The following is a 133,721-nucleotide window of genomic DNA, read 5'->3' on the forward strand; positions in this document are numbered from 1 at the left end:
AAGAAATCAATTCCAGTGTGAGAGCAGGCGACAAATCACATGTCCATTGATTTATGACACAGAAAGAAACAAACCAGTTGAGGAATTGTGTGTGCAGATCTGCAGTGCCCCAGAGCAGTGGCTTCCAACTGTAGTCTGTGACCTGCTCACAGGTCACACAAACAATTTATCAGGTCTAGACTATCATTTAAAAAGTGGAAGAGAACAAATAGAATATGATAGGCAGCCCAGAACTGTCTGGGGCATAATGCCCCTGGGCCCTGTTCTTAAAATAACGAGGTTGGAGCTGAGAGATGCACTACTCTGTCCCAGATTCTCCAGGGGACAGTCCAGGGGGACTTGGTATAAGACTGAAGTGGTGGTATCTGTAGCTGGACCTTGGAAACATGTTACAGTGATGTGTGCTCCAACCTCTGTCTTTTCCTTGCCCCTCCTTCCTGTTCTTAGGGACAACCACCCAACCATAATGCATGCAAGACCCTGGACAGTACTCTGTCACCATGGAAGATCAGGAGTAAATCTAAATTCAACAGAATCAAATTTACCTGAAGGAAAAAGCATAACTATACAAAGCATTTAATGAACCTAAATGAAACCTTTGCAATGGTGTATAGATAGATGTTTTTATGTTTAAACTTGAAAATCATGTTTTTTGGAGATAGGGACCATCAATGTAGTCTTGAATGTCTTGGAGCTTGCTATGTAAACAAGGCTGGCCTTGAATTCACAGCCATCCTCCTGCCTCTACTCCTTTGTGCTAGAATTAAAGGTATGTGCCACCACGCCCAGCCTAGGAAACAATTTTATAAAAAAGAAAGAAAGAAAAAAGAGTGACTTAGGGGAACAAAGATGATCATGGGAGGGACAAAAGAAATTGAGGTCAAAACATAAAAATTAGTGGTAAAATTTGGAAATTATACAGAACAGAGGTTCATGGTCTCTGGTGTTTGAATGAGAATGGCCCCATAGGCTCATATGCTTGAATAATGGGGTTCCCAGTTGGTGGACTGTTTAGGAATAATTAGGAGGTGTGGTCTTACTGGAGGAGATGTATAGATAGGGGTGGACCAGGCCCAGACTCAACTCTCTCTCTCTCTCTCTCTCTCTCTCTCTCTCTCTCTCTCTCTCTCTCTCTCTCTCTCTCCCTCCCTCCCTCCCTCCATGTCCCTCTCTCCGTCTCTTCCTCTCTCTCCATATCCCTTGTTTGATGGTTGTAGACTAACTCTTGAAGCTGTAAGCAGTGCAGTTGGATGCTTCCTTTTATAAGTTGCCTTTGTCATGGTGTTTCATCATAAGTGCGTGCGTGCGTGCGTGCGTGCGTGCGTGCGTGCGTGCGTGCCTGTGTGTGTGTGTGTGTGTGTGTGTGTGTGTGTATGGCCTCTGAACCTGTTTCTTATTCACTAGGGAGTGCAATCTTCCAAAGACACAACAGCTGACAACATGGAAAACAGGCCATCTCCTCATGAAGGAGCTGGGAAGGGCTCACTCTGCCTTTATACTGCCATGAATTCCCAGGAAAACTGGAGAACTGAGAATACTTGTTTTTTCAGTCCTAGAAAATGGTCTTTAATAAATATCCAAAAGGAGGGAAAGTAAGTCAATTGAAAAAATAGTGACTTTCCAAAAATGGTGTTTATCATGCTTAAAATGGAGAAGGTTTCACTAATTTTGAGGGAACTGGAAGGCAACTGAATTAATAAAAAACACTAATGAACAAAATGTATTTGAGTATCAAAATACATCATCATGTTCAGAAGCCCAAGACCATCTGCTTGGCTGAACTGGAGCTTAAAGAGTTTGGGCAGGTTGGTCTAGGAAAAAGTTACAGTTTATAATGTGAGATAGTTCCCACCTAATGTTTAAAATGGTTTTATCATAAGCATGTCAAATGCCTTGCTGTGTTTTCTTCTCCATATATTGTCTATGAAAATAATTTTAGCATTCATGTGGTGTGTATAAACTCATATAGACACACACACATCTATACACTGGTATAATAAATCTTTTTAAAGCCATTTTTAGAAGAGTGAGTCCTCATCCAACCTTGTTTTAGATGCTTTGGTCCACATTAATGGCATTCTTCTGCCCTGCCATGAATTGACAGAGTATGACACACATAGTCTGAGAACCTACAATTTTTTCTATATTTAACCTTGGTCAGACCCTCATTAGTGTTAGTCAAGCTTTGGTTTCTGAATTTCTGGAGAGCTGAAGAGGAATTGGAAAAGATCCAAAGGGAAGTGACAAAAGCCATTAAGAGGATGGAGGCTAAACCCAGGGGAAAGGTGAGCAGAGCTGAGCAGAGTTCCCCCTTGGAAACTGTGGGCTGAGGGCTAAGGCTGACTTAATAACTTTCATCAAGAACAGGGTGGTTTGTTTGAAGGAAGATGCTATTTGGCTTTCCTCCATCTCTACAGAGATGAAAAAATTGGATTAGGATGCAACAAGAGAGTTTTCTTTGACCCAAGGCAGAACTCAGCCACAAAGGTGATTAAATTCTGTCATTACCTTCACTGGGGAGCTTTAAATATGCTCAACTGCCATTAGTCTGGAGTAGCTTGGGCAATTCGCTGGAGGAAGAAATCCCCTTCAAATCTATGTCTCCATAAATTCTCAAAAGTTACATCACAAAGGGAGGTAGACTAGAGACTGATGGCTCACCAGTTAGGAATGCACACTGTTCTTCCAGAGAACCCCAAGTTCAGTTCCCAGCATCCGTCAGGGAGCTCACAGTGATGCTTGTAACTCCAGCTACTGAGGTTCTCAACATGTCTATTGAATACCTGCTGTGTTTCAAGAAGCATGTTAATCCTAGGGTTCCCATGTTAAGCAGAACATCTCAGCCTCTGGTTAGGCAGGGAAGCCTGGAGAATAGCTTATCAATCTGGAACTCTACTTGGCTTGGGCTATGTGCATCCAGTGCACAGGTAATTCTCGTGTGTGCATGGTGTGTACACGTGCCTCTTCTAACACTGGACTTAACAAACCTAGAACCTCACTCACTTGCATCAAGCTGTATGTATACCCTGCTCTGGACAACAGAATAAGTTCATGCTCCTAAGAACTAACAGGACTTCCTTTTGGTAGGTAGTTTCTACTCCAGAGCAGATATGGGTATAGAAGAAAAGGCTGCAATCCAGCCTAGACTGGTTTATGATACAAGCACAGAAGATAAATGTGTCCTTCGAGAGAACATCTAGGGAAACCCCCATTTCCCGTCTTCTATCTATCCCTGATGGGTGTGTATGATTAAAATTAGATGCAATATAGGAAGGCACACGCAATAGAAAATAGATTGTATTACTTAAATATATCAACCAAAATAGAAAAGCACCCAAATAGCAGCTAACCCCTCCTTCCCCTTGACACCATAAAAAGAAACCCCAAACAATAATCCAGCCCCCTGCCAAGCACTTTCTCACTCAGGTGGCCTGCTGACTCTCCTGACCATGTGACCAAAACAAACTTTCACTTAGTTCCTAATAAAACTTTCTGTTGCTTTCCTTCCCAGGAGTGTATCCTTTCTAAGTCCTTGGATGAGATACTAAGATCCTGGAAACTCCTGGTCCAGACAGCAACCACTAGTAACACTAAGAGCTGACAATCTGGTGGGGCTCTGGAGATATGTTACTGGAAAGCACGGCCATCTAAATATCAGGAGTGCTGGGGACAATGAGACCCCTAGTGCAGAATGGGTGGGTGTTCAGGGAACATCTTCCAAAACAGAACTCGGGAAAGGAACTATGGAGACAGATCAGGTGTAAATTTAGACCAGAGGTATCTCTTGGAGAGAATAAGGTGGCTGTTAAAGAAAGCATATAAAGAAGTCTTTAATCCCAGGAGCAGGAGGCAGGAGCAGGAAGATCTCAGTGAACTGGAGGCCAACCTCGTCTACAGAGTGAGTTTCAGAACAGCCAGTGCTAAACAAATCCTGTCTTGAGAAAAAAATAGGAAGGAAAGAAAAGAAATCATATAAAGAATGATTTTCTAGTCCTGACTATATCCCAGGTGATTACTGTATCAAGTACCTAATTAGCAGGAATTCTTTCAATCAACCCGACCCATGTCTATGACACATGTTCCAGAAACTATGCACACCATAGTAAGTCCAACACAGTCTCTCTTAGATCCCAGAGCAACACACACACAAAAAAAATGGACAATAACTATGGAGTCAGTCTGGGTACTTTATCTGGGATTATAAATGACTTGCTGAAATTGTGACATGTTTATTTCAAACAAAAAGCATCCCCAAACTATACATTTCAAATTAGATGTACAAAAGTTGATGCACTTAGGAAAACACTCACTATTCAGCCTTTAAAGTTAGTAACACACAAAACCAGCAACCCAGTTAGAGCTCAGAGATGGGATGACTGTGCCCAGGGAACTATGTTCTGTGGAATTCTTTTGCTGTGCCCAATCTGACCCAACACTAAAATGTCCTAATGCTAGACTATATGGCATTGCTCTTTTTCATTGTCTTGTCAAAGATCTCCAGAATGGCCACTACTTAGCTGAACTCTATGGTTGCTGGTAGTGTTTGTTATTTGTTGAGAAGGACTATTCCAGAATGACATCAAATTTGCTATGTAGCCAAGAATAACCTTGAACTCCTGATTCTCCTGCCCTAGCCTCGCATGTGCTTAGATTATAGGCATACGCCACCATGTTGGGAATCTGTAACATGAGTTTTAGTAGGTCTTATTAATAAAAGCCCAGAGTCAGATATAGGGGAAGATGCTGAAAGATCAGAGAGACGAAGCAGTAAAACCACAGCCACCTTACCTACTCAACTTCCTGGCCAAAAAGAGATTGAGCTCTGTCTCCCCCCATTATCACTTCCTCTCATCACCCAGCCCTATCACTTCCTGTCTGTCTGTACAAACCTCCAGACCTCTGTGGTTAACTAGTGGCTAGCTCCACCCTCTGAACATCAGGCAAGCTTTATTTGTACAAACAAGATATCACCACAGGGATCAAACCAAGGGCCCTCTAGACACTCTACCATCTGAGCTACGCCTCCAGCCTTCATTTACTTTGAAAGGATGCCTCATTTTCTGAAGCCCTTCTTTTATTAGTATAGCTTCATGTGGTCCAGAGAACATGCAGGAGGATTTCCAAAAAGCCTGTTAGGCCTGATTGTAATAAGCATGTTCTTACATACTGACAGGGTAATTTTTAAACAGTCACATCAAAATATTCTGCTTCAGGGATACTGCCTGAAATATATACAAAACTTTAATCCCATGTTTACAGCCTCCATCTGAGCAGTCTTATTTGTCAGATCTGGATAGAAACAGGCGTTTTGAAAGAAAATCAACTCTACTGTTAAATGGGGCCTTCCTTGTTTCTGTGTTATCAGTGCACAGCAGCCCATATTGATCCGGGGAAGAGGAGAGAGCACTTTGCAAGGCAAACAGAATTCTAAACACACACTCAAATGACTTTATGGACACACACAATTTAAATACACATATTGAAGTGTGTGTGTGTGTGTGTGTGTGTGTTATATACTTATTTAAAGTAACTTTTTAATTTATAGTTTAAATTAGTCTAGGGTAAACTACTGAATTATGCTTGGAAATATCATGCCTATAACGACAGAATTGTCCTGTGTCTACATACATGCAATTATATATATGTGTGTGTGTATACACATAGCAACTAAATTTCAATACAAATATTAAAATGTAAGGAACCTGATTATAATAATGCCTATTTGGGGTTAATCATGGAAAGCTATTTTTCATGTTTACGGAGATGAAAATCTAAGGACTTCCATCAGGACTGACAGGGCTGGTTTCCCTGGCATCTCACAGTTCTGCCTGCTTGTGTCCATGCTTTCACCTTCTGTTCTTACAGGGACAATGGCCATATTCAGTTAGGGCCCAGCCATGCCCTCGTTAATTATCTGACTAAAAGTTCTGTTCATATGTAATGCCTAACTTTTATTGAGCAACTCTAGACAGGAGATGCTTTGATGTATCATATATTGGACTGGAGAGATAGCTCAGTGGTTAAGAGCACTGGCTGCTCTTTCAGAAGTCCTGAGTTCAATTCCCAGCATCCAAATGGCAGTTCACAACCTTCTCTAACTGCATTCCCATGGGATCCAGTGCCCCCCTGGTGTGCTGATGTACATGCAGACAAAACACCCATATACATAAAATACATAATTAAATCTTTTAAGAAATGCATGCATATATTAATTAGCTTGTCCTCCACCAATCGAAGGGAAGACAGGCTGTGTTTTTATTATCAATATCCAATACCTCAGATCCACCCTATCACCTGCCTGTGTTTTTTACATTAAAAGTCTCAAAGTCTTTCTAATTCTCCCCTCCCCCTGTCTCAGGAATAACTGGAATGACAGTGCAGGCTCTCCACCACACAGGGTAAAGGGAATGAGCTGTGGTTCCCACTTTCAGACACATAGATTTGAGTATGAAGTCCAATCATTTCCTAGCAGCTGGTGGTTCTGAAAAATAAGCACGCCATAACAATCTTCCAGGAGATGAAAGAAACACGTCTTGCATAAGAGTACATTCTCCCTCTTACACTCAATTATTCCAAGCCCTCTTGGCCTCCACCCTTGAGCCACTCACTCACACAGCAGTCCCCTTCCGGCCTCTGTTCCGAACCCTCCAGCGAGCTCTCAGAGAAAAAGCCAGTCCCTACCACAGCCCCTGGGTTCTGTCCCTGGTGCTGCTCTGGCCTCATCCCCTTCCTGCCACATTCCCTTCTTACAGAGCCAAGCAGCGGTGGCTCTGTCCCTTCTGTGTCTGCTTTTAGGTCCTCACTCTCATTCTGTCTGCTAGGCGTGGCCTTTCCTGGGAACTGCATTGAAAAATCACAGCTCTGACCTACTGCTTCCTTCGTGAGTTTTCGATCACAGCCTCTACCCCTACTGATCTCTCTCTCTCTCTCTCTCTCTCTCTCTCTCTCTCTCTCTCTCTCTCTCTCTCTTCTCTCTCTGGGTGGGGTGTGTGTGTGTGTGTGTGTGTGTGTGTGGGTGTGGGTGTGGGTGTGGGTGTGTGTGCGTGTGTCCCTGCGAGTGTGCAGGTGTATGTGTGTGTGCTTGGGAGCCAGAGGTTGTTCTCAGTGGCTGATTCTTGGGATCCTCCACATTCTTTTTTAGATAGGGTTCCTTGTAACGAGTCTTTCTGTCCCACCAGCCAGCTCCCAAATAATGACACAGAGAGACTTCTTACTAATTATGGAAGCTCAGCCTTAGTTTAGGCTTATTTCTAAGTAGTTGTTACAGTTTAAATCAACCCATTTATATTAATCTATGTTTTATTTTATGGCTTTTTACCTCTCCCCCTGCATGTCAAGTTTCCTCTCTGTGTCCTCTGGCATCTCTCCCCGCCTAGATTCATCTCGTCTGCTTTTCTCTCTGCCCGGAAGTCCCGCCTAACTTCTTCCTGCCTAGCTATTGGCCTTTCAGCTCTTTAGTAAACCAATCAGAAGTTGACTTGGCAAGGGCACATCTTCACCGTGCACAAAAAGATGACTCCACAACAGTTTCTCACGGGGACCTGGGGCTCACTGAATAGGATAGGTTGCCGGTCAGCAGGCCAGTGATCTGGTGTCTCTGCCTGGCCAGCAGTGGTTTACAGGTGCCCCACAGCGAGCCTGCCGGAGCACATGGAAACTGCGCTCTAACTCAGAACTCCATGCTTATGAAGCAATGGTTTGCCCACTGAGCCTTCTCAGCCACTGTGAGGCAGTTTGCTGAATGTCACACAACGATTACAGACTCAGCAAGGACAGTGTTTTGCCTATTTGGTTTAGTGTGAGCGCTAGCATTAGATCAGTCGCTGACAGAAGAAATGCTCAACAAATACTTGTGAACATACTCAGGCTAGAAAATGGAGACCAAGAATAGTTTTTTGGGGTTTTGTTTGGTTGGTTTGGTTGGTTTTGGTTTTGGTTTTGGTTTTGTTCTTGTTTTGAGACAGGGTTTCTCTGTAAAGCTCTGGCTGTCCTGGAACTCGATCTCTATAGACCAGACTGACCTCAAACTCAAAGATCCTTTTGCCTCTGCCTCCCAAGTGCTGGGATCAAAGATGTGCAACACCACTGCCCAGCCACAAACTTCACTTCGTGTGTGGAAGGCAGACGATTTAGTTAGGTTTCTATTACAGTGATGAAGATCATGACCAAAAGCAATTCAGGAAGGACTTGGCTTCCATAGCCTGATCACAGTCCATCACTGAGGAAACACAGGGGAGGAATGCTGCCTACTGGCTTGCTCCCTGTGGCTTATTCAGCCTGCTTTCTTAGAGAACCCTGCCAGTTAGTGGTGGCATTGCCCACAGAACTGGGCCTTCCCACATCTATCACTAATCAAGAAAATGCCCCTGCCTCAGACTTGCCTGCAGCCAATTCAAGGAGGGTAATTTCTCACTTGAAGTTCCTTCTTCCCCAATGACCCTGACTTGTGTCAAGTTGACAAGAAACTCACAGTAGCAGAAAGCTAAAGCAACTAGACATTTCACACAAATGAACTGTATATCTTTGAAGAAGAAAAAAAAAGCCCTAGCATTCTGCCCAATTTATTGTTCATTTGTTTACTCATGAATCCGTTCTTTCACTTGGCATCTATTGGATGATTGCCCTGGGATGACCTATACCAAGTATGACCACTATAAAGATAAAGAAGACATATCCTACACTGAGGCTGAGAGAGGCCTGTGAGGCCTGGTGACAGAGACAGACAAATATGAGAACAATTCCACTCTGTGAGTGTGAGGTTAGGGAATCAAAACTCTGCCTTCCAGGACAGGAAATTCCTAACCAACTCCTTCTTGGCACACAGGAGTCCTTCCAGGAGGAAACCACTCAAGGCGATGAGGAGGAGGGGCTTCCGAGCAGAGGAAGGGGTTTTCAAAGACAGTAAGCAGGCAGGTGGGCAGCTGGGTGAGCTGGGGGGCAAGCAAGAAAGGCAAGCAGGCAGACATGACTCATGGGCTATGGGAGAACTGTCATCCTGGTATGACTGGATCTGGGAGCCTGTGAGGGGAGGAGCCAGAAGGACTTCAGATGAGGTCCTCAGATCCAGCCTGCATCTCACGGAACTCTCTCAGGGGACCAGATGGAGACATAAGGGGATGGAGCCAGAAGGAATAAGACCACTGAGGCCTGGCACTTGCAAGCTGCTGCTTAGATGCATGTGTTTTGAATGGGGGTATTTTGAGTTGGCCCAAAAGTGATTAAATGTTCAGCTTTCCCAAATTACCAAGTAATTATGCAAAACAGCTGTCTCACCTCAACCCAGATTCTCAGTCCCTGCCATCTCCTGCATCCAGGATGAAGCTTAGGGGAGGGGTGGATGTTGGGGCCAGGGCTGGGGTCATGAGGAAGGTGAGAATTAGACATCTTACCAAAAAACCACACATACCCCAAAGACTGTTCACTGCAGGCTCCATCCTCATTAATATGCAACAAGCAGACTGTTCTTTGAGTTCCCTTGTATTTTGAATAAGCTACACCTCCAAATCTCCAGTTCCTCCCTAGCTGTTATAATAGAGGTGCTAATTTATTGACAGATACTGTGTTATAGTTGGTGTTTATCTCTTCCATTAAAACCATTTAAGATCTGGGCAGTGGCAGTCCATACCATTAGTCCCATGGATGCTAACCAGGACTACTGTACTTAGCAAAATTATCTGCTGTAGCTGAAGGAGAAATAAAATTTGTTCCCTGATATAAACAGGCTGAAACAATTCATGTCCAGCACAGAGAATACTGGAAGCACTACTTTGTATTAAAGAGAAGAAAAAGAATGGCTAAAAGACTATAGGAAGACCAGGCGGTGGTGGTGCATGCCTTTAATCCCGGCACTCAGAGGCAGAGGCAGAGGATCTCTGTGAGTTCGAGACCAACCTTGTTCTACATGAGCTAGTTCCAGGACAGCCTCCAAAGCCACAGAGAAACCCTGTCTCGAAAAACAAAAAACAAAACAAAACAAAACAAAAGCTATAGGAAGAAAATAAATGAAGTCATAATCATTGAAATACAAAATAGTCTAAAAACACAAACTGAAAAAAAGAAAACAAAATTATGGCAATCAACACAGCCCTTTAATAATAACTGGAAATATTAATGTCCTCAGCTTTCCAATCATTGTCCTGATATCTGACTTTAAGAAAACAAATCAGAAGAGATAAAAATCAAAACTTCATTTTAATCAAGGGAGCAATTAACCAAGAAGACATTACAACCCTAAACATATATGTACCTAACACTGGAGCACTCAATTTTATAAAAAGCATACTATTGAAGAAAAATCACATGATCATCTCAATAGATGCAAGAAAGGCCTTTGGCAGAATTTAGTATATCTTTATGATAAAGGTCCCAGAGAGACAAGAAATGGAAGGAACATACCTCAACATAATAAAGGGTATTATGGCCAACTCATGGCCAACATCATCCTAAATGGAGAACAACTCTAAGCAATGCCATTAAAATCAGGAACATGATGAGGCTATCCTCCCCACTTCTTTTCAATACAATTCTTGAAATACTAGCCAAATAAATACGACAAGAGAAGAATGCCTTTAATCCCAGCACTCGGGAGGCAGAGACAGGCAGATCTCTGTGAGTGCGAGACCAGCCTGGTCTACAGAGCAAATGCCAGAATATGCTCCAAAGCTACACAGAGAAACCCTCTCTGGAAAAAGAAAAAAAGAGAGAGAGAGAGAGAGAAGAGAAGGAAATTAGGGGGGTAAAGAAATCAAATTATCCCTATTTGCAGGTAATGTTATACACAAAAGATCCCAAAAATTCCACCAGAAAACTTCTAGAAATATCAACACTTCGAGCAATGTGGCAACATAAAATGTCAACTTACAAAATCCAGTAGCCTTATACATCAATAACATGGAGAAAGAAATAATGACACAATCCCATTCACAATAGCTTCAAAACAAATAAAATATCTAGGAATAAACCTAACCAAGGTAGTGAAAGACCTTTAAATAAAAACTTTAAATCTCTGAACAGAGAGATTGAATAAGACACTAGAGAATGGAAAGACCTCCCATGATCATGAATTGATAGGATTAATATCATGAAAATGACCATTCTACAAGGATCAATTTACAGATTTGTCCTGGCCAGGCGTGTCTCAGCCCCAAGCCACAGTAGCCAAGAGGTTCAGCCTGAGTGGGAAATTTCCTAATGGAATTTTCCTGGCCCTTAGACACAGATTCAACAAAATTCCATTCAAAATCTTCACAGCATTAGGGGGAAAATCCTAAAATTCATATGGAACCACAAAAGACCCTGGATACCCAAAGCAATCCAGCGGAGGGCACCAATGATGGCAGGATTAGTATACCAGATTGCATGCTATATTACTGAACTATGATAATAAAAATGGCATGGCACTGCACACACACACACACACACACACACACACACACACACACACAGAGAGAGAGAGAGAGATGTAGATCATGGTTGGGAGACATGAGAAGGAACTCTAGAACAGGAGGCAGTAGGATAAAGGTGCTATGAATGAGAAAATGGGAATAATGACAGGAGCTGTTTAAGGAAGGGGAGAGGAAGGACTGTAATAAAGGGGAGGGGGAGATGGAGAAAGAAAATTAAGGATTATTGAAAAGTCATAAGGAAACCTTGTTTTATGTTTTCTTGGCATATGTTGCCAATCTGCATGTCCTCAGGGTGATGAGGATAGACACACAGAAACACATACGGAGAAGCCGGGGTGTGGTAGGCTGTGCACCTCTGCATGCTTATGTTATATGTAATCAAGGGGGGCAGGTCTATTGTGCACAGCTGAACGAGGGGGAGGGTTCGTGACACACAGCTGAACAAGGGGGCAGGTTTATCATCTTTGCAGGAGCTCCATGTAGGGAGCAGACTGAGGCTTGCAGTCACCCTGGAAGCTGTGGTTAAGTTTCCACATACTCTGTCAACACACACATTTAGACAAGAGGGAGGTTCTGCATCCCCCTGAGATGATATCAGCAAGGGAAGGCTTTGCCCCTCCCAACCACTAGAGGAGAGGAAAATGGCCTCATGGCTAGGGAAGCATGGATAGGAAACAGATAGGAAGATGCTGAATAAACAAGAGACTCCAGTGTTGCAACATGGAACTGAGAGCTCTCTAAAGGTGACAAGATGCTTGTGTTTGGTCTTTATCGCTGTCTGGTTGCTAGGAGTTTCCAAGTCCATGTTCCCCCACTCAGGCCAAACCTCATGGATACCACGGCTTGGGGCTGAGACATGCCACGACAAAATGGCTCCTGAACACAGGATCTGAGAACGGGGGAAGAAGCCATGGACACCACGAAGAAAGGGACACCAAAGAAGCAATGGACAAGGCAAAGGCGTGGACAATTCAAAGAGATAGTCATTGAGGTCGAACCAGCCAGAGAAGAGGCACATGCAGGAAAAAGAAGAAAGAAGTGGCCGAGTGTGGTAAGTGAACAGTGTTAAGTCAGGAATAAAACTGTATATAACTGTATAAATAGGAAACAGATATTTGTAATATAAAATAGGAAAACGTCAGCCAGCAGCTGACAAAAAAAAGATAAATCGGGTTATTTAACCCTTAAAGCAGAAATGTGCACAAAAATATATATAAGACGAAAATGTCAGCCAGCAGCTGACAAAAAAGGTAAAGCGAGTTATTTAACCCTTAAGGTAATAGAAGGTGCATAAATAGGAAAACGTCAGCCAGCACCTGACGAAAACACGTAAAGCAGGTTATTTAACCATTAAAGAAACAGAAGGTGCACAAAGTATTTGTGAGACTGAAATGTCAGTCAGATGATAAAGTAGTAAATTGTAATGAGTTAAACTCTGGAGTAAAACATACAGGTAATTGTAAATATGAAACAGGAATATTAGCCAGATGGTAAAGAGAAGTAAGTTAGCCTTGAAAGCAAAAATGTATATAGTTAGAGAAATCAGGATGATAATTGTTAGTCACATAATTGCATATTTATTTAATAGCCAGGCGAGCTGAAACAAAGCAAAAGAAGGGGCCACCACCTGAGCGTCCCTCACTCTTAAACCTTCCCTACTCACCCTGACCATGCCCTCGAAGGCGTGGCTACAGCATCCCCTACACCAGGTAAGCATCACCAAGGGAAGGCTAAGCCCCTCCCACAGGTGAGCATCACCAAGGGAAGGCTAAGCCCCTCTCAGGGGTCTGAGGCATTGGGATCCTTATATGTCTGTGATGTCAACACTTCATCTAATCCTTACACATTCACTCAAGGCTTTCTCTGCTCACTATAACATATATCATGTATGTATATAGTTTAAATTAAGTTATGGCCCTTGGTGTGATAATGCTCCCCCAAGGCTACAGATGACTTAATAGAAACCCAATGCCAGGCATGGGAAATCTCCCTTCAAGTCATTGGTCAGGGGGTACAAGAGACCCCCCAAGCAATACAAGGCTATTGATGTTGCTCTTGGTTGCCTAGAACTTGAAGCTAAGTCCCCTATTGCTAAAGAAACCATAAATTTAGACATAGGATTTTGAGGAGTTGCACTGGAACTAATCTGGAAGCTTCCTCCCTGGGGACTAGTTCTCATAGCATCTAAAAATGTCTATGAAAGCTGCCAATGGGGAAAAGCAATTAAAAGGCTTACCTAGATATAAAGCCTTTGAACCCACAACACTGACCATCACAGCAAAATATACCAAGCATAATAGTGGCACATGTATCTCAGAGATAACCAATAGCCTCTTAATTGGACTTAAGGCCTTTCCAATAGGAGGGAACTCACACCTGGTACTGTAAACCTAACCAACTACTTGGACTCTAGAACAGAACCTACTTCTGTCAGGTTCCTAAACCAGTAAAATTCCCAAAAGCATTCTAAACACCTACACTTACACCCACAGATAATAGTTTTCACCACTGCTTTTTGGAGCAGACAGAGACCATTATAGAAATCCACAACTCGGGGCTGGAGAGATGGCTCAGCAGTTAAGAGCACTGGCTGCTCTTTCCAGAGGTCCTGAGTTCAATTCCCAGCAAGATCCTGGTCACAACCACCTGTAATGAGATCTGGTACCCTCTTCTGGCCTACAGGCATATAAGCAGCAGAACACTATATACAAATAAATAAATCTCACAAGGCACGCATCTTGCCTTTGGAAGGTGGTGGGGTCAGGAGACTGAAAGTGAAATAGGTCTAACCTATAGATACTTACGGGGCAAAGGACTCTTATGCCTGAAAAGGAGAGAGACCTCATAAGAAATATCCATTTTAGATATGGTGAACACAGTTTGTTATTCAAACTAGCTAATACACACTCAAGACAAAAGGCACAGACTAAGTGTCCAGGTCACCCGGGAAATCTCATCTTTCTAACTACTAGGGACGGGTTTCTTGACCACAAAGCAATCCTGTATTTTTACTTCCAGATGCATACACACACACACACACACACACACACACACACACACACACACACAATCTCAATGTAATACCTCTCCCCTTGTTTTCTCATGTAGCTCAAGTTTGTCTTGGGCTTGCTGTGTAGCCAAGCCTGGTTTGTCTCAGATTCTTGATCTTCCTGCTTCTAACTCCTAAGCATTGAGATTATAAGAGTTCATTGCCATAGCCAGCTACCTCAATTAAGTTTCTAATAGGTCTAATAGCTGCCATTTAATAATATGTACACATCATATTCAGTAACGTGAAACTTGTTCACACTTTGATGGCTTTGTTCTCCTTTATAGGCTAACCTTGGTTTATTAGAATTTTAAACACTTCCCCCCCCCCATCATAAAGGTCATCTTTAAAAAGACCTCATTAAAAATAATACTGGGTGATATAGATATGACTAAAGAATAAAATGAAAGCCCATAATTGAAGCAGCAGGGGGAAAAGCCAGTAAGTGCCATCAGTAGTTTTCAGCAGTACAAAAATAGTGAGTTTACATTTTAACCAGGCTGGCGTTGGCTTTCTGTTTTATTCGAGACGGACTTTTAGATGTGACCCAGGTTAGCCCTGAGCTTGCAATCCTCCTGCCTCAGCATCTCCAGTGCTGAGATTACAGGCAGGGGGCACCCTGCCTTTCAGCAAGCCATTTTTATTCAGACTCAGAAAACTCTTAGGGAGTTAATACCAGAGACCAGGGGTTACCTGAAGCAGCAGCCTTGGTGTTGGGGTAGAGTGTGCTGCACCCCAGGGTCTATCTAAGAGCTAGAACCAGGGCTTGGTGACAGGACCTGAAGTGCCAAGCATCTCCAAGCTTCCAGGTTGGGGGCAGCCGGGAATAAGAACCATAGGAGGAAAGGGGTAGCTGGGAGATGTGAGAGCAAAGTGGCCAGTCTCATCTGTGTCTGGTTGAATTCATACCTTCATTCTGGGTGTGCTGGCTAGTTTTATGTCAACTTGACACAAGCTAGAGTCACCTGAGAGCAGGGAACCTCAACTGAGAAAATGCCTCCGTAAGATCCATCTGTAGGCAAGCCTGTAGGGCATTTTCTTTCTTTCTTCCTTTCTTCCTTTCTTTCTTTTCTTTCCTTTCTTCCTTCCTTTCTTTCTTTTTGTTTTTGTTTGTTTTTAGTTTTAGTTTTTATAGACAGGGTTTCTCTGTAGCTTTGGAAGCTGTCCTAGAACTGACTCTGGAGCCCACAGTGGCCTTGAACTCACAGAGATCCCCCTGCCTCTGCCTCCCTAGTGCTAGGATTAAAGGTGCCACTACATCTGTTCTTAATCAGTGATGGATGGAGGAGGGCCCATCCCCATTGTGGGTGGGACCATCGCTGAGCTGATGGTCCTGGGTTCTATAGGAAAGCAGACTGAGCAAGTCATGTGAGCAGCACCCTCCATGGCCTCTGCACCAGCTCCTGCCTCCAGGTTCCTGCCCTGCTTGAGTTCCTGTCCTGACTTCCATCAGTGGTGAACAGTGATATGGAAGTGTAAACCAAATAAGCCCTTTCCTCCCCATGTTGCTTCTAGTCATGGTGTTTCATCACAGCAATAAACACTTTAAGACACCTGGAAAAATATACCATTTAAAACTTTTTATAATTAAAAAAAATTTAATTTAAATTTTTATGGAATCAAGATAGTTTTGGAAACACTTTATCATTCCCTATCCACCTAGTTTATTATCAGCCAAGAATCTGATGATGGCAGACTAAGCCCCCTTTTCTTGTCTTCTGCCCAGCAATGATGACAACATTCTATTTCTACCACATGTCTTACCAAGAAGCTGTTTTAAATGATGCCAGTAGGTTTTTTTCTTCTGCAGAAATTAAGACAAATGTTTGACACAGGCTTGCTTATAACTTGAGAACCGGACAAGAGGGTAAGAATTCCTGGGGGAGAAAGCTATGTCTGAACTAACCCTGATAGAACTTAGTGGTGTGGAGAGGCTGGAATGTTACAAATCCAGAGGCTGACGCCATTATCCTGAGCTAGTTTTAGCCCCTAAACAGCCTTTCCTTGCCCATCTCTGGGTCAGAACTAATATCCTGTTTCTAATAGGTAAAACCCATTTGGAAGCTATTAACTAGGTAGAACACTAGATTCCACCAACCCAGAAGCTAAGACTGTCATCAGATAGCATCCTAGGCCTATAGCATCCTCCCCCCATCTCACTGTACCTGACTCTCTGATGTATTTTAAACTTGCCTTGATTTACGACTTTCTTTGTTCTGTAAAACTATAAAACTTCATGAAACTGTTTCCATGTTGGAACATGGAATTTGGATGAACCCAAATCTATGTTCCTGGGCCATAGTCACTTAAAGTGGCTCTAGAATAAACTGTATTTTGTACCCTTTTAGATGAGGGCTGTGATTTAGTGTCAACAGAGCACGTGTACTTCATTTGTAGACACTTTAAGTTCTAATTCTATACAAATAAGAGTCTAAAATGATTCTTAAGCATGTCCACGGCAAGTTTAAAAGGAATCCAGAAAGGATAAAGGGATATACAGAGGTTTTCTGTTATTCCTTTGAGAACTGAAAGAAAAGCCACACCCAGAGTAAAGGTCCCACAAGGCCAGGCGAATAACTGCACGGACACATCTGGAGAGTTGGAATGCTGAAAATCCAGAGCCAAACGAGCTCTCGTTAGTCCCTTGAGACACCTATCTGGTCTAGCATTGTTTCAACAAAGAGGTAAAGCATTTGGAATGTATCAAAAGAACACCAGCCTCCACCAACTCAAGAGCTCAGACTGTTGTCAGGGAACATCTAAACCCATAGCTGGGTTTCCCTCCTTCCTATGTCTATCTAATGTTTCCATGAATGTATCTGGTGAGGTCCTTGACATATGGCCTTGCTTTGTTCCTGTAATGCTGCCACACTGGAACATGGGCTGTAATCAGTGTTCCCAGTCTATGGTCCTATATTTGGTTCAGAATAAAGTTTCTCTTATTCCCTTCGAAGTGAGCGCTGTGTGTCACATGACCCTCATTCTTCAGGCACTAGTTATTTTTCCCCATAGCTTGTATTTCTTTTCTATGAATTTTGCTTCCAATGTGTTAACACAGAGCTCTTGACCAGTTTTCCGTGGATGGTTTCTTTCTCTAAGTCCCATGGTTAAAACAATTTACAATGGAAGGATTTTAAGCCCCAATCAGCTGATTCTTTTTTTTTTTTTTTTTTTTTTTTTCTAGTTAGGGAGCTTGTGTTGTGGGCTTCAAGCTGGGATCTTCAGTGGTTCCTCCACTGCTTCCTGCAAATGCTGCCCAAGGCTAATTGTTCCTGCCAGTGGCACAGTGAGGGGCAGGCGCTGCCTGTTCTGTAGCATAAGAACTCAGCCGAATTTGTTCTGTAGGAAAGAGTCTAATGCACACATTGCTAATGGTTTGTTTATTCTGCATTAACCATCAATCTGGATGTCGTCCAGACAATCGGCTCAGTGGGAATGCTAGACTCAGTGGCCTTGGTGTTTGTGAGCCCTCCTGCTGCTACAGAGAGGAGACAGATGAGGAGAAAAGACTAGTCACCTGACCACAGGAACAATACTGAAGTCGGGGATGATTGACTGACTGCCTTTGTTTCCCCCACATTATAATCGCTGCCTAAAGATGAGAGGCAGACGGATCTGTAGGATGCTGAACTACTATCTTCTCAGATTGCTGGGTCTCTGAACAAAACAGCTTAAAGAGTCAGGTCCTGGGTGTTGCCTATGTGACCCGAAGCAAGGCCACTTACATCCCTAGTGCTTACATTATTAGTCAGCATTGGCACCCAGAGAAAAGCCAAGCCTGTGGTCTACTGTGGTTCCCCGGGGACAGCAGTGTGGCCCACCGTGGAGAACAGTCACTTGATGGACAATCACATCAGGAAGACATGTGGATGACTTCTGGGGGTCACTGAGTTAATTGCACATGTGGTCATTTAAATTTGAATTGCCACCGGGCGATGGTGGCGCACGCCTTTAATCCCAGCACTCGAGAGGCAGAGGCAGGCAGATCTCTGTGAGTTTGAGGCCAGCCTGATCTCCAGAGCGCGTGCCAGGATAGGCTCCAAAGCTACACAGAGAAACCCTGTCTCGAAAACCAAAAAAAAAAAAAAAAAAAAAAAAAAAAAAAAAAAAAAAAAATTGAATTGTAATTCTATGAGTACAAATATTGCCCCCTCTTCCCAGACGAGAAAACTGAGCCTATGAGGAAACGTTAGTGCTCACCCAAGATCCCACAGCTGGAGCTGATTTACAATCCGGTGTGTCTTATTTCAAAACCCAAGCTTTCGCCCCAGCCCCCGAACATTCCATCCTGAAAGGGAATTGGGGCATTAAAGCATAGTTCACTCTTACTGTGCTGTAACAAAATGTCTCTCAGTGTTTTCCTGAAGCACTTTATGGAAATGAGGACATTGCAGTTTATAACTAGAGACACCCCAGGTCACAAATCTCACATTTTCCAGGCTCCTAAATCATAGTATCAGGCAGAGATTTCTGGAAACTGATCCAATGGAGAGTAAAAAGAGGCTACAGGTGATGAACCGAGTTAATGACGCGCACTAACCGACATCGTAACGCCACCCCGGGGAACACAAAATCGAAGCCTGCTTCATGGAATCCAGGCTCTCTCTGCCAAATTCCACAGCATCTCCCGTGAAAATCTCGTGTTTGGTTCACATGAGCTAATTGAGAGCATTTCTGTGCTAGCGCCATTTTCTGACTGCTGCTGTGTAAAATCCCCTTCCAAGGGGTGGATCAGAGCTCCCTAATGGATTCGGGCCAATTTAGATTGAACTCAGTTCACATCTGCAAGCCAAGAGTGACCTTCAAAAGTCACCGGGGAAGCGGCTGTCCTGCGCAGTGTGCCCCGCCCTTCCCTGCTTACCCCAGGCCTGCTGCTGAACACAAGTAGAGAGACACCCACTCAGGGTGGCTGCCCACGGTTTTGCTCTGGGATGTTTGTGGGCTTGGCTCCCCTCACAGAGCACCACACAGGGCAGGCCAGACCAGATCTTCAAGTTCAGTCAAAAGTAGAAACTCGGGCCCCTGGCAAACAGTTGCACTTCAGAGATCTCTTTTAAAAACTGTTTTTTCTATTGCTGGTTGGTTAAGAAAAGCCCGTGTGCTCTTGCAGCAAGAGCATGACACCGTGAGCCAGAACATTCGTGTCTTTTCCTGTGTTCTTCAGGGCAAGGCGCTCCCATGTCTGAGCCCACTTCCTTACTCGAAGCCTACAGATAGTGTCTTCCCTCTGGGATACAACAAATGAGATGATGACGTATCTGAAAATACATCGCGAAACTATAAACATCATGGCCACTTAGTCACAATTATTTCAGTTTTACAGCCCAGGAGGCTCAAAACTCATACAGATTGAAGCCATATGTCCAATAAGATACAAAGCAAGGGGGCTAGAGCAAAGGCCTGGGATTAGTTTCCAGCACCCTGTGGAGTAGCTCCAACAACCTGTAACTCTAGCTCCAGGGGATCTGGCACCGCCTTCTAGTCTCAAAGGCATGTGCGTGTGTCTGCAAACACGTTCATCTACCCCCACACAGGCATACACACATATACACAATTATAAAGAAATCATGCGCATATGTGTTTGTTTGAACTGGGCTTAACTCCAGAATTTTCTTTTTACATATCTCCTTCAGGGTTGCTATGAATATAATTTTATTTTCACATTGTGTACTAGAAATTTAGACCTGATCGCAAAAGTCCCGCAAAATATCCCAGATGACTGCAGCCCAGCTTGTCTTACTGTGTTTAGAGGCAGAGCCAGCACACGGGTCTCAGAGCCAGGTACAAGAATGTTTAAATGCTTGTCACTACCATGTCAACTGCTATTATTCAGTGTCTATTTTTGCACTAAACAACTCAGAGTTCAGAAAACATCCTGTGTGTGTTCTCTGTCTATTGAACCTCAGTGCCCTGTGAATTGCGGTCACGTAACATTATATTATTGCAAGTGGCTTTCCACAGTGCTTTTACCAACATGACACCATAGAAGGCAGCAATTTGCTGCCCCTAACCATGGACAGCATGCTAGAGGACTGCTGGACCAAGGCACTAATCAAAAAATAATACTTGTGAACAAAAAAGTAAAAATATGATGAAAGGAAGAAAATAATGGGCTGTTTTCCTGCTTTCTTGGCTGAGGAATCTGATCTGAAAGTTTGTGTACATCTTGACTTTGGCTAAATCAATTTGTCTGCAAGAGGCAAACATTTCTTTGCTGATTTACAGTTTCTTATTGGGTAGTTTTTTCTAGCAGCTAGCTGTATAAACCCTATTCATTAGGCAACTCTAACCATTCTTTAGCTGCTACAATATGGAAGGTTCTATTAGACTATAAATAACAGCAGGCAGCCAAGCAGACCGACTTCTGTCTATGCAGCTTCTGCCCTGTAAACATCTACAGTAGTGCAAATTATCATTCCTGGGCAGGTGTTTAAAGGTGGCTCCTGTAGCTCTCCACACTGGGCAAAGGAGAGTAACCCACATCTCCTGGAAAGGGGTGGAGAGATTAAAAAACACAGCCAAAAGGGAAGAATGTGCCATTGTGATCAGGTGTGACTTTTCTCAATGCAGAAACAAAGCAAGAAGGACCAGGCCTCAGAGACATAGCAAGGCCTGATCTCTGGGTGTGTCTGTGAAAGAATTTCCAGAAATGATTTACTGAGACCAAGCCCAATCTACAGAAAGGGGGAAGAGGGAGAAAGCCATAGAACCCCCTGCTGTCTGAGAGAGAGAGATAACGCACAATCATTTGACCCAGCAGTCAGACTTCTGGGTCCATATCCAAAAGAAATGAAATCAGTCTGTCAAGGGACATTCACGCCCCATGTTTATTCACTGTAGCATTAATCATGACCGCCGAGATACAGGCTCAACCTAAATGCCAGTCAGCGGATGGATAGGTTAATAAAATGGGCTGTCATTCAACCTTGAAAAAGGAAATCCTGCCTTGTGCAACAACACAGAAGACCTTGGAGAACAGAGTTAAGTGAAATAAGCCAGGCACAGGAACCAGATTCCACTTCTAGTGAAAACCAACTCATTTGCCAGGGATGAAGGGAAAAGAGGAAAGCAGGGATTTGTTAGCCAAAGGGACATAACTTTAGTCAGACAAGAATAGATTCTGGAGGTGTGCTGTGCAACGTGATGACTATAGTAATATATGATTGACAGTTGCTAAGACAGACCTTAAACGTACACAAAAACATACATAGGTGAGGTGATGATGCAGCACATTGATTTAATAATTTCACAATGTACACACAGACAAGGATAACACAGTAAACACATAAGTACATGCAACTTTGTCAATCAGAACTTAATAAATGTTAGGCAGGTGGATCTCTGCAGTTTGAGGCCAACCTAGTCTAAAGAGTGAGTTCTAGGATAGCAGGGCTACACAGAGAAACCCTGTCTCAAAAAACGGAACCAAACCAAAACAGCAACAACAAAAGAGCATGGTAAATGTGAGAAAACTTATTCTGTAAGTTTATGAGTCATGTGGGTGATGGTTTTTCATATTTCAGTTTTCCCTTTGCCATTCTTTCTCTGACCACTGCTTGTATATGCTTTTTGTTTATTTTCTGGTGGTGAGTCCCTTCCCCTCAAGATGGGAAAACCATTTTTTATATTTTAACAAGCATTTTTTCATACATGTTGCAAAGATTTTTCCTAGTATATAATTTTTCTTTCACTTTGTGTATTTACATTTTCAATCTACACACACACACACACACACATTGTTACAGTATTTCTTTTCCCAGGACCTTGTACATGCTGGACACACTCTCCTCCACTGGACTGTACCTTCACCAACCAGAGATTTTAACATTCACCCTCCAAGTCTCATTAATCTTTTCTTCACTTTCTCCCTTCTCGAGAATTGTATGTACCGTGGTCTTTCCCTCTCTAAACATTGACTACACACTAGTTACTAATCTGTTCTTGTGTTTGTGTTTCATATATTTGATATATTTGGAAGCTCTTTTACTTTATATATTAAAGTAAGGATCTAACTTCATTCTTTTCCAAAACAGCCAATCAATTTCCCAGGGATTCTTTATTGAACAATCTACTCTAAATACTTAGAAATGCTCTAATTACTTAGGAATTGGTGACTCTCTTCCTGAAGGGTCTTTTTTTTTCCCCCAATGCAGAGACAAAGCAGGAAACATCAGGACTAGGCCTCAGAGACATAGCATGATCTGAAGTCATTGTCACACTGACCCTGTAAGGGACACGTTAACCATGCCTGCTAGGGGCTGGCTACAGGTATGCCTGACCACGCCCTCAAAGCTGATGCTCTAGAACCAGAGTGATGGAACCTAAAAATGTAAATAATTTTAAAGTGTGTATAAGACTCTAAGGGGTGTTTTCCTCTCAATTTTCCTTATGGGGCTGGTTTTTAAAATTGGAGCTAAGAGCGATGATTATACATAAATTATATACACACTTAAAATTTCCTTTTCTTTACTAGTCCATACTAGTTTTCCTCATAAATAATGTATTAGGAAGAAAGATTTTTCTAGTACAATCATTTGTCTTAGTTACAAAGGCACAGCAGAGTAAATATTCAATTTAGACTAAGAGAATCAGAACCAGGAATTTTTTCCCCTTGGGGTAAGAATAGAGGGGAGATATCCCCTCTTCCTTCAGTTAGGGCCAGGACAGAACTAGCTAATTGTGACAAGTTTTGTTTTAATGACCCTAAGAAAAGATGCTAGATCCCCTCCGTATAACTTGTTCCAAACTGTAATGTTCTCCAAAAAAATAAAAACCCACCATGTAGCCATTGAAGTAGTTCTTCTCTTTAAACCAAACTGTCTCATTACTTGGTGGTGACTGTCATCTGGCTTTTGTCCTTTGGATTTGTCTGCAGACTAAATAATCCCAACCCTGTAGATCAGTGGTTCTCAACCTTCCTAATGCTGCGACCCCTTAATGCAGTTCCTCATGTCCTGGTGACCTCTAACCATAAAATTTTCATTGCTACTTCCTAACTGTAATTTTGCTACTGTTTGAATCGTAATGTAAATACTTTTGGAGCTAGAGGTTTGTCAAGGGGTCACAACTTTATTTTGTGACCTGCTTTATGCTTATCTTATGCTCACATACTTGAGAGCAACTGCAAACACCAATTGAGGACCAAGGAAACACACATAAACACATGTTCAAGGATGACCACAAATTCTCCATTTTAACTCTGAAATTCTGTCTCTTACTCTGCTTCTTAGAAGGTGAACTATAATGAACCAATTTGTTTTTTGTTTTTTATTTGAGTGAAAACTCAGAGGAAAGCTCAATATAGCTCTTCCCTCTGAGGGGCAGAGAGCGTGAGACTGGCTACCAGGGAGGCAGAGATGTGAGCTTATGTATCAGGTCTTCCTTGTGCAGACACTGAGAAGGTCACTCTATTATGAGAATGAGCTTTGAGCAAAGGGCTTATCCTTTCCTGGGGAGAGGGGCTAACAAATGACAGTCCTTGTGAATACATAAGATAAAACCATTAAAGGAAAGAAATAGAGAAAGGAGAGTTCCAGTTGCAGAGCTAGGTCCTTGAACAGTACAATGACAAATGGCACAAGACAGAGCTCACAACTTCTGAACTAGTTTGTGCTACAGACCTACAAGAACATAGTTTTTCAGCTGAATTCTGGGTCAAGGGGTCTCAACCAAATAACTGGTCTTAGCCTATTCAGGCCACTGTGTCAAAAATATCTTAGACTATTTGTCTTAGTGTTTTGTTGCTAGGAAGAGACACCATGGCCACACCAACTCTTGTAAAGGAAAGGATTTAATTGGGGCTGGCTTACAGTTTCAGAGGATTAGTCCATTATCAGCATTGTGGGGACATGGTGACAGGCAAGCCGACATGGTGCTGGAGAAGCAGCTGAGAAGTAGCTGGATCTCCACTCAGGCAGCAGGAAGAAAAGGCACTGGGCCTGGCTTGCCCTTTTGAAATGTCAACTCCCTCCCCACCCTCACCCCCAGTGACACGTCTTCCAACAAGGCCACACCTCTTAATCCTTTCAAATGGTGCCACTTCCTGTTGACCAAGCATTCAAATCTATGAGCCTATGGGAGCCATTCTCATTCAAGCCACCACAACTATTGATTTATAATTAAAATTTATTGTTCACAGTTCTGAGGTCTGGAAGGTCTAAGATCAAGGTGCCCTCAGATTCTGTGACAAAGCACGTTGAGAAGGTTGGGGAGACGGAAAAGCCACTGTCCAATTCTTCTCTAAGGGTGACTAATCACCTATATGCCTTTGTGATCGAATCAAATCCGAAAGGCCCCACACCTAATACTGTTGCCTTGGCAACTATATTTCAACACAGGACTTGGGAGGATAAATGAATGACTTACAGGAACTGGATACATAATGTCTCGCTCACATTCCGAAGCCACTTCTCTTCTACACACCCTTTCACCTGCCACCATCAACAGTCCTCATTCCTGCTGGTCAGAGCCTCAGGTGTGAGGCCCAGGGATAGGATGCAGAGCCAAGTCTCAGGTGAGTCTTCCTCAGAATGAGATGATAAGGGTGGAACAGAACTGGGAAGTACAGTACCTGTTGCCATGAGACTTGGCTAAATTCCCACTTCCTCTTCTTTCCCTAATGCATTCATCACTTTTACCACCTTTGCACCTGAAGGGACCAGTCCCCCGTTTTGACAGCCATGCCAGGCAAACATGTGCTCACCTGACCTTGCTGGGCCTGTCCTGCTCACTAGGAGGTCAGATGCCCTCCTCGTGGCAAGGAACCAATCAGAAGTTTGCTGGCAGGGCTGTGCTTTATGGCTCTGGCTGTGCTTTACACAAGTGCACAACAGTGACGTGCAGAGCATAGCAACTGCCCTGGGAGGGCCATGGGCCATAACAACCAGTTGACCAATCAACACAGGACAGGTTGTCCAAGCCTGGAGGCACGCCAATCCTGAGCCTGTGCGTACCCCAGACACTCCCCTTACGCTGCCCTACAAGATCCCTGTCTCGTGGCTTTTGGGATCTTTCTTCAGCCACCCACCATGGTGGATGTATGAAAGGCCGTAGCTAATGGGGTTGGCTCTTTAAACAACTGCAATAAAAGGCTCTTTGCTTTTGCATCGAAATGGACCTCTTGGTGATTTGGGGGTTCAGAATTTGGGCACAACACACTCTCAGCAGGTGACACATTCAAGTCACCTAGATTAAACCCTCCAGGGTGAGGTGTGGCGATGACACACCTAATCCCAGCAGCTGCAGCTACGAGGCTGAGGCAGGACGATCACAAGGAGTTCAAGACCCGTCTGGGTTGTAAATAAAAAGGCCTTATCTCAAAACAAAACCCACCTTTGGAAGAGTAACCTTTTCACAGCTTGAACCCAGATGATCGGGGTTTTGGCCAAGTGTGGGAACTCCATGGCAAACTAGCATCTTGGTGTACTAAAAAGGAAAAGGAAATGCTCAAATTCAGCTCAGTGTTTGCAGGATACATCAGACATGCTGATAGATGGGAAGCAGGAGGGTGTGGGCTTCGGGGAATGGAGCGATGGGGAGCACGGGGAGGCTGGAGGATGGGGGAAGGTGGAACACATGGATGGCAGGGCTCAGTGTCTTCTCTGCTAAGCCATTGACTCTGCTCTGAGGTCTCCAAAGGAAACAAAGGTTTGGTAACAGCATTCACACTCATCTCTCGAAGGCTCTTAGCCCCGGCAGCTGTACTTACTCCCTGACCAGTAGTGGTCCCGGAGAAGAGTTTGCTAAGTGTAATCTTCGCCTCCCGTGATATTTTAGAGGTTTCCTAGCACATACATTCATGTGCAACCACACACACACACCACACACAACCACACACAACCACACACACACACACACACACTGGCCTGGGATCCCGACCCTTGCAAACTGTGTCACTGATCTGTCTAATCTGGTTGTCCACTTGCTACACGATTCTTTCTAGAGTGTTAGCTCGGTGCAAACAATACAAAACTGAAGACACTGGAGCAGTTTACAGAACACACCATAACAGGTTCTGCTCTGAGATTATCCACGCAGGCAGGAAGTGTTTGCCAGCAGGTGGCAGAGGCTCCGTGGGATTGTTTTGTTTAGGAAACAGCTCTCACATCAGCAAGCTGGGGGCTCCAAAAAGCCTTTATTGTTTTAACTTGGGCACTTGGTGTTTGGCCAGCTGCTCTGACATTTCATGATGTGAGTGACTCAGTGGGGAAGCAAAAGGCAGCTGAAGCCAAGCTAGAGAACTTTCTGGAAAAGCTATGCACCCTCCAGAGAGAACTAAATGACTTAGGCAGCAGGCTTTTCCCTCTGCCTAAGCTCTGAGTCCCCTTGAGAGTCGTGCCAGTTAAAGAGCACCTAGTCAGTGTGCACACCCACGGGAAAATGGGGAGCACTTCTTTTACTCTAACTTTTTTTTCCATGTTGGGAGTGGTCACGCATGCTTTTCATACCCCGCGCTTGGAAGGCAGAGGCAGGTAGATCTCTGAGATCGAGGCCAGCCTGGTCTACAGAATGAGTTCCAGGACAGCCAGGGCTACACAGAGAAACCCTGTCTAGGAAAAAAAAAAAAATTTTTTTTTTTCATTCCCTGTGGCACTCAGTAAAGGTTTCGGAACTAGGTTGGGGCGGGTGAACTGTCTCCAGAGGGTCTTGCCTGAGCAGGCCCTCTGATAAGCTGTTACTTCATGCTCATTCCTTCTGTGATCGGTAACTTTGAAATAAAGCATATAGCCAGGGAACGGTCCCACCTCCTAGGCAGGGGAGCCTCACCCCTCCCGACTGTGGATGCCTCTCAGCTCAAAGCAAGATTAGGAGAATCCAGTGTTGGCAACAGATAAAGGGATCCGCGGAAGCCAGGGCAGCAAAGGCCCCAGGAAATTTACATAAGCCTGGAGAAGCAGCGGCTCAGAGTGGCAGAAGGGGCCCTGAGAGAGAGCAGAGCAGAAGAAAACATCTGTAATGGGCTGTGAGGGAAGGCCAGGGAGCTGCAAGGGTTAGAGCCGCCGCCACCTCTCCACCTACAGACAGTCACACAGCTGCCAAAGCAAACCCTTGCGCAGCTGGCATTTCTTGTATTGTCATCCCTCCGTCCCAAGGCTGCCGAGCCTTTGAAGTTGGCCTCGGTGTGAAAAGCTGGGAGGATGTGCATTGAAGATGCCCTTTGAAAGAGCCTTCAACGGAGCAGCTCGACTCCGAAGAAAGCAGAGGTGGCCGGGAGCGGGGCGGGCAGGGTCGGGGACGGGGGGGGCGGGGGGGGGCCTTGCCAGAGCCCAGGCAGGCCGGCTTAACACTAACTAGAGCGAGCTTTCTTCCAGTGACAAGGCACAGAGGACAGCCCAGCCTCATGGGCCTCATCCAGTTGCTCCTGCAGCAGCCGAGAGGCAGACACACACACACACACACACACAACACACACACACACACACACACACACACACAGAGAGAGAGAGAGAGAGAGAGAGAGAGAGAGAGAGAGAGAGAGAGAGAGATCCTAAGGACAGTGCTCTGAGTCACAGTGAATTCCCTAGGGAAAATCACTTTGGGGCTGTCACTTTGGGGCTGTCAGCATGGCTCAGTGAATATAACGGTATGTGCCGCCATTCCAGACATCAGGGAACAAAACAGCTTTTACAGGTTATCCTCTGGCCTCTACATGCGTGGAAATAAATATAATGTTAATAAAAATTAAAGAAAAACAGTTTTTGCCAGGATGATACATGGCCACAATTCCAGCATTTGGGAGGTGGGGGGAGAAGGAACAGGAGTCCAAGGCTAGTCTCAACTACTTAGTTGAGGTAAGCCTGAGCTACAGGAGACCCTGTCCAGCCCCCGCCCCCCCAAAAAATAAAACCCAGAAATAAAGAGTGCTTTGCTGATCTATGCTCCTGAATAAGCAATGATCTAAATGTTTAACACAATACCTTTACCAAAAAAGAAGACAAGGAAAATGGAAAGGAAAGCAAAAGCTGGTGACTAAGTTGTGGGTGGCAGCAGACCATCAGAGACGAGGAACCTGCACCTGCTCTGAGGGAGGCTTGCCAGATGAAAGAGAGAGAGAGAGAGAGAGAGAGAGAGAGAGAGAGAGAGAGAGAGAGATCCAGTCAGCACGGAAGCTCATGCAGCCCATAGCTGCAGCAGTTGGGGGCTGAGCCAGAATGGGGAGCCTCTGAAGGTGGCCCCACTTCCAAGAGGAGCCAGGATCTGGAGTTTTGTGTTCCAGGAATGAGTCTGAAGGGGGAGATCAGGACTGTGAGCCCGCTGTCCTCTCCATGAGTCCACCAAGGACTTGGAGAATGTTTCCCACAGGCACCAGAAAGGGGAAGATTAGAAGCTCTGAGAAGAGGGCATGTCCCAACAGAACTGCATTTCAGCTTGAAAAGTACCAAAAGGTCACTGGCTTCCACCCAGGCCACCCAGAATGCAACACTGAGAGTCACACAGCCTCAGACTGAAACTGTTCAGGAGCCCCAGGGCAAGTGGAGGAAGCACTCGGGAGAAAGAAAAAATTCACTTGTCGGGGCCATCCAATTAGGCAGGTCTAATGAAACAGACTCTCGCATGATGAAGCCTTAAGAGTGGTGGCCGTGGCCATCTTTGTGGTTCAAGCATGCATAGACTACCACAACACACACAATGGTATCAGGGATCATGTTGGAATAGTCAGTGTATTACAGTACCCTTAAGTATGTAGCATGTTGTTTTAAACCAGTGGTTCCAGAGATGCAAGACTCTTCCAGAGTCTTTTTCTTAATAATTTTAAATGTGTCTTGCCTTTTTAATTCTCATGCTTTTCACAAGGGAGTTCTCCAAAAGGCTGCAAGACACTTCATACCTTCACGGCTCTGAGAGCTGATGGGAGCTATGCTTATGTGTTGTGTTGTTGTTGTTGTTGTTTGCTTTGAAAACATGCCAGTGGGGGCTGGACAGACAGCCCAGCAGTTAAGAGCCTACTGCTCTTGCAGAAGACTCAAGTTCAATTTCTAGCGCCCACATCAGGCAGCGCACAACAGGCTGTAACTCTAATTCCTAGGGATCTGTCTCCCTCTGCTGGCCTCGGTAGGCACTGCGCTCACATGCACACCCCTATGCGCAGGCACCCACCCATGTGCACACAATTTTTAAAACTTTAAAAGCTGTTCCAGTATTCCTTACAAAGCGCAAGTATTGAGAGACTTTATCCACATGAGCAAAGGCCTTTGGAGTCCTCAATAACTTAGTAGCTTAAAGGAGTCTTAAAGCCAAAAAAATGTGAGAACTCAGGCCCAGGGGAAGCAGTGAAGGTGTCATCTTCCCTGTTCTCTGTTTTAGCAACTCAGTAATAGACTTGGCATTGGAGCAGCAAAGGATTTCATTTTTGGGAAAACATTTAATGTAATTGGGTCAAGTTTACTTGAAAAATCAAAAATCAGTCATATTTAAATCTGATTTTGAAAGTTATCATGCATTGTAATTTATATTTGTAAGTATCTAAGAAGGAAACATCTTTTTAAAATAAAACAACTGAAGTTTTTACATATTTAGTAGTGTGCTATTAAAATCAAAACATATGCAATTCATGTATATTTTGAATAAAATATTTAAATTTAACCCACAAGTATTTACTAGCAGTTAACCATAAATTGGGCAAAAAAAATTCCTCATAACAAGATGAGGAATTACTATCTACAGAAATAAGCATGAAATGACAAAACAATGTATGAAGTAGATAATTATTATTTATATATTCTTACTTCATTGTTCTTTCCTTCCTTTTATTATATGTGTGTGTGTGTGTGTGTGTGTGTGTGTGTGTGTGTGTGTTGCCAACACATATGTATATGCAACATGAGCATTCCTGGTGTCCAAGGAATCCCAAAGAAGGCATGGGATTCCCTAGACCTGGAACCTCAGAGGTACTGTGTGGGCACTGGGAACTGAACCAGGTCCTCTGCAAGAGCAACCAGTGCTCTTGCTGCTGAGCCATCTCTCCAGCGCCATTTGTTACTCTTATAAAACAGCCAACCCACCATCAGAATAGCTATAAATGTACAGTAATAAATCCAGATATTTTCTGAACTTTTATATACATATAAAAACCGCAGATCAACACCAGTTTTGCTCTCCTCAGCATAAAGGTGGACTTCACATATGTGTACCTGAGGAGAGTGACCATCCATCCCTTCTAATGCTCCAGATGCCAGCTGACGGGGAGTGTCCTTCTGTGTATGTTTATCTTATTGGTTGTTGAATAAAGTACTGTTGGCCAATGAAGAAGCAAGTTAGCGGGACTAGGAGACAAGGAGGGTTCTGGGAAATGTAGTAAAGAAGTATAACGATCCAGGCAGGAAGTGACATAGCAGACAGACTCAGAATATAAGTAGGAAACGCTCTCTTGTGCTTCCTTTTCCACTTGCTCTCTGCTCTGGAGCCACCATGTGATCCCAGGAAGATGATGCCAGCGGAAGGCATCCTCAATAAGATAAGTCTTATAAAATATATAGATTTATGATAATTAAGACTGAGCTAGCATATAAAAAATCCTAGTCAATTGGCCAGCAGCATTTGTAACTTTTATAAGTCTCTGTGTATAACTTGGGACCTTAACATGGCAGCGGGCAGAACTCTGATGGCCTGGCGGAAAGCGCCCACATGGCGACAGGACTCGGGTGGCTTCGGTGGAAAGACTTATTGTTACAGTGAGCTTCACAGCATGAGCTTCCCTGGGCCCTGAAGTTAGGGGATCTTGGGCACATTCATCTTCTCACCTGATTGTTATGATAAATCTTTCCACCAAAAGCCGCCCGAGCCCTACAGCTACCTGGGCAGTCTCCAGCAGCCGCCTGAGTTCTGTCTGCCGAGTTAGGGCCCCAATTAATGCACAGACTTATATTAGGTACAAATGCTACTTGGCCAATGACTAGGATTCTCATCTGCTAGCTCAGTCTTAATTATCAGAAATCTATATATTTTATAAGACTTGTCTTATGGGACGCCTTCCATTGGCGTCTCCCTTGCCGGTGGATCACATGGTGAATCTGGAGGAAGAGAGGGCCCACTTCCTTCTACCTTGTTTATGTATGAATCTCCATGCTATGTCATTTCCTGCCTGGATCACCACTTCTCTACTACATTTCCCAGAATCCTCTTTGACTCCTAGTCCCGTCTAACTTGCTGCCTCATTGGCCAAACAGTATTTTATTCAACAATCAATAAGGTGAACATACACAGAAGTACATTCCCCATCACCTGATAGCCTTCTGAAACAATTTTCATATTTCCACACCACCTTCTGAAACAATTTTCGTATTTCCACACTGCAGGTATGTTAATTGATCATAGGGAAGGATCAGCTTTACCCAGACTCGGCCATCTATCCCCTTCCGATAGGCTTGGGTTCTGTCACAGGCTAAGTTGAACCAAAACCCGCACTGTCTAATAGACACGAAGTAAACAAGGGGAGGATCTAAAATATCACAGAGCGTGAGTGCATAGAAGATTGGGGTTCATTTCGCATTGGGTTTTTCTGAGTATAAACTAAATGTAAGTTAACATATGGAACTTTTAACTTAATTTTTTTTTCTGTGTATAAGTGTTTTGCTTTAATGTACTAGGTGCAAGCCTGGTGCCCTCAGAGGCTAGAAAGGGGTGTTGGATTCCCTGGAACTGGAATTATAGACAGTTATTAAGTCACTGTGTGGATGCTGGGAATTGAACCTGGGAGAGCAGCCAGTACTCTTTACCACTGAACTATCTCTAGCCCTTATAAATCAATTTTTAGAACCAAATAAGGATCTTACAAAGAAATAAAATACCTTTAAATCGTCTGTAGCCCACTATCCAGAATAAGCTACCTTAAAATATGCAAGAGGACATTTCTTTTCAATTTGTTTGTTTGTTTTGTTTGTAAATGCACACATGCCCATGCCCAATTTCACACGCTTCTAAAAACTTGATGGCGCTGGGATTTGGTGGCAAACGCCTTTAATCCCAGCACTCTGGAGACAGAGGCAGGCAGATCTCTGTGAGTTCAAGGCCAGCCTGGTCTCCAGAGCAAGAGCCAGGATAGGCTCCAAAGCTACACAGAGAAACCCTGTCTCTAAACAAGCAAACAAACAAAAACTCGATGACAACGTAGATCCTGTTGTAGTCTGTCATTCCACCATTCTGTGAGCACCTTTCCACTTGAAGTAAATTGGAGATAATTGTCTGAAAATGAAACAGTATTCCAATGCCATGGATGTCCTCACTTATTGAACCTCTCCTCTGTGATGAACATTAGACAGTTGCTAAGTTTCATTCTTACGAATTTTCAAAATCCTGGTGTAATTATTTGGTTATTTTCTTAGGGGAAAATGATGACACAAAGTTTTGGTGTCATTTAAGGACTTCTGATGTCTTTGCCAAACTCCCTTAACAGCCGTCGTCTGACTCGAGTGGCCCTATTGTGCACATCTCCCAAGCCCTCTGCCTGAGCAGCATGTTATCTCTCTCTCTCCCTTTCATCTTTGCCAGTTTCCCTGGACACTGTGAAAGCTCATAATTATTTAATTTGTATTTCTCTGACTACCAGTGAAATAAAATATATTTTATTATGCCTGCTGGCCACTTTCATTTTTTTAATGAACTACATTTTTTTTATAGCCAGCACCTTTGCCTGTTTTCAAATTGAGATGAGTGCCATATTTTTAAAGATGATTTTCAAGAGTTTCTTTAATCTACATTAAAGTCTTCAAATTACTTTCAAAAGTACATATTTTCTTCCATCCTAAAAATGTATGTATATGTGGTGTGTGTGTGTGTGTGTGTGTGTGTGTGTGTGTGATATATTGTGAGTGGTGTGTGTATATGATATATGGTGTGTGCACTCCTGTGTGTGATGTATGGTGTGAGTGGGGTGTGTGTGTGTGTGTGTGTGTGTGTGTGTGTGTGTGTGTGTGTATTTTATGGTATGAGTGGTGTGTGTGTGTATGATATATGGTGTGTGCACTCCTGTGTGTGTTGTATGGTGTGAGTGGTGTGTGTGTGTGTGTGTGTGTGTGTGTGTGTGTGTGTGTGTGTGTAAGCGTGCATGCAGGTATGCCTGCATGTGTGCTTGGAGGTCAGAAGAGGGCACTGTATGTCCCTCTGTTGCTGTCCACCTTATTCCTTTGAGGCAGGGTCTCTCCCTGATTCTGGATCTCTCACTTTTTTTTATTAGGCTGGCAGTCAGCAAGCCCCTGAGATTCTCTTGTCTCCCCAACAGTGTTGGGTTACATGCATGTGTGAGATGAGGCCAGACTAGTTTTGTGGGTGCTTGGCTCTGAAATCAAGCCTTCATCATTGCACAACAAGTGCTCTTAACCATTGAGCCATCTTAAGTGTGCAGATATTAATGAATTATCAAATGTGAAAACACTGTAGAGAGAAGGTAAAAAAAATTGCCCATTATCTCACAATATTATCTTTCTTCTAAAATTGTACAAACTAAACTCAAATCTATTCCCTTCTTATCTCCACAATGTAGCTCTTTCAGCTGGTCAATCTGTCTCCTTTCAGGGAAAGGCTTTTCCATAGCAAAGATCAACATCAGGAACCATGAAGAAACTATGTAAAATTCTTAATTAAATTTTTTTCCATTAACTTTCCATTTTTTCTTAGATGATAAGTAAGTGTTCAATTTTATATTCTTCTGATAATTATATGCTTTCACTTTTGACAATTAGCTTCTCGATTCATCTGGAATATATAATGGCATATGGTGTGAAGCAATGATCTAATTCAGTACAGGCTAAGTGATGATCCGTAACGTATATTGAATTATCCAACTCTTTAAAATTGGCTTCAGGGTCTGGAGTGATAGCAAACCACTCTTGCAGAGGACCTGAGTGGGTTTCCCACCACCCACATCACTCGGCTTGCCTGTAACTCCAGCTCCAGGGATGCAATGCCCTCCTCTGGCCTTTGCAGGCACCTGTACTCACATGCACATATATGCACATACACATTAATAAAAATAATAAAGATAAATCTTTAAAACTGGCTCAGAAGCTACACTCATCCTTTTATCATTTGTGCTGTGTGCTTTTTTTTAAAGATTGATTTATTTATTAAGTCCAGTGGCAGGATTTGAGCCACCAGCAAGGAGGGATGCCAATAAGGCATCCGATTAGATAAGTCTTATAACATATATAGATTTATGATAGTTAAGACTGAGCTAGCAGATGAGAATCCAAGTCATTGGCCAAGCAGCTTTGTACCTAATACAAGTTTCTATGTATTCATTTGGGCCCTAACTCAGGTGGGCGGCTGGCGTAAAGCTCGCACGTGGCGGTGGGGCTCAGCGGCTTTTGGCAGAAAGATTTATGGTAACAATTATGTATACAGTGTTCTAACTGCACATTTGCCTGCACACCAAAAGAAGGCACCAGATCTCACTATAGATGGTTGTGAGTCACCATGTGGTTGCTGGGAATTGAACCCAGGATCTCTGGAAGAACAGGCAATGCTCTTAACCACTGAGCCATCTCTCCAGCCCCATGTGCTGCATGCTTTTGACAAAGTTTATATTTCACACCAGATCATGCAGGACAGTTATAATGTATTAGAGTCTTAAATTTAGAAGTTTTCTAGTTATTCAGTTTATTCTTCTGATGAACATTTGAATTACTTTGCCAACTTGTTTTAGGAGTTTAGATAATTATGCCATGCATACATATTTGGGGGGAACAATTAATATTTTCTTTATGTTCTTGTTTTTAATTTCAGGCAGAATCTCTCTTAGAGCCCAGGTTGATCTGTAATTTGTTAGGTAGTTCAGGTTAACCTCAAACTCAAGCTCCTCCTGCCTCTGTTTTCTCGGGGCTGGGATGACAGACTGCAACTGAGTGCAGTCTGAGTGCAACCACTACTTTCAACAACTACTGTCTTCATTCAGGACCACCAGAGCTTTTCTCTCTAATAATTAAAGTCTTCCTCAACAGAGCCCATCTGGATTTTTTTGTACTTTTATTATTGGAATGTTTTATGTTTTCATCCATCAGGATGTCTGTAACTAGGAAAAGATGAAGTTTTTTATTGTTGTTGTTTTGTTTTGTTTTTTTAAGTACATTCAGGCCTGTTAGTCAAAGTAAGTCAAGCAGAGCCAAGCACCATGGGGTGGGGGTGGGGGCGGAGGATGGAACACCCAGCCTGTGTTCAGGAAAGGTAAATAGAAGTTCACTAGGAAATGGGGTTTCTGTCTCCTCAATGTGGACCATCGGTTTCCAAAGAAACACTATTTTTTAAAATGTTCCCGAGGGTCTAATATACCTCACAAAGTGTCGATTGTTCTTCAGTGCTTGGTATTATATTTTCTGGCAATTTCCTTTTCCTACTGGTGACAAAGAACTTGAGCTCTCCATTGCTTTAACTCCAGAGGTTTCTGGCCCCTGGTTGCTGTGTGTATGATATTCCTGAAGGCCATCTACCCTAATGGGTCTTCTAAAACATTAGTCATCATCCAGTGTGATGAAATGAACAAAATTAATAAAGGGGGAGAGGGGAGGTGTATGATTTGCTCACCTTACACCAAGTATCAGCTTGATAATGGCTTGACAACCTTTAAAAACTCCAAGAAAGCAATACTATCACCAATCCTTTTCTAAGCAGGTCACAGACAGAATATATTAAAAACACAGCTAGCTCTAAACTGGATTAGCAGCGGAATACGGATGACCCTCACGCATAAATGGACAGGTATAAAAATATTATATAACTTGCTCAGGTATTTCACAGAAGGAAGACCATACCTGACAGCCAAGAAATGCTTGAAAGACGAACCCCTTCACGGGCAGTGGTGCCAAGACAGTGGCTGCCATCTCAGAACTGCTTCTTCTTTAAAACGTGTTCTAGCACCACGTGTTAAAACTCTCTGCTGGATTGAGAACATGGGAAGAGGGGGGAGGAAGCTACGAGAGTGAGAAGGGAAGAAAAGGAAGGATGCAGAGGTCATGAGGGAGCAGAAATTTTGAGTCAGGTGTAGATTAGAAGAAAGGACATATGACAGGTAGGATTTTAGTTGGGGGGGTGGTAGAGGAGGAAGGGAGGGAGAAGGGAACTGGGATCGTCATGTAATTCAATCTTGTTTGTAATTCAAATATATATAAAAAGAAAAGAAAAGAAAAAAACCTCTCTGCTGGTCTGGATGTGAGTGTAAATTGGTTCAATCAGTTCAAAGAGTAATAAGACATTACTTGATAAGGCTATTCATCCTTCATAATCCAGCAATTCTATTTCCTATTATTTTTCCTAGAGAATTGTTTGCACACCTCTCAAGGAAATACATGTTAGGATGTTCTGCGGGGCTGTTTATAGCACTGGAAAACTGGAAGCAACTTATGTGTTCATTAATTGGAGACCAAGAATGTACATCTATTATACTGTGTTGTGTTGTGTTGCATTGCATTATATTGTACTGTATTAGTGAGCATCCCACCACTGTGACAAAATACCTCAGACAATCTAATTTTCACAAGCGGGAGTGGAGGCTGGAGAGACGGGGCAGTGTCTAAGAGCACTGGCTGGCCTTCCAGAGGACTCAAGGTCAGTTCCCAGCACCCACTTGGTCTCACTATGATGAAGTAATAACATGGCAGGGTGCAAAGTGGAAGAAACTGTCCTCATGGCAGCTGGGAGGCAGGGAGAGAAGGAAATGGGCATGAGCTCCAAGATCCCCCTCAAGGGCTCTAGAAAGATTTAACTTCCTCTCCTGTCTATTACAGGTCCCATAATCTTCCAGTGGTGCCACAGGCTAGCAGCCAGACTTCCAACACGTGGGCCTTTGGGAGGATGCTTCCGATATAAACTACAGATGTAGGTTCAGAAAATGTTTTCTACTGAGTTAAAGAAATCGTCAGATTTAGGGGCTTGGGGAGTCACTGTTGACAGTAAGTCACCAGAAATGACTGCGTGGAGGTTGACTTTTCATTTCCTAAAAAAACTGGACATTAGCAGAAAGTACATGTTATTTTTCCACTGAGCTCCAGGAAGAAAAAGCCAGTTTTGCCAAAAGATGTTAGAATTGTTATAAGGTAATAAGAATTGCATGATTCACATTCCCTTTATGTCTGTGCTTTCAGAAGGCAAAGGGAATGCACAATTAGTTGGACTCTGTATCTTATTTCAGATCCTAGTCCTAGAAAACCACCTTCTGATGTATTCTATATGTTGTTACATTTTCATGTATTATTTATCTGCTCCATTTGTGTATGTTCAGTCTTCTCAGGCCCGTGTGGAATGAAGTATGGGTTAATGTGATAAGCACTTCACTGTTGTGTAGGTTGGTGGGTAGATGGATTTATGAAGTACACGGTTATATTATTAATTTCTCCTGAGAAATATAATCACCAAGTAGACTGAGAAATTTTTTCATCTGCTTAGTGCATTTGCTTAACATATGAAATCATACTTAGGAAAAAAGCATTCCAGGGACTAAAGAGATGGCTTGACGCCTTAAAAATATAGTGCACTTGTAGATGGTCCGAGTGCAATCCCCAGCTCCCATGTGGGCAGCTCACAAACCCTTGCAATTCCAGCCCCAGGGCATCCGATGTCCTTTCTGGGCCTACAGAGGTACCCACACACATTCACACAGACACACTCATACACATACATACAAAAAATAATAAAAATTAAAAATAATATTATAATGTTATCACAGCCCCCAAACCTTTAGAAGTTCCACTTTCTCTTTGAACCTACATGGGCATTCCTTAGCTGGGTATCTACAAGGTTCCAAGTGAACATTCTAGTTTGTTTGTCTTTGGTGCCCAATATTAGCTCTTTGCCTTAGCCAAATTGAAAAGCCAGCTGTTCTCTGAGCACACCCCACTTCCCAAATTCATCATTTAGAAATACTGTTTTCTGTGCTTTCCCCACCATAGAATGCTATTTGTGCCCAGCCATCCATCCCAGAAGCAATTTAGAAGTAACAACAGATATTCATATTAACTTAGTTAACTCTATACAACTCTATATAGATAAATATTAGTGATCCCATCTCACAGATGAGAAAAACAAGCACAAACAGGTAAATAACCTTTGCAAACATAAACAGCTCATGAGAGATGGAGCTGAGATAAAACTCAGCTAGCCTGGCCCTAACATCATGCTCTAGCCAGCGACTGTAAAGAATTTCCTGGCTCTCGGCCCTTATGATGGAATGTAAGCATCCCATCCTCACAAGCCTCTGATACTGATGTCTGCATCTCTTATCTTGTTGCACAGGAGTTGATATGTCTCTGCGTTTGTAGTAGGTAAGATCTCCAGCACAGAAGCCAGAGACCGAATGCCAGCTCAGCCACTTATCACATATGTGGCTTTAGATAAGTTACTTAACCTCCTAAATCCCTCAACCAGAGTGTCTTAGTCAGTGTTATTGCTGTGAAGAGACCCCATGACCATGGCTACTCTTATAAAGGAAAGCATTTAATGGGGGATGGTTTGCAGTTTCAGAGGTTTAGTCTGTTACCATCATGGCAGGAAGCATGGTAACACTTAGGCAGGCATGATGCTGGAGAAGGAGCTGTGAGTTCTGCATCTGGATCCACAGGCAGCAGGAGACAGAGTCACTGGGGCCTGGCTTTAGCGTTTAAAACCTCAAAGCCCACCCCCAGGACACCCTTCCTGCAACAAGGCCACTAATAACCATGGCGGTTTGAATAGGCATGGCTCCCATAGGTTCATATATGTGGATGCTTGGTCACTAAGGAGTGGTGCTACTTGACAGGGATCAAGTGGTTTGACCTTGTTGGAGTAGGTGCGGCCTTCACATCATAGGGCACGGAGACTGAGTGAATCTGTAATAATTGCTTACTGGCGTTCTTGTTTGACATTCTAACAAGTATCCAAGCCATTCTTGCACTCAGTGGGAGCAGTGGTACTAAATTTTGGTCTATGGTATATACCAGAAATTCTGTCACCCACTGCTGGACTTGATCCTCAAAACTCCCCACAATATATAGACTCTGCATTTTCTCCTTTTATGCATTCTTTCAGGGTACAAGAAAAGATACTACAGCTCTAGAAGATAGATGTGCACTAGACAGAAGGAGTCAGGGTCCCTGAATGGCAAGTGATTCCCCACACCCCCTCCACTGCCACGAGACTGGAAAATGACTATAAACTAAGACTTATTGAACTCAGCTGCTGAAAACTGGGGGCTGTAAGGTAGTCTTCTTATGCCTTTTTGATGTCACTGAAAAAATCCCATAAAACCAGTATCATTAGGTTCTCTATAATCCCAGAATCCAGATTCTGTTTTTTAAAAGCTTTATTACATTTTATATATTTGTTTTGGTGAGTGAAGGTTGAAGGTATGCATACCACAGCTCCTGTGCGGTGGTCAGATCACAACTTATGAGAGTTGGTTCTCTCCTTCCACCATGTGGGACCTGGGGTCAAATGCGGGCTGTCAGCCTTTGTGGCAAGTGCCTTAACCCACTGAGCTGTCTTGCTCTCTCAATATTCTGCTTTTCTATCAGCTCATGAGTATGCTGGTTATAATAACTCCTTCAAACCTTTGGTCCTTTAGCCATCTAGCCTTTTACTTGTTCTCAGGAGAATACTCTGCTTCCTATAACACAGACAAAATAGAAGCCATGGGATGGTCCACTCTCAACCTTCTACTGTCCATGTAGCTAGCTGAGAGCCACGTCCACTCTCCTCTTCCCTTCCTTTGGAAGAGAAGAGGCTCTTCTCCCTAGTCTCTGGTCTGTTATGCTCAGAGCCATAAGTAATTCCGGTCCCTTTTCTATCTTCAACCTTTGAATCAGCATTCTAACAAGCTCTAACCATTCCCATCTTAAAGATAACCAAGACAACAGCTTTCTCTGGAACACACTATGGTCTCCACTTCTCAGCTAGGATCTTCCCCCACCCACATCCAGGGTCTAAAGAGTGTTCTGCAGCCTCTTGGCCACCTCATCTTCCACTTACTATGCCACTTAAGTAAATCTAATTTCCATCCATGTCACTCTATCCAAGGACTCCGCTAGTACCATTCAAAACATCCCCGTCAGTCATCAGCTGTCTAATGTTATACTCCACACAAGTCATCCCTTGTTCTTTCTGGACCTGTCTTCTTCCTGTCTTGTACACTACCTCGACTTGGAGGGCTTGTCCCTCTCTTCAGTGTCCTGTTCTGATATCCCTCTTACCTGTTATCCTCTTCTCAAATGACCCCACCTACCCCATAGACTCAGTTACCATCTCTATCCTCATGACTGTCAACAGAACACTTTGAGTCCTCAGCACCTGCCCACTAGCTTCCAGATTCAGGCATCAAGCTGTCTCCTCCGAAGCCCCAAAGAAATCTTAAGCTCACCCAATAAAAATTAACCCAACAATATTATGTCTTGAATTTTACTCTCCCCCAAAAGTTATGCTGAATTCTTAAGCCCCTGTAATCAAGGGGGTAGAGTGAAGCCTTGACTGGGGACAGAGTCTTCACAAAGTAATCAGGCTAAAACATAAATGAGTGAAGGTTCTCTTCCTATATGATTGACGTCCTTAGAAAAAGGGGGATTTCACCAGGCACGGTGGCTTACACCTGTAGATACTTGAGAGGCTGAAAGCATGAAGTGTGCTGTAAGTTTGCAGCCAGACTGTGCTTTAGAATGAGACCCTATTTCAAAAAAATATCAAAAAGGTGGGGCAGCAGGGATGACAGGGAAGACCGGATACAGAAGACTCTAAGATGAACAGCAGTATAAATGATAATGAAATAAATTATTCTGATAGTCTACAAGATAAAGCCAATGGCTGATGTTTCCAATGTACATGTTCATGGTTAAATAAACTTCACTCCTTAAAGAAAGATTGTTAGCTTACTATCCTAAAATTCATATTAACTCTTTCTGGCTTATCTTTACTTCCATCAGGTATGTATGAATTAATAAGTATCTTTTTGTAAGGCTTGGAATTTCATGCATACATGGCTAGATATGTTCTTCCCATCAGAGTATTTGTAAAGCAAATGTGTATCATTCCGTGGTCTTACTGTTTCATGTACAGCAGTCTGCTATGTGAGCAGGTTAAAATGTATGTCTTCTTCATCCATTGGGCACTGTGGTGGTTTGCAGTATTTGAGTTTCACAACTAACACTGCTATGGATGTTTTTCTCCTGGCGCACACAGGAGAAAACTTGTGCCAGTGCTAGGTGTATGTCAAGGACATAGCTAAGGGTAGACTCACTGTGCCATATGATGTCTATTAACTAGTCTCACTGATTCCAACATCTTAAAATCTGACAATGTCTTGGCGAGCTAGTGAAGCAACTGTAACTCCTTCGTAGTTCCACTAGGGGTATAAAATGGCACAACCATCCCAAACAGTGGTGCCCAGCAACAGATGGCATTTGTTAAAGCTGAAGGGACATATGAAAATGTGATGTCCCAACAAAATAGGACCATTTGTGAGCAGTCTGTGAGAGGCCCACTCCTCCCTGTGGGTCATACACTGGATGGTGGCCTTTGGGGTCATAGAGAGGCCCTTAGGTCAGAAGAGCCTCCTAGTTGGGAAAAACTTACTTCAGTAAGCTGCCTTGCCCTAACATTGGGAACAAGGTGTTCTCATTGCCCCTCTGCTCCTTCTTCCTGCACACAGGCCCAGTCACACCACAGCTCAGTAACACCAACCGGCCCTGACCCCTCCCCATAAAGCAATCAGCTGGCTTGAGAACGATGGTATGTGTGTGATTAGAATATAAAGTGTTTCACATTTTACTCTGACTAAACAGATGTTGTGTTGCAAACATCCCAACACTGGCTTTTCCTTTCAACTTCCTTATGGCATTTTCAGTAAACAGAAGTTGTTAATTATGGCAGAGATCAATGCACAAAATGTTATCAGTAACTTCCGTTGTTACTTGTAATATGGGGACCGTTTAAGGTGTCCTTTATTACCTAGGGGAAAATAGACCATATTCTAGATTTCTTCTGTTTTTGTTTATCACATTTTGAAACAGCATTACTGGTATATATAAAATTCATACATGTAAATTTACAGCTTTTGAATATTTAAGTATATATTCTCAAAGTTCTATCACAATCTAATTAGAGAACACTTGTGGCATCTAAGTATAAACTATGGCTTGTTAGTCTCTCCTTGCTCTTTGTTCACACTGAAGTCTGAGTGACATGAATCTACTTTCCAACTCTGTAGCTTCGCCTGTTCCAAGTGTTTCATATGAATGAATCATACAGTGTGTGGTCAGTTGTGACTGCATTGTGGGGGGCACATCTTTTTATGCCATCTGACACCCTACTGTGTAGAGTATGGCTTCTCGTTTATCTTTTCATCAATCATGGACATGGGCTTTCTACTTTTTTCTGGCTATTTTGAGTACTGCTGTTATAAATGCTCACATACAAGCTTTGTGAAGACTTACATTCCTGTTTTCTTGGATGCACACACAGGGGTAGAGACACAGGTCAATGGTAACTCCATGCTTGCCTTTGTGAGCCTGTATCAGCCTACTCTGTCTGCAGATACACTGTGTTCAATCTCACCAGCAATGAATGAGGCCTCTGATTCCTCTAATTTTTTTATTACAATAATTCTAATGGCTAAGGAGTTGTATTTTGTTGTGATTTTAATGTGAATTTCTCTAAAGGTCAAATTTTGTTGAGTATTTTTTCATGTAGCATTTGCTTGTTTGTTTATTTAGACAGGGCCCTGTATAAGCCACACTACCTCTGCCTTGCTATGCAGCTGAAGCTGACCTTGAATTTGATCCTCCTGCCTCCACCTTCCAAATACTGCTATTACAAGCAGGGTACACTGCGCCCCACTGCCATCCCCAGCTCTTAGAGAACATTTGCATATGTCCTTTTGAAATTCTTTGCCCATTTTTAAAAACGTGTTGTATTTTAATAATTGTATTAAGAATTCTTTAAATGTTATGAATGTACAACCCCAAAACCCCTTAGTTTCTTAGTCCATTTTTGAATGTAGGTGCATAGTCTAAGCAAGTTTTTCAAGCATACCTTCTAGTTTAGCACTTTTCTCTTCAGCTATATCTTAATATGCTATTCAAGAAATCTAAAAATATGACCTTATATAAAATGATTTAAATGAGGCCATTTCATACTAAAGATATGGTAACTACAATTTAAAATTTATATAAATGTCTTACATTTAGATACACGTTTCTCAAAACTACTTGAGTAGTACTTCTAAAATCTGTGCCTCTGCTGTATATAAGTGATACCAGCACTTGTGCAGAAAGATTAAAATCTGAGCCTTCCCAGCCAGCATAGTCAGCCATGGCTATGACTGGTATCAGAAGATAGAGGTGACAGGATTATGAGATTAAAATCATCTTGGGCTACATAGTGAGACTCTGTCTCAAAACACAAACCAAAAAAAATCATCAAGTTATTTTAAGACTTGGATTTTTGGTCCTATTCAGAATCTGTTCCAAAGACCTGATCAGTGGAGGGTATAATAATAAATAAACTGGAGGGTAAAGCGGAGATTGCAATAAGCTCAAGCAAAGGGAAAAGAGTAATTCAATAAACATTCACTTAAGGATCGTTTCCTGATTTAGTAAGGCTGATCTTCACATGAGTCTTTGAGAAACCAGTGTCACTATTTTGTAGAACAACTTTGTGGCATTCTCAGTTTACATGGGTCTTGCCTGTGACTGGTGACCTACATGGCTGTTTGGTCTGGCTGTCTTTGTTTCTGCAATGGAGAGAGAGCTTGCAGGCACCAAGGACTGCGAAGCATCACTGTTGTTACCAAGGAAACTTAGATGATCTTCCTTTGAGGAATACATTTGAGAGCTGGGTTTTCTCTGGCCTAAAGGGATATTTTAGCACAGAACCCACGAGAATGAGTTTCAGTTCTAGAGTTTCAGGGAGGAAAAAGTGATGAGAGATAAGTGTGCCATCACTGGTCTAACTCTTCTCCGAGCGCTACCCTACAAATACGGCCCCAGGAGTGCACACTTGGTGTGCAAGCTCTCTTCACAGTCCCTGTTAGCTTCCTGGGGGATGGGAGGGTGGTGAAGAGACTTTAGTCCAAAAAACATGTTTTACACATCTGAAATGCAATTGTGATGCAATTTTCACAGAGATGCTTTTACAGTTTTAAAGCCAAATCCTTGTTAAAACCTCAGTCTGCTCTCCCGGATGAGGGGCTTCCCATTTAACACCATTTCCTGCTTATGTGTCCCTCTAGTTGTGGTCACAGGCTCAAAATCACTTTCCTAAGGAAAAGTAATTATAAAACATATAATAATATGACAATTCAGGGAAATTTTCTAGGCAGTGATCAAAAACAGAGCAAACAGAGAACAAGACTCTGTATGTACCGGTTCAAGATGAGATCATTTAACACACGCGACCCAGACGAAAATGAAAAAAGGAAGCAAACAGGATGAAATATTTAATCCAATTTTCCCAGAGCAGTAAACTGTTTATACAACTATTTATTCCTTCATAGAGGGTTTTAAATTTTGCCCCAAAGTCATATGAAGCCAGCAGAGCTTCCCCACAATTTTCAAATGAAGAGTGACTTTCCTGATGAACTAATGAGGTTTTTTAGTACAAGTTCTGATGATGAACTTTTGGAGGGAACAATGTATTCTGCCATGAAAGACAAACACCAATGCTGCTAGGATATTATGCATAGTTTTATTCCTCATTGCAAAATTAAATATAGGCAATAGTACTGCCAAGTTTATAATACTTTTTTAGATACTAACCTATAGTGTTTGAAAGAAAACACTGAACTATTATGTATTATTTTATCAAGTGGGGACACTGGATTTTTCTAAATTTATTTTATGTACATTGGTGTTTAGCCTGCATGTATATGTCTGTGTGAGGGTGTCAGATCCCCTGAAACTAGTGACAGACAGGTGTCAGCTGCCATTTGGGTGCTGGGAATTGAACCCGGGTCCTCTGGAAGAGCAGTCAGTGCTCCTAACCTCTGAGCCATCTCTCCAGCCCAAGCCCCTGGATGTTATGTGACATAGAAACATTGCCACACATTCCTGGTGGCTGTTCTTTCAGTTGCATGGGACCTCTGATCTGATAAGTATGAAGTGTTTATGAACATGGGTACTGTCCACTCCCAAGGGAGAAATGCTTGATAATGCTTATTCCTCTCATTGAAATCCTATGATGCTAAAGAAGAGACATTTCCATTGCTTGTACGTTCTTCTGTGAACCGTGACATGGCCCAGGAGTCACTGCGTCATTGCTAACAGAGATGGACATTCAGGAAGGGGGTGTTACAATGATCAAAGAATTTGCTACTGAATATTTGACCCCAGCGTTCCTTCATTCACAGAGCATTACCACTCATCATCGACTCTGCTGGTCTTGACTTAGGGTTAAATGGGAACAGTGGGAATTACAAACGTGATCAGATTATATGGGCTAATGACAACACTGTGTTGCATGTGTATTAATCAGTAATCTGTCACTTTAACAAATACATGGGGGTGGGGAATCACCTTAAGAGAAAGATTTAGTTCAATTTCAGAAGCTATAGTCCATCATCACTCTGCACAGGTGTCTGTGGACTGTCGTGAGACAGAGCATCGTGGGTGGGTGGAGAAGAGGGGCTTGGCAGAGGAAGCTGCTCACCTCATGGTGGGAGGAAAGCAAAGAATAAAGGCGATGAGTGTCAGGCTCACTACATCTCCTTCAAGGGCTTGTTCCCAAAGGCACAGCTTCCCACCGCTTCCCAATAACACCAAGACTTCAACATCAACAACTGGGCCTGGAGGTTCATTTAAGATCCAAGCCACAGCGGCGTGATACAGGGTGGGAGAGTGAGAACGAGCTAATATATTCATAGGAAAAATACCCATAGGAAACACATACAGAAATGTAATTTTATTCAAATATATTCCCGTGAGCTATATAGGGAAGCATTTCTGCTTTATATAACACTATGTATGTGGGTGCCCGGAAGGGTTGAGAGGACTCATGAGTGACTGATCAAGAACACTTTTGAGAGTGAGAAGAGGCACTTGGAATAATTTTAGAAGTATAACAGATGAACTGGGGATGTGTAGTTTCCCTGATATAGGACATAGCTATGGTTTCAAATGAGTTGTTGAAATACTGTATATATTAACAAGAGATCCTGTAGCATTAGGCTATAATTCCTAGACTGAAATTCAAGGATTCTAGATACTGAGGATAATCTGTTAATGGTTCTTAGAAATAAATGGCAGCATGGACACTTGTTGATAGTATGCCTAACTAGTTTTCCAGGGTGGGGCAGGGTTGAGGATTGAACCCATAATCTTGCACCTGCTAGGCAAGCGCCCTAACACTTAGCTACATCCCTAGCTCAGGACTTCGAGAGGATAAGCAATGACATACATAGCTTGGCTGGCAAGCATTGAAATTTTTTCTAACCCTAATTCACCCTATGGGGCTGTAGTTATCAGTCCCAAGGCAGCTGGCTGTGCGCTCTGTGAGATGAACTTGAGATATCCTGTGTCCCCTCTGTGTGACATTGCTTGATTAGCTTCGTGATGACTTTGTCTCATTGTATGATAGCTTGCTGCTGACTCTGTCCAATTTCCCCCTGCAAACTGTATATAAGATTCCTACTTCTTAATACCCTTGCTTAGCATAACACAAAGCTTGTGAAAGACCCCTGGCCCTGGCTTTCCTAACTGCTTTATCTTCTCAGCCCCTGGTCCACCCCCTCAGGACCCTGAAGAACAGCCTGCTGGCCTGGATCAGTATCTCATCGACTCTAAGTCTTTATAAGAAGACACTGTAGGTTAGTAAGCAAACACTCCCTTCTAGTGCCTATTTTTCCAGATCCTGTTTTTTGTTGTTTATTTTGTTTTCAATGGAGTCAGATCAAGCTTGTCTGAACTAAGCCAATCAATAGTCTTGTTTCTTCACAAAGTGACAGTTTTATAAAGGCACATGACCCAGTTTTAGCAAATGAGATGACACAGAATGTTCTAGAATGGTAGGATTCTAGGGAAATTTCTTTACCTCATTTAAATAGAAGAGGAAAAAATGGTTCTTTCTTCAGTTTCTATCAAAATAGGATGCCTTTTGACCCTGAGATTAAGAAAGCACTTTCCTTTTCCTCTCTTTTAAACGTTATTCATATTTTAATTAGTAAAAAAATGGGTTTCATTCTTGCATGTTCATGCACATATCAATTGTCATGCTTTGCTTACAGTCAGTCCTCTACTGCTGTGCCTCAGCCCTCTTCCTCCTCTTGCTCGCTCCCTTCTGCCCCACAAATAGTTCCCCTTTTGTTTCCATGCTGTGTGTGTATAGATATGTTTATACATATCTGTGTGCACATAGATTATATATATGCACATAGATATGTGTATACATGTACCCATAGACATATATATTTAAATATAGATCCAGAGGGAGTTTTGTTGTCTTTGAAATTTTCTGTGGCATGATTTTTGAAGTGAGGATGGCCAAGGACAAAGTAGAGAAGACCCCTGTGCTTGGTCACCCTGGGACCTACTTTGGCAGCTCTTGTTATGTCTACTGGTTTTCTTTGTGGCTTTAATTATTGTGAGCTGTTCTATTGCTCACACTAGGTGAGATCCTGTTGCAGTGGAGATGGCATAGGAATAGAAAAGAAAGTGCTTTTCAACACTGGATCTCTGTAAGTTGTTTTTCCACCTTCTCTTTACAGACTAAAAGAATCAATCACCAGCCTGGAGGCTGGCCTATAGGGACAAGTGGAGTGAAGAAACTAACAGATAGTAACTTACTATTTTCCTGCCTTTGAGTGTGCCATTGACCAACTACAGGAATGGCAGATACCTCTGGCTGGTAAAAGGAGTCACTGAAACACCTATTCTTTCAGCAAGATGTAGAAAAATATTCATGTTAATGCAAAATCAGTTTTATCACAGGACTGGTATGAAAATATCAAAATGGCCCAGGCATGATGCCACACGCCTTTAATCCTAGCACTTGGGAGACAGAGGCAGACAGAACTCTGAGGTCAAGGCCAGCCTGGTCTACAGAGTGAGTTCCAGAACAACCAGGGCTACATGGGGAAACCCTATCTTGAAAAACCAAAAACCAAAAAGAAGAAGAAAAGGAGGATGAAGAAGAAGAAGAAGAAGAAGAAGAAGAAGAAGAAGAAGAAGAAGAAGAAGAAGAAGAAGAAGAAGAAGAAGAAGGAAAGAAGGAAGGAAGGAAGGAAGGAAGGAAGGAAGGAAGGAAGGAAGGAAGGAAGGAAGGAAGAATATCAAAATGGCTCAGGGCTGGAGAGATGGCTCAGAGGTTAAGAGCACCAACTGCTCTTCCAGAGGTCCTGAGTTCAATTCCCAGCAACCACATGGTGGCTCACAACCATCTGTTATGAGATCTGGTGCCCTCTTCTGGTGTGCAGATATACATGGAAGCAGAATGTTGTATACATAATAAATAAATACAATCTTTTTAAAAAAATGGGTCATTGAGAGCCTTGTTCCCTTTAGCTGGATGTCACGGCTCATTTGTTTGTAGCCTCCTATCTGAAAACAAACCCTACACTCAACATAGACATGAGAAGCTTCCTGATAGACTGGGGTCTGCTGACATGGACTCATGGATTTATTACTGGGTCACAGAGAAGATGCCACAGAAATTAGTTCCTTGCCCCTCACTGTACAGCAGGGACTCCAGCAAAGAAAGTTGCTTGTCAATGCCTGTACCCATCCTTCTTCACACTGTAATTTTCTAAAATGAAAATGTGAGAGAAGGCTGGGAGGTGGGCAGGGCCCTTTTAAAAGAGAGCATAGTGAATGTGCATGGGTGGTGCTCTTAGTGGCAGCAGCTGAGGGCATGTCCAACCCCAAAGGCAGGCCAGTGCAGAGTACTAACAATAAGCTGTTCCTAAACCAATGGGTGTCACCACAAGTATAGAGACACTTGAGCAATCACTGGTCTTGAATGGCAATCCTGCTGGTCAGCCAGTGGCTTCCACAGATCCTTTTCTTATGAAGAATCTCTCCCAGAGGAACAATATTCACAGATCTGGGTAGCCCAGGAGGCATGGCATCAGGGTTGGCAGGAGAAAGGTCATACGTAGCATGTTTATAGGGGCCCCTTGAGGGGGCATACCATCTGTTCAGTGTGAAACTCCTGGATTTTAATATCATTCCTTTAAGTCTTAAAAGTTCACTTTATATAAGAGTTTTCTAGATGACCTACAGGGCATATAACTTTAATCCCAGCACTCAGGAAGCAGAGGCAGACAGATCTCTTGGGGGTTTGAGTCCAGCCTAGTCTACATAGCAAGTTCCAAGGCAGTTAGGGGTTATATTGAAAGACCCTTTCTCAATACAACAAAAACAAAAACAGGTTTCTGTTGCCTGATTTTCAAAGTGTACAGTAGTAGAACTCTTTATTTCCAAGTTAAACCTCATCTCAAGTACCAGCACATAAATACAAAGGCATCCTCAGTGGGTGGCACTTTGTGATAACAAGTACTGTTTGGGGAACTTTTGCATGGAACCAACTTTGAAAATCACTGCTAAAATCTGCAGGCCCACGTATGGAAATGCAAAAGCTGTGAAAGAGAAGTCACACTTTCAAGTTTACCTAGTCTGATGGCCTCTTACTAAGGAGGAAGGAGACTGGGGCTCAGAGCAGTACGAGACTCAGTCAGCAGTGCCCGGGCTAAAATTCGAACCTGGTCTGAGACACTGGTTAATAGCTCCTGGGACAGCAGAAGAAGGGTTAATCAGCAGAACTTCCATCCTGAGTCACCCTGTTGCCGATCCTGGCCCCATGCCTGATGGAGGATGTCCTTCTGTATGCTGTGAATATATATGTTTCTCTTATTGGTTGATGAATAAAGCTGTTTTGGACAATGGACAGGCAATGTAGCAGCCTGGAAGTCAAGAGGCCTGGACATCACCATCACCAGTAAGGGAAGGCCACGTGGAGATACATAGATTAACAAAAAGGGTTAATAATCAAGAGAGAGCTAGCCAGTAAGAATCCTGAGCCATTGGCCAAACAATTGTAACTGATATTAAGTCTCAGAGTGGTTATTCCATTAGGTGACTTTAGGACCCGGTGGGTAGAAAATAAAACTGGTCCAGTGGAACCGAGATAGATGGAGAAAATCTCCTTCTACATATGCCCTCAGAGTGTGACCTGCCTGTCACACTCCCTAGAGCTTACACATCTGTCTCTATCTGTTGTCTTCTCCCTACAGAAACAGACCATTTCTTTTCAACAAACCCAAGAGAGCCTGCAGTTCTCCCAGAAAGTGAGGTTGTATGATTGAGTGCCAACAAAGATGGATGCCCAGTGTTTCCTTCACCAGGCACCCTAGAAGTGTGCACCCTGGAATGGCTGGCTGGTGAACTTCTCCCATCATCCTATATCCTTTACCCCTGCTAAGAGCCACCTCCAAGGCACAGCAGAAACTGAGAAGCTAGGTGTACTCTAGCTCTGGGACTTGTGTATATCACGCAATGTGACGCTGATGGCTTTGGTTGTAAGATGAGATAACAATGATGCAAGACACTGTCTACTAGAGGTGGTTGTGCTGGCTAGTTTATGTCACCTTGACACAAGCTAGAGTCATTTGAAAAGAGGAAACCTCATTTGAGAAATGCCCCTATCAAGATCTGACTATAGGGCATTTTCTTCAGTCATTACGGGTAGGGCCCTCCCTGGGCTGTTGTCTTAGGTTCTATAAACAGATTGAGCAAACCAAAATGAGTAAGCCAGTAAGCAGCACCCTCCACAGCCTCTGCATCAGTTCCTGCCCTGACTTCCTTCAGTGATGGACTACAATGTGGAAGTGTAAGCAAAATAAGCCTTTTCCTCCCCAACTTACTTTTGGTCATGGTGTTTTGTCTCGGTAACAGAAGCCCTCACTAGCACCATGGTTTTATGTAGTATGTGTACTTCTTAACACCAGGACTTAAAAAACTGTCCTTTGCATTACACTGGAGGGTTGGGAGGAAAGCACTTGGACTCTGCTGCAATCCACAGCTCAACAAGCAGAGGTAGACTTGGCTACAACAACTTCCAGTTAGATGCTGTGCTCTGCTCCTCCTGACAGAGCTGGCCAAGTCCTGGAATGCTGGCATGCTGACACACCAACTCTACTCGGTAAAACAGCAATCCCTTGGATAATAAAACCATCATGAGAGCCAACTGTGTCCTGTGTTGAGCTGGTCTTGTTCTCAGCCTTCCAACTGGGGCAGGACTCCCTTGCCATATAGACAAAAAGACCTAGACTTCCACATGCCATATCCACCTTCCTGAGAATAGGTAAGTTTATTGTGAAAACCTACTGCTAAGGAAAAAAGGTGTTTTAAACATTTCCTCTATTTCTACTGGGAAAAGATACCATGCAAACAAACCAGAGGATGCTTGGCAGGCCTGACAATAAAGTGTTTCAGTTGGACAGTATTAGAAAGATTATGGCTATAAGAAACGACATTAAAAACCGAGCAAATTGAGTTTGTGAGTAAAATATAATAAGCTTTGGTCGAGTTGAGTAGTGGAGAGGGTGAGGGTAGTGTCTTCAGGTGGTAGACTATTAGGCAGGAAATGTCTTCAGGGATCATGTTGTTTTGCTTCAAACTGTACTTAAAATTGTAGGCAGAGGGATGACTCAGTGGGTAAAGGCACTTACAACCACGTCTAAGGCCTGAGATCAATTCCCGGGGCTCACACAGTAGAAGAAAAGAACTGAGTCCTATGACTTGCCCTCTGGCCTCCATGTTGTGGCTGTAGATACAGGCACATAGCACATATACACAGAATAACCACCAATGAGATACTGCCTCAATTGTAAGCTGAACCAGGTGTATCTTTAATCTTAGAACTTGGGAGGCTAAGGCAGAAGGATTATAAATTTGAGGTCACTCTGGGTTACATAGCAAGATCCTGTCTGAGAGATTTTCTTTTTAATCTAACAAAAGTTACAGACAGGAAAAACAAAACCTGAGAATGCCCTGAAAACATAACCTATGAGCATCTTTGTTTCCTATCCACTGTGCACATGCTCTGCTCTGTTGCTGGCTTTCTGTTCTGGTCAGCGTCTTTCCCCACAAGTGCACCAAAAGAGCCCTGTTTGCATTACTAGAGTGTAGTAAGCTACAACTTAAGTGTGGCATCTGGCCGCTGTTTTTGCTTTTGTTTTCCTGGCATTTCCTTGGGTCTTCTTTGTCCTTTATCCTATAAGGTCCTCTATAGTCAGCCTCTCATTAAAACAGGATGGGGGAGCCCCACTGAGATTGTGACTGGGTTGGTGTGATCTAGGCCAATAATTTAGGGGCATTCCATAGCTTTAAGACAAAAAAACATAGCTGGACAGTGGTGGTGCATGCCTTTAATCCCTGCATGTGGGAGGCAGAGCACTTTTGTTGATATTTAAAATTGTCATTTTTCTCGTGTTCTTAATGCATCTGTTGCTAGTGTATAGGAATGTAATTCTCATGGACTACAGACTCGTTCCCACTTTCCATGTAGAGTACCATAGAGCAAGCCTTATGAGTCATAAGAACGTTATAGGGCAGCTTTCCACATGCTTTTCACTTTCTCTTTTCTTGCCTCTGTGTTTTTTTGTTTTTTTCTGATGCTGGAGATTACATTGAACCAGGGCCTTAAACACCAAGGCAAACACTCTATTACCAAGCTACATCGCTAGCCCTCATCTGGAATTTTATTTATTTATTTATTTATTTATTTATTTATTGGTGCCAGGGGTGGGGGTTGAGACAGGGTTTCTCTGTGGCTTTGGGGGCTGGCCTGGAATTAGCTCTTGTAGACCAGGCTGGTCTCGAACTCACAGAGATCCGCCAGACTCTGCTGATTGAAGGCTCTCATCTAGTACTTTTAACTTAATGTTTGTTTCATTTTCTGTATATGAATGTTCTGCCTCTGTGTGTGTATATACATGCTCTTTGTATGTGTCTATGGATGGTTATGAGCCATTTTGTGGGTGTTGGGAAGTGAATGCAGCAGGTATTCTGCAAAAACAGCAAGTCCTCTTAACTGCTGAGCCATTTTTCCAGCCTCCTAACAATGCTTTTAAGTTCACTTTTCTAAAAGTATCTCTTTTATATTAAATAGATATAGTAATAGTGGATATTTTGTCCCATTTAATAGAATGCCTTCATTTCTCATGCTCATATATGATGTTTTGTGTGAGTTTAAATAGAAGCTATGAGGTTAAAAAAGTTTCTTCTATTATTAGATCAAAGATTTTAATCATGGTATATTGAATTTTATCAAATGCCTTTAAAATTAGACATTCAGCTGATCATGTGTTTCTTCTCATAAAATAATAATATGGAAAATTAAATGTTGCAGGAGAATTGTTCACACTGCCACACTGCCAACAAAGCCACCTTGAATCAAGGACAGAGTCAATGATTGAATGACCAGGATTAGCCATACAGATATTAGAGGACTGAGGTAGTCAGATAGACAGGGACAAGGAGAGAGAGAAGGAGGGGCAGAGGGGGATTTCCAGAGCTTTTGGAAAACGTGGAGAGTAGAATCAGCCAATCAACTCTCCGCTGCTCCCTGGATTTATCCGGTTTTTATCTCAATTTCCATGGCAGTGTGAACAATTCTCCCAAAACAATTAAAATAATCAATTCTTTTTTATTCTTTTTTATCATTTTTTATTTGACTTGAAACAAGATTGAATTACATGACAATCCCAGTTCCCTTCTCCCAAAATAATCAATTCTTATCAGAACTATACAAGGGTATACTTTAGGGTAAAACAGTGAATTACATTCCTATGTTATGTACACAGTGTATAAGAACCCTTGTCCTGGGCTGGAGAGATGGCTCAGAGGTTAAGAGCACCAACTGCTCTTCCAGAGGTCCTGAGTTCAATTCCCAGCAACCACATGGTGGCTCACAACCATCCGTTATAAGATCTGGTGCCCTCTTTTGCTGTGCAGATATACATGGAAGCAGAATGTTGTATGCATAATAAATAAATAAAATCTTAAAAAAAAAAGAACCCTGGTCCTACTGCCTCTTCCTCCACCGTTGGCATTTTCAACAATGTATTTCATTATTGAGTATGAAGTGGCATTTCATCATTCATAGAACTATGAACTCTGTAGTTCCTGCTGGGACTAAAACACAATTCAATCAATGTAGGGTGAGTTTCATCATGATTTCTGGAAGCTGGATCAACTTGCATGACAATAGTTCAGTCCAAAGACAGTCTGCCGGCTTTCCAAACCTTCTGTGGCCGTTCCAAGGACTCTGAGAACCCATTACTCACAAACTACGTCAGTGGTGACTTTTATTTTTTTGTCTGTAATGAATAAAATAGTAACTTTATGTGGTTCTAGGCTTCCTTTTTAACCTTGCCATGGTTTTCTCATGATGAAAAACAACATGGGCCACAGCCTGGGTTTGAATCTTGCTTTTGGCAACTGTTACATGATGACTTGGGATAAACTCTGATGTTTTCATGTTGTATAATGGGAACTGTGGTAAGACCACAAAACAGAATCACTTTAATAATAAAATCAGACAACACTCACAGAGTTTAAGCCATTGTCCAGATGAAAATATGTGCTCATTAAAAGTTCGGTTGTTGGCCTGGAGAGATGGCTCAGAGGTTAAGAACATTGACTGCTCTTCCATAGGTCCTGAGTTCAATTCCCAGCACCCACATGATGGCTCACAACCACCCATTACGAGACCTGGTGCCCTCTTCTGGCGTGAAGATATACATGGAAACAGAATGTTGTATACATAATAAATAAATAAAATGTTTTTAAAAAAAAGTTCGGTTGTTAGTCTGGGCATGTTGGCACATGACTTTTAATCCTATCAGTAGGAGGCAGAGGCAGGAGGATCTCTGTGAGTTCAAGGCTAACATGGTCTATATAGAAGTTCTAGACCAATTAGGGCTGCACGATGAGACCCTGTCTCAAGAGAAGAAAAATAATAACAGTTTTGTTGTTATTATTTGTCAAAAACTCTGGACACTGGTTGCGTTGATTAGTGGAGAAGTAAAGCAATCAACCAAATCCCAGTAGGTCTGGGTAAAATTTAGAAAAAAAAACTATAAACAAAATTTTAGAAATGGGAAATGTATAGCAAAAACAACAAAAAAGATGTTACTTTAGTCTCATAAGATTGAGAATAAAGATATCAAAAGGCCATTATCTTTCCTGACCCAAAGATGTAGCCCCCACAATAATGGCTACAGAAAAATTATCAAATTACAGAAAACTGTTACTTAACCAATGGCTGGGAGGTAACCTAAAGCAATATGTCTGGGTAAGGTGTTGAGATATATAGAAAAGAGCAAGTGGAAAGGAAAATTATTAATTTTTATCCAGAATCACACAATGGCCAGAGATGACACTGTGTGGTGATTTGAATAGGAATGTCCCCTATCGATTATGTTTGAATGCTTGGTCACTAGAGAGTGACACTATTAGGTGGTGTGGCCTTGTTGGAGTAGGTGTGGGTTGTTGGAGTGTGTCAGTGGGGGTAGGCTTTGAGGTCTCAGAAACTCAAGCTGGGCCTAGTGTGTGTCAGTCTCTTCCTGCTGTCCTGGATCAAGATGTAGAGCTCTCAGCTATCACCAACACATCTGCCTGCATGCTGCCATGATTCCTGTCAAGGTGGTAATGAACTAAACCTATGAAACTGTAAGCCTGTTCCAACTAAATGTTTTCCTTTTAAAGAGTTGCTATGGGCATGGTGTCTGTTCACAGCAATAGAAACCCTAAGACACACTGTGACAGAGGAATTGGTGAGGAAAGCATGGGTGGACAAAGATATTTTGTGACCATTAATTCATTTACTGATTCATTCATTCAACTATCTTTCATCGAGTATCTACTGTTGACTGCAGTGTTAGCCAAAGAAAGACCTTTCTGGAATCCCACTGTCCACTCACTAAACGAAACATTTATAACTCCAACGATTGTTTTCAAACTGTCTGAGCATCCGGCATCCAGACCTGTCTCCCACCTGCTTTGGTGATCTCTGCAACACACTGCAGGACAGAACCTGAGCCTCCATCTTGAACTGCCATCTATGTCAACATGCTTAGTGGAGGAGGCCATGTCTATTTAACTTCAGCGACACGGCAGAAACATACAGAGAGCTTTATGGCCCACAAGTGAGGGCATAGTGAGATCACCAAACTAGACCACTCCATGGGCAGAAGAAAGGTTTATTGTAATATAAAACTGCCATGTGGCTATCTCTTGGGCAGACGGAAAATAGTCTTGCCAGTTTTAAAGAAAGCAGGTAGTTGCAAGGGTGGTGGGAGATGGGTAAGTTAGAACAGCCTGGGCAGAGTGTGGGGCTTAGATATGTGTTACAGGTGTGTGTGAGTAGGGAGCTAACTGCCCCATTTGCCAGAGGTAGGAAGATAAGGGAAATAACACTCTTCCTGACAACCTAGACCCTTTTCACAGGTTCCTGGGGAATGCTGAGTGTATGCTTTTATCTATCCCCAGCAATCCTTCTGTTTATCCTGTCAGAGAACAGCCTGAGCTGAGTTCAGACTGTATTTGGGACACTATACACTGGCACTGCCTTTTAGAGGGTTGGAAGTTGACCCTATGCCCCAGACTTCTTCCCAGATCAAAGGAGTTAGGATCCCTGAAGGCATGATCCAGAGGTGGCCCAATTACGATGCAGGAATGGGTTTGTTTTTTATTTTCTCTGCCAATTAAAGTCAAGAAAGAAGTGTTACCAAAAATCCTGAGAAACCCCAGCAGAGCCATCATGATACCTACAAAATCGGGGAACCTATCGGGGTTTTTTTTTTTTTTTGTCGTATTCATAAAATAATTTTTTGTTTGTTTTTGTTTTTGGAGACAGGGTTTCTCTGTGTTTCTCTGGCTATCCTGGAACTTGCTCTGTAGACTAGGCTGACCTTGAACTCAGAAATCCATCTGCTTCTGTCTTGCAAATGCTGAGATTAAAGGCATGTGCCACCACCACCACCACCCAGTGTCATTCATAAAATAATTTAAGGATGGACATAAACAGAAGCTCAAGGGCAATTTAGTAGAGTGTAAAAAGAAAGTCCCCATGGCAAGCAAACTGTAGTCTATCAGCTGTCTGGAAGGGAGGAGGAGGGTGAAAAGAATGAACAAAAACTGCTTCTTGGGATAAGGGGCGGGGATGTCAGCCACCTGGCCACAGGCAGCTACAGGAATTCATACTCGGGGCTCGGAAAGGCCTGTCCTCAAGGCTGAACCTTGCTGGGGGATGTTCGTCTGTATATATGTTTCTCTTATTGGTTGATGAATAAAACACTGATTGGCCAGAAGAGGCAAGAAAATAGGTGGGGCTAGGAGATGAGGAGAATGCAGGGGGAGAGGCGGAGAGGCTTCGAGGAGATGCCATGTAGCCGAGGAAGGAATAACAGGTCTGGATCCTTCTCCGGTAAGATGAGATCATGTGGAAATACTTAGATTAATAGAAATGTGTTCATAATTAAGACAGAGCTGGCCAGTAAGAAGTCCTAACCACCAGCCAACAGTTTTATAATTAATATAGCATCCATGTGTTTATTTGGGGCAAATCAGCCGCGGGACCAGGCAGAACAGAAACCTCCATCTTCAGAGCCTCATGGTGATTTGGCTTGTAGGGACAACACTAGGGGGTTAGAATTCTGAGAAGGAAAAGTACAAACCTAATTACATTACTTCATAAGAGTGGCCCTCTAGGGGGCTGGAGAGATGGCTCAGCAGTTAAGAGCACTGTCTGCTCTTCCAGAGGACACGGGTTCAACGCCCAGCACCCACATGGCAGCTCACAACTGTCTGTAACTCCATTCCCTGGGGACCTGATACCTTCACACCAATGCACATAAAATAAAGTTAAATAAAGCATATATAAAGAGAGGCCCTTTAGCCAGGTCACTGACCTGTCCCACTGGGCTAACCTTTAATGGAGGAGACAAGTGCTCGTCTCCACCTCGAGGGAGATTCTATTCTTTACAGTTGGTGGAAACTGGAGAGAGCCACTAAGTGGTCACTGCAGGAACAACACTATGGAACTAGACAGGGCAGGTTGGAGGCAGGAGGAAGGCCCTTTGGTAAACATCTACAAGCAACCACACATTGCTAGGGTCCCACACCCACGAGGTAGTGCTACGCACTGACTATGTCTCCTTTGCACCACATACTGAAATCCTAACCTCCAGAACCACAGAATGAGTTTTTGGAAACAGGATCTTTACAGCATTGCCTGGGATAGACATGGGCTTATGGTGCCCTAAAAGAAGCAATCAGGATAAGCTACACAGAAAGGAGAAATGCCTTGTAGACACAGGGAAAAGACGTCCGTCTAGGGTGAAGGAGACAGTTCAAGAAGACATCTGTCCCAACTGCACCCTGAGCTTGGACTTCAAGCCTCTAGACCAGCCCTTCCCAACTTGTGGGTCACAACCATGGAAAATACATGTTTTCCGATTGCCTTAGTGTTGTCATCCAGGCAAATCTGGCCCCACTCCTTGAGGACTTGGCAGAGTGCTCACCCCTCCATAAGTGGCAAGCAGTACCCTGTGTTGTACACAGGCCCAAAAGGTCCCTTTAAGAGATAAGCTCTGCCTCTCTCTCTCTCTCTCTCTCTCTCTCTCTCTCTCTCTCTCTCTCTTTCTCTGTAGATTCTTTGGGGAGGTAGGTCTCTCTGTCTCTGCCTCTCTTTCTTCCCTTTCCCTCTCCCTTCCCTTTCCCCAGTGAAGCTTCTCAAGTCACCTCTGTCTGCCTGGTCCCACACACTGCATATGATAAAACTTAAGAACTCCCAACCATAAACTTATTTTCGTTGCTGCTTCATAACTGTGATTTTGCTGCTGAGCAATGTTGAGAACTGCTGCTCTAGCTGTGAGGAGACTCAGTTCTATGGCTTAAACCACCAATATGTGGTACTTTGTCATGACGGCTGTAACAAAATAGTGTGGGTCGTGGAAGTGCCATGCTGACAGTTTGGTTGTCAGAATGTCTCTTACTACTGTTGTTATTATTCCTAAAACATGTTTACACAGCAATGACTGTAGGGCCAGATTTGAATGAACAGTTCAGTTGCCTAGGCAAACCAGTACACAAGCTCCTGGTACAGGACACTAAATAATGTTCATAGTCCTAGAGGGAAGTGCTGGGGTGGCAATCTGAAACACCCTCCAGAAAAATCCCATTTTGAAAACTTGGTCCCAGCTTGTGGCACTGTTTTGGGCAGTTTGGGAAATGTTGGGAAATAGCGCCAATGTACAGGCAATAGGTCGCTAGGGGCAGGCCCTTGGGAGTGTGTCATCCCTACTGCTTCCTGGAGTTCCCTGGCGGCCAGTGACACATACACAGAGGACGGTGGAACCGCACTGCAAAGCCACGGTGTTGTGAGTGGCTGGGAACAGAGGGCAGCCTGCCGCGTGTCCTTCATGACTCTGAGAAGACGCTGGACGGAGCACAGTGCCAGGCTGAGTTCAGGCTGTCTTCTGTCTCCCGCAGAGTTTGGATCCGGGGAGAGATGCGCTTAGAGTTGAGTTGCGGGCATAGGTCCCTCTGGTCCTGTTCAGGGCATGGAGGCAGACAGCTCCACCGTGGGAAGCACACGCTAGCACTACCACCGGCTCTCCTCAGCCTCCCTTCCCTGCTCCAGAGTTTCCGGCCTTTCCTTAGCTCTTTCCCATCCTGTGGTTGCTCTTTCCATTCAGATCACTGTGACCAACGCAAGTATGGCTGTGGGTCACAGGGCCCCTGAGGAATGCCCGGCACAGACCACCCACCACAAGACACTTATGCCTCCAAGTTCCTGAACAGCTGCAGCCTGGCTCCTGGCCGTGAGCCCTGTCAGTGCCGACAGAGGGAAGTTGGTGTGTCCCGATGTCCTGTGATTCCACTCACCCAGAACTAAAGTGGTGCCCACCAAGTACAGCCTCCAGCGTGCCCTTCTTTGTGTGGGATGGGGGCTCCTCTCTCTGGAAGGGCCTGTAATGTTGCTTCCCTTAGTACTCCCGGCATACACAGAAAACCCCAGGGTTATCTCTGGTCAAAGATCCAACAGCTGTGTCCCCACTGTCTGAACAGAACAAAAACTTTGGCCAAAGCCATGCAGCCACAGTCATCCAAAGATAAGCGTGGGATCTGAGCTGTGGGAGCCTCTGTTATCTGGAATACTTTGCCTTACCCGGGAGAGAAAAACCTTATCTGAGGGGTGCCATAAGCATGTTTTATACCTCCAGATAACAAAATTTCCCAGGGACTCCTCCACATCAGCAATGGCTCTCCATCCTTGGAACTAAGCAGAAAAAAATGCAGTATGTATTTCTTTGCTTTCTGTGGCTAAGAGGAAGTGTTTGAGTGGCGGTGGCAGGAAAAGAATGAGAAGCACTTATAGGAAAGTGTGTGCCTGGGCCCTGCCCTTAGCAGGGAGAGCTGCAGTGAGCTGTGGGTGGGACGGTCTCCCAGGAGGAAGGGCATAGATGAAGTGTGTCTTGAAGGCCCTAGAAAGCTGTTCCCTGGTCTCTACCCCTCCAGGGAGAAATCCCCTTCTCTGATACATTGCTTCAATTCTTTCAGCATTTTTCAGTATGTGCTGTGTCTCTAGGGGAGACAGAGTGGAGACCCAGGATTCTACCCATCTAGTAAGCAGGAAATGCCGCGAGTACTAAGTTTAGCCTGAGGCTTTGATGACAAGCACTGGATTGAGCGGTCACAACGTATCTAAACAAAGACTGCTCTTTAGTTCATGGTGGGGAAAATATTCAGAGGTCGATTTCAGACAGCAGTGACCACCGATGGGTGCCGTGTGCCTCCCAGTGTGGCTCCTGGTGACAGAACCAGCATCACCTCTGTAGCTTCATGGACAAGAACACAGAACCCCAGCCTGATCACAAAGAAACAGCTGCAAAAATGAAGACTGTTGTGTTTTCTAAAGGAATGGTGCATGTGTGGGAGGGGGAATTCTGTCTTCAGAAATGCCAAGGTCGCTCTGGTTGAGGACGGAGGATACTGATCACTGCTGGAGGAGAATGGGGTGGAGTTTTGAGCCTTCTCAATTTCAGTGTGAATTGGAACTCCTCTACAATTTTCAAGTCTTCATTAAAACAAGCCAATGTCATAAAAGACAATGAAAGCTGGTGTTTCAGATTAAGAGACAGGAAGAGCATGGCAGCAAATGCCACTCAGACCCTAGGCTGGACCCTGTGTTGAAGGATGGACTAGAGAGAACTCTGTTAGAGGAGTATACAAAACTGGGATCAGAATATCAGGGTAGCTGAAAGCATATGTCAGTGTAAACTGACGGAGTTGATATCTGTGCTGGTGTTGCCGGGAACCAGTGCTGAGGTAAAGGCCATGATGGAACATACACTCAATTGATTCATAAAGAACTGAGAGGGGTTCCTTGGGATAACAGTTTTCTGGAGAAGGGAAGAAGGCGCAAGCTCTCTATGCCTGTGGAAGCTCTTTCTGCCAGAGACATCCATGTACATGTTAAGGCTGGACTCACCTAGTTCTCTATCCTGAAGAAATGGCCTGACAGATGACATGAAGCCTGCGGTTCAGTAGAAATCTGATGTCCTGAGAGTCCCCAGTAGATCCACAAGCTGAAACACCCTCCCAGTCAGCCCTTCAGTGGGAAACTCTACACACAGAAACTAGCTAAATAGGATTGTTGACTAGTGCAGAGCCATGGGTCTCAACCTATGGGCTGCGACCCCCTTAGGTTGCATATCGGGTATTTTATACTACAATCTCCGTAACAGTAGCAAAATTAGAGCTTTGAAGTAATTTTATGGTTGGGGTCACCACAGCACAAGAAACTGTGTTAAAGGGTCTCAAGATTAGGAAGGTTGAGAAGCACTGGTGTAGAGAAACCCAGGAGGGTTGCTCCCAATGGTGAACCACATGAAACCAGCACTGTCAGAAAAGGGGGTGTGGAGAGACTAGAGCCAGAATCCAAGTCAGAGTTGTGTGTGCCCCAAGCTCAGACACTTGATATAAGCTGTGGGCTCTGGGAGAAGGGGGCAGCCCTCTATAAACAATGCTTAGCAAGCCACAGGGAGTAGGTATGGGAACAAACCCTCCTGCTATCTGCACCTCAGGTTCCCTGCCAAGGTCTCTCCGGTTGAGGAAGTTTATAGAAGTTTACAGCTCAACTCTCAGGTGGAGAACAGGGGCAGAAGGAAGAGAAGCAAGAAGACACTGCTTTCTCAGAGTCATCCATCACCTCTGCTCTTACAACCTTCCCTGCGCCTCTTCTGCAAAGGGCCCTGAGCCCTGAAGGGACGGTGTGATGAAGACATCCCATGTAGGACTTTGGAGCAGTTCTTAGTTATTGAAATGGGATATGTCTGTCTGTCTGTAGATCATCTATCTATCTATCTATCTATCTATCTATCTATCTATCTATCTATCGAGACAGGGTCTCACTGTGTAGCTCTGGCTGTCTTGAAACTCACTATGTAGACCAGACTGGCCTTGAATTCACAGAGATCCTGTCTCTGCCTCTCTAGTGCTGGATTAAAGGCCTGCACCACCATGCCTGACCTCCGATATAGTATTTTTTAAACTCCTTAATTTTTAAAAATAATTTGCTTTTCAGAAAATAAGCAGTGAACTATGGAGGTGCTGGGGTACACTTAGTGGTTGTACGTGAGGTCCTAGGCTCAATCCCCATTAATGCAAAAGTAAATAGAAATGATAAAAGAGAGGAAGAAGGGAAGTGAAGCATAGGGAAATTAGAAAACAATACAGTAGTAACAATGAGAATCGTTGGAGAAATTCTATTGTTTTTCAGGAACTAGAACAGTTTAGCCAAAAAGCTGCACATTTTTGAATGTCTCAGCAATGAAGTGCACATTGTGTGAGTACCCAGTGGGGAAGACACAGACACACACACACACAGACACACACACAGACACACACACACACACACACACACACACACACACACACAGACACACACACAGACACACACACACAGACACACACACAGACACACACACACAGACACACACACAGACACACACACACAGACACACACACAGACACACACACACAGACACACACACAGACACACACACACAGACACACACACAGACACACACACACAGACACACACACAGACACACACACACAGACACACACACAGACACACACACACAGACACACACACAGACACACACACACAGACACACACACAGACACACACACACAGACACACACACAGACACACACACACAGACACACACACAGACACACACACACAGACACACACACAGACACACACACACAGACACACACACAGACACACACACACAGACACACACACAGACACACACACACAGACACACACACAGACACACACACACAGACACACACACAGACACACACACACAGACACACACACAGACACACACACACAGACACACACACAGACACACACACACAGACACACACACAGACACACACACACAGACACACACACAGACACACACACACAGACACACACACAGACACACACACACAGACACACACACAGACACACACACACAGACACACACACAGACACACACACACACACACACACACAGAGACACACACACATACACACACACAGACTCAGACGCACTCTCGCACACACACACAGACACACACACAGACACACACACAGACACACACACACACACACACAGACATGGAGACACACCCAGAGACACACATGTACACACACAGACACACACATACACGGAGACACACACAGAGACACACATGTACACACACAGACACACACACATACATGGAGACACACACAGAGACACACACATGTACACACAGACACGCAGACACACAGACACACACACACACTGTCTGAGGTGGGTGCAGGGGCAGGAAAATGAGGCCCTCTGGGTCAGAAAGAATCTAGAAAGAAAAGAGGCTACAGACTGGAAGATACATTCACACGATGAAGAACAGGAGTGAAGCATTTGACAACGTACGGTCCCTTATTCACGACCAAGGCTGTTAGAGGCAGTGTACAAGCATTGTCAGCTGTTTGCTTTGGGGTCACAATGAGTAGACATGAAGGGGGCAGATCTCATTTCAGGCATTCTATGACTGAGACGCTCACTGCGTAGCTCACTGCGTAGCTCACTGCTGCCACGATTGCCCAAAGACAAGAGCAGTCCTGGACTCAGAAAACGCATTGCTGCCTTTGGCTGTGCGGTGCCTTTCCCACCTCACCCAGCTTGCTCCTCCATGTTCTACTCACGAGGACTGCCCCAGCAAACAACGCTCTTTCCCATCCTGAACCCTGGAGCTCAGGCAGACTCCGGTCAAGTGCCATAGGCTCCAAAGGAGGGATTCTGGGAATGGGCTATGCAATCCATCTGAGCACATGTTCTTTATGACATGGGGGATGGTGAGAAGTTTCTGCCCCTCTCAGTGGTTTTTATCAGCCTGGATTAGCCTCTGCTGACCTGGCCACTTTCCCTCCCTGCCCTGGTGACTTAATGAAAATGAGCCTCCTCTAGGCCTCAGCCTGGCGCTTCATTAAGTCCTTTGTGTTGTAATTATCTGTGTACATCCTGGGCCATGAGCTGAAGCAGAAGCCAGCGATAAATTACTGAAATCACTACTGTGGCTTAACACCTTTTATAGCATCCATAAAACCTCTCAGTTATTGCAGCCTTCACTTGGTCACTCTACAGAACAGCACTGCCGGCGAAGAAAAGCTGTAGATAGCCCTGGCCACACTCTTTATGAGCTCTAAAGACAAAGAGCTTCTGTGGCCAGGGCATGGTTTTGTTGTCATTCCTCACTGTGTCCCCTCCAAACTGTCAACATCAGGAGCCGACATCACTGCAGTCCCAGCTGCTGTCATCTGTATCGAGATGAAATTTGTACCCTGACCAAACATTGACAGCTCGCTTGGTGCAGAGAGCGTACTTCCTTTCACCAAGGACCACTGATGGAAATGTTCGGCAAATGAATGAATTGATAAGTGGTGGGACATAAAAGAATCTGGTTATTTAGTTGACATAATCACTCAGCGGCACCTGCGGTTTCCTGAGTTCTTCCCTACATGAGACAGTCATAATCACGTTAACATGCTAATCCTGAATCTAAAGAAACTCCAGCCTGTATCTTATTACCAAATCGTGTGTGTGTGTGTGTGTGTGTGTGTGTGTGTGTGTGTGTGTGTGTGTGTGTGTGTGTCCACGCCAGCACGGACACGCTCAGAGTGATAGGATATTTTAGGACCACACTAGCAAAATGAATCACTTTGAATAACTCCAAAATAGCAATAGAATTACAGCAATTTATGCCATGATTTAACTGGAGGAGAAAATACCATCGTTGATGCAGCTGGAGACTCTCCTATTCATAGAAGCTCCCTAAGGTTTAGCTATCATGAGTGAACAGAAGGCAGGAGGAAGCCCTGTCTCTGTTTTCTGGAGACTCTAAGATGATAAAATAAGATACTCAATATTTTAGCTGTGAGGGAGTTGAAGCCTAAACAGGATTTGAACACATCTGGAGGAATCTGCTGGGGATAGACATAGCCTGGAGTTCCCATTTCTGTGAAAAGAGCAGCTTGTGACAGAGAGAGAGTGAGTGAGTGTGTGTGAGAGAGAGAGAGAGAGGGAGAGAGAGAGAATGGTGTGATGTCCCTGTCCAGCAGCTGGTGTTCTGTGAGTAACTCAGAGGACATCTGCTGTTTGGTGAAATGGGCTTACTATAAGGAAAAAGAAAAGGTGAGCCTCTGGGCTGGAAGCGAAGCCACCCCTAGACTCCACTTTTCTGGTTCATTTTTACTCAGTTCTGGAGTGGGTTTAGGCCAGATGGCTTCTGGGAATTTCCCAGTCATAGTATTCTCAAACTCTAAGGATGGCCCAAACATAGCATGGCATGACAGAAGAGCAAGACCAGTAATGGGACAATGAGAGCATGAAGGGCCTGGGAGCCTGTAGAGGCCAACGCACGTGTTCATGGGAATGAGGGAGCCATGCACTTCTGAAACCTTGCTTCCCTCGGTTCGCTATGCTGAAGCCTGCCTTGGCAGCCTGGAAACAATGGACCAGAAATGGCTCCTTCTGGTTCTGCCAGGATGTCGCATGCCACAGGTGAGGAAAATAAAACCCAATAGAAATGGCAGCAAAAAACACAGTGGTTTTCACATTCCACACAAGTTTGCAAACCTGCTCTAACTGGTACCGAAATATTGCTAGCATCTTTATCCCCGTCCAGTGCCCACTCACATTCTGCCTTTCTGCTCTTTGTTTGTTTTTGCCTTGCTTGTAGCTTGCACTAATCCTTTTTCTCTATTTCTCTTTGGCCTCCAGAGAAACCCACGTAGCACATCACCAGGGAGAATAGCATAAATACACAGTAATAAAAACATATGGGCTCCAGGATGCTCTGTCAACACATAGGTCTTCTGTGCAATTGTGTCCAGCTAGTGAGAGACGGGAAGGAAAGGAGTGAAAAGAAAGCAAAATAGACAAAATAGACTTTTTCCCTTTTAATGAGTGACTACACTCATTCCCATTGGGAGACTCAAAATGTTCAAGAAAAATTATACATAAAATTCTTCTCTCTGCTATCTGAGGTTGTTTGATCCTAAGGTGACTGACATACTCTGGAAGTAGATGTGGTAGAAGCTTGCTACATAACCTACTGTTGAGTGTTTTACAAAGTTAAGTGGCAATAATCATGCCAAGGGTGACACTTGTTGGTACTATCATTGAGCCTGTGTTGAGTGTCTTCCTATAACCAAGTACTAGGCAGTTTCTGGGAGTTTCCCTGGCCAATGAGGCCATAGGCAATGCTGTTAAAAATAAGACCTTCACAACAATCCCACCTGGTTCATATGGCCATCACAGAAAAGAGTATAGGCATTTCTTTAAAAAAAAAAAGTTTAAAATAGGCCGGGCAGTGGTGGAGCATGCCTTTAGTCCCAGTACTCAGGAGGCAGAGGCCGGTGGATCTCTGTGAGTTCGAGACCAGCCTGGTCTACAAGAGCAAGTTCCAGGACAGTCTCCAAAGCCACAGAGAAACCCTGTCTTGAAAAACAAAAACAAAAAGAAAAGTTTAAAATAAGACAACCATACGATCTAGCAATTCCACTCTTGGCTATACAGACAAAGGAAACAAAATCAATACAGTTAATGTTCGTGGTACTACTCCCAATAACTAAGACATGGAAACCACCCAAATGTCTGGCAAAGAATAAATAGATAAAGAAAATATAGTATCATTTTTACTTTGTTCTGATTTGTTTTTTGAGACCGGGTTTCTCTGTGCAGCATTGGCTGTCCTAGAAGTCACACTGTAGACTGGACTAGCCCCCAAGATCTACCTGCCTCTGCCTTTGCCTCCTGAGGGCTTTGACTGAAGGTGTATGCCACCTCCTCCTGGCTTGAAATGTAGTATCTTTATGTGGTGGAATACTATTTCTCCTTAAAGAGGAAAACCCTGACCATTTGGACACTGGGCTAAGTGAAATGAGCTCAGAGAGAAAAGCACTGCATGACCTCATATGTGGAATGTTAAAGTCTCAGACTCAAACAAGCAGACACTGAAAGGTTGGTTACTAGGGCCTGGGGCTTGGGGGCTGGGATTAAACAATGAACACAGTTTCAGCCAGACCAGAGGAGTAACTGTAACTCTCTACCTGTAACATGGAGAAAACAATATTGTCCTTATCTCTGTCCCAGGGCATTTGTGATGCTAAAGGAACAATACTGTCCCTATCTGTGACTCAGGGCGTTTGTAATGCTAAAGGAATGTGGGAAAAAAAAAAATGTGATGCTTTGTACTTTAGCCTCAATGTGCTGAGTTTAAGATGGAGTTTGTTATAGCATAATAATCAAGTAAGTTTTTAAAAAATAGAAAATAGTAGTAGTGAATACTCAATAAATTATTAATCTGAATCATTTAGCGATTGCTGCATAATAAATCACCTCAAAAATAGTGTGAGAGAAAAACAACCATTTTTTCTTGTAAGACTCTGTTGTCTGGAAGCTCCTCTTATCAGGGCTGGACTCCTGTCATGTGGTGAGGCAGTGACTGGAGGTAGGACTTCTGATGGACGGTGTAATAGGTCTTTTTAGGACACAGCAAGTTGTAGACGTCAGGACACACGGGAACATCACCGTGCCAAGTTTCAGGATTTTCTTTCCTTTGTGTGACTTTCTGAGTGACATTTGTTGTTTTGGGGTGAACTTTTTAATGTTTACCTTGATGGAAATGGGAAGTTGTTCCTGTCCATATTTTCTTCCAAGTTTTGCCAAAAATGTCTTGATTCATTTTTTTTTTTTTCTAGGCTGGTCTTGAACTCACGGAGATCCACCTGGTTTTGCCTCCTGAGTGCCAGGATTAAAGGCATGCAGCACCACCGCTAGACAGAGTCTTGACACTTCTACAGGAAGCATCCCTGACGTTCACATAATTCTAGCTCTTTCCTAGGGACCACACGCATTTTTGCATTGCTTTCAGTAATGAGCTGCAGGGCTGTTTATTTCTTTATCCCCTCAGTAAATGACATAGCAGTGCTCATAACAATTTTTTTTAAACTCACACACCCAGACTGAGAAATATCCTTGAATTTATTTATTTTTGGTTTCTTTTTAAGATTTTATATATTACGTATAAACATTCTGCTTCCATGTATATCTGCACACCAGAAGAGGGCACCAGATCTCATAACGATGGCTGTGAGCCACCATGTAGTTGCTGGGAATTGAACTCAGGACCTCTGGAAGAACAGTCGGTGCTCTTAACCTCTGAGCCATCTCTCCAGCCCCAAAAGGTGGTTTTTGTTTTTGTTTTTTTTTTTCTTCGAGACAGGGTTTCTCTGTGTAGCTTTGGAGCCTATCCTGGCACTCGCTCTGGAGACCAGGGCTGGCCTCAAACTCACAGAGATTTGCCTGCCTCTGCCTCTGCCTCTCGAGTGCTGGGATTAAAGGCGTGCGCCACCAACGCCTGGCACTCATAACAGCTTTTAACTTAAAATTTTGTTCTCATTATGTTTAACTGCGTGTATGTGTGTATACATACATGTGTACATATGTGTGCACACATGTTTGTGAGTGCACACATGTGAGTACAGGTACCCTTGGAGGCTCAAGGTCTTCCTGGAGCCAGAGGTAGTTCTGACCTCGTGACAGGGATGCTGGGAACTGAACTCAGGTCCTCAGAAGGAGCAAGAAGTGCTCTCAACAGGGAGTTGTCGCTCCACTCACTTCGCTTTTTGTTGAGGGGCTACCTATGTAGCCTAGGCTGACCTGAAACTGGATTTGTAGACCAGGCTGCCGTTGCATCTGCTCTGCAACTGAAGGTGCACACTGTCATGCCAGGCCTCACAGGAATACTAGCGGTGGGCTGGCCCTTCTACCGAAAGCAGCCACACAGCTGGGTAAACTATGTGTGGCAAGTGTTCACCAGCAGGGAAAAAAGCATGAATAAGCAAAGGACTGAATCCCTGAGATGAGGAAATATAGGAAAAGCCAAGCATCGTGTTCACAGCTGCTTTCTCTCTGAGGCACTTTCCAAACCAAAGTGTAAAATGGACCCCAGCGAAGGCTAGTGACTCTGCAGAGGTAGAGGTCAGAGTGCTGGCTTTGAACCTGGCTGGCATCTGTTAAGGAGTCGAGTCGCTGAACCGGAAGGAGCAGCACACGGAAGCCCATGTGACTACTCTCTGTTGTGTTGTAAGAGTGCTTTTCCTGCTTGTATGTCTGGATTCCATGTCTATGCCTAGTGCCCCAGGAGGTCAGAAAAGTGTGTTGGATACCCTGGACCAGAGTTAGAGATGGTTGTGAGTCACCATGTGGGTGCTGTGAACTGAACCTGAGGCCTCTGCAAGAAAATTTGTTCTTAACTACTAAGCCATCTCTCTAGCTCCAAAAATCTGTGTGAATTTTTTTTTAGATTTAATTTTACTTATGTGTATGTGTCTGTGCCACATGTGTGTGCCAGAAGACAATGTCAGATTCCCTAGAACTGGAATTACAGATTATTGTGAGCCTCCTGATATGGGTGCTAGGATTCGAACTCAGATCTTCTAAAAGAACAGTCAGTGCTCCTATACACTGATCCATCTCACCAATCCCAAAGGGTCATTCTTAAATAACTTTTAAACACACAGTATACTTTAACTTTTTTCTGTCATGGATCTTATTAAGGATTGTTCAAACACATTCTTTTAGGTGTCTGTCAGAATTATCTGTCTGTCATATTATTTCTAGACTCCGGAATGGCCTCCAATGATTATTATTTCCTGGTAGCCATGACCCTGGGCATTATCTTCCTATACTACAGAGAGCTAAGCCATAAAACCAATAAGATGCAGTCAAGGTCATAAAAGACATTGTAGCTTCCACCTTGCTCAGTCCTGGACTACTCATTGTGGAAGATGCCAAATGCCATGTCTTTAAAATGCAAGCAGCCCTGTGGAGATACTTACAATGTTGAAAAATTGAGGTTTGCTGCTACTAGCCAGCACTAAGGCATTGGGTACTTGAATCTGTCACTATGGAAGTAGATCCTCTGGCCTTGGCCAAGATTCCAAATGACTGCAACCTTGGTCTGTGTCTTTGAAGTGACCCATGTCTCAGAGACAGAACTGCCCGATACTTTAGCTCCAGCACTTCTGATCCAGGGAAATTATGCATTTGTGTTAACTGTGTTTACAGCTCTAAATGTTAGCAAAGGAAAGACTTGGAGAAGTGAAAAATATCAGTGCAATGAAGAAATTGTTGACAGAAACCCATGAAACTTCAAGGATAGTGCTGGTGAGAGCTCAGAAGGAAAATCTGGAAAATAGGTTTGAAGACCAAAAGAAGAGAGATTTCTGTTGTAATAGATGGCAATAGAAAGTCTAGGAACATTTACTAAAAAGCAAGTATAGAGAGAAGGGAGGAAGGAAGGAAGGGAGGGAGGGAGGGAGGGAGGGAGGCAGGAAGATACGGGGTGGGGAGGCAGACAAGTTGGCAAAGTCTTTGCTATGCAATCGTAAGGACACGAGTTTTATCCCCAGAAATCAGTATTTAAAAAGCGGGACATGGTACCTTCTGCTTTCCATCATGACAGTGAGAAGGCAGAGAGAGATTCCTGGAGTTTGCTGGCAGCCTAGCCTACTTGTTCAGTTCTAGGCCAGTGAGTATCTCAAAAAACCACAACCAGCACTGCCTGTCTTCTTAACCTCTATGGACTCCGTCTTTGGAATTGTAAGGCAAAATAAATTATTTCTTCTATTAAAAACATAGCTGGCTGCCTCTTCCTCCATTACACAAGTGCACGTACCCACACACACACACACACCACACAACTGCACCTAAACAGCTGGATGATGGAGCTGAGATTTCCTGGCGGTGTTACACAGACTGTTTGGAGTCTTCCTGCTCCCTACAGCAGTATGTGAGAGGGTGGTAAACTGAAGAAGAACTCTCAACTAAAGACAAGACAATCTGATTCCAAAACTGTCCCCGTGACAGGCATAAACGTGTAGAACAGCCTTCAGCCAAAGATCAACCCATAAAAACATGGTCTGAGGATGAAGCAGAGGTAACTGACTTCCCAATTTGTTTTCATGATTTAGAAAATGTTCAGCAAATACTTCAGAGAACCATAGGCTCCTCTAAAACCCAAGGGCATTGTCCTTCAGCTGTTTCAACAAACCCCCACTGTAAAGAGAGACTTACCTTAAAGAGATGTACTGGTGTAGCTTTTGCCTAAAGGAAGGAATCAAGCCTTGTGCAGGTAATATACAAAATTTGGGAAACATCCATCACCAGAAACTCTACAGGTTGAAATGAAGGTACAGAAACTATAATTCATTAAAATGAAAACCCACCGGCATTTGTCTGGTTGGACTTCAAACTGCCCCGTTTCCCACTCAAAATGGGGAAATCCACAGCAGCCATTCTATATGGCCCATCGTTCTGTGTCAGAAGTGGGAGGGACAGAAGACCTGTCTCTTAAGTCACAGACCTCCAGGTGCAGAGGAACTAATACACGGAAGGGGCCTCATCTGCCCCTGGACCCAACACAGAAAGGATGGATATATTTTACATGTGTGAGGGACAGGAATCACGGGGGAGTAGAGAACAGACTGTAAGAACCAGCACCCTCAGTCATCCTTAATAATGGTAACCCCCACCAACGTGTATATAAAACTGAGCCATGCAACCAACAGGGGGCACTGTCAGCACATCGGGGACTGTAGAGGGCACACCACTTTCACACTGGGTCTCTCTGAAACTTACTGTGGGGGAAGGCCCTAACTTGTGCTGAGGTCACTCAAAACAATCCTAGGGAGAAGAGCAGGTGGGGAAAGACAGAAACTTCCCACCAGTAACCAGCACTAACTCACCAAGCCGGCTGTGCGAGAGTTCTTCAAAGCTGATCATCCTCAGTCAAGCCTTCCAATGACCCCAGCCTTGGTCAACATCCTGACTGGACCATCAAGATGGATCTCAAGACAGAGTAATGCAGCCAAACTGCTGCTGAGATTCCTGGCCCACAGAAATTAGGTAATAAATGCTTATTGTTTTAAGCCATTAAGTTTAAACTATGTTTTAATTGATGGGTAATACAGCCTTATTTCAATTCCCAGCACCGAAATAAAAAGCTGAGCCCAGAGGCATGTGCCTATAAGCCCAGATCTTGGGCAGCAGAGATGGGGAGATGCCCAAGATTTACTGGCCAGCCAGTGTAGCCAATTAATGAGCTCCAGGTTCAGGGAGAGTTCTTGTCTCAACAAATAAGGGAGGAGCTAAAGAGATGGCTCGGCGGTTAGGAACACTTGTTCCTCTTAGATGGGTTCATCTTCCAGCACCTACAAGGTGGCTGTATCCACATGTCCAGTTCTAAGGAATTCAATGCCCATTTCTGACCTTTGCAGATAACAGGCACACATGTGGTACACACACACACACACACACACACACACACACACACACACACACATGAAGACACACATGCACATGCACACACACACATACACACACATATATAGGCAAAACACTCATACACATAGAATGAAAAATAACATATTTTTAAAAAGTAGAGATCGATTAAGAAAGACATCCAACACGCACACACACACACACACACACACACACACACACACACACACACAGTCAAGTGTGCTTACAGACAGTGATGGGAAAAATCTGGAGCTGTTTCTTGATTGCATTCTACCTAATTCAGCTCATGCAACAAAGTTACACAAATTCATCCAATAATTTTGCCTGCAGAACACACCAGCACCACCTGTGTAGCTCTCAAGTGTGTACGTGGGCTTGTAATTGCTCGTTATTGTGGGGAAGTTGTTGCTGAGTTTGAAACCACACAATTAGCAGGGAGAGAAGGGTGGCATATCTGGTGGTGAAAGCATGAACCTGATCCAGGTCACTCGTCACCCGGGTCCCCACAGCCTCTCACACCCCTCAGACACCCTGTCCAAGAGGAATAGACCAGTTCCCTGCCAAACAGCATTCTGCTCTGCTGGGCACTGTTGAGCCACTTTCTCCAACATAACAAAGTCTGTGGTCCGAGTGGATCCCCAGCCCTAACTGCATGTTCCAGCTCCAAAGCCTGGTTGGGTTGATTCTTGATGCTTAAGCTGCAAGACTCCAGGTAGTTATGCCTCCACTCCCACGGTTGCAAGGCGGAGGGACAGGAAGATCCTGTGTGACACACAGACTAGCTGCAGAGTCTAGCCATCCTTGGCCAGTTGCCTCAACCCATGATGAATTCCATCAGTGTCAGGTCCAAAGGGTATGCCCCCAAAAGGGTAGGCCCCCAGACTCATCCAAAATTGAGTCGAGGCCCAGCTCAATTTGGACTACAGAAGGATTCCTAGTGGTTAGACAAAAGTCAGCATTCCTTAGGAACTAATGAAACCTATTCCCATCTATCAAAAGGAAGTATTTCCCTTACCTCCAGCAAAAGGGACATATGGCTCTCCAGTTGGCATATATATTTGGTGACCATCAGCACTTCAAAAGTCCATGCTAGCATCCTAGCCTTTCTCACCTCCATCCCCCCACCCCCGCCCCCACCCCAGCCTCTCACCCTTCTTACAATCCAGCTGTTCTATAATCTTATAATTGCTTTTTCTCCCCTGCTTCTGCTATACTCTACACTGTTTTCCCTCGTCTCTATCCCCTGCTCTTCTCCATCTCTTGCAGGGAGCCCTTAGCCATGCCCAATCTTCTGGCCTCATCCAGTCTACTTCTTTCTCTACGCTCCTCCAGATGCCTCTGGTTGGTTGTTCTCTCTCTCTCTCTCTCTCTCTCTCTCTCTCTCTCTCTCTCTCTCTCTCACACACACACACACACACACACACACACACACACACCTGCAATAAAAACCTTCCCCTTGACCAAATCATGGAGTGGCCTTGTCCTCAGTTTATTCAATCCGCTGTGTGCCTCTGCCCACTTAACCCCCCATTCCCTAAAGAGGACATCAACACAGAAAAGTGGAGAAGCACACAGGGGAAAAAACTAAGGAAGATGAAAGGGCCAACAAGTAAACAGCATCACTGGAGCTGCAGGGACTGTGTGTACCTCACCTGTCCCTTTAGACTCTGTTCTCCAGGTATCAAGAGCTAGAGTAACGTCTCATGACGTTTGACCTTCCAGCCATGTGAGACAGAAATTCCTAAGGCTACTATGTGTTAAACTGCAAGGCTGTTTTTGACATCTGCTGGGTAAAATCTTACAAGGAGCCTTTATATTGGGTTGTAATGAATTGTGTGGAGATTGTGTGCCAAATAAAGCTCCTTTCAAATAAAAGGATGACACAGGATGGTATCTGAGGGTTTGTCCCTGCAGGGTCTCCAACTATGGAAAGGTGAGTGCTGTTAGGAGGAGACCCTACAAGCACTGTACATGGGACACTGGTTGGGGCCGGGGAGATTCTCCATATGTAAGACAGACAAACTGCCTGAAACTAAAATACAGAGCAGCTTGTAATTTTACTTTTTTAAATTAAATTAAAATTAAAGTAGTTTTACTCTGTGTGCTTTCTCTAATGTGCATTGGAAAGATTAGACCCTGCAATTTTAGTAGGGAAAGGGGGCACTCAAGGGACTTGTTCTTGAATGGAGAGCACCAAGCCAGAGCACTCCACATTTACAGCAACCTGACCTGCAAGAAACAGAACACCCGAGTTTTTGGTGGTTACAAGAAAACATGAGAAAGTTATCCTCAGTATTCCTCCAACAAGGAAGCTATTACAATGCCACTTCCTGGACACTCCAGAGTGTGGGTTCCCTATCACAGGCTCGTAATTCTTTGTAGTCACTCTATTTGTCTCATGAGATACTGAAGATTTCTCAAAAACAGATTTACAATTGATTATATTGCAGAGTAATATATAGCACTGTTGATATGGAGTCAAAGGGAAGAATTTTTAAATGACACAAAATAAAAAATAGTGTATTGTGATCTAAGAAGGTATTTGAAGGTCATAGCTGTGTAGGTAACTCCAGAATAATGCATGGGGATGAAAAGGAGAGTGGATCGAATCCTTACAGAACACAGAGGATTTTGTAATTCTCGATGTTAGCCTTGCACATGGACTTGGGATGTCACTCAGTGGGTAGATGGCTCGCCCAGCATGCATGAGACCCTGGGTTTGAAGGCATATGTGTGTGGTGACATTTGCCTATACTCTCAGCACTTGCTAGAAGGATCAGGAGACCAAGGTCATCCTCAGCTACAGAGGAGGTTCTAGGGCAGCCTGGGCTACACAAGTTCCTTGTTTTTAATCAAAACAACAACAAAAAACAGCAGCACACGTCTGAGGCTATAACTAAGTTACATTCAGACTCTACTATGCGGCTTTCACTGAGCAGGGCAGTGGGTAAGCCCCGAAAGAGCATGTCAGCCCAGAGAAGAGTCTGGAAGATGACATTCTCACAGTCTTCTTAGCCAAAACAAACAATGGCCGAGTTAGATCAGCAAACACTGAAGAACTGACTGCAGGCCCTGAGACCCCCAAATGCCAAGCTGCAAATGACTTCTCAAAGCCACATTACATACTGACTGTGTAATGAATGAGACGCATCTAGGCACAGATTTACTTCCCTAATTACATTTTGCTTGTGGTAATAGTAAAGCTTGCCTGCATTCCCCAGTCACCTCTGGAAGAGAGAGCGGCCATAGGAGCCTGATGGGCAACAAGATAGAAAACAGATTGAGGATGCCCAAGTGCGAAGAGTTTTGTAAGGAAAAGATTAACATCCATGAGTTTATAACATGGCTTCTTCTTCAACCCTCTGTTCCTTCCTCTCTGCCCTGTGCTTTCCTTTTCTTCTGGAGAATTCATAGAAGGCTCATTAGAAGTATAGAAACAGGGCCTGGGGGGATGGCTGGATGACTAAGTGTACGTGCTCCATGAGCATGAGGACCTGAGTTTGGATCCTCAGCACTCGTGTAAAAAACAGGCATGGCCTTGTACACCTTAAGCTTGAGTGGCAGAGACAGGAGGATCACTGGGCCTTGCTGGACAGCCTGCCTAGTCAAAAAGCACTGAGCTCCAAGTTTGGTGCAAGAGACCTGCCTCAAAGTAATAGGGTGGAAAGGACAGAGCCAGATACCTGATGTCCTTCCCTTGTATCCCCAGGGCACGAACACACCTGCACATACAAATGTACACAGGACACCCACAATGGGAAATGTGTATTGCAGTCTTCATGAAATCATGGTTTGTGGAAAGGGAAAGAAAACACTACAATTTATTGATTCCCTTCAAAAGTCTGTATCACATAAATTGTCTATTTTCATCTTCTCTAAAACACTAAAAAATGCACATATTATCACTCTAGACATGAAAGAACCTGATGTTTGGAGATATTTACATAATGAACAAAAAGTTCAACTTTTAATTTGAATTAAGACCCGTGTGGCCTTTCCAGTATATAATCAGGTCTAGCCATTTTGTATTCCAACCTGTCAACACCCAGTGAGTGATGAGCAGAAGTCGTGGGAGCCACTGTTTTTGAGCTGATCCCTGCATTTGGCCCCCAACAGATTGGACCAAACCAGAATGTGGCTGCTCGTGTTAAATGCTATAGAATCAAAGTAAAAACTCAAAGAAATAGATACTTCCCTCCAAAGAGACCAGATTTTCCTGAAAACAAGAAATTCCAGTCTGCCTGAATCAGCAATAAGCCCTTGGTTTTAACCCTCTTCAAAGCAGCAGCCCAGAGGAGCCGGTGGCTCTGCACTGTCGGCTCTACACTGCCGAGCAGAAAGACCAACTAAGGCCAGTGTAGTGTTCACAAGAGAATGGGCTATGGAGGGTAGCAATGGTGGGAGGGATGTGAGTAGTCAGTGTGGGAAAAACAAGCCATGAAAGGAGCAAGATGTTCTTGGTGACCCGGATGAGGAGAGCAGAAAACATAACCCCCATGCCCACTAGGCAGAGAAGGACCATCAAGCCCATGGGAGAGAGAGTAGTTCTGAAGGGATTATGGGAATAAGAAATCTAGGAAGAGGCCCAAATGCAGGCTGGGGCTTAGTAGCTGAGATTAAGAAGGTATTTTGAGGCTGGATGTTGGTGGCGCATGCGAGGCAGAGGCAAGCGGATCTCTGTGAGTTCGAGGCCAGCCTGGTCTACGGAGCGAGTTCCAGGACAGACTCCAAAGCAATACAGAGAAACCCTGTTTCAGGAGGAAGGAGAAGGAGGGAAGAGGGAGGAGGGCTGGTGGCTGGCGGCGAACGCGGACGCTTCGGGAGTACAAGGTGGTGGGGCGCTGCTTGCCCACCCCGAAGTTCGACACGAAGTCCCGATTTTGGTCCCAGCTGAAGATGAAGTCATCCTCCGTGGAGACAGTACACTGTGCAGAGGTGCGACCTGCGGTCCCACGGCGGGTGAAGAACTTTGCCATCTGGCTGCGCTATGACTCACAACATGGCACACACCTTGTGCCGAGAATACCGGGACCTGACCACTGCTGGGGCGGTCACTCGGTGCTAGACATGGGTGCCCAGCACCGCGTCCGTGCTCACTCCAGGAACATGATGAAGGTGGAAGAGATTGCAGAGGGCAAGTGCTGACGGCCAGCTGTCAAGCAGCTCCGGGCCTCCAAGATCGAGTTCTCGCTTCCTCACCGTGTGCTGCGGCGCCAGCACAGCCACGCTTCACCACCAAGAGGCCTAACTCCTGCGCTAGACCGACTGAATAAAACTCAAGTGTCCAAAAAAAAAAAAAAAAAAGAAAAAAAAAGAAAGAAAAGAAAAGTAATTGCTCTCAAATCAGGTGTTGGCCCACACCTTTAATCCAAGCACTTGGGAGGCAGAGGCAGGCAGATCTCCGAGTTCAAGGCCAGCCTGGTCCCAGAGTAAGTTCCAAGACAGTAAAGGGCTACATAGAGATGCCCTATCTGGAGAAGGTGGGGGAAGAAGTTGTTCTCTCACAGGCTCTTCTCTGGAGGGTGCCATGTCAGCAAGAGTGAGGAAACCCACTCTCCTGCCATTTCCCACCATCAGTAAGAACAGCCCAGACATAAAGCACCTGCCTGGGGCATTTGAGTCTGTTGGCTATAGGTTTGGGTTTTGACATCAGGGAGGTCAGGGCAGGAAGCCCAGCCCCTTTGGTGGTTGCTGTGTGGCTTCAGTGTATGGTCGGCAAGATTAGATAGCATTATGGAATAATCTTCTTGTACACCGTGACGCTGTGTTTTTCTGAATGGTTTAATACAACACTGAACAGCCAATAGCCAGGCAGGATTTCCAGGCACAGAGACTGCTGGGAAGAAAGAGATTGCTGGAGTTGCAGAGGGAACAGCACGGGCATTACAGAGTAAAGGTGACGGATCCATGTAAAAGAACATCCACTGAAAGATACTGGTTAATTTAAGTTATAAGAGCTGGGTAGAAACACACCTAAGCAGAAGCCTAAGCTAAGCTCGCATAATTAATAAGTCTCCATGTTATTATTGGGAAGCTAGCAGGTCTGACGAAAAAGTCCAACTACAAGATAGCAAGTGTGTCTGCTTGCCATAGCATGGGGCCCGGTCCATGCAAAGATGAGGAGAGAAGCCTTAGCTGCCATCAGGAGAACTGTTTCCTGCCCCTAGAGAAGTGAACAAGATGGCTGAGGGAGAGGGCAGCAGCCCACATCTCAAGCTAAAGCCAAACTGCTATGTGGCACACCCAGTATTGTGATCAAGTGCACTTGTGCCCACCTCTGTTGGAACACAGCTGTTGATCCTTGACTCTCTTCCCACCCTCAATGAGGGAGCCTTTAAAGAGACTTAAAGACAAGTCCTGGCTCTGAGCTGAAGGAGATCCCAGAGGGGACAGGGCCATTCACTGGAGAAACAATACTCCACAGAGCTCCCCTCCTCCCAACCACAACACATACCCTGTGTCTCCACAGCTGCTGCCCTGATGTCTGCTTGTGACCCACTGCAATACAGAAATGGCCCACAGAGTAAGCAGGGTCACTGAAGGACAACTACAAGTCCAGACCAAGACCAGAATCCACCTATAGTGTCACAGTAAGAATGCCCTCTTGTTCCGGCATCATGGCTATTTGGGACCTTGTCATTGCTTGCTAACATGAGTCCCTAAAGGCCAGACTGCTCAGCAACAGAAAAGTGAGAAAAATCCCAAAGAGTAAAGCTGCCATGCAAGTCTGCTAGAAGGACAGTCATACCTCAAACACCAGAAACATTGTTATCAGCAAGTCAAAGAGAGACATGTAAATGGAGGTGCAATACATATTATCATTGCAAGGTGGACAGCAATGATCACAGCCGGCAAGAGCAAGTGGAAAATATAAAATGTTTCATTGTTTGGTTAAAAATAGCTATCTGAGTTTGCCTAGTGACCACTACCTATAATCCCAGCACTGAGGAGTCAAAAGCAGAAGGGCATGATTTTGAGGCCAGTTTGTGCTATATAGAAAGACCCTGTGTCAAACACACACACACACACACACACACACACACACACACACACACACACACACACACTCCTCTGAATACAATAAGATACAATCACCTTAGCTCCCTGATCTAAAATGAAAGGCTTTTGAAATCCAAACATAGTTATAAATCCAGGTGTGTTTTGCTTGGGCCTGTAATTAAGACATAGCCTCCTGCTAATACCCACAAGCCACTGTGTTTATAGAAGATTCAAAACTTACAGTTTGCAAATTTTTGTTGGATCTTTCCCTACTGTGGCCCTCTGCCAGCATTCTGTCATTTAATCTATAGAGCCGACATGACAGCTATACCAAACAAGAACTGTTTGTGGCAGGGGAAAACAACCGGTACATCAATCCGTCAGCATCAGCTCACACACTTATTGTTGGTTATTAATATTTGCTTGGCTTGAACGCCACCATCATTGACACCATTAGTGCCTTCAACTAAGTGATGTATTCGAAGAGTCAAGTATTTGACATTTTGCAGCTGGGGCCCAAGGATAATCAAAACGCTCATAAACCCATGCATGGTCCCCATATCATGTCAAAATAACAAATCATTATGCCAAGACAATGAAACCACAAGGCAAACCCTGATTCATCATTTTCATAATGACATTTCAGGGCTATAGCCATTAACTTTTGTTAAAAGTGTCTCCAATTACTATTTGGAGGATTTTTTTTTCTGGTGAACATTTACAGTTTCTGCTTTATGATGGTTTTACTTGATTTCTAGACTTTACAGTGGTATGAAAGCAACATGCATTTGGTGGTGGTATTTTTTTTTCTCTTTGACTTTTTTGGGGGTGCCACCCAGCTCACAAATAAATCACACATGGAGTCTTACTCTCTCTTATAAACTCCTGACCTTAGCTTGACTTGTTTCTTGCCAGATTTTCTTAAATTATCCCAACCACCTTTTGCCTCTGGCTTTTATCTTCCTCTTACTTCTGTAAATCTTGCTTTTCCTCCACGCCGGCTGGGCCCCAGCACCCTCCTTTCCTTGTTCTATCTTGCTCCTCCCTCCCTTCCTTTTCTAGTTTCTTCCTCTCTTCCCAGATTTCTCCTCCTATTTTTTCTCTCTGCCTGCAAGCCCCACCTATCCTTTCTTGTGCCTTACTATTGAACATACAGCTCTTTATTAGACCATCAGGTGTTTTAGACAGGCAAAGTACCACAGCTTTACAGAGTTAAACAACTGCAACATGAAAAATGCAGCAAATCTTTGCATCATTAAAACAAATATTCTCCAGCATAAACAAATGTAACACATCTTAAAATAATTTTCCACAACACATTCATTCAACAGAAATCTCTGGAATGTTGAATGTTGGAATTTCCCTGGCTAGCCCCATGAGGTACAATCATCTTTCAGTGCCAGGCAGCAGCCACAGCTCCCAGTCAGCTATATGATCATGAGGGTACACTGTGCTTCTAACTGCTGTTTTATTTTTTTTTTTATTTTTTATTTTTATTAGTTCTAGTTAGGGAACAAGCTTATTTCAAGTCCCTTCTCCCTCTCCCTCCCCTCACCCCCAACCCTCCTCCCCCACCCCCAGCCTACCCCCCACCCCATCCACCCACCACTCCCCAGGCAGGGTAGGGCCCTCAATGGGGGCTCTGCAAAGTCCACCAAGTCTTCCTATGCTGGTCCTGGGCCCTTCCCCATGTGTCCAGGGCCAGAGTGTAACCCTTCACATGGGATGGGCTCTCAAAGTCCCTTCTTGCACCAGGGAAAAATACTAATCCACCACCAGAGGCTCCCTGGAGTGCAGAGGCCTCCTTATTGACATCCATGTTCAGGGGTCTGGATCAGTCTTGTACTGGCCTCCCGGACAGCATCTGGGGTCTATGTGCTCTGCCTTGTTCAGGTCAACTGTTCCTGTGGGTTTCTCCAACCTGGTACAGACCCCTTCGTTCTTCATTCCTCCCTCTCTTCAACTAAATTCCCGATTTCGGCTCAGTGTATATCTGTGGATGTCTGTCTCTGCTTCCTTCAGCCACTGGGTGAGGGCTCTAGGATGGCATAAAGAGAAGTCATCAATCTCATTTTAGGGGAAGGGCTTTTGGGTTATCCTCTCCACCATTGCCTGGATTGTCAGATCGTGTCATCCTTGTAGGTCTCTGGAGATCTCCCTGGTTCCAGATCTCTTCTCGGACCTATAGTGGCTTCTTCTGCTCTCTTTCCTCTATTCTTCCCCCAACTCAATGTTTCTGCCCCTCCATTTCCTCTCCTCTTCTCTTGCTCTTATTGTAGCAGCTCCTTCCCCTCCTACCCCCAATTAGTTAGGGAGTTCATGCCACTTCCATTCCTGGGGTCCATTTATCCCTTAGAGTCCTTCATGTTTCCTAGTTTCTTTGGTGAAGAGCATTATAGACTGGTAATCCTTTGCTCTATGTCTAAAATTCATATATCAGTGAGTACATACCATGTTTGTCTTTTTGTGACTGGGTTACCTCACTCAGGATGGTTTCCTCTAGTTCCATCCATTTGCCTGAGAATTTCAAGATTCCATTGCTTTTTTCTGCTGAGTAGTACTCCATTGTATAGATGGACCACATTTTCTCAATCCATTCTTCAGTAGAGGGGCATCTAGGTTGCTTCCAGGTTCTGGCTATTACAAACAATGCTGCTATGAACATGGTTGAACATATGTCCTTGTTGTATGTACATGCCCTATTTGGGTATATACCCAAGAGAGGAATGGCTGGATCTTGAGGTAGACTGATTCCCATTTTTCTGAGCAACTGCCATACTGATTTCCAGAGTGGTCTTACAAGTTCGCACTCCCACCAGCAATGGAGAAGTGTTCCCTTTTCTCTGCATCCTCTCCAGCATAGATTGTCATTGGTATTTTTTATTTTAGCCATTCTGACAGGCGTGCGGTGGTATCTCAGAGTTGTTTTGAGTTGCATTTCTCTGATGGCCAATGATTTTGAGCACTTAAGTGTCTTTCAGCCATTTCATATTCCTCTGTTGAGAATTCCCTATTTAGTTCTGCACCCCACTTTTTAATTTCATTGTTTGGTGTTTTGGTGGCTAGCTTCTTGAGCTCCTTATATATTTTGGAAATCAGTCCTCTGTCAGATGTGGGATCGGTGAAGATCTTTTCCCATTCTGTGGGTGGTCGTTTTGTCCTACTGACTGTTTCCTTTGCCTTGCAGAAGCTTCTCAGTTTCAGGAGGTCCCATTTATTAATTGCAGACCTCAGTGTCTGTGCTACTGGCGTAATGTTCAGGAAGTGGTCTCCTGTGCCAATTTGTTCAAGGGTAATTCCCACTTTCTCTTCTAGAAGATTCAGTGTGGCTGGATTTATGCTGAGATCTTTGATCCATTTGCACTTAAGTTTTGTGCATGGTGACAGGTATGGATCTATCTGCAATTTTCTGCATGTCCGAATCCAATTGTACCAGCACCATTTGTTGAAGATGCTATCTTTTTTCCATTGTATAGATTTAGCACCTTTGTCAAAAATAAGGTATCCATAGGTGCGTGGGTCAATATCAGGGTTTTCAATTCGATTCCATTGGTCTATCAGTCTATTTTTGTGCCAATACCAAGCTGTTTTCAGAACTATGGCTCTATAGTAGAGCTTGAAGTCGGGGATGGTGATGCCTCCAGAAGATCCTTTATTGTAAAGAGTTGTTTTGGCTATCCTGGGCTTTTTATTTTTCCATATAAAGTTGAGTATTGTTCTTTCAATGTCTGTGAAAAACTGTGTTGGGATTTTGATGGGGATTGCATTGAATCTGTAGATTGCTTTTGGCAGGATTGCCATTTTTACTATGTTAATTCTACCTATCCAAGAGCATGGGAGATCTTTCCATTTTCTGGTATCTTCTTTAATTTCTTTCTTTAAAGTCTCAAAGTTCTTATTGTACAGGTCTTTCACTTTTTTGGTTAGTGTTACCCCAAGATATTTTATGTTGCTTGTGGATATTGTGAAAGGTGATGTTTCCCTGATTTCTTTCTCATTGGATTTATCATCTGTATATAGTAGGGCTACTGATTTTTTTTAGTTAATTTTGTATCCTGCTACCTTGCTGAAGGTGTTTATCAGCCGTAGGAGTTCCCTGGTAGAGTTTTTCGGGTCACTAATGTAGACTATTATGTCATCTGCAAACAGTGAAAGTTTGACTTCATCATTTCCAATGTGTATCCCTTTGATCCCCTTTTCTTGTCTTATTGCTCTAGCCAGAACTTCAAGTACAATATTGAAGAGATATGGAGAGAGTGGACAGCCTTGTCTTGTTCCTGATTTTAGAGGAAACGCTTTGAGTTTCTCTCCATTTACTTTGATGTTGGCTATTGGTTTGGTATATATTGCCTTGATCATGTTTAGATATGTTCCTGTTATTCCTGTTCTCTCCAAGATCTTTATCATGAAGGGATGTTGGATTTTATCAAAGGTTTTTTCAGCATCTAGTGAGATGATCATGAGGTTTTTCTTTTTCAGGTTGTTTATATAGTGGATTACATTGATGGATTTTCATATGTTGAACCGTCCTTGCATCCCTGGGATGAAGCCTACTTGATCATGGTGGATGATTTTTCTGATATGTTCTTGGATTCGGTTGGCCAATATTTTATTGAGTATTTTAGCATTGATGTTCATGAGGGATATCGGTCTGTAGTTCTCTTTCTTAGTCATATCTTTGTGTGGCTTGGGTATCAAAGTGATTGTAGCCTAGTAGAAAGAGTTTGGCAATATCCCATCTGCTTCTATTGTGTGGAACAGTTTGAGGAGTACTGGAATTAGCTCTTGTTTGAATTTCTGGTAGAATTCTGCAGTGAAGCCATCTGGCCCTGGGCTTTTTTTGGTTGGGAGGCTTTTGATTACTGCTTCTATCTCATTAGGGGTTATAGTTCGATTTAAACTGTTTATCTGATCTTGATTTAATTTTGGTAAGTGATATTTATCCAGAAAGCTGTCCATTTCCTTTAGATTTTCCAATTTTGTGGAATACAGGCTTTCAAAGTATGACCTAAAGATTCTCTGGATTTCCTCAGTGTCCGTTGTTATATCCCCCTTTTCATTTCTGATTTTGTTAATTAGCATGCTCTCTCTCTGCCTTTTGGTTAGTTTGGCTAGAGGTTTGTCTATCTTATTGATCTTCTCAAAGAACCAACTCTTTGTTTCATTGATTCTTTGTATTGTTTTCCTAGTTTCTACTTTGTTGATTTCGGCTCTCAGGTTGATTATTTCCTGGCGTCTACTCCTCCTTGGTGTGTTTGCTTCTTTTTGCTCTAAAGCTTTCAGTTCTGTCAATTCTCCAATGTGACTTTCCTCCAATTTCTTCATGTGGGCACTTAGTGCTATGAACTTCCCTCTTAGCACTGCTTTCAGGATGTCCCATAAGTTCAGGTATGTTGTGTCCACATTCTCATTAAATTCTAGGAAGTCTTTAATTTCTTTTTTTATTTCTTCCTCAACCCAGGAATGGTGCAATTGGGAGTTATTCATTTTCCACACAAATGTAGGTTTTCTGCAATTCGTATTGCTGTTGAATTCTAGCTTTAATGCATGGTGGTCTGATAAGATACAGGGGGTTATTTCAATACTTTTGTAACTGTGGAGGTTTGCTTTGCTGCCAACTATGTGGTCAATTTTTGAGAAGGTTCCATGTGGCGCTGAGAAGAAGGTATATTCTTTTGTGTTTGGATGGAATGTTCTATAGATATCTGTTAAACCCAGTTGTGTCATAACTTCTGTCAGATCCTTTGTTTCTTTGTTAAGTTTCTGTCTAGTGGTTCTGTCCAATGGTGTAAGGGGGTGTTGAAGTCTCCTACTATAAGTGTGTGTGGTTTTATGTGTGGTTTGAGCTTTAGTAATGTTTCTTTTACAAATGTGGGTGCTTTCGTATTAGGGGCATAGATGTTCAGGATTGAGACTTCATCTTGATGGATTTTTCCTGTGATGAGTATGAAATGCCCTTCTTCATCTCTTTTGATTGCTTTCAGTTTAAAGTCTAATTTGTTAGATATTAGGATTGCTACCCCAGCTTGTTTCTTGAGCCCATTTGATTGGAAAATTTTTCCCATCCTTTTACTCTGAGGTATCGCCTGTCTTTGAAGTTGAGGTGTGTTCCTTGTAAACAGCAGAAGGATGGATTCTGTCTTCGTATCCATACTGTTAGCCTATATCTTTTTATGGGTAAGTTAAGACCATTGACATTTAGGGATATTAATGTCCATTGCTCATTGGTTCTTCTTTGTTTTGGATTTATTGTTGGTGGTATCATTGCGTGTGGATTTTGCCCTCCTGTTTCTTTTTGTGTTTGGTAAAATTAGATTATCTATTGCCAGTGTTTTTGTGAGTGTAGTTATGTTCGTTGGGTTGGAGTTTTCCTTCCAGAGCCTTCTGTAGTGCTGGATTTGTGGATATGTATTGTTTAAATCTGTTTTTGTCGTGGAATATCTTGTTTTCTCCATCTATAGTGATTGAAAGTTTTGCTGGGTACAGTAGTCTGGGTTGACATCCATGCTCCCTTAGTGCTTGTAGGGTATCTATCCAAGACCTTCTGGCTTTCAGAGTTTCCATTGAGAAGTCGGGTGTGATTCTGATTGGTTTGCCTTTATATGTTACTTGGCCTTTTTCCTTTGCTGCTCTTAATATTTTCTCTTTATTCTGTAGATTTGGTGTTTTGATTATTATGTGTCGGGGGACTTCTTTTTGTGGTCCAGTCTGTTTGGTGTCCTGTAAGCTTCTTGTACTTTCATAGGCATATCCTTCTGTAGGTTGGGGAAGTTTTCTTCTATGATTTTGTTGAATATGTTTTCTGTACCTTTGAGCAGTGTTTCTTCACCTTCTTCTACACCTATTATTCTTAGGTTTGGCCTTTTTACAGTGTCCCATATTTCCTGGATATTTTGTGTTAGGGATTTGTTGGACTTGAGGTTCTCTTTGGTTGATCAATGTATATCCTCTAGCGAGTCTTCAGTAGCTGAGATTCTCTCTTCCATCTCTTGAATTCTGTTGGATATACTTACATCTTTAGTTCCTGATCGTTTATCCAGCCTTTCCATTTCCAGCATGGTCTCATTCTGTGTTTTCTTTATTGTGTCTATTTCAGCTTTCATGCTTTGAACTGTTTCAAGAGCTTCCTTCACTTGCTTGGATGTTTTTTCTTGGCTTTCTTTAGATTCTTTAAGAGATTTATTTATTTCTTGAATTTTTTGGTTTGTCTTTTCCTCCAATTCGTTTAATTTTTTGTTTGCTTTTTCTTCTATTTCTTTAAGGGATTTTCTTGTTTCCTCTTTAAAGGTCTCTATCATCTTGCTGAGATAATTTTTGAGGTCCATCTCATCTTCATGCTCTGTGTTGGGCTTTTCAGATCTTGCTGGAGTGGAGTCCCTAGATTCTGGTGGTGTCATATTGGTCTTTCTGTTGTTGAGTGAAATCTTATTCTGTCTTCTCCCCATATCTTCTTTTAGGGGGTGCAGGTGGGGTGTCTCTATCTCCTCTTGTGACCCAGTGGTGTGGGGGGCCAGGATTCAATATCCACAACTCTGGATGGTCTTGGTAGTCTCCTCACTAGTTCCTAGTTCCTCGGTTGTTCGGCGGAATAGAAGAGTGGGGTGCTAGCAGATTCGGGGTGCAGGGAGCTCCTCCCTGCCTGGGTGTGTCTGGCCCAAGCCTGCAGGTGCAGGCAGGGGTGGGGGTGGTGGGGGTGGTCGGGGTGTATGCTGTTTTGGCCTGGAGTCGGGAGCGGGTAGAGACTCACTCACCTAGTTTCTGGTTGGTTGGCGGCGGAATGCCTAACTGCTGTTTTAAATAGTAAGAATTTAAGCCTCCAGGGGGTTGTCAGGACGTAATAAATCCATCAAAACTTGAGGATCATCCGGATGGACACTTGTGTTGTGGCAGAGGCTGCAGAGTTCTTGGGGAAGCCTTAGTTCCTAGCTAATGCTGTGGAAACTTTCGTGTCCTGTGGACAAGAGTACCTATCTCCTGGCTGCTGGGCAGTGTTTACTAAGGATGTCCAGCTGTCCCTTCCCCAGAGACCTGTTCTGAGTCACTTGGGAGCCATCTTGACCTGGAAGCTGTGCCATCCCTACTTCTCCTCAGTGGGTCAGGCTCCTTTCTCTCAAGGGAGGGACTACCTCCATAGCATAGCTCTTGCCCTGGAGCTTCTCCATGTGTCCACACTGGAGCTAGCCTCACATGGATACCACGTTCTGATGTACCTCCCATTCCCTGAGGCAGTCTAGTTTTCTCATTCTTTTTCTTGGGAGAAGACCCAGTGTCCTAGTTTGGTTTCTCTTTTTGTGATTAAAAAAAAAAGACCAAAACAAACTTGGGAATGAAAGGGCTTATACTGCCCTATCACAGTGCATCAAGGGAAGTCAGGCACCCAAGGCAGGAATCTAGATGCAGGAACTGAAGCCAAGACTGTGAGGGAGTGCTGCTTACTGACTTCTTCCCCACGGCTTGCTCAACCTACTGTCTTATACAACCCAGGATCACGTGCCTTGGGGTAGCCCTGCCTACAGTGGGATGGTCCTCTCCTATATTAATCATTGATCAAGAAAATGCCCCCACAGACTTGCCCACAGGCCAATCTGAAGGAAGCAATTCTTTAATTGAGGTTCCCTCTTCCCAGGTGACCCCAGCTTGTGTCAAGTTGACAAAACTCATTAATACCCTCTTCTTGGAAAGAGCTCCAATAAGCTCCAACTCTCAGAATTCTTTTCCCAGGGTGACACCATGCTTCTGCCCCTAACAACCATGCCCTTTCCAATCCTTGAGGCAGGTACATGATGGGGGATGTCCTTCTGTATATATGTTTCTCTTATTGGTTGATGAATAAAACACTGTTTGGCCAATAAAGGCAGCAGTACTAGAAAATGAGGAAAATTCTGGGAAAGGTAGGCAGACAGGCCATGGAGAGGCCAGGAAGACAGGATGCAATAGGTGTTTTCTGGTAAGATAAGGCCATGTAGAAATACATAGATTAGGGCTGGAGAGATGGCTCAGCCGTTAAAGGCTAGGCTCACAACCAAAAATATAATACATAGATTAGTAGCTATAAGTTAATAATTAAGACAGAGCTAGCCAATAAGAAGCCCTAGCAATGGGCCAACAGTTTAATGATTAATATAACATCTGTGTGTTTATTTGGGGCTGAGAAGGGCAGAGGGACGTGGTGGGACAAGAAAACTTTATTGACAAGTACGTCTTTTCCCTTGTATCCATCTAGATGCACCACCCCCATACCCTAAGACACCCAGATCTCAGGACTGTTTCATTTATGGCCAGTGCGCAGCTCAGAAATCTCTGCAGTCCCAACTGTCAAACATCCTTCCTAACTTTCCTGTGAGTCATCTTAAAAAAAAAAAAATTAAACCCCAATAGAAAACCAAAATAGTAAAGAAACAATTAGGGCTCACTAGATAAAACTGATATGAAGTCATAGCACATGTCATCCGCATTTACAGGAGAAGTGGGAATTAAGACCACCTTGGAGTACCTGTTTTTAACCATCAGATGGGAGGGGGGTCCAACATAATTTTCAGTCTAGTTGTATATCCATCCAATCTAGTAGTGGTGGGTTCCTTTTTCTTCTGTTACAAATAAATTGTTTCTCAAAAAAAAAAAAAAAATGCCACTCTGAGAGTCTACCCCTGGGAAATGACCCTGATACGGCTCTACAAAGCCCTTCAGAGCGGAGGGTGAAAGGGCTGTGCAAGCCTCAGTTATTAGCCTGGGTTTTTGCCTCCCTGAGAAGGTTTTGTGCTTATTGTTTTGCTCCTTAGGTCACAAAGAACCGATTGCTTCCTTTGTTCCTTTTGTCCACCCCAGCAAGAGTCTTTACCATCAGCTTTTTCTATTTCTTTCACGTCCATACAGAACCTTTCTCTCTGCAAGACCATAAAATACCTTCCTGATTAAGAACATGTTCCTCGTGTTTCCCTTCCCACATCACTATCAGGTGAGGTTAGCGGGGACAGGCACTTCTTCCCGAACAATGCCTGTGCTAAGTGTCTGTTTATCTGTTTCCTTCCGAGATAAAAGTGATTTCTGTTCCCACTTCCTTTCTCTATAGAGGCATTTACTTCTTCAGCTCAGTGGTGTCTCGTTGGGCCAGTGACAGGGGGTGGCATTGGTCACTTCTAGTCAGAAGCTTAAAGACTTATGTTAGCCACCATCAAAGCCATCTGCAAAGTTAGCACATATCAGCAAGGGTCTTTTCCTTCAGCCTGAGCCCTGGCACGAGGCTATCCTAAAGCAGACACACGAAGGGCTGTGTGACAGAGACACTAAATCTGCCAGACCCTAGATCTTAGACTGATCAGCCTGTGAGAAATCAACGTCTGTTGTTTAAAAGGTGCCCAGCTCATGGTGTTTGTCACAGAAGCTAGAACCGACTAAGACAGCATGCTTCAAAGTCCAAGGAAAATCAGAAATCACAATTTGCTACACTGATGAGTTCGCCTTCAGAAAGGTGAGCAACACAGTGCTTATTCCTAAAGAGGCGGAATCCCTCCTAGTAATGAGGAGTGCGTTTGCCTTTTGCCCACAGCTCAGAAGGGTTTTATGCACCTCGATTCAACGATTTCCCAACAGCAGGATGCCCCAGGGTGTCACTAGATCTAACAATTCAGCAGCAGCAGGAAGAAGTGAACTCCTAAGCCTGGGATACACGTGTGTATGGAACAGATCTCACCTTTTTGGTGGCATGTCACTCAGTGGCCTGTATTCGTATGTCTCATCTTTTCCAATCTGGCTTTTATTTTTTTAAGAGGAAAAGAAGCTTTGAGTGTCAAAGTTTGGGGCTCATTTTGCCACAATGGTTAATACACTTTACATTTTATAGCGACCTCATTAAGATAAAGGGCTTCTTCCTTCCTTCCTTCCCCCTCCCTCCCTCCCTCCCTCCCTTCCCTCCCTTCCTTCCCTTCCCTCCCTTCCCTTCTTTCCTTCCCTTCCTTCCCTTCCTTCCCTTCCTTCCCTTCCTTCCCTTCCTTTCTTTCCTTCCCTTCCTTCCCTTCCTTCCCTCCCTTCCCTTCTTTCCTTCCCTTCCTTCCCTCCCTTCCCTTCTTTCCTTCCCTTCCTTCCCTCCCTTCCCTTCTTTCCTTCCCTTCCTTCCCTTCCTTCCCTTCCTTCCCTTCCTTCCCTTCCTTCCCTTCCTTCCCTTCCTTCCCTTCCTTCCCTTCCTCATCCCCCTCCCTCCCTCCCTCCATCCCTCCCTCCCTCCCTTCATCCCTCCCTCCCTGTTCCAGACAGGATCTCACTACAGAGCCCTAGCTGGTCTGGAACTTGCTCTGTAGACCAGGTTGGCCTTGAGCATTATTCACAGAGATTTTCCTACCTCTGCTTCCTAAGCCACTGTACCTGGTTAAGAAATTTGGCATCCATGGGGCTAAAACCCCAGACCATCTGCTTTGTTAGATAGGCACAAAGGACCAGAGCTTAAGGAGCTGGAGAAGAGGCGCCAGAGTATGAGTGTCACCATTAGGGAAATGGTTATTTAGGACCAGGAATTTATTCCCTGTGGAAAAGGGAAATGAAAGGTCAGTGGTGGCAGAAACGTCAATCACAAACTCTATTCAGAGGAAGCCGTTCTTCTCGGGACAGAGAGAGTGCTCGAATCTTGGACTCGGCTCCCGATCTTTTGATTCAGAGCCGGAAGATGTGAAGTCAGTCCTTGGGGGCTTAGGGAGTACCCTTGTCCCCATAGGATCTTCATTCCCCCGATTGTCAGGAAAATATCTGTGAGCCGCTACGTGACCCAACAGAGAACCGGAGGGCAGCGAACTGAGCCATCTGTGACCACTGTAACTAGGCACTGAGCACCTGTTTGGTATCGGGTGTGTCTCTGGAGCCCGAAAGGTCAACACGACAAGACCACATGGCTGTGCTCTTTAGGCTAGAGGACCGACAAATGAGTCATTGTGATTTGTGAAGTGAGAAAGCCACAAAGAGGTAGAAAAAAGTAAGGGCTGACAAAGACTGAAGGTCCTGTGTGGGAGTTCACAAGGGTTCAGCCTTGAACCTGAATGGGAGTGACCAGGAGCTGGCTCCCAAAGCCTGTATTTTATTATTATTGTTGTTGTTATTTCTTTATATTGTTCTGACCAGTAAATTTTTTTAAATGGAAAAGGGTAAAAGTCAAGTAAGAAATACACCCTCTCCCCAAAACACCCAATGGCAAATAACTGCAGTATCTGGAGGCAATACTTCTACAGTGATTGACACCCACACTCATCTGCATCAGTTACTTCCCTCATCACTACCAGGACAGACCTGTTGTGACATATGCCACAGATACCTGGTGGAAGTCACTTCATGTTGCAGACTGATCTGGGCTTAGGGTTTCTGAGGGATTTCAGTGCATCGTGGTGTGGAAGACAAAGCCATGAAGTTTGGTACACGGCAGTAGAATCATGTGACAGCCAGGCTTCACGAGGTGATAGAAGAGGAAATAGTGGGTGCCACCACTGACAGCCCACCCATGAGGACCTATTTACGCCAGCAACCTTCCCAAACAGCACACCATCTGAGGACCAAGTGTTGGGACACATGAGCTGTGGTGGGATTTATATTCAGATAATGACATTCCCTTCTATGAATCCTAATATAGAACTTTACTCATATTACATATTTACAACTCTGTGTTATCCCTTCTCCAAATGGTTCTATCACTAATTAACTTAGGAAATCAATTATTTGATAGCATCTTAATGTTCCACCAAACAGACTTCTTTGTAGACATTATCTATTATGGGTTTGCTCCATGTTTTCAGACACATAAAGGATGTTTCCGTGTGTAACCTTTTTTTTAATGTTCTAGAAGTAGAAATCCTGGGTTAAAGTTTATAAAAAATTATTAGTGTGCCTGATAACTATCTATATTGCTTTCTAGGAAGGTTGTGCCTGTACCAATTTAAATTACCCTTAGCAATGTATGACAGTGCCTTTGTTACTAAACCCTTATCAACATGGCAGAGAGAGTTTAAAAATAGGTTTTCACAAAATAAGTTTTCATTAAAGTGAGCTAATATTAGATGTACCACTCATTGAAATGTTATCACTTTTTAATTTGACAGGACAAGTCTGCATTTCTTTTCTCCCTGGTGAAATTAGATGTGTTCTTACACATACTAGATGGTTGAGCCTGGCTCAGGGTGGGACTGCTGGCTCTTATCAGCTGTCTATCAAAGAGCAATTGGTCTTTAAAAGTCAATGAGTACCTGGGTGCTGATGGCACATGCCTTTAATCCCAGCACCCTGGAAGCAGAGGCAGGTGGATCTCTGAGATCAAGGCCAGTCTGGTCTACAGAGCAAGTATCAAGACAGCCAAGGCTAGACAGAAAAACCCTCTTCTAGGTTTACACAGCTGCACAATGTCACACTGTGCCATTAGCCCTAAAGGAATCTCACAATTCCTCCACATCTTACGTCCTCTTACCTCGGTAAGTGATTAAAGGATCCGGTTCAAATTAGGAATATAACTCCTCTCTGGACAGCTCTGAGACAGTCTCTTACAAGACACCCAGAATTCCATAAATGGGAGACATTGCTTATATTACTGTAAAATTCAGTCTCCAGCAAAACTGCTAATTAAATCTGTGATACCCTGGCTTAAGGACAAATGTATCAATCAATGGCATAGAATTGAGAATATAGAAATAAAAAGGTTTAAAAATGGGAAAACTGGGGCTCAGTTTTCACTGAGATAGCTCAGTGGCTAAGAACATGTACAGCTCTTCCAGAGGACAAGAATTTGGTTCCTAGTACCCTCATCGGGCAGCTCACACTACCTTTAACTCCATCTTCAGAAAGATCAGACACTTCTAGGAACCTGCACACACGTACACAGACATACCCACACACACTCAAACACACATGCAGGCACACACAAATGAACACATATACACACAGACTCAAACACACACACATGCGTGAATGCACACCCCAATGGAATACAAGAGCCAAATCAGTAACATTCAATGATGAACGCTGGAACAACTGAGAAACAAATGAAGGCATGCTGACTTGTAAGACCAATCGTGAAATAAACAGCCCTAAGTCCATACAGGTACAAACAGAGGAAGGAGAAGTAACAGATACTATGTGCAGAATTCTGATAACATGCCAATGTTTTCCCCTCCTGGGGCGGCACACAACTCCTGAGGTCTCACTGTGGGCTGTGCAGAGTAGTGTATGAGTGAGACAGGCGTGGGGGACAAACCGGCAGACTGGAGATCAGGAATCCATGAGCAGGACCAAAATTAGGTTTTGCCAGCTGTGTGTAGTGAAAATGGCATTGTACCTATGCAGTATTTCTCCTTAAAATACATAACCCCAGTCTAATCATGGGGCAAAACCCAGAGAAAATTCCAACAGCCAATTCTACAGAATACTTGACAGTCACTCCAGGGAGGAGCTGGAGGAGAGCGGTGGTGCAACAGATGCTAAGCACCCACAAGTAATCAGGAGCAGCACACAAAACCAGCCCCAGCTCCAAAACGTCCTTCATGCAAACTGTCAGGATCACCGAGAACACAGACCCAAGCTCGCTACAAAGAGGAGGACACTAGGAAAGCATGAGAAATACAAAGTGGCATCCTAGATTCTGGAACAGAAAAGGGGTATATAGTGGGGTGTGGTGGGGGACTATGGAAATCTTAATAGGGCATAGGCTTTAGTCACCAACAACACACAACAACAGCCCAATAACTACAAATACATGATACTAATATATGATGTTAATAATAGAGGAAATTAGGTTGGCAGAGTTTCTGTAAATCTAAAACTGTTCTAAGGGAAAATGTTTATATTTAAAAATATAAAGCTGGTGCCATGGCTTGGTGGAAGGAGCGAACTGACTATCTGAGCTCCACAAGCAAGCTCTGGTGCACACACACACACACACACACACACACACACACACACACACACACACACACACAAATAAATAAATAAATGTAATGTTTTTTTAAAGATACATTAGCCTTATAAACAATACAATTTTAAAGTAGGCAAAGATTTGAGTACACATTTATCTAAATGCAATGTACAGGAAAAATGTTCAGCCCCATCATCAATAGGGACTCTCCAAGCCAAGTCACAGTGAGTTGCCACACATGGTGATTGCATGGCTGTAACAGAAAAGATACACAATGAGGAACATCAGCCAAGACAGGGACACATCTGAACCAAGGACAGGTCTAGAAAGAATGGGAAGGGCACCACCTATTTTAAAAAATCTGTTAGATCCCCAAAAGCTAAAACATAGAGATGCAATGCAACCCGGCAGTTCAACCAGGTATGGTGGTGCATGCCTTTAATGCAGCAATCAGGAGGCAGAGCCAGGATCCTATCCCTTTTCCTTCTTGAAGCCTGTGAGTTCAAGACCAGCCAGGGATACCTAGAGAGATCCTGCCTCAAACAAAACCCAGCAGTTCCACTCTTAACGTTGAAGAAAAATCAATAAATGTATCATGAACATGAATGTTCAGAATATTTGTAACACAAGAAAATAAATGACCCAGAGACTGATATTTGGGTTCAAACTTCAAGCTGAATATCAGAAAAGCAAAGCAGTCAGCCACTAGCTCTTACCTCTACCTCAGGCTGAATGGGCTGATCCCGTCTCCACGAGCTCTCACAAGCCTCACCAAGCCTGTAACCTCTCCTCAGCATGGCTGAAGAATGAATACCTCTGAGACCTTGCTTCTGTCTTATATACTATCCTAATGTTGAGGTTAAAAGTGTGAGCTCTAATTCTCTTTTAGACTGATTCACTCTTGTGTAAATCTGGGTGGCCTTGGACTCACAGAGATCCATCTATCTCTTAATCCTGAGTCCTAGGATTAAAGGTGTGAACCATCACCTCCTAGCTTCTGGCTGCTGGGATTAAAGGTGTGTGCCTGGCTTCTATAGCTTGAGACTGACTGCTTTTCTGAATTTTTAGTCAAGCTTTTGTGAGTCATAATAACATATCACTACATGTCTCTCAAACCACTTACACTTTACACATCTTCAGTGAGTTCCTTCTCTGAATCTAGTAAATGATGAGAACTATACTTATACTATCTAGTCTTCAACTCCCTCAGAGACCTGAGAAGGAAATAATATTAACTGAGTAAACAGGAAGTGTGATCAAGTGACTTCCAAAAATTTAAGAAATGACAAAAACAGCTGGTTGCCTGGACAGTCACCCAAAGTTCCTCTGCAACACTGGGGCATCCATCTTTGGCCTACAGGCCTAGCATCTCTGACAGACTTTTCTGTGAAGCAGGATTTTCTGAAGGGCTGGCCCGCCTTGTTTTGGCAAGGTTTTTTTTTTTTTTTAGTCGCTCTGTTTTATGTCCTGTTTGTCCATTTTGGACAGCACTCTGTCAGCAGTCGAGGCAAGAGCACTTTCTTGCCAAGTGGCTTACCTTTGCCACAAAGAAAGTAAACTCCATGTGGAGTTTCTTTGATGCCCATCATCTATTCTCAAGTAGATTGGTGTTGCCAGGAGCAGACATGTTTCATTGTCATAAAAAATAACCTATGTTATTAAAACATTTTAAATGCCATATTCTGTAGATCTCTGAAGTGTTTGAAGATAACTTTCTTCCTAAAATGTATCTGTTTAACTTTGAAAACATACCTAATGTGATTACAGTTCAATTGTAATAGATGACTAATTACTCACCTACATTTCCTTTTTATCGTAAATAGTTGGTAATAATAACTTTCAAGAACTACAAATTTGCATTATATTGATAAATGAATTATATGGGTACAATACTTTAAACTAGATTAGAAAAGCATGTGTAGTATGCTTTAACAAATTAATCTCAAATTAATTGCTTCTGTCTTATATACTCTCCTAATGTTGGGATTAAAGGTATGAGCTCTAATTCATATCTGTATCTCTTTTTTTTTAAAACAAAAACCTTGAATCTAATCTCCTTTGTTCAACTTTCTTCCTGACTTTAACCTATAACACTTTGTAACTAATCTCTTTAAACAATGACAAATATCCATAACCCATTGAAAGAAAAAAAAAAAACCACCCACCACACCTCTTGGGAATGTGAGTATCATGTTTTGGGTTTTTTGTTTGTTTGTTTGGGGTTTTTTAGTTTTTCAAGACAGGGTTTCTCTGTATTGCTTTGGAGGTTGTCCTGGAACTCGATCTATAGACCAGGCTGGCCTTGAACTCACAGAGATCCACCTGCCTCTGCCTCCCCAGTGCTGGGATTAAAGGGGTGCACCACCACTGCTGGCTTCATGTTCTTAAAGTTACTTCCTGCTCTCTGGGGGGTTACTGCATCTTTAGGTGATCCTGAAAAGAAAACGGTTAACTGTCAAGCTGTATCTTTTGTTTGTTTGTTTTTTGTTTGTTCCTTTGTTTGTTTGTTTTGTTCCAGTCTCTGGCAAAGTACAGGGCTTGTCTCAAGTCTTGGCCAGAGTAGTCTGTGAGGCTGGATCATCCCAGCTAGCCTCCTCGAAATTGTTCTGAGCACTTGGTAGTCCAAATCAATCTTTAGTTGTTATTGTTCAGCTTAATGGTGTTATCACAGTCCTGGTGAAATTGTTGTGGAGTTCCATCTTCTTTGTTCTGTTTTGTTTTTTGAGGCAGAGTTTCTCTGTGTTAACTGTCCTGGCTGTCTTGAAACTCATTTGAAGATCATGCTGCCTAAATCACTGAGAGCCACCTGAGTCTGCCTCATAATGTTGGTATTAAAGTCATCTGTGACCCAGCTTGGATTCAATCTTTTTGGAGACTTCAAAGATCCCATTAAGTCAGATTACTTCTTTTCTTGGTAATGTTTTCCAGGTAGTTCTCTCTTCTTTGGATGCGTATTTGTCCAAAGGTCTTAAATTTGTCAAGATAATTTAATTGTTTTATTTTTCTGGAAAAACAAAAACAAAACCTTTCCCCAACTCTAAATTTGGGGTGAAGGTTCTCCTTGGCAAGTTATATCTGATCAAATGAAAAACATTTGTTAGTCGGGTGATGGTAGCACACACGTTTAAAACGAATATTCGAGAGGCACAGGCAGGCAGATATCTCTATGAGTTTGAAACTAGCCTGGTCTACAAGAGCTAGTGCCAGGACAGCCTCCAAAGCCATAGAGAAACCCTGTCTCGAACCCCCCCAAAGAAAAACATTTATTAGTTTTATAGGTTAGTTTAAACGGCCATGCTGCTTGATGAACTATTATCATCTCTTCTAACTAAGAGGTGTCTTGTTCAAATCGAACCTTCAATTTTGATGGTATCCATAGCTTTTCTTCACCTGTGGAAATGAAAGCAAAACTCCTTCCCCAACATAACACAGATCCTGGCTTCCATTCAGAGGTCAAGACATCTTTAAAGTATAAAGTATATCTGTAGTTTTTTCTATTATCCAGTGTCTCTCCATGGCTGTTGTTCCTTTATCATTAGCATACAGAAAATTCAAAGTTAATAAAGAACTATGCAATCTATTTGGGGGGTTCTTTATCATCCTCTTCTGTTTATAGGAAATAAAAGCATTATTCCTAGTCACCCCAAAATGGTAGCAAACGAGCTATCCATCAGCTGATTGGATGCATAGTAAAAATCTGGTGCCACCACAAAATGGGACATAAAAAGCTAAGAAAGGAAATGAAGTGCTGATAACACACTAATAACATGGACAAAGCTTGAAGATGCTGTGCTAAGTTAGAGGAGCTGGGTTTGGAAGACTGGACTGTGATGTTGTTTGTATGAAATGTCCACCTGGTAAAGTCACAGAGAATTAACTAGATTGTGGTGGTCAGAGGCTAGGGCCAAGCAGAATGGAAGTGACTGTAAAGTTAATGTTTACAGGATTCCTGGGGCAGGGAAAACCTGGATTTAGTGGAACAGCTTTGGGAATATACCAGCCCATCTAGTGGTGAGTTAGAAATTAATGAGTCAAGTGATATGATGGACTTCATTCCATTTTCTTTCTAAGATGTGAAGATCAAACATAGGCGATTTGTAAAGAAACGAAGGCATAGAAAGGGAAATATTGCCATCTTGAAGGGCAACAGTCCGGCACCTGGTTTAGGAAGAACCGATATCAACCTCATCTAGCAGAAGGCAATGAAAGGTGAGGTGAAGACTGTCCCCTTATTATGGGTAGTGCGGGTCCAGGGCCTCGGAGCCATTTTCATTCACATAAGACAATGCAACAGTCCCTTTAGAAGACTATATGATCATTCCACTGCTTCATCAGAACTGGGGGTTAAACTGTGAAAAAAAAAAAACATGGCCTACTGTGTGTTTCTCATTTCCACAGCTATAGATAGCAGCAACCGACTGTCAATGAGTTCAACAGCATGAGCGCCAACACTGAGCCATGAGGACCTACAACAACCAGTGGTGTTTACTTTGTGCAAGGCAAAGAGCCAATGGGAGCTTCTAGGCGTGGTGTACATGACAGGTGTGAGAGCCAGCACACAGTGTGGCATCATGACACATGAAGCTCCATGCATAGGGCTTTGGGACTAGGAACCCGAGTGACCTCCTGCATGTGCAGGTGCTGGAGGGGGGAGCACCGGTGGAAGCCCGTGGTGTGCCTGGGGGAGGAGCAGTAGGAGGGCCGTTGAGGAAGGCTAAGGGATGACAGTGGTGAAGGAAGCTAGTCTAACGGGCACTGAGCCAAGGCAGAAATGCTTCATGCCCAGTGCCCGCTGCTGCAGGAAGACGCTGGGCTGATGGTGACTACAGAAATCATAAAACATTTCCTTCACCAAGACAGACAAAACTCAAGAATGCATGTAAACTTAGTCCACGTGACCCCACTGAGATCAGCAAGAATACTCTTGTTACCAGGAAAGTGGGGTTCTAAATACAGAAAGCCTATCTGCAACAGATATGGAGCCAACAACAGAGGAACAGAAAGCCAGGAGAAGAGCAGAGCTGTGTGGGCTCAACCCTGGGCCAGCTGCAACCTGAAGTCAGTCACCTGTTGTCAATGTGTATTAGTCAAGGATCTCCTGAGGAACAGAACCAACGGGATGACTTATATATCACACACATGAACACACACACACACACACACACACACACACACACACACACACACACGCGCGCACACACACACTCACAACAACAACAACAACCTCTGAATCATGGAAAGCTGAGCATCCAGTACCTGCTCATCTCTGAGCCTGGGGGCGCCTCTGCAGTCTGAGTAATGCCACAGTGGCTGTGTCTCCTTGGAGAGGCCGACAACCCAGCGTCTGCTCAGTCCACGAGGCTTGATGCCTCTGTAGTCTCAATCTGTCACTGAGAAGGTGGGAGGTTCCTGGAGAGGCTCCCCGAGCCTCTCTCTGAGCGGTTGAGGACTGCAGAACCACACAGCTGCTGAGGGACTTGAGAAGGACTGTACAATCACACACGGGTCCTTAGCCCCTGATGGGAGCCTGGAAATGCTGGCTCTGGCAGCAGTGAAGGAGGCGCCAAAGCCCTCCCCGCCCGCCACCCGCGCCCCCCCCCGCCCGCCCCCGCCCTCCGCAAGCACAAGGCAGGTAATGTTCCTTCTGATGCGCTCTTCCTATCTGTGCTGCAGCCAAAGGTGCCGCCCATTCATCAAGGTGGTCAGTCAGGTCTTCAGCTGAGGCTCCCCACACAGGTGGATCTAATTGTATCACCTTAACATTAAAACCAACCTTAGATACCTGTTTCTGGTACACGGGCCTGTATCAGTTATCTTTTTATTTAAGCCAAATTAGTTTTAATTTCTGAGTCTGAGAAGTGGGCTTATCTATCTCGGGGATGAGTTGAACCTTTGCCAAAAATGTTAACAAGTAGTGTTGTATAAGCACCATGTCAAGCATTTTACTTGAGTCTGGGGATCTGAACTCAGAACCTCATGCTTACACAGTGAGCACTTTGCAAAGGTATCATCTCCCAAGCCTTTGGATTTTCATTTGAATTGTCAGTGGAAGGGATAATAATAATAACTTATGGTAAATAAGAGGCAAGCCAACTGTTAAGTTATTAACAGCCACTATCGTTATTTTTGAATTGACAGTTTAGGGTCAATTATGATAATACAGTAATGAGGAAATTCCCTTTGTATTCCTGCTCTTATAACACGCTTTACCTTAGAGCCTAGTGTGGAAGCCTAAGTCCTTGAGCCCAGCACCCAGAAGGTGGAAGCAGGAGCATCAGGAATTCAAGATCAGCTTCAGCTACAGAAAACCCTGTCCTAAACAAATAAGCCAAACTAAATCTCTCCTTAGCCATGTTGGAATTAAAATCCGATGGTTCATTTTCAAAGGCATCTGAGCCAGCTGCACATGAACAGAGACCACTGGATCTCCGCAAACACCTGCAGGCCTAGCTATCCATCGCCCCCCAATCCATCTCCGATAAGCTTTAACACCACCAAAGTAGGAGTTCAGAGAAGAACGTTGCCAGCTGCCAAGCTTGTCCTCAAGGTCATGCACCACATAAGCTTTAAAATGCAAATATAAAGTATAGGGGTGAACCCACACGTAGTTTTTGTTAAGAAAAAGACATACATACACGGCAGTGGGAAAGGCAGGGCCCAGGTGATGTGTAAGACTGCAACACTGTGTTTGGGGTTATAAACTGATCTCTATGACAGAGATCAGTGTCTTGCTTCCATCTCTCTCAGTCCCGGGACTCTTCTCATGAAGTCTTTGTCTGCCACATAGGAGAAGCAGAGATGCAGAGTCTAGGCCGAGACAGTCTCAGCTCTGACAGCACTCCCCTGGGTCCTCCCCGAGCCTCTCTCTGAGCCGTTGAGGACTGCAGAACCACACAGCTGCTGAGGGACTTGAGAAGGACTGTACAATCCCACACCTGCTGAGAGTGTTGCCTTCCTCTCTGATCACAGCACAGCTGTGGCCTCCAGGGGCTTCAGGGCTGCTACTTTGTCTATCCTGTTTCTCCACAGCCATCCCCACTTTCCTCCTCTTCTCAAGTCTCCAGCTAATTGTATGTTCACTCTCACAGGTGAACTTTCAACAGCTTTCCAACAAATCCATCCAGTTGTCTGTGTCTCGGTCTCTCTCTCCCTGCCCCTCTCTCATTCTCTCTGTGTCTCTCTGTGTCTCTCTGTGTCTCTCTGTGTCTTTCTCTGTCTCTCTCTGTCTCTCTCTGTCTCTCTCTCTCTCTCTCTCTCTCTCTCTCTCACACACACACACACACACACACACACACACACACACACTCACTATGCCTTCTTCCTCTGAGTCAATGAGTGTGGTGGTTTGCATAAGAATGGTCCTCACAGGTTCATATATTTGAATAGAACTCTTTGATATGATTAGAAGAATTAAGAGGTGTGGCCTTGTTGGAGGAAGTGTGTCACTGGGGTGGGCTTTGAGGTTTCAAAAGCCCATACCAGCCCTGGCTCAAAGCAAACAAACAAAGTCCAGGCCAGGCCCAGTCTCTCTGCCTGAGGATCAGGGTTTGCTCTAGCTACTTATTCCAGTACGTAGGGAAAGTCATGTCTCTGCCGGGGAAGAATAGAATGGTATAAGATTTTACAATGCTACTCATAGCTTAAGACTCATGAATTACTCATTTCTGGGATTTCCCACTTGACATGTCCAGGTAACTGGAAACTTATAAAGCAAAACCATAGTGGTGGGATGGGGTATAAGTAAAAATATCTCCATGTGATGCTTTGAAGATATTTGAGAGCTATATGAAAAAGGCAAGGCAAAAAAGCCTGGGTTCATGTGCCACTTGCTTCACACCACATGAAAGGCATGGGCTTTTACCTAGTTTGATAGCGTTAGAATTTTTTTCCAAGGAAAATGAGGCCTAGCTGGAAGGTATTATCTGTTTTATCTTTGGAGGCCATTGGACCCCCTCTTCCATGATAGATTCCTTCCTTAGAATTTCAGTTACTACATGGAAAGGTAGAGGTGACTAGACTGGATTGAGGCTCATCAAGGGAAAACTGCTTCTTCCTGGTAGAAACTTCTGGCCCTAGGCAGAGACCCGCCAGTCTAAGCAACCCAAATTGTTATATAATACTGTGTCCTCCTTTTAAGAGCAAAACCAGCTGAGACTGGCAATCATTTGACCAGGAGTCTACAACCAAATCTGCCCTGCTTCAAGAAAATCTGCTCCACTTACAGACATGCTAAGAAAGGGAAGAACTGATCATCACTTAATGGCAACCTGTTGTGGTTCTAAGAGGAATGGACCCCATAAACTCGTGTGTTTGAATGCGTGGCCCATAGGGAGTGGCACTATTAGGTAGTATGGCCTTGTTGGAGTAGGTGTGGCCTTAGAGGAAGTGTGTCACTGTGGAGGTGGGCTTCGAGGTCATATATGCTCAAGCTTCACCCAGTGTGGTACATAGTCTCCTGCTGCTGCCTGCAGATGAAGATGGAGAACTCTCAGCTCCTTCTCCAGCACCACGGCTGCCTGCATGCCACCATGCTTCTCACCATGATGATAATGGACTAAACCTCTGAAACCATAAGCCAGCCCCAATTAAATGTTTTTGCTTTGTAAGAGTTGCCCCAACTAAGACAATGTGCTTATTTCTCTTTTTCTTTCAGATACTGGCCAAAAACCTACATGTGCGTGCTCTGGTACTCTCAGATTTTCAGTTTTTCTCTGAAGCATCCCTACCCTGATGCCATGCCCCTGCTTCCCAATGTCCACTGCAAAGGAATGGCTTCTTTGCCTCCTCTTTGCCATTCCCCTCATCTGGGCAGCTGCTGAGACTTCCAACATATCTGCCCTATTTTTGTTTCTTCTCGAACTCTTAATAAAATTGCACTTCTGAGTCTGTTTTTAAATTCTTTTATTAACAAGACTAAATATGCAAAAGGGAGCCTTGGTTTCCTTGACAGCAGTGACATCTCTAGGATGTTTTTAGTCCTTCTGCAGGACCTGCCTAGCTTGTCCATCAAGAGAGTATAAGGCAGCCAGGCGGTGTTGGTGCACACTTTTAATCTTCAGGAGGCAGAGGCAAGCGGATCTCTGTGAGTTCCAGGCCAGCCTGTTCTACAGAGTGAGCTCTAAGACAGCCATAGCTACACAGAGAAACCCTGTCTCTCAGAGAGGAATGGAGGGAGGGAGGGAGGGAGAGAGAGAGAGAGAGAGAGAGAGAGAGAGAGAGAGTAGATGGGTACAGAAGAGTGCCTTAAGAAAGATCCTAGGATGTCATATATGTGGTCAGAATAATTCATTCTCCACACTTGCAGCTATTAAAGATAGGCAAATAGCCTCTAAGACATTCTGGGAGAAGTCATGGTGAGTAACATTTATGACATACAAGAATGTCTTCTAGGCCAGGCGGTGGTGGCTCACACCTTTAATCCCAGCATATGTCCTCTGCATGTTGGAACTGGCATAAGCTGTGCTGGCCACCAACAAACAACAACATGGATTTACCCTGGTTCTTGTGTGGATCTGCAGATGGACTTGTCCTCAGGGACATTGACCAAATGGGGCAACTGTAATACCATTCTGTAGCTCTCACCTTGACTCTGCTAAGCCACTGTTCAGGACCAGGGAAATAGATTTTTAAGTTCTCCTGAATGGTAAACTGTATAATTCATTGGATTTGTTTACCTTTTATTAACTTTCATAACCTTTCCTACCCAGATTCCCATATTTCTAATAGTCTCTCTAACATGTCAAACCAAGTATATATTTAAAATGGGTACTATAAATAGGTCATGAGGGGCAGCCTAGTGAAATGTCACCAAGTCACAGTGGCACCAAGCAAACATTCTAAGAATAATTGACTCAGAGTGCTTCCTTGATGGGCTGAGGCAATGGTGAAATAAATTTAATGTTCTGAATTCAAACATGGCAGTTAGGACAAGCACCCTTCACTGCCCCCTGCCCTTCACTTCTTCCTGGGGAAACCAGGTCCTCCCTGACTGGCTTTGTCTGTTTAAATAGCAATAATTACAAGAAAGCCTCAGGACACCAGCAAGAAGGACTCTGACCTTGGGCCAGTTGGCTGCATGCCTCCCAGGGCCCTGGCTGTGCAGGCAGGGAGGCCATTTACCCAACCCCTACCTTGAAACGGTGGCTGGCTCCTAAGTCAAAGGAATTTTGTGGCATCCATTGTATCCATGTGAGCTGACAATTTATGAAGCTGGAATTCCACTATTTCATTTACATCTTTCCTAAAAGTGCAGTGCTAAAATGTTAAGATTTTATTTTATGATCATAGTAAATGGCACTTGTTTTCAAATCCATTCTATTTAACAAAGCTGAATGGTTGGGAACTTTCCCTCCATGAACAATTTTACATGTGTATTTCATTGACCCAGGAAACAAAACAACTCAGGCAACATTGGGATGAAACACCTGTTAAAGGGGTCCCTAACATGGTAAAATGGATTCAGACGATGTTATTATGGTTCAGTGGGTTTCAAGCGAGCAGCAAAACTAACAGTAGACCGGCTTAGTGGGGATCCAAATGATCCTTTATTTTCTATGTGTATGTGAGTTGTATGTACCCATGCAGAGACCCAAGGTCAACATCAGCTGCCTTTCTCAATCATTCTACTTTTTAGTGGTTTTCAACCATTTAGATGTTTTTATTTGCATATATTAATTATACATAATAATGTCGGTATATGTTAACTACATATAATAATAAGTTTCACTGTGACACTTTCATACATTTATAAGATGTATTTTGATCATATTCACCCTTTCTTAGCATTCTCACTCTCCCATTAATCCCTTTTCTCTTCCCAAGTAGCTCCCTTTCTATTTTCATGTCTTTGCATGTGTGTGCCTGTCTGTTCACATGTGTGCATGTTCGTGTGTGTGTGTGTGTGTGTGTGTGTGTGTGTGTGTGTGTGTGTGTGTGTGTGTTCGCACTTGAGTGCAGATACCCTTGGAGGTCAGATGATATCAGCTCTCCCAAAGCTGGAATTACAGGTTTCCAGTGGTGAGCCACTTGATATGTGTGCTAGGAACCAAACTCCCGCTCTCTGTAAGAGTGGTACATATTAGGTGATCTTTTTTAACAAGAATGTCCCTCATAGGACTATGTACACTTGGTCCTGAATTGCTGGTGCTGGAGAAAATACATGGTGTTGGTGGGGACTGGCTTTGGGAGTTTGTAGCCCTGCCTCACTTCCAGTTTGCATTATGATTCCATTCTGCTTTATGATTGCAGATGTGGCCTCAGCTTTCTGCTCCTACTGCCAGCATTCCCACTATTAGAGACTCTCTCTGGAACCATAAATCAAAAGAAGCTTTTTCATAAATTGCCTTTGGTCATGGTATTGGTCACAGCAACAGAAAAAAATAATACAAACCTCAATCACTGAGGCATCTCTCCAGACCCTGGTTTTGTTGTTGTGGTTTGTTTTAATTTTTATTTTAAGACAAAGTATTGCAGTATATTCCTGGTCTTGAACTTGCGATTCCCTGCTTCAGCCTCCCTGGCCCAAGGACCACAGATGTGCACCACTGCTCTCAGTGGTCCCCTTCAACTCTTTCAGGACACTGCTGATTGTGGTACTAACTGCCTCACTGCTGAGACATTTTTTCTAAATGCCAGTGAGATTTAACATGTTTTCATAGATTTGTGTCTGAGCATCCTCACTGTGAAGCTGGTCAGGCCCTTTGTCCATCTTTCTTTCCATTAACGTTTATTTGATTGTGTGTGTGTGTGTGTGTGTGTGTGTGTGTGTGTGTGTATTTGGTGTGTAGTGTGATGTATGTGTGGGTGCATACACATGGATGAGGGCCCAAGTTAGAGAGTGTCTGGTGTCCTGCTCTCTCATTCCCCACCATCACTGAGCCTGGAGCAACACTGGCAGCCACCAAGCCCCAGCAACCCTCCTTCCACTGCCCCAAGGGCTCTAGGGTTACAGGCACACTCAGCTTTTCACATGGACTGGAGCTATCTCCTATCACAGCAAGCTCTTGCCAACGGAGCCTTCTCGGCACATCTGCCTCTTTCTGGCTTCTTGAGATGGAATTTCATGAACCCCAATCTAACCTCAAACTTGCTATGTAGCTTAGGATGACCGTCAACTCCTGATTCTCCTGCCTCCCAAGTGCTGGGATTGCAAATGTGTTGTTGATTTTGTAAATTCTGAATTCTGTTGTTGTTTTGAATTAGGGTCTACTGTCCTGTCTCCAGTGGGCTTGGATTAAAGGCTTGCACTACCTCACCTGGATTTGGAAGGGTTCTTTGGTTTTTGAGACAGGATTTCTCTTGTGTTACCCTGGCCATCTTGAAACTTCCTCCATAGACCAGGCTGACCTTGAACTCACAGATCCACCTGCTTCTGCCTTCCAAGTTCTGGAATTAAAGGCATGCGCCACCACTGCCTGGCCTGTAAGAATTCTTTGGGTCTGGTTACATATGTACAAATGGTTTTACTTTGTTTGCCTTTTACCTATCTTAGTGGCCTTTTATAAAATGAACACTCAATGTTTTCAAATTATTACTTTTTAATATCAGTGTTTCTGTCTCTTTAAAATCTTCCCCACTGCCAGCAGCCACAAAGATACTATCTTCCCAAAGCCTCATTGTTTGTCATTCCCTTTTCTTCTTTATCACACTGGTGCTGCTTTTTGTTTAGGAACAATATGAGCTTGGGCTCAACATTTTGCCCAAGCCATTTGCTGACAAAGCCATCTTTCCCCACTTCACTGTGTTATTTTTGCGGTAAATGATGTGTTCATAAACACATCAGTCTCTTTTGGGGCTTTGCATTCTATTCTATTGGTTTGTTTTCTAGTTATTGTACCCAAAACTCACCATTTTAAAATTCCCAATATGCTAAAATAAATCCCAATGCTGGGCCAAACAAGTTCTCGACACAAATTCTATTTCATGAGTGTCTTTTCTATCCTTAAATTTTTATTTCCATATATAATTAAATCACTGTTACTCTACACAATTTCCATCACCATTTTGATTAATATTTCATTGAATTTTATATTTTAAAATAAGGGAATTTAGCCAGTGCCTTTTAAACACAGTAGGCAGTGCTTCAGTCTCATAGCCCTGAGGGCCACAAGGAAAAAAGGGAATTTCATATTAGAAAAAAAAAAAGAACTAAAGATAAAACAGCCAAGCACAAATCTTCAGAAGTTAAGAACTAAAAGGAAAGAAATGGTAAAAATAAGAGAATGAATGGGACAAAACAAATATCCAAGAGTGTTGAGGAAGCAAATGTTGGTTCTTTATTAATAAAGTTGAATATGATGGATCAAATCAAGATGAAAGCAGAGTAAGAATGGATGATCTCACATCATAGTCTAAAACACTAAAAAAAGATATTTTTGAAGTTTATGCAATTACATTTAAAAAGTCTGATTTAAATGAACAAACGCCAACAAAAAGTGCAATTTAACAAATGTGTAAAGCAAACAAAGGTCCTGTTGCCAGTGGAGTAAGAGTTCATCACTATGAGTCCACCACACCTGGAGAAGATACCCAAACCTCTGCAAAGGTAGCAAAATGAGCTGTTCAATCATTCAGGCAGAAATAACCCCAACCTTCCAAATTCTTCCAGAGAATAGACAATGAGGAAAAATTTACAACTCTGCAGTAGTTTGAATGATAATAGCACCCATAGGCTCATACATTTGGAGGCTCAGTTCCCAGTTGTTGGAGTTGTTTGGGAAGGATTAGGAGGTGTGGCCTTGATGGAGGAGGTGTGTCACTAAGGGCTGGCTTTCAAAAGAAAAAGAAAGGTTTCAGAAGCCCACAGCATTCCTCTACTCCTCTTGCTTGCAGATAAAGATGTAAACTTCCAACTGCTTCAAAACCATGCCCGCCCGCCCGCCCGCCCGCCTGCCCTGCCCGCCTGCCTGCCTGGCTGCCTGCCACCATGTTCCCTGCCATGATGGTGGTGGTCATGGACCCCAGTCCTCTGAAACTGTAAGCCCCTAAAAACTCTCTATCTTCTTTAAATTGCTTTGGTCATGGTGTCTTATCACAACAAAAGAAAAGTAAGAAACACAAACTCATCCTGTAAGCACAGCAAAATTAGGCAAAAATCCAACAAGGAGCCAACAAGATGATTTAGCAAGTAGGGGCATTTGCCACCAAGCCTGATAACCTGAGCTTGTTCCTGGGACCAATATGGTGGAAAGAGAGAACTAACTCCCCAAAGTTGTGCTCCAACCTTAACATGGGCTCCAAGGCACATGTACACATACAATAATAATAACAACAACAACACCAATAAAAGAAGGCATGTATATGATACATATACATATATGAGGACAAAACACATATACATATTACATACGTACATACATGCATGCATACAAATATTGTTAAATGTTGACCTTGACTTTAGGGAAGAAAATGCAAGTTTTTGGTAGTAATGAAGGAAATTTCTTTATAAAAAATGTCATCAAAGACACATAGAAGGAATGATTTGATTGACGTCCTTCATGACACAATTCAGACAAGAATGCTCAAGCACTACCTAAGTCGTCACTGGAGAGGACACGGCTCTCCATAGCAAAGAGCCACCCCACAGATTGCCTGCTTATTGCAAAGAAAAACAAAGTCTGAAATGAAGAAGTCTGACTCTATTATCTCAGCCAAGGGATAAGTTCCAGGGTATGAGCTTCCTAGTGACATACTATGTGACAGGCAGCACCATCTAGGAAGCTTAACGGAAACCTCACCAAACCTTAGCCTATATATGTAGCCTGTTGGGAATAAATTGGAGATAATGGAGCAACAAGTTAATGAATTAGGAAGATCCTAGATAATATGAAATAGTAGAGCTGTTATGACATAGATACCAAAGGAAACAAGATTTTGAAAACAAAGAATGAACTACCAATAGTATTCACACCAAGTAACCAAAGTTTAGTACTTTACAAGATTCACTATTACTTGTTTGTTTCTAAATAGTTGTAAAAATAATGTGTAGTCAGACATGGTGGCACAGGCCTGGAATCCAAAGTGAAGTGCAGATGCTTCACATTAGAAACAAGACAAAAACTGGATATTCAGATACATAGTATAGTTTTTATTTATATAAACTATCTAATAACACTTAGAGTTTAGAGAAATTAGAGTTTCGGGAAATTAAACTTTTACTTAAATTTCTACTTAAAACTAAAACATTCAATACATTGTTGTATCTGAATTTTAACAAATAATTTTTAAAGATTTATTTATTTATTATGCATACAATGTTCTGCTTCCATGTATGCCTACATACCAGAAGAGGGCACCAGATCTCATTAGATGGTTGTGAGTCACCATGTGGTTGCTGGGAATTGAACTCAGGACCTTTGGAAGAGTAACCAGTGCTCCTAAACTCTGAGCCATCTCTCTGAGCCCTTTAACAAATAATTTAAAAGAATTTTCTGAAGGGGCTGGAGAGATGGCTCAGAGGTTAAGAGCACTAACACCAAGTCCAATTCCCAGTATCACACGGAGGCTCATAGCAAGCGCTAGCTCTAGTCCCATGGGATCCAATGCCCTCTTCGGGCATGCAAACACACATGCAAACAAAACGCATAAAATAAGTGATTGTTTGAAAAGACAACTTTTTAAAAACATCAAAATTTATACTCAGTTTTCATCTTTGATGAACATATTTAAATGTATGCAAGTATGGTGCTTTGAATAAAAATGACATCCATAGGTCCATAAGGAGTGGCCCATAAGGCGTGGCACTATTAGGAGGTGTGGCTTTATTGGTGGCGGTGTCACTGCCAGTGGACTCTGAGGTCTCAGAAGCTCAAGCCAGGCCTAGTATGTCACTGTCACTCCCTGCGGCCTGTGGACCCAGATGAAGGACTCTCAGCTATCATTCCAGCACCATGTCTGCCTGAATGCTGCCAAGCTCTCCACCCTGATAATGGACTAAACCTCTGAACTGTAGCCAAAACCAATTAAATGTTTTTCCTTTATAACAGTTTCCATGGTCATGGTATCTATTTTCAGCAATAGAAACCCAAACTAAGACAAGTATTTTATATTACTGCTATCAGAACAAAAAAAAATTTAAGAATGAAATAATTTTTCTGTAATAAAGGTAAGAAATACTTGAAAATTTTCACAATAAAGATTTCTAAAGGCCATGGAATGCTGGGCGTTGGTGGTGCACGCCTTGAATTCTAGCACTCGGGAAGCAGAGGCAGGCAGATCTCTGTGAGTTCGAGGCCAGTCTGGTCTACAGAATGAGTTCAAGGACAGCTTCCACAACAATACAAAGAAACCCTGTCTCAAAAAACAAACAAACAAAAAACTAAAAACCAAAACAAACAAAAAGACTATGGAATAACTGAATACATAAAAAGCAGAATAACGGGTGGTGGTGGTGTACACCTTTAATCCCAGAACTGGGGGGGGGGGGGGGGCAGAGGCAGGCAGACTTCTGTGAGTTCGAGGCCAGCCTGGTCTACAGAGGTAGTTCCAGATCAGGCTCCAAAGCCACAGAGAAACCCTGTCTCGATAAAACAAACAAACAAAAAAACAAAACAAAGCAAAAACATAAAAAGCAGAATGAAAATAAATAATTTAGGGCTGGAGAGAATGGCTCAAGAGGTTAAGAGCACTGTCTACTCTTCCAGAGGTCCTGAGCTCAATTCCCAGCAACCATATGGTGGCTCACAACCATCTGTAATGAGATCTGGTGCCCTCTTCTGGTGTGCAGGTGTGCATACAGGCAGAACATCGCATATGTAATAAATAAATAAGTAAATAAATAAATAAATAAATCTTTAAAAGTAAATAAATAAATAAATTTCGAGATCTGAAACAAAGAAACAAATATTAACCAAAGACATGTGTCTCAGGCTGGAGAGATGGCTCAGGGCTGGAGAGATGGCTCAGAGGTTAAGAACACTGGCTGCTCTTCTGGAGATCCTGAGTTCAATTCCCAGCAACCACATGGTGGGTGGCTCACAACCATCTGTAATGAGATCTGGTGCCCTCTCTGGCTGCAAGCATACATGGAAGCAGAGTGTTGTATACATAATAAATAAATAAATAAAATATTTTAAAAAAACAAAGACATGTGTCTCACTCACTCATCCAACCCCCAGTTACAACTCAGACACATGTACCATCCAAATATAGTCTTCTGACATTAGCACTTTGTCATATAAAAATGTCTTTACTAAAGTGAGAAAATGGAATGTTTTTATCAGTTTAATTAAAACATTTTATGACTAAACATATCATATATGGGTCTTCATTTGAACTCTTCTCTTGAACCCTAAAAACATTAAAAGTAGGCCTGACTGCAATTTCCTAATATATATATATATATATATATATATATATATATATATACACACACAACACACATATACACACACACACACACACACACCACACACACACACACACATAATATATATATATATATATATATATATATATATATATACTGGGGGATTAAGCCTAAGACCTTGTACATGCCAGACAAGACTCTACCACTTAGCATGACATTGATTTTAAATGTCAAGAATCACCAAGTAGTATTTATTATTTCCTTTGCTTTCTTTTTCTTTTCTCTTGGGTTTTCAAGACATAAAATAAAGAATGCTTCTGAGAAATATTAAAAGGTATTATCAAGAATAGTCACAGGCGATGATGGTGCTCACCTCTAATCCAGCACTCGGGAGACAGAGGCAGGCAGACCTCTGTAATTCAGAGACCAGTCTGGTCTACAAGCAAGTGCCAGAACACCTTCCAAAGCCACAGAGAAAACCCTATCTTGAAAAACAAACAAAAAGAGAATAGTCACAGATCATTGAGGTTGTACATAACCAGGGTACAACAGCTGTTGGCCTTTCAAAGGTACCAACAGTCCTAACTTTAAAGATTGTGTGGATGGAACAATGGCCTTTGACATCAGAAAAATTATAGGCATTAGACCAGCTGGTTCAGTAGCAGCTAAATGCTCAATATACTGAAGAAATGACCAGTCCTTGGAATTCTCCTATATTTGTTATTAAAAAGAAATCTGGGAAATGAAGAATGGTAGCAGATCTGAGAGATATTAATTAGGAGATCAGCCAATGGGCTCTTTACAGCCTGGAATTCCCTTGCCTTCTCTATTACCTAAGGGATGGTCTAGTGTAGTAATTAATTTAAAAGACTTATTTTTTAATACACCTTTACAAGAAAAGGATAGAGAAAGATGTGCCTTTACAATGCCTACATTTAATAATTCTCAGCCTGTACAAAGATACAATTGGAAAGTTCTTCCATAAGGCATGTTAAACAGTCCCACTTGGTGTCAATATTTCATAAAATAGCTCTTAGAATTAATTTGTAAACAGTTTACTCAATCTATAATTTACAATTATATGGATGATATTGTATTGACTGATTAAGACACAGATACCACAGGAAAAATGTTTAATTAAAAATAATGTCAGCCAGGGCGGTGGTGGTACCCACCTTTAATCCCAGCACACAGGAGGCAGAGGCAGGTGGATCTCTGTGAGTTTGATGCCAGCCTGGTCTACAGAGTGAGTTCCAGAACAGCCTCCAAAGCTACAGAGAAACTCTGTCTTGAAAAACAAAACAAAACAAAACAAAAAGATTTCATCTTGTTGAGGATTACAAATTGCTCCTAAAAAAAATACAATGAGGAGATTCTATTACTTAGAATATAAGATAGGTTTATAGAAAATTCAAATACTGAAAGTATAAATCAAGAGAGTCAATCACAAACTCTCTCTCTCTCTCTCTCTCTCTCTCTCTCTCTCTCTCTCTCTCTCTCTCTTTGGTTTTTCGAGACAGGGTTTCTCTGTGGCTGTCCTAGAACTAGCTCTTGTAGACCAGGTTGATCTTGAACTCACAGAGATCTGCCTGCCTCTGCCTCCCAAATGCTGAGACTAAAGACGTGCGCCACCACTGCCCGGCTAATTACAAATGCTTAATGATTTCCAAAAATTGCTGGGAGAAATTATCTAGCTAAGGCTCACAATTGGATTAACTACTCAAGAACTAACTAATTTATTTCAAACCTTATAAAGTGATAATGACTTAAATAGTCCAAGAAAATTATCAGATGAAGCTGAGAGCAAATTGGCTCTGGTATAAAAGAAATTACAGGACGTGCATGTGATCATTGGATCCAGAGCTTGATTGTATCCTAGTCATACTACCTTCTATGCATTTTCCTACAGGAATTATTATGCAGAGAGAAGACAATATCTTAGAATGGATAATTTACCACACAAACAGAGTAAAAAATTAAAGACCTATAATAGAAAAAAGTTTTCTGGATTGATTTTGAAAGGAAAATTGAAACTTTGTCCATTAGCAAGAATAAATACAACAGATATTTTAGTACCTTTTACTAATGCTAAAATTTCCTCATTATGAGCAGAAAATGAACATTGGCAAAGAGCTTGCAGTAATTTCTTGGGAGAGATTAACAACACATACTGTCAAAGCAAGAGATTTCAGTTTATAGAGAGAGCTAATTGGATCCTTCCTCACAATGTACAGGGAACACCAATTTCTGGAGCCCCTACATTCTATACTGATGTAAATAAATCATTAAGGCGGGTTATAAGTCAGGAAAAATAAGTAAAGTGGCTCAAAGCTCTTATGATTCAGTTCAAAAAATCAGAACGATATGCTATTCTCATGGTATTATTGGATGTTCCAGAAAGTGAAGAAATTTTCTTCATATAGTTACTGATTCCCAATATACAGAGTTGTTGTACATATTGAAAATGCTGAATTTATTCCAGATGAATCAGAATTAACTTTGTTATTTATTCAATTACAACAAATAATGAGAAATAGAAATCATCCATTGTATGTGACTCATATCAGATCTGGTAGAAAATATGGTAGACGTCTCAGAATTTCATAAGAAACACCATGTTAATAGCAAAAGTTTGAAGAAAGATTTTCTTATCACTTGGCAACAAGCCAAGGAAATTACAAGGAAATGTCCTACTTGTTCTTTGTATAACCAAACTCTACTACCTACAGGAAGTAACCCAAAGGGTACTCAAAGAAATGAAATTTGGCAAATAACTTTGCAGTATGGAAAATGAAAGTATGTGCACCATACGATAGATACATATTTGGGATTTAAATAGCCAAGTGATTTATTTTCTGAAAAGGCTGATTCCATAATTACAAGTTTATTTGAAGTTGTAACAAGTCTTTTTCTGTCCTGCGAGATCCCAAATAATGACATGGAGACTTATTACGAAATCTTGGCCTATAGTTTTGGCTTGTTTCTTACTAGTCCTTATAACTTAAATTAACCCATTTATATTAATCTATGCTTTGCCACATGGCTCTGTTACCTCTCCTCATGCACATTCTGCTTGCTCTGCATCTCTTGGCAGTTCTGCCTTTCTTCTTCCCAGAATCCTTTCTGTCCCCAGAAGGCCTTTTCCTGCTTAGCTATTGGCTATTAAGCTCTTCCCCAGCCCCCAGACAGGGTTTTGTAGGGGAACCTGTAGCCATGCCTGCTTAGGGGCTGGCTACAGGTCTGCCTGACCACGCCTGCGAGGGTGTGGTCAGGGTGATGTGGAGTAATAGGCAGTCAGGTGGCTGGTCACTTTCAGTTTCGCGTTCGGCTTGCTGTACAGACTACTGCGGCTCTGGCTGGCTTGGTCGCTCTGTAAGTAAGGCTTTTCCCTATTAAATACCTGACTCCATATTGGTATTCCCCGCCATAGGGTTTCTCTGTGGCTTTGGAGGCTGTCCTGGAACTAGCTCTTGTAGACCAGGCTGGTCTTGAACTCACAGAGATCCGCCTGCCTCTACCTCCCGAGTGCTGGGATTAAAGTCGTGCACCACCACCGCCTGGCTTATTAAGCTCTTTATTACACCAAGCACAGCAATACACCTTCACACAGTGTACAAGTATTCCACAACAAGAAGTTATGGCCATTATGGGAATGCCTGTAAAAATTAAGACTGGCAATGCTCCAGAACATGTCTCTTCTAAAATGAAAGTTTCTTGCATATTATAATATAAAGCATATTACAAGTATAGCACACAACTCCACAAGGAAGCAGTTATAGAATAATCTGATCACACTTTAAAATATAAGCTTAATAAACAAAGAGGTAATAAAGATCCCCTCAGATAGACACAATACTTTATTAACTTCAAATTTTTAAATGCTAATAAGGAATGACAGCTGCAGAGAGACATTAAATCAGCCTGTATATTTTAAAGATGTGTTGACCTCAGAATAGAAACCAGGATATGTGTTGCATTTGGGAAGAGATTTTGCTTTTTTTTCCACAAGAAAAGAAAAGCTGGAGATGCCATCAAGATTAGATTCAAACAGGAGAGACCTATTGATTGGTAGAGGTGATAATTCATGAAAAAGCTTGGTCATTCAATCCAAACTAATTCATAAGACTAACAAATGCCTTTCATTTGATCAGGTATGAAAAATATTACTAAAAGATATAAATTTTCTGTTGCCAAAAAAAAAAAAACATTTTGCTGTAACAAAGATATAACCTGCCCAAGCAACTCCTAAAATTAGGGTTGGGGCAGGGTTTTGTTTTGTCTTTCCAGAAGAATAAAAACATCCAACTAGTGAATCTGAAGACCACAGGACAAATGAGACCTCTGAAGGAAAAGAATGAATCATCCAGAGAAAATGTCCCAAGAAAAAGAGTAAATTGGCCTAATGGTATAGCACACCTCCAACAGGGTATAATTTCATACATCTTACCAAACGCTTGTTTTTGCAACTCTGTACAAACATAAAAGGCAAATGGTCTTTTGTGGTCTTAATTCAACTAAATATAAAAGCTGGCTTTGGAGTTGGAGCATTGCTCTGTCCTCTAAACAAAAGAATACTTGTTAAAGGAAAATCCAAAGCCATGTCTCATGTCAGAAGACCCACCTGATATGGGACATAACAAAACAAAACTTAAGGGGTTATCCTATTGCCACTAATCTCATAATCCTTTGGTTTATTTTGACTCTTTAAAACTTTTTTTCCATTCATTTATTTAGCTCATTAATAAAGTCATGCACAATTATGATACACAATGCAGTATGTTCACAATGGCATGGCTAAATTAAACCAATTAACATGTTATATCACACATATTCATCATTTTTGTCTTGAGAACACTTAAAGCATACTGTCTCACAACTTTTAAAATATAGCATATTGTTATCAACCATATATATCATGCTCTCAGTAGACCTCAAGACTTCACAGAGTCCATGCCTCTTGTCCAAAAAACTTTTTAAGGTATAAATATTATCTCAAAATCTATAAGATTGTGTGTGTGCGTGCATGTGTGTGCATGTGTGCGTGTGTGTGCATGTGTGTGCGTGTGTGCGTGCCTGTGTTTGTGTGTGTGTGTGTGTGTGTATGTAAACTTCTTGTCATCAGATTAGTAATCTTCATCTAGCTTCCTGTACATGTATTTGGGTTGAGTTTGAAGCAGGTAATTAGGAACTAAGTTTTAGTTCCTGGATGTATTTAACAGACTGTGGTCCTTTAACCTCTGGGAGAAATGTTTTCTGCAGTGAACTATGACCATTTATGGCAGTGACCTTTGAGGTCTCCAAGATGCTGTGGCCCTGCAACAATAAATCCACCTGGACTGTGGTAACACCATTAAGCTGACAAACACCGCCCAAAGATTAGTTTCAGACTACAAACTGCTCAAGACTACTAGAAAATGGCTAGCTAAGATGGTCTAGCCTCATAGACTACTCCAACCAGGACTTTGGGCAAGCCCTGCACCTCCCCATCACACAGAGACTAGACAGCAAATGATACAGCTAGCACTCTCAGGACTTGACCATTATCCCAGCTTTCTCAGGGTCCCCTAAAGATGCTGTTATCCCCCAGACAACAGAAAATAGTTTTGAGAAAATGACAACAGAGATGTGGGGTAGGTGGTTTCGGTCTTTCAGTGGGATGTTGGCATTGTTTAGGGGTGTTGGATTCAAGTAATTAGTCATGGTCAGGGAGGAAACTAAGCAAAGGTTAGATTCAGAGATCTCTTTCTGAAAAAAGGGGGGAAGATACAGGGATGATAGTATAAAAGGGTAGATTATTACATCTACTTTTAGACTAAAAAGCAACTATAGTCTCAAATGTTTTATATTAGTATGAACTTTTGTATGATTCAAGTTTAAGGTTATTTTTGTTACAACATACTGTAAAGTATTGTACCTATGCAACTCATTTAACATTGGATTGTAAAGTTCTAGTCCTGGAAAGCTATTACAAACTACTTAGATAATGAAGATAACAAACTTACAGTAGGTGCTTAGATGTAGACATAATTAAGCTTTGTTTAGCTTCATGTATTTTAGATAGACAGGTGGTCTTCAAGCACTTTAGAGATCTACAGAATATGGCCTTTAAGATGATTTAATAACACAAGCCTTTTCACAACAGTAGGACACATCTGCTCGTGGCAGTACCAACCTACTTCAGAAAAGATGATGGGCATTGAAGAACCTCCATATAGAGTTTGCTTTCAAAATGGCAAAGCTAGGCATTGCACAAGAAACACCCCTTGCCTCAACTGATGACAGTATGCTGTCAGAAAAGTCTGTCAAACATTCCAGGCCTGTAGGCTAAAGATGGATGCCCAATGTTGCAGAGGAAATGGGTGACTGTTCAGGTGGCCAGCTGTCTCTATCACTTCTATAATTTTGGAGGTTGCTTGCCATCCACTTCCTGTTTACTCAGGTAATATTTTATCTTCTCAGGTCTCTGTTGGGAGTTGAAGACTAGATAGTAATATCATTTTCTTTGTTACCAAATTCAGAAAAGAAACTTACAAAAGAGATGTAATTTTTATAAGGTTGAAAGACATAAAACCTTAAGTTAAGAAAATGGTTTAACATCTAAAAAGGTATTTTTAGGTTGGTAATACAAGTTATGTTAAAAAGTAATTTAGGTAAAAAACTTTGGACTCACCAAGATAGCATAAATAATAGATGTATTTTCTCCAAATTTGCCAAATACAAATGCACTGAACATTGTGAATATAATTCTTACATGATAATTGCTCTTCCTATATATAGTTTTACTGTTAGACTTAAAACCTTTCCTTTCTATTTAGACAATACCTGATAATTGTTATTGTATAGAGCTCTACTATATTAGAGTTTATTATTTAAACAAAAAGGAGGAAATGTTGTGGGATATTTGAGCACACTGTGAAATGGCCAGACTGTGTTAATAAAATTAACCTTGGGTCACAGTGTGGAACCAGTGACTAATTGACAAGAATTACACATAGAGAGTACAGAGGACCTGGGAAGACCATAGAGAGATGCACAGGAAGGACGAGGGAGGGACTTGGAAATTAATGTCCTTTTTGGTTTGGAACAGGAGAGGCGCTCTGTTGCTGGTTCCCCAGCCAAAAGGGAAGCTCAGCTGGTTGCTTCTTGACTTCTCTGATCCAGCAGGTTTTCACCCCAATATCTGACTCCTGAGTTCTTGTTGGTAAATAGAATAACTTAGATTAAAAAAAGACTGTGTATGACCATTTTGCCTGCATTTACGCCTGTGTACTAAATGTATGTAGTGTCTACAGAGGCCAGAAGAGGGCGTTATATCTCCTGTCTGAAGTTACAGTTGTGAACTACCATGTGGGTGCAGAGAACCAAACCTGGATCTTTTGGAATAGCAGCCAGTTCTCTTAACCATCGCACAAATTCTCCACCCTAGGGATTATTCTAAAAAAAAAAAAAAAAAACCACTAGAACCCAAGAGTGCAAACCACTTACACCTATTTGAAGTTTTGAATAGCTATAAGATTAGAAAACATATTGCATATAAATTGTAGGGAGACACCCTAGCCCCGCCCAATAGTCCTGGGACAGGTACCAGGTGGACCCGGGACTCGCCCATAAAGGTGTGGTGAAGGAAAGCCGGGGTGACGTAGGGGAGCTTCTTAAGGGGCTGCACGTGGGGACCCTGGTCCTTTTGTTCTGGCCGTGCTGGCTGGGTTCTATAACCTAGCTCTGGCCTGTGTTTTACCTTGGTGTCTTCTGGAATAAAGAGACCTTAATCATACAATAAATCCTTGGGAAATTCATATTATGATATCTACCACATCTGAAATGAAAAGCTTGGGATTAGGTTTCAGAGAAAGTGACAATGTGAATTGTTCTCATTGCTCAGTTGTTTCAAATTCAGCCTAAGCCATCAACTAATTCCCCCCAGGAAGGCAGTTACTGAGTATGTGAGCTACCTTTGGCCACTTCGGCTTCAAATCCAGGGAAAGGCTCAGGGACTTGTAGAAACAGCAAGAGCCTAGGGAGTAAGGGCTGAAGTCACCTGGATATCGTCAACCTTCCTTTTGGTATCTCCAGCCACACAAACTGACAGATTGCTGAATACTTCCTGTCCCACATCTACGCATGTCAATAATGAATAAACCATCTTCTGATTTGGAAACCATTGGGCTCCCAGAAACAGCATTGCCTCTCTCAGTCAGGAGGATCTCTGTGCATTCCAGGCCAGCCAGAACTGCATACTGAGACCCTGAATCAAAAATACAAAAAAAGATAAAATAAAAATCACACAAACTTCTGGTAGAGGGAGAAAGGTAGGAATGGGAGAGGAAGAGTAAAAGGAGACAGAGCATTGCTCCTCCAGAAAAAAACAAAAATGAAGGTATTTGAAAAACAAAGCCCTCTAACAGTACAAGGAAAAGTCAGTTTAGTCCAGAGTAAGTCCTTTCTGGAGGACTGTATTCTGCTGAGATGGTGTCAGGGGCTGCCATGCCTCCCAACATTTTCATTTCTGGATTCTTCCACTCATCTAGTAGATAAGGATATCTTCGCATGGTAGTGGACCCTGTATAATCAAATGTCTTGTGGCTATTTATCTCATCACCTCTCACAGCCACACCCATCTGGTAATCTTCACCTTAGAATACTGACTGCCCCCCCCCTCGAAATTCCATGGCATTTAAAAAGACATAATTTACATTTTATAGACAAGTAATCGCAATGCAGAGGTTAAGAGATTTTCTTCTACTCAATTTAGTGGTGCAGGTTTTTAATCCCAGATCTGAGAGGCAGAGGCAGGTGCTGGGAGTAAAGGCATGTACCGCCACACGTGGTAAACTGCATCTAAATTCTTCAACCAGGTGCTCTGGAAAAGATCTTGTTGAGTAGTGATGGTGCACACCTTTAACCCCAGCACTCAGGAGGCAGAGGCAGGTGGATCTCTGAGTTTGAGGCTACTCTGGTCTCTATAGTGAGTTCCAGGACAGTTAGAGCTACTCACAAAAACCCTGTCTTGAAAACAAATTTTTTTACTTCAAGTATAAGTTGGTCTTTGCTGTCCTCAGCCAATGCATATAACATATTCAAAAGTTATAAAAAGAAGAGACATAGGGCTGGAGAGATGGCTCAGAGGTTAGTGTCTTTGGCTCTTCCAAATGTCCTGAGTTCAATTCCCAGCAACCACATGATGGCTCACAACCATCTACAATTCAGTCTGGTGCCCTCTTCTGGCATGTAGGTAGAACAGTGTATATGTAATAAATAAATAAATGTTTAAAAAAGAGAGAGAGATCATACACAGAAAAAATAGAAATACATGTAGAGAGTGGGATCAATGTGTATCCTCTACTAATGAAAATATGCTTGACTTTACACTATCCACAATTTGTGGGTGAAAATAAAATACCCCAATGGAAGCCAATAAATGACCTAGCTGTGAAAGTAGAATGCTAAACATATAATGAATTAGCTCATAACGGTAATAGGAAAGAGGCAATCTGCAGTGCTGGGGAAACTGCTCAGGGGAAGTGCTTCTGTACAAGCGTGAGATCTGAGTTCAGATCCCCAGCCCCACATGAAAAAGTCAGGAGTGGTGGGGTATGCCCGCAGGACAGCACTGGGGGCTTCAGGAAGGCAGGTTACAAACAAGCAGATCCCTGGAGCTCTCTGATCAGCTAGACCAGGTGAACTGGTTGGCTTCAGATTCAGTGAGAGACCCATCTCATGAAATGAGACTTGGGAGGATGGGCAAAGTCCTGAGTCAAGAGCCAAGTGAGCCCCGACACTGTTTGACATGAGCACTGCCTCAGACCCACGGGAATGGCAAAGTCTTTCCCTGGCCCATGTGCAGATGTTGACATTGTGTGCAGAAAACGTGGACTGCAGCTTCCTCTTTTGGGTGTTTTCAGCCTGAGACTGCTCCCCTACCAAAAGCCCACTGCTGAGCTTAGCCAAACCTGCGTCCTCCTTTGTCTATATACAATAAACTCGCCTCCTCCACTCAGATGTTTAAAACAAACGCCAGCGTTCTGGGCTTCTCATAGTGCATCTCCATCAGAGTGCATGGTCCATCCAATCCCCACTTTTCTGTACATGTGTCTGTCCTTTCTTCATTCCCTCATCAACTGTCAGCTCAAGTCCAAAGCCAATGAATGAAGACTGACTCGGGAAGACGCTAGCCTCTGGCCTCCGTATGCATACATTCATGTACACATTCACACGCATACACACATGAACACAGATGGCACGTACATACACACAAGTGAACATGCATGCACACACAAAACAACCTGACAAGAAAATGGGTCAAGAATATAAATATTAGAAAAAAACAAATACTAATAGGCAGAAGTATAAATCTATTCACATTTATGGAAGTATGTTCAAAATGCTACCATACAAATAACTATGAGTTAGTACTTACATTAGGTGTTAGGTAACAATGGCTCATCATTCTAGAATTCAGCTTTTATTTATGTGTGTGTATGCCCACACATGTGGGCTACACATGTGTGGACATCAGATGCCCTGGAGCTGGAGTTGCTGGAAGTTGTGAGCCACCGGATGTGGGTGCTGGGAACTGAACCCAGGTCCTCTGGAAAGCCAGCTCTGTTAACTGCTGAGCCATCTCGGCAGCCAGTTCAGCACTGTTTGTCGACCTGACTTTGAGGAAGCGATCAGCAAACACCTCATCACAGTTCTTGCTACAGCAGCACAGGGTTAATCCCAATCTCTGCCCAGGAGTCAGCTATCCCGAAATCCGCCTGTACCCAGGCGAAGACAGATGCCCTACCCACAGTGCTCTGGCTGTCTTCACACAAGCCTTTTAGAAGAGGTTTATCTTACTGTGCTCATCTCTTGCAGTGGTTCTCATCAATCTTCCAAAGGCTGCAACCCTTTAATACAGTTCCTCAAGTTGGTGACCCACAACCACAAATTTCGTTATTACTTCATAATTCCAGTTTTGTTACTGTTATGAACCATAATGTAAATAACAGATATGCAGCCCCTGTGCCCAAAGGGGTCCCAACCCACATGTTAAGACCCACTGATTCATTGTGCTTCCCCAGCAGACCCTAACCTCCATAAAGTGCAGGCAATTTCATTCTACCACATGCCCCATACATGTGGCATGTACTTACAATGAGCAAACACATACAACCAGTGAAGCTACAGATAAAAATAGAACTCATATCTACTTCTGGGGGAATGTACAGATTTATCATGGCATTTGTGAATTTGTGTAAAGTTATGCATATGTATAACAATATTCCCAATAAGTTGGTGATGAAACAAGACTTGCATTTATGGGGGCTTTACGAATGCCTGGAGGGATCAGAGAGATGGCTCAGTGGTTAAGAGCACTGGCTGCTCTTCCAGAAAACCTAAGTTCAATTCCCAGCACCCACAGGACAATTCACAACTATCTGTAACTTTATCCTTTAGGGGCTCTTACACCCATTTCTGACCTCCATGGGCACTGCATACATGAAGTATATGCTCTGAATCCCAGCACTTGAAGGGTAAAGGCAGATCATCTCTGTGAGTCAAGACCAGCCTTGTCGGTATAATGAGCTCCAGGGCAACTTGAAAAACCAAAATGAATAAATACAAAATTAGAAAAATGTAAAGTGTTTTTGAAGGTTTAAAGTATTTACTCATAAAATATATATTTTAAAATGATAAACTCAAATAGTTCTAAGAGAAACAGAGGGGAAAATAAAGTAAAAAATCAAGCATATGAATACTACAGTCAAGCATGGGGGCACACTCATTTAATCCCAGGGCTGGGAGACAGAGGGATCTCTGTGAGCTTGAGGTCAGTCTGGTCTACAGTGAGTTCCAGAAGAGTCAGGGCTACACAAGAAGAATCTGTCTGTCTCAAAAACAACAACAACAAAAAACTAAAATAAAATAAAATGCTGGGAAAAGGGCACAGCAAGAGGCCCTGAGCACACAACAGCAAAGGTAAATGGTCTTCAGTAATAAAGACATGACCTTAAAAGAGACTGCTATGGAGCCCTAGTATTTAGATGCCAGGACTGTGAAATCTTCTTCCTTTCTTCTTCCTTCATTCCTTCCTTCCTCCCTTCCTTCCCTCCTTCCTTCCTCCCTCCCTCCCTCCCTCCCTTCCTTTTCTTTCGAGAGAGGGTTTCTCTGTGTAACAGACCTGACTGTCTTGGAACTTGACAAAATCGACCTGTCTCTGCCTTCTGAGTCTTGGGATTAAAGGTGTGTGTCACCACCACTTGACTAAAGAAAAATTCACCTCTGAAAGAAAGATCTCTGCCTTCCAATGGAACATTCAGTGCACCAAGTAGGAAATAACCCCCTTCCTTCCTCGAGCCATATGAAATGAAAGGGGAAGAGGGCCTTCTGGTGAAAAGGCTGTACAAATCACTAATTCTCTTTCTCCTCTGGAAGAAACAAAAACAAACAAACAAACAAAAACATTGGGGAGAAGGACCTTTCAAATCAAGACCCAGAAAAAAGCATTTGCTGGACCTCAAACACAGACAAGTATAGAATCTTAATATACAGTAAAACTATCACAACACATTCCAGAATGCATTAAATATACCTACCCTAGCTCGGCACCTTATCTCAGCTGATTCTACCTTAAACTTGCTCAAAACATATTAGCTGGTGGTTGGGAGAAACACCCAACACAAAGCCTATTTTATAATGAGGTATGGGACCTCTCTCTCACACAGGTGGGTGTTTCGGGGTTATGATGGGATTTTAAAATGCCAAACACATTCAAGACGCAACACAAGCCTGCCCACCCAGAACAGTGTGCATCACCTGTTGTCATCTGCCCACGCCCACTGCCCACGCCCAGTGTCCCATAGACTATGAACCAACTTTGCCCCACATAAAGTCAAACTCATGAGTGGAACAAACATGGGCTGGGAATGGTCTAAGATACTCAGGGCGTCTGAGACAGTGCACAGAGAATGAGCAGATAACCCAAGGGCAGGCCTCAGAGAAATGCAAGGACAAGGTGGAGCTAAGCAGGACTGGCTGGAGCACACAGAATCAACAAGTCCAGCAATAGCAAAGGTGAGACGTGCCAGAAAGTACACTTAGACTGTAGCTCATGGAATAACCTTCTTAGATCAGCACAAGAACGCTATCAGAAATCAAATGAAAAAAGTAGCCAAAACTTACCAACAGATGAACGCTCCTTCAGAGTGTGGAAACGTATCATCAAAAAGTGAAATGGGCCAGGCAGTGGTGACCCATGCATTTAGCACTGGGGAGGCAGAGGTGGGCGGATCTCTGTGAGTTCGGGGCCACCCTGGTCTACAGGGCAAGTTTTAGGACAGCCTCCAAAACTACACAGAGAAACCCGGTCTCCCAGGGGTGGGGGTGGGTGGAGGGGGAAATGGTTATTTTCATCAAGCTGGTTCCTTAGCAAATGACACTCAGCTTGAGTAAAAAGAAAGGGCCACGGTGGGGATGACCAAAGAATTCTTTGGTCACCTAAAGATCAGTGAAAAGGAAACAGAAAAAGGATATGGAAAAGAAGGGGGTCAGAGAAGAAAGAAAATAGGAGGAAAGGGGGCAAGTGATGGGGGCATGGGCCCTACCACAAGGTACAAATCAATCACATGACACTTTGCATTAATAATGTGGCTGAGGCCAGGCGGTGGTGGCTCACTCCCAGCACTCAGGAGGCAGAGGCAGGTGGATCTCTGTAAGTTCGAGACCAGCCTGGTCTACAAGAGCCAGTTCCAGGATAGCCTCCAAAGCCACAGAGAAACCCTGTCTAAAAAAAGAAAAAAAAATGTGACTGAGTTGAAGACGGGGCAGGTGGCGACATTATTTACAAAGGCTTATAGGAACAGCAGTATATGGGCAAATACACACTTAAATCTAGCTCCATCTGCTAAGAAAACATAAGCAATGTAGCTTGGTAACCAATGCACGTCAAAGGCCCACATCCTGGATACTCAAGGAAGCAGGGCTGCATGGAGAAATGATTAATTTATGGGACAGAGTAGGCATAGTGCAAGATAGCCAAGATGAACCTAGGAAACCCATGTGGACCCCAAAGTAAATTCCACTCAAAGAATGATTTCAGACATGTCAAAAAGGAAGTCAGCCATGTTGAAGGCTCTGTCACACCAACCAAACCTGGACAATACAAGGACCAATGAAACTCTTGACAGTTAAATATTATCAGTTAAGCAAAATAGAAACCACAAGTCTATTCAGAAATAAATGGAACAAGAGAATGTTTTTTAAAAGAATAAAACTGTTTTGTCTTTTGTATGTATGAGTGCTTGCCTGCATATGTACATACACCAAATGCATGCCTGCAGGCTGCAGAAGCCAGAAGACATGGGCTCCTCTGGAACTGGAGTTACAGTTCTGAGTTACTATGCTGAGGTAACATTATCTAGGCATGTTTCCCATTTGTTAAAGCCCAAGTTGAAGTGAGAGCTGACGATGGAGTCTATAGCGATTTGAAGAATAGCCCCATAGGCTCACAAATTTGAAAGCTTGTATCATGGAGTGGCATGATTGTGAGGGAGTGGGCTTGTTGGAGGAAGTGTGTCACTGAGAGTGGACTTTGGGCCTTCAAAAGCTCAAGCCAGTCCCACTGTTTCCCTTCCTTCGGATTCAGATGTAGAACTCTCAACTTCTCTATCACCGTGTCTACCCGTGTGCAGTCATGCTCCGTCATGACAACAGTGAACTAAGCCTCTGAGACGGTAAGTAAACCCAATTAAATGCTTCCCTTTATAGGAGTTGCTGTGGTCATGGAGTCTCTGACTAGGATCTCAGAGGCCAACGATTATAGACCTCTTTAGAACTTCCACAGTCCCCATTACCACATGGACACCTTTCATGTCATTTTCTCAAACTGCAGCTGGTGACTGAGAAGGGAAGGAAGGAGAGAAGAAAGTCTGGCATAGAAAACCTTAAAACTCAGGGGCTGGAGATGTGGTTCAGTGGATAAGAACACTGGCTGTTCTGCCAAAGGACCCAGGTTCAATTCCAGGTACCCACATGGCAGCTCACAACTGTCTATAACTCCAAGATCTGATGCTTTTATACAAACATACATGAAAGCAAAATGCCAGTGTACATAAAGCAAAAATAAATAAATTTTATAAAAGAAAACCTCAAAACTCATCGTACACGTTATATTTAATAACTTTTTAGTATATACATATATAAATGGGGTCATAAAACGAAATTTTTTTTTTACTATTTGTAGTGAGAAAAATTTTGCAAAACAATTTTTATGCTCTTTCGTCTTCTCTCCAGACAGTAACAACCCTCAGGTACATCTCACTACCAGACTCAACAAAAGGAGCAGCAACCCTAATTCTAAATTGCTCAAAACAACTGCTCTTCAGATACCTGTCTGAAAGTAAAATTCGATGCCACTGAAAACCTCAAAAGCCCACTTGAGAAACAACACAGCACTGCTGTCCAACAGAACGTTTGGAGATGGTTGAATATGCTATCTGAAGCGTGCAGGGCAGCCACCAAGCACAAACAGCAAGCGCTTAAGATTCGGCTGTTGACAAAAAGACAAACGGAGTATGTGCTCACTCATATATGGATTTTAGACATAGAGCAAAGGATTACCAGCCTACAATCCACACCACCAGAGAAGGTAGGAAACAAGGAGGACCCTAAGAGAGACATGCATGGTCCCCCGGAGAAGGGGAAAGGGACAAGTTCTCCTGAGCTAATTGGGAGCATGGGGGGAGGGGAGAGGGAGTTAGAAGAAAGAGAAGGGGAGGAGAGGAGAGGAGGACATGAGGGAGCAGGAAGATTGAGTCAGGGGAAAATAGAGAAAAGCAAAAAGATACCATCATAGAGGGAGTCATTACAGGTTTAAAGAGAAATCTGGCACTAGGGAAATTTCCAGAGATCTTTAAAGATGACACCAACTAACAATCTAAGCAACAGAGGAGAGGCTACCTTAAATGCCCTTCCCCGATAATGAGATTGATGATTACCTTATATGCCATACTAGAGCCTTCATCCAGCAGCTTATGGAAGCAGAAGCAGACACCCACAGCTAAACACTGAGCCGAACTCCTGGAATCCAGTTGCAGAGAGGGAGGAATAATGAGCAAAGGGGTCAAGACCAGGCTGGAGAAACCCACAGAAACAGCTGACTTGAACAAGGGGAGCTCATGGAAACCAGCATAGGTCTGATCCAGACCCCCTGAACGTGGCGTCAGTTAGGAGGTCTGGGCAATCTATGGGGCCTCTGGTAGTGAATCAGTATTTATCCCTAGTATACGAATAGACTTTGGGAGCCCACTCCACATGGAGGGATACTCTCTCAGCCTAGACACACAGGGAAGGGCCTAGGCCCTGCTCCAAACGACAGATTTTGAAAATCCACCATGGAATAAAGGGCTGGTGGGGGGTAAGGAGGAGAGAGAAGGGAGAGGGAAGTGGGATTGACATGTAAAACAATCTTGTTTCTAATTTAAATTAAAAAGGAAAAAAGGACTCACTCGGCTGTTGAGAAGTTGGCAGAACAACCAACATGGTGTCAGACACCACAGACACCGACCAACCCTCACACTTCCTATCATTGTTTTCAAAAGCAAGGCCTGGCTCCCAAGATTGCTATGTAAGTCACCTGGTGACACCTTAGAAGGAATGACAGGCCGGAGTCAAGCAACCAGGTGATTGGTGTCCATGGTAAGCACTGAAAGTCACAGGTCCAATTAGAACTGTTTTCTGAGGTGAACAATTAATTAATTCAGTAGTGGGACCGAATGGGAGGAGCAGGCATTGATAGACGAATTCTCTAATGTTTAGGAATGAAAGTTCATATAGAACATCCAAGGGGAAATGGACAAATGACATTCAAGTACTTTCCCAGAAATGTAGAGTATAGGCAGCCTTTAAAGAATCCGAACCAAAATCCCGTTTGGAGACAGACAACACGACACACAGTATTTCCTGCACAATTTGTACCTTGAAATTTCCATCAATATCACATGTAAATTGAGAAGAGATATCTCTGCACAACTTCTAAGTGCCCTTTGCCATTTTAGAGTAGCTATATTCACCAGTTGTCATGGTGACAGACAGTAGGTGTACTACAATTACTAACTAGGTGGCTCTATCGTGTTTTCGAGATAAAAATCTTATTAATTGAAGTCCCATTATTCTATCCTATTTTTCAATCAGGGAATCTCCCCCCGCCCAGCCCCAAAAAGCAGGTAAGACTTGATATGATAGTTATATGCCTTTATTCCCAGCACTCTGAGGGAAGAGGAAGACCATCTGAGTTCTAAGACAGCCAGGGCTGGAAAGTGAGACCAGGTCTCAAAAGGGACAAACAAACAAAAGAGCAGGCAAGGCAGGCCCAGAAGGCCCAGGAAGGAAGATCACTTCAATGCCATTCTGGAATGTGTAGAACCTAGTTCAAAAAAAAAAAAAAAAAGAAACAGGTAATAATCAAGTTCTATCGATTATACGTTTCATCCCAAGATAGCATTTTCCTTTTTTACAAACGGCTTGCTGGGCAAAACCACATATATTTGTTGCCACGTGGACTAGGGAGCCTCAGCTTGAGAATACAAACCATGGTACAGCTTTGTATCTAATGAACTCCTAAATAACGTGCATTCTCAATTATGGTGTGGCCAGGCTTAGGGTAACATATAACTTTATTTTATCAGGGATTCTCTAGAAGCGCGCACACACACACACACACACACACACACACACACACACACACACACACACACACACGGGAGGCAGGCAGGAAAGGAGGGTTATACTAGCATGGTATGGATGTTAGTGCAGCTGAAGCAAAGCAAACTTTCTCCGTTATATAAAGATGCAACTTGGTCAGAAGAGACGGGAAGCACAGCACTAAAGGATAAACTCAAACACGCACCAGGGTGAAGAAAAAATGAAAAAATAGTGCTTTCCATGTGCAAGAAGAGTGCAAGATTATTAAATAATTCTAGTAAGATGGCTTGTGTCCAGAAGAAAAGCCGTCCACATGTACACATACATACATCTAGTGTATGCACAGGAAAATGTTACAATGTCAAGAAATGCCTTGAAATGAGCGAAATTAAACACACAGAGCCTATCTCCTACCCTGTACAAGGAAAGAAAAGTGGGCATGTTTTGTCAAACATTAAAAATCAGAATTCAGTATTTGGAATTGGGGACTAGAAAAAATCCTGAGGCTACCTTCAAAACACACCTCAATGCAATATTACAATAAAATGTATTGAAAGTATTAAAAAAAAAAAAAAACTACCATCACATAATCAAACAAGGCCATGGAACTGAAGTGATGGTACAGCAACTAGGAACACCTAACTGTTCTTGCTGAGGACCCAAATGGTCCCCAGCATTCACATGGTGGTTCATAACTGTCCAGAACTCCAGTTCTGCGGGATTAGATGCACTCTGCTGATGACCTCAGGCACTGTACCACACACACACACACACACACACACACACACTCCCACATACATGAGTCAAAGTGGCCATACACATCTTCCAAAAAAAAAAAAAAAAAAAAAGCCACCAAGTTGCAGCCTGGCATTTCCATGTACTGGTTTGCTGGGATCCTCCAACAGTGGGACTCAGACTCAATGTCAGAGCTGAGACTCTCCAGTACAGTTTTGTTTTGTCAAGGGACTATCCATGAATTAGCTCTGTAGACCAGGCTTACCTCTGCCTCCCAGTGCTGGGATTAAAGGCATGTGCCACAACTGCCCCACTTTAAATAAGTAATAAACCTTCAATTCCAATAAAAAGCTTTTTGTTGAACTTAATGGAGACTCATTCATTTTGAACGTCTGCTTTAAAACTGTCTTTACAATCATGGCCTAGCACACTCTGTTCCAGTATATGGCTTCTGACAGGAAAGTAACAGGCAAGTGAACTGTATAAAACTTTTGAGAAGTTATGAAGTCGGAAGAGAGGCAAAAAAAAATGTTAATATTCACCCCTTTTGCACTTCCTGTGATCCCATGCATAGCACCTCCCACTTCCACCAGTGGACCAATCACAAGGATCTCCAAGTCTAGACTTGGAGTCTAGTAATGCCTAGTAAGAGGGCTGATGTGTTGCCCTGGAATTCACAGCAAGCAGGATACAACAGTGCATCGTTTTAATATGCTGCACAACAGAACCAAAACTGTACAGCCAACCCACTAGCTGTAAGGTGCTGTGACACACCACAAGCTGTGTTAGGATTAGCTGGCAAGTATCATGAGGCACCAGGGAAAGCTCAGGAGTGGTCTTTCAAGAGCCCTTTGTGAAGGGCCACTCTTAACCTCCCATACTGTCATACATGATTCTGAAAAATAAACTTTATTTAGCTGGAAATGATCACATGCTTTACTGCACAACATAAAAATTGCCATGAAAATTTTAGATACTCAAATTTTCTATACTGGTTCTCAAAACGTGGCTAGTTTCTCATGATGCAGTTACCAATCTGACCTGTGTTCTTGACTCTGCATAGAGGATTAGTGCCAAACATCCAGTTGCCCTCCCAGCTACATTACTTTACAGTGAGGCCTTCTGTGAGAAACAAGGGACAACACTGGCAATCACAGGGAAGCAAGCATGTGCTTGGCAAGCACTCTCAATGAGGCATGTTCCCAACCCTTACCTTTTTGACAAATGGCCTATGAAACCCAGGTTGGCCTCAAACTTGTGGTCATTCTGTGTTTATAGGAATGCACCCACCGGGCCAGTCTATTTACTAATTTAACCTTTTAGTGAATTCCAGTATTCAAGAATTTCAATTCCTATCAATTTGAACACCTTGCCATAATCTTAAAATGCCTTTTAACTCCTGTAACTTTGCCTCATTGGCCATTTGCTATCAACTTGGCTGGTGCTTAAGAGTCTTTAAAAAATAGAACAAAACAAAAAACTAGCTTCATTCAAAGGCAGTAAAATAAGAGAAACGTTTATAGGCCCAGCTTACTGACTGAATACAACTGAGGAAACGTTCTACAGCCTATTAAATCTGTTCCACTTTTGAAGAATGTGATTAAGGGTCACTGGAAGCAAATTCTAGGGCTCAAAATCACACTTCACATCTACCGATAGCTTTCATGTTAACTATTAATGCAAGTCTCTTCATTTGTAAAATGGAGAAATGATACCTACATATATTATGCAGGCCAACGCACAGGTCATGTGACTGCAGCACTGCCTAACAATTAGTATTAGGTAAGTGTTGTGGTTGTTAATTCCTATACAGTACACACTCAATCCTTCTGTGGAATTGTTAATGCTGTGAGACAATCTTTTTGTCCACTGTAAAGCCGTGTCTCTGGCCAAGGCACCTTCTGATTGGTTTAATAAAGAGCTGAATGGTCAACAGCTAGGCTGGAGAGAATAGAAGCAGAAACTCAGAATCTAGGTACATGGGAGACACCAATGAGACATGAAGGGAGTTGGACACACAGAGGGATAAAAAGCCACAAGGAAGAATATTGATGAACAGAACTGGTCAATTTAAGTTATAAGAGCTAAATGGAACAGGCCTAAGATAACGGTCAAGCTTTCATAAGAAATCTCTGTGTCATTATTGAGGAGCTAGTCCCAAGTCCAACAGGAAGACCGGTTAATTACTATTCAACCATTATAAATCATTTCAATTTTCTATTACAAAAATACATCCTATTGAAAGTTTTAAACTTTAGAACTATGATTTTTTTCTCCAATTCTTAAAGTTGATATTTTTTTAAAAAGATTTTATTTATTTACTATGTATACAATATTCTGCTTCACCAGGTCTCATTATAGATGGTTGTGAGCTACCATGTGGTTGCTGGGAATTGAACTCAGGACCTCTTGGAAGAGCAGTCAGTGCTCTTAACCTCTGAGCCATCTCTCCAGCCCGAGTTGATTCTACTTATAACTGAACTATAACCTAGAATTAAAGGAATATGAGCATTCATCTCTAATAGATCCACTATTGGAATCCTATTTGTTGGTAACTAAGTCTCCTCAACAGCACTTTTGTGACTACACATTTCATCACCACCTTCAGGTGTCCCACCTGGGCCTTATACTCACAAGATAGCTATGAATGCAGCCAGCCCAACACCAATCGTGTCATGCTGCACTATCAAAAGATGGAACATCCCTGAATGATCCACTCTTACAGTAGTCACTAGGTACACAATGCTGAGATTATACACATCGCTATTTTCTAGAACACTCAACAGGGACTGCTTGTGACACAAGAGCGGTCA

At 43.1% G+C, this 133,721-nt stretch overlaps 1 long non-coding RNA gene and 1 pseudogene across 3 annotated transcripts; both read left to right on the forward strand.

Moving 5' to 3' along the window:
- Positions 1-11,594: 11,594 nt before the first annotated feature.
- On the forward strand, positions 11,595-51,568 carry LOC118237982. 3 transcript variants are annotated; one of them, XR_004772057.1, is made up of 4 exons: positions 11,595-12,456; positions 24,792-24,967; positions 42,050-42,129; positions 50,621-51,568. It is a non-coding gene; the product is annotated as an uncharacterized LOC118237982 (long non-coding RNA). The 3 variants fall into 3 exon arrangements; XR_004772055.1 differs by lacking the exon at positions 50,621-51,568 and adding an exon at positions 48,098-48,449 and having other exon boundaries at positions 11,599-12,456; XR_004772056.1 differs by lacking the exon at positions 42,050-42,129 and having other exon boundaries at positions 11,629-12,456.
- Positions 51,569-64,344: 12,776 nt separating this feature from the next.
- LOC113833512 lies at positions 64,345-78,585 on the forward strand (annotated as a pseudogene).
- The last annotated feature ends 55,136 nt before the right edge of the window (positions 78,586-133,721 follow it).

Source organism: Cricetulus griseus, assembly GCF_003668045.3.
Source record: "Cricetulus griseus strain 17A/GY chromosome 1 unlocalized genomic scaffold, alternate assembly CriGri-PICRH-1.0 chr1_0, whole genome shotgun sequence".
Lineage (NCBI taxonomy): Eukaryota > Metazoa > Chordata > Mammalia > Rodentia > Cricetidae > Cricetulus > Cricetulus griseus.